The 125,405-nt window shown below is 44.3% G+C and overlaps 1 protein-coding gene across 1 annotated transcript; it reads left to right on the forward strand.

Annotated features, from left to right (window-relative positions):
• Nucleotides 1-31,619: 31,619 nt before the first annotated feature.
• Nucleotides 31,620-113,369, forward strand: TRIM71 (tripartite motif containing 71). The gene is made up of 5 exons (XM_038740206.1): nt 31,620-31,646; nt 32,488-33,501; nt 102,044-102,211; nt 104,719-104,853; nt 111,780-113,369. Exons 1-5 carry the CDS (start codon nt 31,620-31,622, stop codon nt 113,229-113,231), a joined length of 2,796 nt encoding a protein of 931 aa, XP_038596134.1. The 3' UTR covers nt 113,232-113,369.
• The last annotated feature ends 12,036 nt before the right edge of the window (nt 113,370-125,405 follow it).

Consider the following 125,405-nt stretch of genomic DNA (forward strand, 5'->3'; position numbering starts at 1 on the left):
GATCATTAATTTTAATGGGGTTTGGCGATTTCGCAGTACGGCAAATCAAATAGCAGGTTGGAAAAAAAAGCTATAGTATCCACCTATCTTTAGGATGCTATTGGGATCTGTTTTCAGCTAATAGTGTTTTTTTAAACATTTCATCCTCTAGGCCCGAAAACTGCTTTGGCATTGGACAGACAGAATTGTTTGGAGTTAGATGGTATCCTGCTAAGAGCCCACAAATCCTCCATAAAAGAGGGCTAAGGTCACTCAAATAAGGACAATTATGTGACTGCTTCCACAGTCCTTGGCAGTGGCAACATTACTGAGCGCCTTCTGTGGCAGAATGCCATATTAGGTGGTTAGAATTATTCAATAGAAGTAAAAGGTGCAGTTGCTGCCCTCAAGGAGCTTTCAGTTTAATGGACTGTAAGATAAAACTGGACAAAGGAGTGAAAAAAGAGACCACCCATACCTACAGGACCTCTGTCTCATCCTTGCTGGAAGGTGAGTGTATTCATCAGGAAAAATCAGACACATATCTTTTGCTTATGTGAATTTACTATTTGTTTTGTTTTATTTTTGTTTTGCAGAGCCACTTGATTTTTTTCTTATAAATAATTAATTGCCAGGAGTTTACATGAAACAGCAAATGCTTCCCCGAATGCCCTAAAGGCAATCTCTGATTCAGACCCGCCCCCCCCCCGCCCCACCCCCGTATACAACGATTTTGTTGTGGCCTCACAAGGGGAGGGGAGACTAGCTGCTTTTGAATGAGGAGAGAAAAGCAGGACCATTAGCGGGTAATTAACAGTCAATAAAGCTAAACAAGTTGATTTAATTAGAATTCAGTTCTGAGATTAGTTTTAACCAGTCCTCATTTGAATCACAACAGTTCCATACAGATTTGGAGATGCCCTGCCAGTCAATGCTTAAAATGAGGGATTTTTGTCTCTTGGCACTGTCTCCACTCAAATAGCCCAGGAAGAATGCCATCTGCCTGTGACCAACCCGATTACCTTGTATGTACCCAGCGTTTAGAACAGTGCCTGGCACATAGTAAGCGCTTAACAAATACCACATTTTTATTTAGAACAGTGCTTGGCACATAGTAAGCGCTTAACAAATGCTGTTATTATTATTATTTATTTTATTAATTTATTATTATTATTATTATCTACCTGCACTTTCCCCTTAGCTAGAGCAAGAAGTATAGGCTGAATGCTTCTTAATCTGTAATAGCAAGGCAATCTCTCAAAAAACCCACCAATCACCACGTATGAAAACCTGTCAGCAAGTATCATCATCATCAACAGCATTTATTGAGCACCTATTGTGACCAGAGTACTATACCAGTAGGTCAGAGCTGCGTTGAAACAATAAGAAAATAGAGAACAGTACCATCTGCCTCCTGTGGCAATTGGGGATCCAGTTAAGTCTCCAGAACTGTACCTGAAAACAGCTTCATTAAATGGTAAGTCATGCTAGCAGTTAATTCCCTGACTTTGAATATGTCCCTCTGAAACACGTGGTAATAATAATGATGGCATTTGTTAAGCACTTACTATGTGCAAAGCACTGTTCTAAGCACTGGGGAGGATACAAAGTGATCAGATTGTCCCACGTGGGGCTCACAGTCTTCATCCCCGTTTTACAGGTGAGGTAACTGAGGCACAGAGAAGTTAAGTGACTTGCCCAAAGTCACACAGCTGACAAGTTGCGGAGCCGGGATTTGAACGCATGACCTCTGACTCCCAAGCCTGTGCTCTTTCCATTGAGCCACGCTGTTTCTCTAGCGTGATGATATATCATCGTGATATATCTCTCATGATATATCATCTTAATATATCTCTCATAATATATCATCTTGATATATCTCTCATGATATAATGAGGTCCACCTTTCCATATTTGGAGGCTAAGAGGTTGGGTGGGCCAAAGATGTTTTAAACCCCATGCAAATCATTCTCTGCTTTTCAGAATGGGGCTCATAGTTCCGCCATCCACTCATGCGACTTTGGGGCCACACACCTCGCCTCAGCCTCACGAAGTGATCACTTCAGGTGTATGTGTGTGCATGTGTGTGTGAAAGATGTCTCACGTCGCTATCACCAGAGAGAAACAGAGAATTGAGCCAATGATTCGTAAAGCTGCTCCTGGGCAACTGAACATAGTCAATATGCACGTAGGACTGTCTTTAGTTTGTATGGCTCACTCTGCCTTTCCCCCCCCAAATTAAGTTGGGTCAGAAAGTGTAGTGACTAATTGCCTCAACTTAACGTTCCTTTTGGCTGGCCAGGGAGTGATGTGTCCTCCAAGATGTTGCTCATAAACGTTATATCCTTCTCAGATGAAGAGCCAGTCACCAGAGCCCCGGCCAGAAGCCAGTAAACAGCTGAGAGAGATTACTCCCAGTGAGTTAAGGATGAATTATACATGCTTCATGGGGCCTCAAAGCTCCAAAAGTATTCTAAATCACTCTCCTGATACTGGAAGTAAGATTTTTCAACTCAGTGGCACAGCATCAAAGGACGGGACCCAACTCTACTATATTGTTATTTCCCAAACATTAGTACAGTGCTCTATGCACAGTTAGTGGTCAATCCCCTCTCTCTTCCAACATGCCCACATCTCCCCCATTCCCAAGAAACCCTGTCTTGACCCCACTGCCCCTTCTAGTTATCACCCTATCTCCCTCCTACCCTTCTTTTCCAAACTCCTAAAATGAGTCATCTACACTCGCTGCCTCGAATTCCTCAACGCCAACTCTCTCCTAGACCCCCTCCAATCTGGCTTCCGTCCACTACACTCCACCAAAACTGCCCTCTCAAAGGTCACCAATGACCTCCTTCTTGCCAAATCCAATGGCTCCTACTCTATCCTATTCCTCCTCGACCTCTCAGCTGCCTTTGACACTGTGGACCACACCCTTCTCCTCAACACACTATCCAACCTTGGCTTCACAGACTCCATCCTCTCCTGGTTCTCCTCTTATCTCTCTGGCCATTCATTCTTAGTCTCCTTCACAGGCTCTTCCTCCCCCTCCCATCCCCTTACTTTAGGAGTTCCTCAAGGATCAGTTCTTGGTCCCCTTCTGTTCTTCATCTATACTCACTCCCTTGGTGAACTCATTCACTCCCATGGCTTCAACTATCATCTCTATGCCAATGACACCCAAATCTACATCTCTGCCCCTGTTCTCTCTCCCTCCCTCCAGGCTCATATCTCCTCCTGCCTTCAGGACATCTCCATCTGGATGTCTGCCCGCTATCTAAAACTCAACATGTCCAAGACTGAGCTCCTTATCTTCCCTCCTAAATCCTGTCCTCTCCCTGACTTTCCCGCCACTGTGGATGGCACTACCATCCTTCCTGTCTCACAAGCCCGCAACCTTGGTGTCATCCTCGACTCTGCTCTCTCATTCACCCCATACATCCAATCCATCACCAAAATCTGCCGGTCTCACCTCCACAACATCGTCAAGATCCGCCCTCTCCTCTCCATCCAAACCACTACCTTGCTGGTTCAATCTCTCAACTAATCCCAACTGGATTACTGCATCAACCTCCTTTCTGATCTCCCATCCTCCTGTCTCTCCCTGGTTCAGTCTATACTTCACTCTGCTGCCCAGATTATCTTGCTACAGAAACACTCTGGGCATTTCACTCCCCTCCTCAAAAATCTCCAGTGGTTGCCTATCAACCTTCAAATGAAGCAAAAACTCCTCACTCTCGACTTCAAAGCTCTCCATCACTTCACTCGCTCCTACCTCACCTCCCTTCTCTCCTTCTACAGCCCAACCCGCACACTCCGCTCCTCTGCTGCTAACCTCCTCACTGTGCCTCCTTCTCACCTGTCCCACCGTCGACCTGTGACCAAGTCATACCTCTGACCTGGGATGCCCTCCCTCCACACATCCTCCAAACTAGCTCTCTTCCTCCCTTCAAAGCCGTACTGAGAGCTCACCTCCTCCAGGAGGCTTTCCCAGATTGAGCACCCCTTTTCCTCTCCTTCTCCTCCCCTCCCCATTGCCCCCTTCCCTCCCTCTGCTCCACCTCCTTCCCCTCCCCACAGCACTTATGTATATTTGTACATATTTATTACTCGATTTTATTAATGATGTGTATACAGCTATAATTGTATTTATTCTGACAGTATTGACACCTGTCTACTGTTTCATTTTGTTGTCTGTCTCCCCCTTCTAGACCGTGAGTCCGTTGTTGGGTAGGGACCGTCTCTATATGTTGCCGATTTGTACTTCCCAAGAGCTTAGTACAGTGCTCTACACACAGTAAGTACTCAATAAATCGTGGTTCAGTGGAAAGAGCACAGGCTTGGGAGTCAGAGGTCATGGGTTCTAATCCTGCCTCTGACACTTGTCAGCTGTGTGACTTTGGACAAGTCACTTAGCTTCTCTGTTCCTCAGTTACCTCATCTGTAAAATGGGGATTAAGACTGTGAGCCCCATGTGGGACAACCTGATTACCTTGTATCCCTCCAGTGCTTAGAACAGTGCTTTGCACATAGTAAGTGCTTAATAAATGCCTTTATTATTATTATTAATAAATACAATTGAATGAATGAATGAATTTATCTTCCATATCCTTTCTTATCAACAGCTGTAGCATCTGAGTGTTTTGTGTCTGTCAGTTCTCTCTATTAGACTAATTGCCTTAAGGACACAATCTGTCTCTTATGAAAGTGTACTGTCCCAAGTACTTAATACCTTGCTCTGCACTCACTAGTCGCTCAATAAATATTATTGATTGGGTTTCTGTCTGAATTATAAATCAGGTTTAGCATAATTAAATTCCCATTCTGTTATTTTCATGAAGTGCTTCATATTACCTAGGAATTCTGAATATTATTGATTTGCTATTAAAGGTATTGGAACTGTTCTTTTATTGTTAAGTGGCTTCCTCTATATGTAATGGTCATAGAGTATAATATAATGTAGAAAAATTAGATACTAATTTCACATCAATGGGAAAGTAATTCATAAATCTATAAATAGAAGAGATTTGTTCACATGTAGAACTATTCCTGTTGTGTATGTCTTATTTATTTTTTCTCAGAGAGCTACCTGTGTTGGGTTTATAAGACCAGTATTCTTTCAGAGATCATCTAAATTGTTTGGAATTTCCCATTTGGCTCCCTGACCACCAAGGTAAGCCAAAAGGATGCTCTCTTTGAAGCTGATAACTCTGTACTTGGATCAGCTGTACTTGGATCAGCTCCATTGGGGTGGGGAAACAAGAGGAGAGATAAATAGGCCTGCAATAAACTGTTTCCATTTTCCATAGGATTTACCTAGGTGAGTATCACTTCTTAAATCTATGTTCATTTGTACATGGTTTTATCATGAAGTTTTATTCAGGAAGATCAGAAGGAAAGTTACTTAAAGACGCAACTCAGGACAAAAAAAAAAGTTGTATATGACCCAGCCAGTTTGGAGAAGCTGGGCTGGTAGCCAGACTTTAAGGAATGGTTTGTGTCTTGACTTTTCTTGGAAACAATGAGCCTAATTCTCCTCCCAAAGAAGGAGTGAAAAGGCACTCATGGGGATTATATATGCTCATGCCTTTGTGGTTTCTAGTGTAGAGCCCTGCACCATCAGGGCTTGGTTCACTGGCCTGGAATCTTCAGGGAAAAGTCCAGCTGGTACCAAACCCGAAAATTTGGACATCCTGCAGGGAACACATCTACCAACTCTGCTATAGTGTACTCTCCCAAGTGCTTAGTGTGGTGTTCTATAATAATAATAATAATAATAATGCTGGTATTTGTTAAGCACTTACTATGTGCCAAGCACTGATCTAAGCGCTGGGGGGGGGGGGTAAAAGGTAATCAAGGTTGTCCCACGTGGGTCTCACAGTCTTAATCCCCATTTTACAGATGAGGGAACTGAGGCACAGAGAAGTTAAGTGACTTCATTCATTCAATCGTATTTATTGAGCACTTACTGTGTGCAGAGCACTGTACTAAGCACTTGGGAAGTACAAGTTGGCAACATATAGAGACGGTCCCTACCCAACAGTCTAGAAGGGGGAGACAGAGAACAAAACCAAACATATTAACAAAATAAAATAAGTAGAATAAATATGTACAAGTAAATAAATAGAGTAATAAATACATACAAACATATATACATCTATACAGGTGCTGTGGGGAAGGGAAGGAGGTAAGGCGGGGGGGATGGAGACGGGGAGGAGGGGGAGAGGAAGGAGGGGGCTCAGTCTGGGAAGGCCTCCTGGAGGAGGTGAGTTCTCAGTAGGGCCTTGAAGGGAGGAAGAGAGCTAGCTTGGCGGATGTGGGGAGGGAGGACATTCCAGGCCAGGGGGAGGACGTGGGCCAGGGGTCGACAGCGGGACAGGCAAGAATGAGGCACGGTGAGGAGATTAGCGACAGAGGAGTGGAGGGTGCGGGCTGGGCTGTAGAAGGAGAGAAGGGAGGTGAGGTAGGAGGGGGCGAGGTGATGGACAGCCTTGAAGCCCAGGGTGAGGAGTTTCTGCCTGATGCGTAGGTTGATTGGTAGCCACTGGAGATTTTTGAAGGGGGGAGTAACATGCCCAGAGCATTTCTGGACAAAGACAATCCGGGCAGCGGAGTGAAGTATGGATTGCCCAAGTCACACAGCTGACAAGTGGCGGAGTCAGGATTAGAACCCACGACCGCTGACTCCCAATCCCGGGCTCTTTCCATTGAGCCACGCTGCTTCTGTACAGAGCAAGCACTCAATAAATATGATTGATTCTCACCCCACTATTACAGGGGGGGCCACAGAGTGACACTAGGGCACTAGCATACCTAAGGTAGCAGAGCCTAGTGGAAAAAGTAAGGAGCTGGAAGTCAGGAGGCCCGAGTTGTAATCCCAGCTCTACTATCAATCAATCAATCAATCAATCGTATTTATTGAGCGCTTACTATGTGCAGAGCACTGTACTAAGCGCTTGGGAAGTACAAATTGGCATCACATAGAGACAGTCCCTACCCGATAGTGGGCTCACAGTCTAAAAGGGGGAGACAGAGAACAGAACCAAACATACCAACAAAATAAAATAAGTAGGATAGAAATGTACAAGTAAAATAAATAAATAAATAAATAAACAGAGTAGCTCTGTGACTTTGAGCAAATCACTTAACTTTTCGATGCCTCAGTTACCCCAACTGTAAAATGGGGATTAAATCCTATTTCCTACTTAGACTCTGAGCCCCATGTGGTACAGAGACCATTTCCAACCTGATTAACTTGCTTCTACTCCAGCATTTAGCATTTGGCACACAGTAAGTGTTTAATAAGTACTGTAATTATTATTTGGGCTAGTCACTTAACCTTTCTGGGTCTCAGTTTCCTCAACTGTACAAGTGGGGACACAGTATCTGTTCCCCTTCCCTCTGAATGTGAGCTCCTTTTAGGACAGGGCAAGTATCTAATTTTGGTTATCTTGCAACTACCCCAGCATGGTGGTCGGTAAAGGGTGTGTGCTTATGAAATATCACAGTTATTATTAGTAGTAGCAGTAGAATCGCTATTAAGTGGCTGAAACTTGAATTCCGAAGGACCCGGGGCAGGCAGACATGTGCAGTGTCACTCCAGACCAATGTCCTGTTTAGCCTGGGCTTATTTGTGATCTGCTTCACCTCTGCAACATCTCTGTGCTGTCGCACAATGACAATGCATGGCAGGGATGCGGATCAGTTGGAGGCAGGGAGGAAGGGAAGAGCCAGGGAATGAAGCTGTGTTTTTCCAGTGATTGTGGGGGGGGGAGCACGGCATTCATCCTGCCACTCTTCCTTAAAGGATCCCAGATGTGCTTTGTGGGGGTTAACTCCTATGGTCAGAACCTAGTCAAGCAATTCTCAGCTGGAAGTGGCTGTAAATCTGGTCAGAGAGAGAGAGAGGGAAGCAAGGCTGACCCTCTCATGGCTCCCTGAGAGGGCGATAGGAGCAGCAAGAAGGGTATTCCGCTCAACTCTCTGCGGAAACTTTAAGAAGTGCCATCATTGGAGTCAATGATGTCAAAGTCCAAGGAAGTGGGTCAATTACAGGAGTATCTGGGAACATCAGAGCACTTTGCCATTGATTATTTTTAAAGAGTTCTGCAGCTGTAAAGGAAGATAGAAAGGGAAACTCTTTAAAGCTCTTAACTCTCAGAACCTTGACTTGAAGGCAGCAGAGGGCAGGCTCCTGGGAATGGACCTCTGCCCTAGCCTTATTCCTAGACCTGGGCCTGGGTATTGTGCTGCTGCCAAGAGCAATTCCTCCATCCTCCCAAGCAATTCAGGAAAGGTTCCTTTCTCCCACAGTCCCGTTTCCCCTGGGTAGGCTCCATTCCTTTCACTTCCAGCTCCTCCCTGGCCCCACCCCCCACATCATGGAAGGCAGAGTGGTTTGTGTTGCAGGGGAGGGAGGGCGTTGAAGGGATGGAGCAGCAACAGTTGTGGTGCAGAATGGAGGAATAGAGGTGAGGAGAAGGCAAAGCGAAGGAGGGAATAGCGGTGGAGGGAGCAGCCATGACTGGGCCCCATCTGGCTCTGAGCCTGTGGCTGCTGCCCTGGTTGCCACACCCTCAGCATGCCTCTACTCATTTCACACTGGTTGCACAATGTGTTCCAGGTGTTCTTGGTGGTTTCTTCTCTCCCCCCACCCCCCAGCCATTTCCATCACAAATGAGAAAACTATGTGTACTGTCCTAAATCAAGTCCCAAAAACTGAACAGGAGAGATTTAATTCCATATTAGGAGCCTTGTTCATTTTTTCCCCCTTAGCCAGCATTTTTAAGTACTGTAACTGGTAACTTTCTTTTGATGTTCCAACAGGTCTGTGTTATTTTGATTCACGTACTCCTCCAGCTCCAGTATTTAAAATCATTTGTTCCCCCATATATTGTAAATTTCTTGAGGACAGGAACATTTCTATTAATTCTACTGTATTCTCACAACAGTACCATGCACACAGTAGGCAATCAATCAGTAGTATTTATTGAGCGCCTACTGGATGCAGAGCACTATACTCTGTGCTTGGCACTCAATAAATACTATTGATTGATTTGACTGCAGTCTGTCTTGGGCAGCAGATGGCAGCTTCGCCAAACTATTCCTTTGCAGTTCAAAGAAAAGAACTTCAAGGTAGAAAATGGAATCAAGAAACCCAGCATATTGTTTATGGAACTGCTAGAGTGTGGTGATTCTCCCTCCAGCATGTACCCCTAATCATCCCTTCAACCTGCCATGAACATTGTCCAGGCTCTTGTCATAATAACTGTGGTATTTGTTAAGTGCTTACCATGTGTCAAGCACTGTACTGAGTGCTGGGGTAGATACAAAATATTCAGGTCTGGCATGGGGCTCACAGTCTAAGTAGGAGGGAGAAGAGGTATTGAATCTCCAATTTTGCAGATGAGGGAACTGAGGCACACAGAAGTTAAGTGACTTGCCTCACTGAACTCCCTGCATCCAGTCTTTTCCTTCTCCAGTTCACACTTCACTCTGCTGCTCAGATCACTTCTTGAAATAGCACGCTATACATCTTCTTGAATCACCACTCACTGTTCTCCACACCAAGCAAAAACTCCTGACTGTTGGCTTTAAGGCCCTCAATCTTCTCTCTCCCCACTGCTTATCCTTGCTCCTCTCCCATTGCAGCCCAGCTTGCACATTTCATTCCTCTCATACTAACCTACCCAATGTGCCTCAGCTTTCCAAAGAAAACCTCTTGCTCACACCTTTGGAGAAGCAGCCTGGCATAGTGGATAGAGCATGGGCCCAGAAGTCAGAAGGTCATGGGGTTCTAATCCTAGCTCCTCCACTAGTCTGCTGGGTGACCCTGGGCAAGTCACTTTAATTCTCTGTGCTTCGGTTACCTCATCTGAAAAACGGGGATTGAGGCTGTGAGCTCCACGTGGGACAGGTACTGTGTCCAACTCCACTGGACACCCCGGCACCCCGGCACTTAGTAGAGTGCCTGGCATATAGTAAGTGCTTAATAATTATATTAATTATTACCCTCCCTTCTATCTGGAAGTCCCTTCCCCTTCACCTCCACGGAACACTGCTCTCCCCATTGTCAAAGCCCTTCTGAAATCCCATCTCCTCCAGGAGATTTTTGTTGATTAATCAATACTTGATTTCTCTAGCACTTGTGTCACCTAAGGATTTGAGTACTGCCCCTCTCATCTCTCCCCCGCCTCCCCACCCAGCCCCAACTTCCACTGCAGGTGTGTACACATATTTACACCGGACTACTTCCTTCTACCTGTAATTTATTTTAGTGTCTGTCTTCCCCTCTAGGTTGTATACTCCTTAAGGGCAGGGATCACATCTACTGATTCTATTGTACTCTCTCCGAGTACTCAAAGTACTCACTAAATACTGTTGAGTGATAGAGAGAGGGAGAGAGAAACACATAATTAGTTTTCTGGAACACTCCCCTCTGAATGACTTGTACCCAAATGAAGGGACAATGGCAGAGCACTAATAGCAGCCTGGGTGATCTCTGAAGGGCCATTAGTTTCACCAGAGTGGTGACTACTATCCCCAGCTGTACAGATCTGACTTTGAAATTCTACTTTAAACATAGAACTCTCCTCCTGTATTTGCTAATGAATCTGGAAGCAGAAGATTATGTGAATGCCTAAGAGGAAAGGGAACTGAGGAGTCAGAGGCAGACCAATGAAGGGTCATGGGGGTGTTTGTTATATGTGCTAATTAGGTGACCAGATGGCCCAAGGCAGGTCAGGGCATGGAGGCCTCTAGGGTGTGGGACCAAAAGGGAATGGGGGACAAAGAAAAAGAATGGAGGAAAGAGAGAGCTGTACCAGAGAGAGAGAGAGAGAGACAGAAGGAGAAGGGGAGAGGAGAAGGAGAGAGCTAGAGGAGGTGTGGGGTGGCATTTGACCTACCAACAGTCTGCAGGGGTTGGAGGACACAACAGCCACTACTGCTACACCAGAACTGTCCTGTTCAAACTGTTAATGGAAGTTTCCAACACAGTCAGTGTCCAGGCTTCCCTGGAAACTCCCATCAGTTGACCTGGAAGGATTGGTTCAGCTGTACTAGAGATGGTACTTGTTCTGTTTTGCTGTCTGTCTCCCCCTTCTAGACTGTGAGCCCGTTGTTGGGTAGAGACTGTCTCTATAGGTTGCCGAATTGTACCTTCCAAGCACTTAGTACAGTCCTCTGCACACAGTAAACTTTCAATAAATACGATTGAATGAATGAATGAATGAACAGCAAGGGTGGTTACTGTCCTACCACCTGAGGCTATAGCTGCCACAGTTGAGAATAATAATGAGGGTATTTGTTAAGTACTTACTATGTGCCAAGCACTGTTCTGAGAAGTGGGAGTGTTTCTTCCCAGGATCGAACCAGCAACCTTTTGCATGTGAGGCAAATGTGATAACCGCTACGCTATGGAAACTCATGTGGTATTTGTTAAGCGCCTACTATGTGCCAAGCACTGGGGTAGATACACGGTAATCAGGTTGTCCCATGTGGGGCTCACAGTCTTAATCCCCATTTTACAGATGAAGTAACTGAGGCACAGAGAAGTTAAGTGACTTGCCCAAAGTCACACAGCTCATAAGTGGCGAAGCCGGGATTAGAACCCATGGTCTTGTTTACCCCAGCCAAAAGCAGGAAACTCATCTGTCCCTAGGCCCTTTGATTAGCAAGACAGAACCAGCAAAGTCATGACCATCAAGTCCAATTTGAGCCTTCTGGTCACCTTATTGTTGAGGTTTTATATTGCCAACTTGTACTTCCCAAGCGCTTAGTACAGTGCTCTGCACACAGTAAGCACTCAATAAATACGATTGAATGAATGAATGAATGTGGGAGAGAAATAACCACTGTATCGGGGCTTGGTAAAGCAAACTAATGCAGGAGTTTTAGATCAAAATAATAAACTTTATTTACTAAATGTCATTGATGAGGCTGTTTAAAGATGTTCATAAAATGCTGCAGCAATATTTATAAAGAGCAGGCTTATTCTACAGTTGGCTGCTTTCTTAAAATAAAAACTTCAAGTGAAGTCTTCTATAACTTGTGCTTCAGACTTCATTCAATTTCTCCACTGCCATGATATGATATGGATTTGAATATGTTATGATATTGGATTAGGAAAACTTTCCATGAAAGTTTATCCTATCCACAAGTGCAAATAGAGAAGCAGCATGACTTAGTGGATAGAGCATGGGTCTGGGATTCAGAGGGACCTGGGTTCTAATTCCAGCTCTTCCACTTGTCTGCTGTGTGATCTTGGACAAATCACTTAAATTATCTGTGCCTCAGTTACCTCATCTATAAAATGGGGATTCTGTTTAACCTGATTTGCTTATATCTACCCCAGTGCTTAGTACAGTGTCTGACACATAGTAAGCACTTAACAAATACCATTAAAAAAAATCAAACCTCACTCAATTTGAAAGGTATTTCTTAAAATGATGAAAAATATTACTTTGGGAGGTTTTTTAAACCAAATTTTGAGGATTGTTAATCTACTCATTTGAGTTTTGTTCAGGCTTTTCCTTAAGCCCAGGGTTTAAAATGCAACATTTTGGGACTAGATTTAAATGGAAATTTTGGTTAGCTGTATCCCACCTTGTGCCAGAGACTTTGCTAGCAAAAAAGAATGAAGCAGAGCAGCCGTCATCCAAAGTGGTTCCACTTTTATTTTTTAATGGTATTTGTTAAGCGTTCACTCTGTGTCAGGCACTGTTCTAAGCGCTGGGCTAGATACAAGATAATCAAGCCAGATGTAGGTCTGCCCACATGAGGCTCACAATCAAGTAGGAGGGAGAACAGGCATTGAATCCTTATTTTACAGTTAAGGAAACTGAGATGCAGTGAAGTTAAGTGACTTACCCAAGGTCACACAATAGACAAAATAGTAGAGCCAGGATGAGAACCCAGGTCATCTGGTTCCAAGGCTATGCTTTATCCATTAGGCCAGGCTCCTTCTCAGAATGTATGTCCTGAGCCGTACATTCAGAAGGGATTACAATAAGTGGCTCCTAGGTGGAGGGGCAAGAGTAGAGAGGAGAGATTCTAGGAATTCAGATTTCTACCCTGGAGCTCCTGCATTCAATAGATTTATAAGGAAACTCCATCATAGCCCCACTCTCCTCACTACGGTGACCAGAATTCTGGTCGTCTTGGGCAGGACAAGGGGGAGACAGGGAGATGTGAGTCAATAAATGTAGATGATTGATTGCCTCTCTTCGCAGCTCCTCAGTAACACTGTTGGGCTTGGGAGAGTGAACAGGGGCAGGAGCAAAAATTGAAGCACCCAGAGGCTGAGTCATTTGGAGACAGGGGCCTGAACTGGAATTTCTCCTTTGGCAAAATGGAAACTTAGCCGCACCTTCCCACAGCTGCCAAGGAGTCCCGCTTTCTTGGGAACATGACCCTGGACCACATCCCTTCATTAGCCGTGCCAAGCATGTCACATGGACAACAAGCATCATTGTGGAAAAATAGTGTTTGGTTCCCCTGTACCAAGGGCCCCTTCTGAGATAAAACACTACTGGAGCTCTGGTAACATGGTTCAAAAGTTCTTCTGGTTGGCAGTGTGCCTGGGATAAAGAAGTGCCAGCAACTTCTGTAACACTGTTGGAGCAGCTATGGGGGTGTGGGGGTGTGTGTCGGGGGTGCGGGGCTGGGGGGAGGCGGAGGTTAAGATGCTATCATGACTTTTTAAGAGCAATTTTATCTTCATCTTCAAGCTTCACAGACCCTTTCTATCATAGTGGGGAGGGAATTTGCAGGTGAAAACAAAGTTTTCTGTGCAATAGTCAAATCCTAAACTGAAAGAATCCAAGTCACAAGTTTACCCCCCAAACTGGCAAACAGACAAAATTCTTCATTTTGGTGGGGGCAGATATATTACTTTAGAAAACTTTTCATCTGTTCCTCCTCATAAGTGCCACAGATGCGCATAAATTTACAACACAAAAGAAATTCTCAATAGTCACAATTAGTTCTTGTATTTATTGAACCTCAACCCAAATCCCTGCCCTGGCTTAATTAATAGTACCTTTTTCCAAAGTGTCCAAAGTACAGAAAATATCTGGTGCAAGCGAGTGTAACCCTTGAAGAGAATTTTCAGTGTCCACACGGAAAGCCTCTAATGTCAGCAACACCTGAGTTGTGTAGACAAAACCAATGTAAGTGGATCTCTGAGCTCCTAGACCCTCTTCAAATCTGTCTCTAGAACCCCAATGATAACATAGCTAGCAATCAAGTCAATCAATGGTCTTTACTGAGCATTTACAAACCGGCGCTTAGAACAGTGCTTTGCACATAGTAAGCGCTTAATAAATGCCATAAAAAAAAAGTACAATACTGTCTCCCCCTTCTAGACTGTAAACCCGTTGTTGGGTAGGGACCGTCTCTATATGTTGCCGACTTGTACTTCCCAAGCACTTAGTACAGTGCTCTGCACACAGTAAGTGCTCAGTAAATACGATTGAATGAATGAATAGCATTGGTAGTCGTGATCCCTGCCCAGAAGGAGCTTTCAGTCTACAGATAGGAGAGTATTTCAGTCACCAGAGTCCAGGAAGGAGGGTAGCAGGATGAAGCGGGGAGGGGAGTGTTACTGGCTTAGTGGGTAAGTATTTCCAAGCTGGCACTCTCCTGGTATCCCGTGCCTTATCTTCAGGCCCCAACCTCGTACTGTGCTGAATAATAATAATAATAATGTTGGTATTTGTTAAGCACTTAGTATGTGCAAAGCACTGTTCTAAGCACTGGGGTAGATACAAGGTAATCAGGTTGTCCCACGAGGGGCTCACAGTCTTCATCCCCATTTTACAGATAAGGGAACTGAGGCCCAGAGAAGTGAAGTGACTTGCCCAAAGTCACACAGCTGACAGGTGGCGGAGCCGGGATTTGAACTCACGACCTCTGACTCCATAGCCTGTGCTCTTTCCACTGAGCCACGCTGCTTCCCCTAAAGAAAATGACAAGTAAAGTTCATATATTTGGGAAAATTCTCACTGAAGCAGAATGCAGGTCACAAAAAATCTAGCTGAGCTGGCTGTAAGCCAACAAGTAATTCTAATTTCCAAGTTCCCTTTCATTAGGTTGAAAATGAGGCTGGTGCCTTTTAGCATTATGAAGAAACAGAGGATATATTAACTCAATTTCAACTGACCAACATGGGTGTTTTTTTATGGCCCTGAGAAAAGCCCAGGTAGCCAGGAGTCCAGAGACAGGCTTGGGGAGTAGGAAAGACAAAAAAATTTCTATCAATCACACAAATATGTAGATACTCGTGTCCCTCAATCAGGTATAGAGGTGAGATTGCTAACTTTAGGTTGTAATGTAGAGTCTTGCAGATTCAAATCCCAAACCAATTTTTCTCCCCCAAAATCATCTCTGAGAAAGATGGCTTAGTGGAATGAGCACATGCCTGGGAGGCAGAGGACCTGGGTTCTAAATGTCGGCACAGCCACTTGTCTGCTGTGTGATAATAATAATAATGATGATGGCATTTATTAAGTGCTTACTATGTGCAAAGCACTGTTCTAAGCGCAGGGGAGGTTACAAGGTGATCAGATTGTCCCTCGGGGGGCTCACAGTCTTCATCCCCATTTTACAGATGAGGTAACTGAGGCCCAGAGAGGTGAAGTGACTTGCCCAAAGTCACACAGCTGACACTTGGCAGAGCTGGGATTTGAACCCATGACCTCTGACTCCAAAGCCCGGGCTCTTTTCCACTGAGCCACGCTGCTGTGATCTTGGTCATTTAACTTCTCTGTTCCTCATTTACCTCATATGGAAGATGGGGATTAAGTCTGTGAGTCCCATGTGGGAAACAGACTGAGTCCAACCTTGTATCTACCCTAGCACATAGTAAGTGCTTAGCAAATATTTTTTAAAAAAGAAGAAAAAAGACACAAACTTGCCTCATGCAGAGATGAGAGAAGGGAATTTGGTGGATAGCATGTAAGCTCTTTGTGTCCAGGGAACCTGTCTTTTGTTTCTGTTGGACTTTCCAAGTACTTAGTATTGTATTCAGTAGATACTCGATAAATTCTATTTCTTTTACTACAGTTACCAGTTGGAGTGAGAGCAGAATAGTTTCGGGGGTGGGGCAAGACAACCTTTAGGGTCTAGGCTGTGAAGAGTGGACTCAAAGAGGACTCATACCAGTAGTGTGATAAAAACAGTAAAAAATGTATTTTGTTTTAAGTACCTTCTTCCTACTCAATTTTCCAGGCATCATTTCATTATTCATTCATTCATTCAATCGTATTTATTGAGTGCTTACTGTGTGCAGAGCACTGTACTAAGTGCTTGGGAAGTACAAGTTAGCAACATATAGATACGGTCCCTACCCAACAACGGGCTCACAGTCTAGAGGGGGGAGACAGACAACAAAACAAAACAATTAACAAAATAAACAGAATAGCAAATATGTACAAGTAAAATAGAGTAATAAATCTGTACAAACATATAGGTGCTGTGGGGAGGGGAAGGAGGTAGGGTGGGGAGGATGGGGAGGGGGAGAGGAAAGAGGGGGCTCAGTCTGAGAAGGCCTCCTGGAGGAGGTGAGCTAGTCTTCACTACACTCTCCTAAATCAATCAATCAATCGTATTTATTGAGCGCTTACTGTGTGCAGAGCACTGTACTAAGCGTTTGGGAAGTACAAGTTGGTAACATATAGAGACAGAATCAATCAATGGTATTTATTGGACACTTACTCTGTCCAGAGCACTGTTTTAAGTGCTTGGGAAAGTACAAAACAACAAAGTTAGGAGGCATGTTCCCTGTCCACAGAAGCTTACAGTCTAGAACGGGAGGCAGACATTAAAATAAATATTGACATGCACATAAGTTTCTTGGGGAGGAGAGTGACATGAATATCAGGTGCTTGAAGGGTATAGATCCCATGCACAGGCAACTTAGAAAGGAGAGGAAGTAGGGGAAATGAGGGCTTAGTCAGGAAAGGCCTCTTGGGGGAGAGGTGATTATAGTTAGGCTTTGAAGGTGGGGAGAGTGGTGGTCTGTGATATATAAAAGGGGAGCGAGTTCCAGGTCAGAGGAAAAATCAGGGGGGAGTGAGATAGATGAGATCAAGGTACAGGGAGTAAGTTGGCATTAGAGGAGCAAAGCGTGCACAGTGGGTTGTAGTAGGAAATCATCAAGGAGTGGGCGAGCTGATGGAGTGCTTTAAAACCGATAGTAAGGAACTTGTTTGACTTGGAGGTGGATGGGCAACCGCTGGAATTTCTTGAGGAGTTGCGGGGGGATATGGACTGAGTGTTTTTTTAGAAAAATGATCAGACAGCAGAGTGAAATGAGAACTGGAGTGAAGGTAAACAGAAGGCAGGAAGGTCAGTAAGAAGGCTGATGCAGTAGTCAAGGAGGGTCATCAGTGTCAGATCAGCAGACTAGCAGTTTGGATAGAGAGGAAAGAGCTTATTTTAGGGATGTTGTGAATGCAGAACTGACAGGATTTGGTGATAGATTGGATAAGTCGGTTGAAAGAGATATGAATTGAGGATAATGCCAAGGTTATGGGCTTGGGAGACAGGATAGTAGCATTGTCTGCAATAATGAGAAAGACGGGGAGGACAAGGTTTGGGAAGATGAGGAGTTGTTTTGGACATGTTAAATTTAAGGTGGAGTGGGACATCCCTATAGACATATCCTGAAGACAGGAGCGAAGGGAAAAGAAGAAAAGAGGTCAGGACTGGAGAAGTAGATTTGGGAAGGGGTCAAACATTCTTATCCCATTTTTAGACAGGTAAAATGAGACAGTAATTAAGTGGTCTGGGGAAGTTCACAAAGCAGTCAACCTTATTTATTGAGTACCCACTGGGTGCAGAGCACTGTACTAAGCACTTGGGAGATTACAGTTTAACAGAGTTGAGAGACATATGCCCTACTCACAATGAGTTTACTGTCTAGAGGAGGAAAGACGGAAGCAAAGCAAGGTGTAGAACCAACTCAACTGTCAGCCAATCCAGTGCTATCCTGACAACGGCTTCTCGGCTCCCTGCACTATTGTCTGTTTGAAGAACTCTGGACGCTGGAATTCAAAGCAACTGCTCGGGCTCCAGGAACACACACGCAGTCCCAGGCCCCGGCAGCTGTAACTAGACACCTCTCTGCTGATCTAATGCCATGTAAAAGCAGCTGTAGTGAACATGGAAACAAACAGCACAATCTACCAATGAAATGAATGGATCCAATGCAGGGATGATGATGATGGCATTTCTTAAGCGCTTACTACGTGCAAAGCACTGTTCCAAGCACTGGAGAGGTTACAAGGTGATCGGGTTGTCCCAAGGGGGGCTCACAGTCTTAATCCCCATTTTACAGATGAGGCAACTGAGGCACAGAGAAGTGAAATGACTTGCCCGAAGTCACACAGCTGACAGTTGGCGGAGCCAGGATTTGAACCCATGACCTCTGACTCCAAAGCCCGTGCTCTTTCCACTGAGCCACGCTGCTTCTCTTGATGGAGAATACTCCATCTTCTCTCTGCTTCTCTCGATGGAGCCATGTGTTCATAATCAATCAATCAATCAATCGTATTTATTGAGTGCTTACTGTGTGCAGAGCACTGTACTAAGCGCTTGGGAAGTACAAGTTGGCAACATATAGAGACAGTCCCTACCCAACAGTGGGCTCATAGTCTAGAAGGGGGAGACAGAGAACAAAACCAAACATATTAACAAAATAAAATTAATAGAATAGATATGTACAAGTAAAATAGAGTAATAAATATGTACAAACATATATACGTATATACAGGTGCTGTGGGGAAGGGAAGGGGGTAAGACGGGGGATGGAGAGGAGGATGAGGGGGAGAGGAAGGAGGGGGCTCAGTCTGGGAAGGCCTCCTGGAGGAGGTGAGCTCTCAGTGGGGCCTTGAAGGGAGGAAGAGAGCTAGCTTGGAAAAAGCCACTAGAAAATATCAAAAACATGAAAGATCATGTAAAACTAGAAGAACCTCTTTCCTTTTCCCAGGGAGCGGAGCTCTTGTGATGCGTCACATTTTCCCATTTACTGGGGGCAGGCTGGAGAGCACATAAGGGAATGCACCAAGTATTTTTGGAAATTCACTAGGGAAGTCAACAGTCCCAGCAGTTTCCAGCTTTCATTTCTTCTCCATACCAGGGCTTCTCTGTAAGTGTACACCCTCTAAGAGGACAACCAGGGCTGGCCGGTCCAGTTGTAGCAGGCCCAGTTTTGGGTAGGGCACACGTTAGCTTCTCTCCACCATTGCTGCAGAGGATTTTTCCTGCACACACATCTTGGGGGCAAAGGAGGCTGAACATGTGGAGCCCCCCAACCTGGGGTCGTGTAGCAGTGAATTCTTCTTTTTACTCAACTGCCGTCAGACTTGGGGTAGTGAAGTGCCCTTCAGTCATGACTCTCCATCTTTCTCTCTGCTTCTCCAAACCATGTCCCGTCCCATCACCCACTTTAAACAGTCCCTGACTAATCCCCATCTTTCCTGGTCCTGCCACTCCATCAACCACCTTAGCTCTCAGGTATTTATCTGCTTAATTGCTTGTGTGTGCTATTTTTTTTATCATATGTACACCACTCTGCTATATACTGTGCATTTTCAATTCACATGTTAGTTATAAGCAATGAGAAAATGAGGTAGTGTTCTTTCAACAACCCAACTCGGTTCTGCTGTAACACATTCCACAAGTTGGTACAATTCAGTATAAGAAGAAATTGTTGTGATCATGTGATCACAATTGTTGTGATCTTATGAAATCTCTCTCCCCTCCTTAACTTCCATCTTCAACTGCTCACTCTCCACTGGTTCCTTCCCCTCTGCCTTCAAACATGCCCATGTCTCTCCCATCCTAAAAAACCCCTCTCTTGACCCCACCTCACCTTCTAGTTATCGTCCCATATCCCTCCTACCATTCCTTTCCAAACTCCTTGAACGAGTTGTCTACACGCGCTGCCTAGAATTCCTCAACAACAACTCTCTCCTCGACCCCCTCCAGTCTGGCTTCCGTCCCCTTCATTCCACAGAAACTGCCCTCTCAAAGGTCACCAATGACCTCCTGCTTGCCAAATCCAACGGCTCATACTCTGTCCTAATCCTCCTCGACCTCTCAGCTGCCTTTGACACTGTGGACCACCCCCTTCTCCTCCACACGTTATCTGACCTTGGCTTCACAGACTCCGTCCTCTCCTGGTTCTCCTCTTATCTCTCCAGTCGTTCTTTCTCAGTCTCCTTTGCAGGCTCCTCCTCCCCCTCCCATCCTCTTACGGTGGGGGTTCCCCAAGGTTCAGTGCTTGGTCCCCTTCTGTTCTCAATCTACACTCACTCCCTTGGTGACCTCATTCGCTCCCACGGCTTCAACTATCATCTCTACGCTGATGACACCCAGATCTACATCTCTGCCCCTGCTCTCTCCCCCTCCCTCCAGGCTCGCATCTCCTCCTGCCTTCAGGACATCTCCATCTGGATGTCCGCCCGCCACCTAAAGCTCAACATGTCGAAGACTGAGCTCCTTGTCTTCCCTCCCAAACCTTGTCCTCTCCCTGACTTTCCCATCTCTGTTGACGGCACTACCATCCTTCCCGTCTCACAAGCCCGCAACCTTGGTGTCATCCTCGACTCTGCTCTCTCATTCACCCCTCACATCCAAGCCGTCACCAAAACCTGCCGGTCTCAGCTCCGCAACATTGCCAAGATCCGCCCTTTCCTCTCCATCCAAACTGCTACCCTGCTCATTCAAGCTCTCATCCTATCCCGTCTGGACTACTGCACTAGCCTTCTCTCTGATCTCCCATCCTCGTGTCTCTCTCCACTTCAATCCATACTTCATGCTGCTGCCCGGATTATCTTTGTCCAGAAACGCTCTGGACATATTACTCCCCTCCTCAAAAACCTCCAATGGCTACCGATCAATCTGCGCATCAGGCAGAAACTCCTCACCCTGGGCTTCAAGGCTGTCCATCACCTCGCCCCCTCCTACCTCACCTCCCTTCTCTCCTTCTACTGCCCAGCCCGCACCCTCCGCTCCTCCACCACTAATCTCCTCACTGTACCTCGCTCTCGCCTGTCCCGCCATCGACCCCCGGCCCACGTCATCCCCCGGGCCTGGAATGCCCTCCCTCTGCCCATCCGCCAAGCTAGCTCTCTCCCTCCCTTCAAGGCCCTGCTGAGAGCTCACCTCCTCCAGGAGGCCTTCCCAGACTGAGCCCCTTCTTTCCTCTCCCCCTCGTCCCCCTCTCCATCCCCCCGTCTTACCTCCTTCCCTTCCCCACAGCACCTGTATATATGTATATATGGTTGTACATATTTATTACTCTATTTATTTATTTATTTATTTATTTTACTTGTACATTTCTATCCTACTTACTTTATTTTGTTGGTATGTTTGGTTCTGTTCTCTGTCTCCCCCTTTTAGACTGTGAGCCCACTGTTGGGTAGGGACTGTCTCTATGTGATGCCAATTTGTACTTCCCAAGCGCTTAGTACAGTGCTCTGCACATAGTAAGCGCTCAATAAATACGATTGATTGATTGATTGATTGATCATGCCTGAGGTGTCTGTGAAAGTGTGAGGTTGTTATTCTTCCCAGGTCTCTGCCTGAGCCTTACTGCACAGGACTTTGAGTTTCACAGTATTCAATATAATAAAATAGCAATGAGTGACAGGAGTAAAACATTCTGCTAAATAATAATAATGACGGTATTTGTTAAGCTCTTACTATGTGCCAAGTACTGTTGTAAGCTCTGGGGTAGATACAAGGTACTAAGGTTGTCCCACGTGGGGCTCACAGACTTAATCCCCATTTTATTCATTAATTCATTCATTCAGTTGTATTTATTGAGTGCTTACTGTGTGCAGAGCACTGTACTAAGCAGGGAATTGAGGCGCAGAGAAGTGAAGTGACTTGCCCAAAGTCACACAGCTGATAAACAGAGGAGCCTGGATTAGAACCCACAACCTCTGAGTCCCAAGATCAGGCTCTTTCCACTGAGCCACGTCAAAAGGCTGCCCCTTCTCCACCCACTAAGCGCATGATGAAAAAAGCTAACTTTAGTTTCATCAATCAGGGTCTAAAGATCATAACCACCACCATAGCTCACCCACAGAAGCAAATATCAGCTGGTGGTGATCAGAGAGCAAAAGTGATTATTTAAATGCTACTTAAGAGGGACAAAACTCAACCTTTGCAAGTGGAAAACTTCTGAGAAGTCTTTGTATGTTTTGCAGTGATCTAGCCTTCTTTGACAATAATAATGATGGTATTTGTTAAGCACTTACTATGTGCAAAGCACTGTTCTAAGCGCTGGGGGGATACAAGGTGATCAGGTTGTCCCATGTGGGGCTCACAGTCTTCATCCCCATTTTACAGATGAGGTAACTGAGGCACAGAGAAGTGAAGTGACTTGCCCAAAGTCACACAACTGACAATTGGCAGAGGCAGGATTTGAACCCATGACCTCTGACTCCAAAGCCTGTGCTCTTTCCACTGAGCCATGCTGACAATGATTTTGAAATTGAAAAGAGGACATGTAAGACAGGATGGTTAAACAGCAAGTTTCAGGAATTCACTCAGGTTCAATGCATCTATAAACACAGAAAGATAGCTTCCAGTAGCAGCTTAGACTGAAAACTATGGGAGGAAAGGGGTGAAAGAGAATAAGAGGATTAAGAGAAAACGTGAAAAACTACGAGGGCAAAGAAAGCCAGTGAATTTGCTTGACTATTGGGGTAATAGGCAGTAATAGAAGAAATGGGTATAATACAGGAGAGCCATGTTTTGCCAGGTGCTTGCCTTAATAGGAAATAAATCGGGTGGCAGGTGGACATCAGTAAGGAGCTAATGAGCAGGAACGGAGTGAAGGTAGGTGCTGAAAACTGTAGAAGTTAGAGCATAATAATAATAATAATGGCATTTATTAAGCGCTTACTATGTGCAAAGCACTGTTCTAAGTGCTGGGGAGTTTACAAGGTGATCAGGTTGTCCCATGGGGGGTTCACAGTCTTAATCCCCATTTTACAGATGAGGGAACTGCGGCCCAGAGAAGTGAAGTCACACAGCTGACAATTGGCAGAGCTGGGATTTGAACCCATGAACTCTGACTCCAAAGCCCGTGCTCTTTCCAGTGAGCCACGCTGCTTCTCCAAATGAGAATAATGAGAGTTGCACTCTGCTAGTCAGTGAAGAGAAGAAGAGTTACATCACTCAATCATTTATTAAGCACTTACTATGTGTAGACCACTGTACTAAGTGCTTGGAGAGTACAATATAACAGAGTTAACAGATACATTCCCTGCCTGTAACATGAGTAGTGCAAATGAATGATTGGCAGACAGATGGGCTAAGTGAAATAATTTAGGGTTTTCTTTCTGTGGTAGGGCAAGTGAGGTTCTTTCAGAGTAATCAAAAAAAAAATGAAAAAAGCATTTAACACTTTACCGAGTCTTACTAGAGCTGAAAAAGAACTTAAAAGCAGAATCCCATAACTATAAATCCAATGTCTTAGTAAAAGTCTTTTGTTCTTAGGCTTAAAAAAAGTGAACTTGCAGAATTAAGTCTATGGCCTTTTAAAAGTACAAAAATATTTGAAAAAAATAATTAAACAGTACTTAAGAGTTCTTGGGGCACCAAGCCTAATTGGTTAAAAGCAGCACAGCTTTTGTAAGGGCACTTTGGGCCTAACTAGTTAACCTTTTTCTAAGAATTTTAACAAGATAGTAGGCAAGGGTAATATGTGCATGCAGTCCATTAAGACTTTTATGAGACTATTGAAAGAGACCCTCTGAAGAGGTAACAATAGGATGGGAAAGTCGGGTGTAGATTTATTAACTTGTGAAGAGATAAAAAGTCAGAGAAAGGTTTAAATGACCTGTCACCATGGATAAATCTCCGGGTGGTTAATCAAATCAGTGGAGATTTTCTTCTCAGCATTTTTCGGTGTGCGAGGTGGGTATCTGCTACATGTCGTTTAGATAGGGGTCTTCACAACCAGAAGATATCACTGGCATTAGGAAATAGAGGATGAAATAGATGTTTGTTTATACTTTGTTTTGGGGAAGTATTTTCAGAGGGGCTGACAGACTGATAAGAGACAGGGCCTGAAGAGATTTTAGCTGTGTAGCAGATGCAATCAATGGTACTTTTGAGTGCCTACTGCATACAGATCACTAAATGGAATCAATCGTATTTATTGAGCACTTACTGTGTGCAGAGCACTGTATTAAGCGCTTGGGAAGTACAAGTTGGCAACATATAGAGACAGTCCCTACCAAACAGTGGGCTCTCAGTATAAAAGGGGGAGACAGAGAACAAAACCAAACATACTAACAAAATAAAATAGAATAGATATGTACAAGTAAATAAATAGACTAATAAATATGTACAAACATATACATATATACAGGAAGTGTTTATATATATACATATATACATATAATGGAAGTGTTTGAGAGAGAAAAAAAGACTGAGTAGATGGGACCCCTGCCCTCAAGGAGTTTACAATCTACCAGGAGGCTAGCGAAAATACAGCATTTAAAAAGAATAAATACTGGGGATAAAACATTTGGAGGCAGTATCTGAGACTGCTACAGGACAGGGACTGTGTCCAACCTGATAACCCTCTATCTACTCCAGCGCTTAGAACAGTGCTTTGCACATAGTAAGTGCTTAAATATTATTATTGTTGTAACTATATCAGATCCAGGATCCTGGAGCAGGGCCAGATTAGACTGGAGAGCGGCGGCAGCCATGGCAGGACTGGGTTAAAAAGAAAACAGGGTTAGTGTGGAGTGTCAGGATGCAGAGCCAACCTGACAAGGGGGCTCTTGGGGAACTATGGGGATGGGATGGAAGCTGGTTTGGTATTACTGGCCATGGAGGTAGGGGAAGAGGGGATGTTGCCCAGCTGGAAAGCCATGAGGGGAGGGAGGCTAGGAAGGGTGTTGGGATAGGAGGCAGGACAAGACCAATAAGACTTACCTGGGTAACAGGTGGCAATGTCACAGTGAATCACGTTTGACGTGCTTTTGAGAGGAAGTAAAAGTCCCCAACAGTCAATGGAACCCGTAGGGGATGCAGAGCAGCTGCTGTATTGCATTAGGGTGAATCTGGTGCAACATCGGGGCCCATCCAGTTAGAATTTAAACAGAGTTCCCACCTGTGTTCCACAATATGCTTCTTGGTGGAGAGAACCAGTCATGACTGTAAACCTCTCCCTAACAGTAGTGAAGAAATAAGTGCATAGGCTAAAACTGAGGGAAAAGTGAAGGTAGAATACTATTGCAAAAAGTTTACTAATTCAAGGGTAAGTGGTAAATCACAACAATGACTGAAAATACCTGATCCTTTCACAGAAGCAAGAGACAGGAAAGGGATTTTGAGAGCTCTCACTCATGTCTTTACTCAGGACCGTATTTAAGCCATCCAAGAGAGATGAGCATTTTTCTTCTTCTTGGTACCAAAAATTTGATCTATTTATCTTAGAAATGGCCTAGGACACTTTCAAAAATGGAAAAATCACCAAAGATGAATAGAGGCAGGAGAGAGAAATCTTCAATATGAGAGAATCTTCCTCTTGAACTAGTAAAGGAAAAACTGCTGTGGAGATTTTTCCAGACACGACTACCAACAAAACAGGTGCTACTGATTACCCTGTATACACCTATTGTCTTCTTAATGAAATTCAAGGCAATAGCTTGGGTTTATAAAGTCGTAGATGACTTTGCAAATTGCTTCGCCTTGTTTCTCAGGCAGATTGAGATCAGCTGGTGAACTCAGGAGCCTGAAGGCACACAGGGTACGGACTAGGGCATTTTTCAGAGGACACACACTCAATGGGAACCCTCTATCTGAACTGATCAGAGAGTGCTCCATTTTAGTGGACTTTGGGAATGGCTCAGACTCTTACCTTTTTAAGAAATAAAATCGTTACGAAGTGCTAGTCCTTCGTGCTTTACAAAACACATCGCTAGCATTTTTTTTTAAATCTTGTGAATGCATTTATTATTAGACGTGGTGACATTTTTACATTCGAATAAATATTGCATGAGAGCACTGAATAAAATGGTGGGGAAATGCAGATATTCTGGCAGAATTGTGCAACTCGCTGACCCCAGGATATATTGAGGGCAATCAGGCCACTTTGGAAAACAAAATGAGTTAATGATTATTTACTGAAAGAACGGTAATTTTCTGTGTTGGCAGACCCGGAGCCGGTAGCACTTTTAAATAAATCACCCGTGCATATTCTTATCGCTTGTTATCACTCTAGTCAAGAGACATTAGAAGGTAGATGTCCGTGGGTCATAAGATGTTCACTAGTCAGAAAATATGCCACACAGCTTACATTGTAGTGTATCATAGTGCCTTTGAACCTTCATCAGAAAGTGGACTTTTGGCTGTTTCGAGCCATAGATAAGCTTGAAATTTACTGGTTTTGAGAATCCTAATTTATTTTCCCGTGGCTATAAACAGCCAATCGAATCTCGGGATATGTATCTCTAGCAACCCTGCAGCTTAAATTATCACCCATGCCATGGAAATTTAGGGATCCCTTACTTAACTAAAAAAAAGATAAAGGTCTGACTTTGCCTTTTCATCGAAATGATAGCAGAGAACTTGCATGTGCTCATTATTATGTTAATATAGTCTACCGAATAAGCTCTTTGGTCACACACCCTGAGAAAATGTAGTTTGTTCCATGCGAAAAAGAAAAATCTTTATTTCTGTTGATTCCTTCCTGATGAAAAAAAAAATCCCCAACACAGAACGCATCATTTTGCTTCTTGGATGCTTACATGAATGACTTCAGGTCCACTGCTTTTTTTAAAAGTAACTCAAATATCCTTTGAGTTATAAAGCTGATGTTTTTAATGTCTCCCCCCCCCCCGACAATTTTCCAGATGATTAAGTGGGTAAAGATGTTTAAATAAGGAGGCTAAACTGAGTCGAGGCAACACTGCAGCTTTTACGCAATACGTGGTCATGATCTTCATAAAGCCATTTACCTTCCGGCAATTCCTCTTCCCCATCTGTTTTCTCCTTGTTTTTGTAAAGAGCCCAGGAGCTGATCCGCTTGGGTAAGAAATGCTACATTAATGTGTTTGCGTGCATGTGTAGATTTTAATAGTGACTCAGGGATGTTGCAGGAAATGATGGTATAGTGGGAATATACTGGGCGAGGAGACAAACTCCGCCCGGCACCCAGTACCTCGTTTTAAAGCATGAAAGATGCTAGAACTTCATTTGCTATCCTCCTTCTTTTGTTTCCTAAGGGAACAGGGGTGGTAGTGCAACATTAATCTGTACAGAATTTATTCTTCCCATCCGTAAAGAACCCCTATGTGCCCTTCTCTGTGGCTTTCTTTCTTTCATCAAAAAATATAAAGTGCCAACTCTGTTCATGGCACTGGGCTGTATTAAGCATTGGGGAGGAGAAAGCCGATGGTTACATAGTATTGAGGAAGCCGATGGTTACATAGTACTGAGACGCTGTGTATCTGAGGCAGGTCTTGTTTCTTGTTGGCTTGTGGAACCGTTTTCTGATTCTTGGATAACATTGCTGGTGCCTGCGATGGCTTTGTCCTCAGTTGGGAGGTGTGTCTCCGCAGCTTCCTGTTGGGCCTTCAACACATTTGTCCAGCTGGTTTAATTTAGAGGCTGTTTTCAAGTTTATCTTTCCCATGAAAATATGGTGGCTTAAATAAAGAGACCTTCTAAAGGTTTGGTCCAGTCATCTGTCTGGCTTCAATTTGTTGAAGAAGAGAGACCTCTGTAGCGAGCAATATAGTTAACTGTGGAATAATTGTGACTCTTGTGAGTTTTTAGGGAGTGTTATTCAAATGTTTACCAGGGAGAGCTCCCTTCTGAGACTTGATTTCTCTCACAAACATTCCTAATGAAACAATGGTTAGGATATTAAAAACCTACATCCATGCCAATTTTCCCTCCCGATAAATAATTCTACAAGTCCCACTTCCTTAATTCCTTAAAAAACCCCTTCCATTCCAATCTTTCTATGGCTGAACTAAGACCCCTGGAGAATCGTTTTCTCCTTTAACCTATTCCACCGTTGGCAGACAGATGAATCTTTGGGTGCTCTCAACTCGGGAGTTGCTGGATTCCGACCAGCCGAACCAACTTTATTGTGCGGTCCTCTCCCTCTCCTTCCAAACATCACTATTTTAAAATGAAAGTCTTGGCGTTTATAGCGTCTGAACCAAGGGGAGAAAACCCATGGCTAACACTAGCCCTAAACACAGCTTCTGAATTTGGAACAGGGAATCACATCCAATTTCTTTTTTCATATATATATATATATATATATGCACACACACACACCTATGTTCTAGGCATATAACCTACCTGTAGGTTAAATTGTTTTATTGGAAACCTGCGCCTCTTACCCACACTATATTAACACTGACAAAAATGGTAAAGTTTCTCTTTCTTAGATCTCACGATTTGACGTACACGCCCACTCAACACTACACCGAATGTCCCAGCAAGATTTCTCGGTGACTTGGAAACTCTTCCCTCCTCTCTTTATTTCCCGGGCGAATATCATGAAAGACGATTTCGGCTCTCCAGGAAATCAGCTCTCCGAGTGGAAGGGAGTGAGGGAGCGCACAAAAGGCAGCAGTAGTAAGAGGGTTAATGTTTCCTGTTTGCCTTTTCGCCCACCCTCCCCCGCCCTCCTCCTTCCCCAAACCACCCCTTCGGAGCTCAGGCGGAAGTGAGTTCGCTCCTTTGGAGATTAAAAGGATTCCGAATTCCGATCGGTTTCAATAACTGGCGTCCAGAGAGGAGGAGGAGGAGGCGAAGAACAGAAAAGGGGGTGAAGGGGACACACACACACCCCATACGTACATATAGAGACACCCAGGCATATAGAGAGAGAGGGACGAGTTAGGGGAGCATTGCACGCTCCATGTGAAGATAATTCCCGCAGCCTCGCAAGGAAGGGGCGACGAAATACAAGCTTTAAATGCTTCTTTTTCAGATGCGATGCGGGCGTGAATTCTGAGTTTTCGATACCGCTGGTGAGCCCGGCTGCGATGGTGGTTGCTGCTGTTAATTCAAACCCGGCCTCGGCTACCGGGAGGATCCGCTCTTCTGGATTGGAATCTGGGGGTGGGTGGCAGGGAAGTGGAAGGATGACAAAGGAAATGTGATTCCCCCCCCTCGCCCCAAAGGGTCGAGAAAGGGGGGCGGGGGGCATTGCACGACGGCTCGGACCGGTGAAAAGAGTATATAGAATATCTCGCCCCCCATGAATAATTATGGGGGTGGGGGTTGTGCAGCCGGACTCCTGGGGCCCGGAGGGGAGACGAACCGGGCCAAGACCCCCCGCACCCCGACAATGCGGAGCCCCGGGACAAATAGGCCTCGCCACCCTCTTCCACCGCCTCGGCCTCTCCAGGCCATTCTCCTTTCAAAAAGGAAATTAAGTCCGGTTAAAATAAAAAAACCCAAAACGCCCCTGCGTGGAAATTCTAGCCCACTGTTGGGTAGGGACTGTCTCTATATGTTGCCAACTTGGTACTTCCCAAGCTCTCTGCACACAGTAAGCCCTCAATAAATACGATTGATTTGATTGATTGAAATACGTTCAGTTTCTCCTCGGACAGGGGTACCGCTCTCCAAACCGAAAAACCCCCGCTCCCTTTGGTGGGTAAATCAATCAATCGTATTTACTGAGCGCTGACTGTGTGCAGAGCACTGTACTAAGCGCTTGGGAAGCACAAGTTGGCACCATATAGAGACAGTCCCTACCCAACGGTGGGCTCACAGTCTAAAAAGAGAATCCGCCCGTGGACCCGCCTCAGTTGGCTTGAGAAGTGGGGTGGTGGTGCCTTCTTTTAGAAAAATTTTGGCCCTGACCCCCTCTCCCACTCTCCCTCCCCTTTCCCTCTCTCTCTTGCTAGGACTGTCCAGGCACTTCTGTTTAAGACACAGTAGCCACGCTGTCAACCACTGACCGGGGAAAATGAGAAGAATCTACGTCGGTGTATTGATTGGTCCGGGAGATCGATATTATTACTTAATATAAACAGGATTGGGGGTTAACTGTAGGTTCGGGGGTGGGGGGAGAATATCCAAATTTGCCCGACCTGCCATCTATGAGGAGCGGAAGGAAGAAGTAGGTCTCAAATTACAGGACTAGCTTCGGTGTATTGATTGGTCCGGGAGATCGATATATTATTATTTAATATAAACAGGATTGGGGGTTAACTGTAGGTCCGGGGGTGGGGGGAGAATATCCAAATTTGCCCGACCTGCCATCTATGAGGCACGGAAAAAAGAAGTATGTCTCAAATTGCAGGACTAGTGTCGGTGTATTGATTGGTCCGGGAGATTGATATATTATTATTTAATGTGAACGGGATTGGGGGTTAACTGTAGGTCCGGGGGTGGGGGGGAGAATATCCAAATTTGCCTGACCTGCCATCATCTATGAGGCGCGGAAGGAAGAAGTAGGTCTTGCACCCATCTATTCTATTTATTTTATTTTGTTAGTATGTTTGGTTTTGTTCTCTGTCTCCCCCTTTTAGACTGTGAGCCCACTGTTGGGTAGGGACCGTCTCTGCATGTTGCCAATTTGTACTTCCCAAGCGCTTAGTACAGTGCCCTGCACCTAGTAAGCGCTCAATAAATACGATTGATGTTGATGATGCTGATGATGTCTCAAATTGCAGGGGTAAGACTGTGTACCCCCTGTGGAGTGGGATGTTGCCAACTTGTAGTTCCCAAGCGCTTAGTACAGTGCTCTGCACCTAGTAAGTGCTCAATAAATACGATTGATGTTGATGATGATGCTGATGATGTCTCAAATTGCAGGGCTAAGACTGTGAACCCACTGTGGGGTAGGATGTTGCCAACTTTTTTTTTTATTGGCATTTGTTAAGCGCTTACTATGTGCAGAGCACTGTTCTAAGCGCTGGGGAGGATACAGGGTGATCAGGTTGTCCCACGTGGGGCTCACAGTCTTAATCCCCATTTTACAGATGAGGTAACTGAGGCCCGGAGAAGTTAAGTGACTTGCCCAAGATCACACAGCAGACGTGGCGGAGCCGGGATTCGAACCCTTGACCTTTGGCTTGACCACGAGAAGCAGCGTGGCACGAGAAGCACGAGAACGAGAAACACGAGAAGCACGAGAACCTTGACCACGAGAAGCAGCGTGGCACGAGAAACACGAGAAGCACAAGAACCTTGACCACGAGAAGCAGCAGCGTGGCTCAACGGAAAGAGCCCGGGCTTTGGAGTCAGAGGTCATGGGTTCGAATCCCGACTCCGCCACATGTCTGCTGTGTGACCTTGGGCCGGTCGCTTAACTTCTCTGAGCCTCAGGTACCTCATCTGCAAAATGTGGACCGTGAACCCCACATGGGACAACCTGATCACTTTGTACCCCCCCCAGCGCTTAGAACAGTGCTTTGCACATAGTAAGCGCTTAACAAATGCCAACATTATCATTATTTGGCTCCCAAGCCCGTGCTCTTTCCACTGAGCCACGCTGCTTCTCGGCGCTCAGCACAGCGCTCTGCGCACAGTAGGCGCTCAGTAAATGATGGATTGATCGCTCTGGGCGTGTGTCCCCCCCTTTTTCTCCCTCATCCTCGTCGACCGCCCCTCCCGCGGGGGTGTCTGCAAATGGCTTCGTTTCCAGAGGCGGACTTTTCAGATCTCTCTCCCTGTCCACCGCACCTCCTCTCCTCACCCTACCTCTCTCTCGCCTGTCCCGCCATCGACCCCCGGGCCTGGAATGCCCCCAGTCCCTCTGCCCACCCGCCAAGCTAGCTCTCTTCCTCCCTTCAAGGCCCTGCTGAGAGCTCACCTCCTCCAGGAGGCCTTCCCAGACTGAGCCCCTTCCTTCCTCTCCCCTTCTCCATCCCCCCCATCTTACCTCCTTCCCTTCCCCACAGCACCTGTATATATGTCTATATGTCTGTACATATTTATTACTCTATCTTGTACATATCTATTCTATTTATTTTATTTTGTTAGTATGTTTGGTTTTGTTGTCCGTCTCCCCCTTTTAGACTGTGAGCCCACTGTCGGGTAGGGACCGTCCCTGTGTGTTGCCAATTTGCACTTCCCAAGCGCTTAGTAGGGTGCTCTTCACCTAGTAAGCGCTCAATAAATGCGATTGATGATGATGATGATGGTGATCTGCCCGTTATGGAAGGAGGTGTGCGGGTCGTCGTCGTCGTCGTCCTGTCAGCCGTCCCCCTCCTTCCTCTCCCCCCCTCCATCCCCCCATCTTACCTCCTTCCCTTCCCCACAGCACCTGTATATATGTCTATACGTCTGTACATATTTTTTACTCTATTTTATTTGTACATATCTATTCTATTTTTTGTTAGTATGTTTGGTTTTGTTGTCCGTCTCCCCCTTTTAGACTGTGAGCCCACTGTCGGGTAGGGACCGTCTCTATGTGTTGCCAACTTGCACTTCCCAAGCGCTTAGTAGGGTGCTCTGCACCTAGATAAGCGCTCAATAAATGCGATTGATGATGATGATGATCTGCCCGTTATGCAAGGAGCTGTGCGGGTCGCCGTTGTCCCGTCAGCCGTCCAACTCGTCGAGGGGCGGGGGCGGCCCGTCGCCGCCGCTGTCGTGGCCGCTGTCGCGGAGGCTGCGCGTCCCGCCCTGCCTCCATGCCTTCTGCCGCCACTGCCTGGAGGCGCAGGGGGCGGCGGCGGCGGCGGCGTTGGCGTTGGCGGCGTCGGCGGCCGCCTCCTCCCCCGGGGGGGAGCAGCCCCTCAGCCCGCGCTGCCCCATCTGCGACCACACAGCGGTGCCGGCCATGGACGCCCTGCCCTCCTCCAACTTTCTCCTCAGCAACCTGCTGGACGTGGTGGTGGCGGCGGCGGCGGCCGACGACTCGCCGCCGCCGCCGCCGCCGCCGCCGCCGCCGAAGGGCAACAACGGTCGCGGGCCGGCGGTGGGCGGCGGCGGCCCCAACCCCAGCCGGCCCCACCACCACCACCACCACCATCACCACCACCACCACCACAACAACGGCCGCCCGCCTCCTCAGCCGCCTCAGCCGGCGGCGGCTCCCGCTCCCGCTCCCCCGCCTCCGCCTCCTCCGCCTCCGCCTCCTCCCCCTCCGGCTCCGGCCGGCCCCGGGCCCGGCCCCCCTCAGCGGGCTTCGGCCCCGTCGCCGCTGCTGGCCCGTGGGGCGCCCGGCCAGGCCGAGCCCCGCTGCAGCTCGTGCGACGAGGGCACGGCGGCCAGCTCGCGCTGCCTGGACTGCCAGGAGCACCTGTGCGACAACTGCCTGCGGGCCCACCAGCGCGTCCGCCTCACCAAGGACCACTACATCGAGCGCTTCGCCGGCAACGTCGCCAACAACGCCAACAACGCCGCCGCCGCCCACGCCGCCCACAGCGCCCACAGCGCCCACAGCGCCCCCAGCCCGGCGGCCCCTCAGCTGGCCCAGCTGGCCCACGCCTTCCCCGCCTCGCCCTTCTCCATCCTCTCCGTCTTCCCCGACCGGGTCAGCTACTGCCAGCAGCACGACGACGAGGTGAGCTCAGGGCCGTGTGTGTGTGTATATGGGTGTATATATATATATATATATATGTGTGTGTGTGTATATATATATCATATATATGTGTGTGTGTGTGTGTCCCGGGACCCACGTGTGTGTATATATATGTGTGTGTATATCTATATGTGTGTGTGTGTGTGTCCCGGAACCCACGTGTGTGTATATGTGTGTGTGTGTGTATATATATATCATATATATGTGTGTGTGTGTGTGTCCCGGGACCCACGTGTGTGTATATATATGTGTGTGTATATCTATATGTGTGTGTGTGTCCCGGAACCCACGTGTGTGTATATGTGTGTGTGTGTATATATATATCTCTCTCATATACATATCATATATATATGTGTGTGTGTGTCCCGGGACCCACGTGTGTGTATATATATATATGTGTATCTATCTATCTATCTATCTATGTGTGTGTGTCCCGGGACCCACGTGTGTGTATATATATATGTGTATATATCTATCTATCTATGTGTGTGTGTGTCCCGGGACCCACGTGTGTGTATATGTGTACATACACACACACACACACACACATGTGTGTGTGTGTGTGGGGGGTCCCGGGACCCACGTGTGTGTATATGTGTGTGTGTATATATATATATATATCTCATATACATATCATATATATATGTGTGTGTGTGTGTCCCGGGACCCACGTGTATGTATATATATATGTGTATCTATCTATCTATCTATCTATCTATGTGTGTGTGTCCCGGGACCCACGTGTGTGTATATGTGTATACACACACACACACACACACACACACATATGTGTGTGTGTGTGGGTCCCGGGATCCACGTGTGTGTATATCTATCTATCTATCTATCTATCTATCTATCTATCTATCTATCTATGTGTGTGTCTGTCCCGGGACCCATGTGTGTGTGTATATGTGTATATGTATATGTATGTGTGCGTGTGTGTGTGTGTGTGTGTGTGTCCCGGGACCCACGTGTGTGTGTGTGTATATATATGTGTATATCTATCTATGTGTGCATGCACACACATATATGTATGTGCATATGTGCATGCCTATATGCATATATATGTGTTAGATTGTGAGTCCACTGTTGGGTAGGGACTGTCTCTATATGTTGCCGATTTGTACTTCCCAAGCGCTTAGTCTAGTGCTCTGCACACAGTAAGCGCTCAATAAAAACGATTGATGATTGATGATATGTGTGCACATGTATGTGTGTATGTGCACATGTATGTGTGTATGTGCACATACGTATATACGTGTATGTGCACATATGTGTGTATGTATATACGTGTATGTGCACATATGTGTGTATGTATATATGTGTGTATGTGTATTCATTCATTCAATCGTATTCACTGGGTGCGGAGCACTGTACTAAGCGCTTGGAAAGTACAATTCGGCAACAGAGACAATCCCTACCCAACAACGGGCTCACATGGCCCGACTCCTTCAATATTGGAGCAGTGATTTTTCATCAGCGTGTATATATATACATATATATATATGTGTGTGTGCATATACGTGTGTTTATGTGTATTCATTCAATCGTATTTATTGAGCGCTTACTGTGTGCAGAACACTCTACTAAGCGCTTGGAAATACAATTCGGCAACAGAGACAATCCCTATCCAACAACGGGCTCACATGGCCCGTCTCCTTCAATATTGGAGCAGTGATTTTCATCAGCGTGTGTATATATGTGTGTTTATGTGTATGTATATATATATATGTATATATATGTATACATATGTATATATATATGTGTGTGTGTTTGTGTATGTATATATATATGTATTTGTGTGCCTGTGTGTGTCTATATGTGGGGGGCGTCCCTCCCTCCTCCACCCCACAGAAGGGGCCTGGAGGCAACCTGATCACCTTGTATCAACTTGTGCTTCCCAGTGCTCTGCACACAGTAAGCGCTCAATAAATACGATTGATTGATTGTAACCTCCCCAACGCTTTGAACAGTGCTTTGCGTATAGTAGGCGCTTAATAAATGCCGTTATTATCATTATTCTTATTTCCCCCTCCCCTACACCGTTGCGGTCAGGGGATGGTCCCTCTTTATTACTGTACTGTACTTCCCACAGCGCTCCATAAATAAGATTGAACGAATGCCCAGGTGGCTGGTGTTTGGGGGGGGGGGGGGTCCCCCTGACTCCTCCTCCTCCTCCTCCTCCTCCTCCTCCTCCTCCTCCATTCAATTCAGTCGTATGTGTTCTGCCCTGTACGAGGCCCTTGGAAAGTCCAATACGGCAATTAAGAGAGGCGATCCCCTGCCCACATCGGGCTCACGGTCTAGAGGAGGGGGAGGCCTTCCCGCACACGTGGAGCTGTCCATCCCGCCACCGATCTCCGCTGCCCCTCTCTGCCTGTCCTGCTCTTTCTTTGTGGCCCTTTCGTCCCCCGCCCTGGGATTTAGACTGTGAGCCCACTGTTGGGTAGGGACCATCTCTCTATGTTGCCAACTTGTACTTCCCAAGCGCTTAGTACGGCGCTCTGCACACAGTAAGCGCTCAATAAATACGATTGATTGATTTTTCTAGAATCCGACCCCTTCCCTCCCCAAGTCCCCCCCACCCCAGGTCCTTGAGGTGTGGAGCGTTTGTTCTTTTTGCCCAAGGGTCTGCATTTATCAGAACAGGGCGAGGCCGTAGGCTTTCTGCTTGAATGACGCCTGACTTTTGCAACGGGAACGGAAAGGTTTGAGGAGGCGTGTTTGTGGTGGTTTCACTGTTGCACAAGTGTCGATGTAGGGAGGATAAAGAGGTGATTTTAAGAGTTCATACGCGCGGGGCAAGGGAGTTGGGCTTGGGCGATAAGCTGGTATGGTAAAGGTGAAGCTGTCCTTCAAGTTTCTGTCCATAACCTGCTGCTTAAGTGTAAGAAGCCATTCTCAATCAATCAATCAATCGTATTTATTGAGCGCTTACTATGTGCAGAGCACTGTACTAAGCGCTTGGGAAGTACAAATTGGCAACATACAGAGACAGTCCCTACCCAACAGTGGGCTCACAGTCTAAAAGGGGGAGACAGAGAACAAAACCAAACATACTAACAAAATAAAATAAATAGAATAGATATGTACAAGTAAAATAAATAGATAAATAAATAAAGATGTACAAACATATATACATATATACAGGTGCTGTGGGGAAGGGAAGGAGGTAAGATGGGGGAATAATGATGGCATAGCCCACTGTTGGGTAGGGACTGTCTCCACATGTTGCCAATTTGCACTTCCCAAGCGCTTAGCACAGTGCTCTGCACACAGTAAGCGCTCAATAAATACGATTGATGATGATGATGATTTATTAAGCGCTTACTATGTGCAAAGCACCGTTCTAAGCGCTGGGGGGTTACTCTCTTATTGGGATGCTAGTTTTATTCGGGGGTGGGGTAGATTCCGCTTTACCTGGCCTCCCGGCAACACTCGAAGTCATCGCTTGATCCCCTTTTCTCCCTCGCTTCGCTGAATAAAGGTTATGAGTGGGTATTTATTTACGAGAAGCAGTGGAAAGAGCCCGGACTTTGGAGTCAGAGATCATAGGTTCGACTCCCGGCCCTGCCAATTGTCAGCTGTGTGACCCTGGGCAAGTCACTTCACTTCTCCGTGCCCCAGTTCCCTCATCTGTACAATGGGGATGAAGACTGTGAGCCTCCTGTGGGACAACCTCATCTCCTTGTAACCTCCCCAGAGCTTAGAACAGTGTTTTGCTCATAGTAAGCGCTTAATAAATGCCACTATTATTATTATTATTGTTACCTCCCCATGTCCCCCCACCCCCCGGACTTCTCCAAAGGCCCTAAATCGAAAAGCCACTTTCATGTGTAACTTTGACATATTTTCATCGTACTGTGTACTTGTACGGTGTTTGGGGAAAATGAGGAATTGTCTCCGCTTGAATTGTTACAAATGTATATTGGCTTGGAGAGAAATCACGAAGATGGCAGTACCAATTTGAAAAATGATTGGAACAATAGTTTGTTACGCCTAAGAGTATGTGGCATTTTTAGTCGTAACATTTATTGAGTATCTTGAAAAATTAAGTAAATTGAAGATTTCTTTTGCCCTCCAGTTTTATTTACGTTTTGAAGTAAAGACTGCTAATAAACGATTTTAGGGTAAAAAAGCGGTAGGGACTCATTTTCCCCCCCGCATAAGGCAGGCTTCGACGTTTTAAAAGTACCTTAAAATGTAGTTATTTTCGAATCCAGTTTAACCCCAAATGGTATTGAGCAAATTCTAAAAATGTGCTTTCTCTGTAAAAAGGACTCCTGTTGTTGGGCTTTAAATGATCCCATTTAGCCTATAAGTGATCCGTTAACGTTCCTGGTTCTTTGGTATCTCCCCTCCTTTCTTCTTTAGCGTTGAAAGTGAATATGGGAAAAGGTCTTATTTCTGGGCTTGTAAATTCCCTGAATTTTGAGAGTTTACAGATGGCAGACTGAGGAACTGCTAATGGGTCACTAATTTGTTACAAAAGGTGGAGTGGGGGAGAGTTAAGGAAATGTGGGCATCGCAAAGAGAGTCTAGTTAACATCACCTAAAAATCAACTGTAGGCCATTCCATGAAGCCTGAATAAGACTACTAGTGTAATTGTCATAACTCATTGAATAATCCAGTTGTCTGGTTACATTATGAGAAGTTGATTGCTCTTTTTGGTAACACAAGCTATTATTTTGATGTTTGGTTTTTTTTTAAAAAATTAGTCTTCAAATAGTCGCTCCTACAAAGATTTTAGTTAAATTTTTAAAAATTGCATCTGGAAACTAGTGAGCAAAACTCGTTTCACTGTGTTCGGTAGAATCCTTTCATGATGGGACACTTTTTCTTCCCTGTTACTGATTGAAGTCAGTTATGGAAAATTCCATATTTGACTGAATTTGAAAGTTTCCGTGGTGAGAACTTCTTTTACTGACAGCTTCATAACATAAATTACTTTCCAATAAAATTCTGGGAAAAATTCCTTTATTGGGAAACGTTCAGTGAGGTGATCTGTTTTTAAAGTTGAATGACTCTACAGACACTAGAAAGATAAGGAGAGGAACTCTTAAAGTCTGGGATGGCAAAGAAAGGAATTTGGGACAAACTGTAAAATTTTGTTTACAAGGGAGATTGTGTAGTGGTCAGTCTTGTTGACTTGCCAAACATTCATCTGCCCCTCTGAGAATTTTTGAAGATGAAAAGCAAATCACCACTGAGATCTTCCACGGAAAAGATCTCTTCCCCGAAAGGGTTTCTCAACATGAAATTTTAAAATGCCAACACAGGAGTTCCTGAGCCTATGTTAAATTGTTAGTTTGTGTAGCCAGGTGAGATTTATCTTTTTTTTTCCCCTCTCTTAGAAAGATTTGCTGTGAATAGAGTTTGAGTGGGGATTTCCAACTTCGGGGAGTAAATTTATATCCCACAGATTCATGAAAGAGATGACTTGGTACCTTTAGGTTATTCTAGGCAGATCATTTTAGGGAGATATCCACTAAATATCAAGGGAACAATAATTGTACTTTTAAATTTCTGAGATGCAGAGTAATTCATTTTTGTGTCATGACTACCGCAGTTCTTTGTCGTTTACATCGATATCAGCTAAAGTTCCTTGTGAATTCAAAAATCAGCATCTAAATTGGGTCTGGGAATGAATACATTTGTAATATTTAGAGTAAAGTGATGCTTTAACATTCCATGGAGCGCATATTAATTGAAACATTCCCTTTGCAAAAAAAAAAAGAAACACCCAAACCTAAGGATTTAGATTAACAACCACTGCACCTCAGTTGATCCTTTTGGATGACTGTGGTGGTTATTTTGTGAAAGTGTTCAAAGAAGAGTCAACCAATTCTGACTCTTGGTCAGGAAAGACACAGTGTATCTGGAGTTGTAGACTCTTGTAAAAGGTTAACTTTACAATATATACGCTCTTTAGACTGTAAGCTTATTATAGGTAGGGAATGTGACTGAAAATTCTGTTGTAGTTTACTCTCCCAAGTTGCTTAGTACAATCCTGCACATAGTAAGTGCTCAGTAAAACCTTTTATCGATTTTATAAATTGTTGCCATCTTATCCTCAATTAGATGAGCGGAGGGAGAGTGCCTCTAGTAGAAAACAGGCCTCCTTAGTTCAAGCCTAAACAATTCCTTTAAAAATCATAATTAATCTAGATACTTGATTGAAAGTATCGAGCTACTGGGATGAGGTTGTTGCCTGCTCTTTAAAATTTCTTGTATCTGTGTCTTTTGACTGTCTAGCTGGGATTTTCTTGTACTTCACATTAAAAAAGCATAGCAATAGTCTTCTATTGGCTCAAATTATGTCAAAGATCGCTTTTAAGTCTAATGGTATATCCATATTGATTCCCTATTATTGCACTGCCCCAGACAATAAATTTTATAAACCTTCAATTATGCCTCTAGAATGATTTCATCCATTTAAACTTGTTTTGGATGTTACTACCTAGTCATGAAGTGATTTTTACAGCCATCACTGAAATTGCATGAATCTGGATCGTCTGAGCATGAACTTTGAATTTTGCATTGTGAATTACAGATTGTAATTCTGTGAAGGGGGCCTGATATTACTCTAAAATATGTCTGGAGACTTAAAAACGGGTGTAACCAAAAGTAATCAGCAACTTGATCAGAATTTTCTTTTATTTTCCTAGTTGGAGTAGATGAGCAGCGCAGCCTCCCTTACGACTAAGAAAGAGACCGTTGTTCTTGAAGCCATTTTATAGTAGTGAATATCTGTAGATTGAATGTTTTTACAGGATTAGGAAAACCCCCAGTGAAAATCTAGCCATTAAGCCATAGATTCGTGTCAGTTAAATCTTCTGTGAAGTGAGGTTTAAAAGCAAAACACAACTACCAGTGAGCAGAGAAATTATACTGTTTTCCTTCCAAGAGTGTATTTTAAATGGTGGTTGACTATAATAGGATCTGATAGATATGCTGACAGCCCACATAGTGAAAATTTTGCTTGCTTCAGCTCTGATGCTCCCTTAGTAGATGCTGCTCTAATAATTCAATGAGAATGAACTGACTGAATGGGGAACTGTTGGAAAATTTTCAGGCAAAACTTTTGTGACTGACTTTTTTCTATCCAGAATAAAGGGAAACTACCTCTTGGTTACAGAACAGTTTAATTATTCGGGTGGATTGCTTTATTTTGCAGAACTTAGAATGTAGGGTTTTTAAAAAATAAGATAACGCTGTTGCATCTGTCAGCATTGACAAAGTTGGGAGGAAGTATCTTCTCCGTGATTCTTCCCAAATCTTCCTTCAGGTTTGTTCCTTTTGAAAATGAAATGCTTTGAGTAAGAGAATTATCTGGAAGAGTTTTTTTTTTCTAAAATACCCATGTACATATAGAAAAAAATTCCATATATCTAAGTAATGGTATTTGTTAAGCTTCAGGCACTGTACTAAGCACTGAGGTAGATTCAAGATAATTGGGTTGGACACAGTCCATGTCCCACATGGGGCTCAGTTTTAATCCCCATTTTACAGATGCAAGTAACGATCTCTGTGTCTACTGATAACTTCAAAATTCTGTATTGCAGGTTCTATTCCTGTCACAGCTGGCAGTGGACTTCTTACGTTTAATAAGTTAGTATTAACAGTAGTTAAATGCTGAATTTTTCAGTTAAAAAAGGACTAGTATTTAGACATTGAATGTCTCCTCAGCCTGTCTGAGTGTGTATTGCTTGCAGAGCACTGTACTAAGCGCTTGGGAGAGTACAATAAAAGCTCTTGGAAGAGTACAATAGATAGACAAGATCCCTGCCCTCAAGAAGTTATGCAAATTTGAAATGATAAAAGACTTTTTAAGTTTATCGAACAGTGTTCCTATTAGAACATTTGGGACCTTTGGGAAGAATGTTGTAAATAACTTTCAGAGAGCTGTAGATGAAACCTTCAATTAAAATGCAATGATTTGCTAAATAAAAAGCATCTTGGTGATTTGAAGACACTTGTAATCTATTGGCCAAGCAGTATGTTGAGAAAGCTATTTGACAGCACTGAATTCCAAAATTTCAGGGGATCAGTTTCCTGTGATGATGACATGGCATAATTTTGCTTAGTCTTACCATTTTTTCCCATCTACTTTGGAACACTCAACAAGGTTTATTTTAGCTGCCGTATTCATGCTCAATGAACAAAGGGCTATTATATTGTCACTCTTCATGACACTTCACCAGACGTTGAGTAAGAGTTCTGTGTTGCTGACTGTTTCAAAATATAATCTTTACAATAAACCACAAAATTGCAGCTATGAAGGCACTTCAGGTGGTTTCACTTTATCTTAGGAATTTTGAAAATAGCAAGATAAACCTTTTTTTTTTTTAAAAAAAGGGGAAACCTAACAGTCATTATGGTGGAGGAGAGTGAGAGGCAATAGATCAGTCATGGTGCCTTCTGTATCTCTTTAGTACTTTGCTTTTTAAGTGTTTTAAAGATGTCACATTATTTGGTAGATGATTCCTAAAGTGATGTCACCTGGGAAGTGTAGCTCAAAGTTTCCTCCAGCTGATTCCATGTAACTCATTTTCATTTGCTTATGTAAAAGTATTAAGTATTTACAGGTCATTTTGTTGCTCTCTGATTTTTGCTCCTCTGTGTTCAGGCTTAGTGGGTTCCTTGCTTAATTTTGGAAAGTTTTTTTTTTGTTTTTGTTTCTCCTTGAAATGAGATGCCCAGAACTCATTGCAGTAATCCAGGTGAAATCTCATCATAGTAATGTGGAGGGGGACTGCTGCTTTCCTGCCTCATTCTCTTTTGTGTATAGCTCCAAACCTCATTGACCTTTTTTGGTTCCACATTGTCAAGGGAAATTCCTTTGCTATTCCCTGCTACCGCTGGACTCATTTGATGTAGGGTTTTTTGTTGTTTTTTTTTCTACGTTCTCCTTCCAATAGCTTTGGTTGGGTCTTAGACTGTTTTCTCATGGAAACGGCAATTTACATTTTCAAACAGATTCTTGAATTATTTCAGTCTCACATTTATTTTTAGTTCTTGAGCCTCTTTGTGGCTTATTAAGAAAGTACTAAAAAAGGCACTTTTTTATTGAGGTCTTGCTCCATTTCCAATCTTAATGCTCTCAAATTTACAGGCTAGTTTTTAATCCATTTGACAGTATTTATTCAATTTCATCAAAAACATTCGTAACTGTGTTGAATTGTATGAATATTGTTCCCTACTTATGCCAATTTGATAAATTGCTTGCCAGATAAAACTTAATTCTTTTTCTGTTTCTTTTGTGGCTAATCAGAACAATACATCCGTTAAGTACTTTATTCTCAAATGCTTGGACATAGTTCTATAGTATGAGCAGCTGGATTGATTTTATTGTGTGGTAACTCTAAGATTGATCTTATCCTTTGTTTTCGTGTAAGAAATTTTTTAAGGTGTGAGTTATGTGAGTTTTACCACCTTATGGAATTGTATTTGATCCCTGTGAAGAGTGGGCTTCTGCTTATATTAAAAAATGCTAGCAACTATAGTACTTCGTTACTTTTGCCCAGGAGAATTATAAACTCAAGCCACCAGGGGCATAAAAAAATTTCAATTAAACTTAAACAGCAGTACTCTAACTCTATTTTATGCTGGCAAGCCATGTTGTCCTTTAAAGCAAGTTTTCAAAAACTGGATTTGGTTTGTGCTTAGTTAACTCTTTTGTGAAAGACGTTGTGCAGTTTTTTAGTAGTTGGATTGGTAGACACAAATTTTTAAATTTTGTGACTAGGCAGTTGTGTTATGGTAAGCTCAGGAGGAAAGAATTGTCTTGGACTTTCCTCAAATTTTGTTTGTAACTTACCCATTTTAGGTACCCAAATTTTAGTATATCAGTGTGCAAGAAAAAAATAGCATTTTCAGGCATTGAAACGTGTGGCTTACATAAAAGTGCAACTCGTTCAAACAATATAGGAAAATAAACGCTGCCAGTTTCTACAACTCTGTCCCCAAGAAGTTATTAATTTTGCAAAACAATTCACACGTGGATTTTTCTTTCCATAAAGCATTATAAAGTTGAACTAAAGTAGTTAATATAGAAATGTTAGAAATATAAAAAATATGTCAGTGTGGAAAGATGGTGAATTCGAATAATTAAAAAATAAAGAATAATTTCAGATGGGAGCCATCTGTATAGGATTGAAAACCCATGCTGTTTATAAGGCATTGGTTACCGTTTCCAAAAAAATCACAAATGAGAGTTAATTTTGGTGACCTTGCCCACCTTAAAAAGGATCAGATTTCTTTGCTCCTTTCCCACCAAGTTCTATCCAAATTGTAATTTTTGGATCATTGACGTTGCTTTAACAGGGTAAAATTTCGTTCTGCATCCTGGGACTCTTGCCGACTGGAACTCCTGCTTGAAAAGGAAAGGTCTGGCAAAGACAAGACCTAGCAAAGATGTTATCTAGAAAGAGAAACAGATCAACACCCAGGAGATTGTGAACCCACTGTTGGGTAGGGACTGTCTCTATATGTTGCCAACTTGTACTTCCCAAGTGCTTAGTACAGTGCTCTGCACACAGTAAGCGCTCAATAAATATGATTGATGATGATGATGATAATGCTTTGAACGCTATGTTTTATGGAGCAATATGAAATGCTTGCATACAGAAGATGCTAGTACGTTTCAGATTTATTAGGGTTGCTTTTTAGCATGTAATTTGGTCAGAAGTGCAGATGCCTGCAGTCCTGCTGCTCAGGGGATGTGTAATATCTTCCTAATGATTTTTATCTTTCAGAGCTCTGCAAATACTTGGTAGAGCTGAGGTGGCTATTTGCTTGGTCCCTTTTGACCCCAGGCCTCAACAGTCCCTACAGGACAGACTGCGCAGTAAAACACAGTGTGCTTGTTCAGATTCCACAGAGAAATGAGATGGTCCCTCACTTCTGGGGCCCAGCTCAGGCCCCCCTCCCACCCCCAGGGTTTTGGTTTGGGGAAAGCTCTGTGCTTCCTCCATTTAGTGAACTTAAACACTTGTTTTTTCCATTGTCGCTTGGTTGAGTAAGTACATAAAGCATTTGAAAGTAACAACTTGAGTAATGTAAGCACAGGTTCTAAAAAAATGCCGCTAGTTAGATTCAAGCATGTCTTATATGTTTGATTCACCGAGCAGAAGCATTGATTTGAGAATCGTTGGTTATTTGGGACCATGGACTTTTTTTCAACTGTTTATGTACAATCGCAAAATGGAAGTGTTGAGATGATTGCTACTACCACTCATAATAATAACTGTAGTACTTGCCAAATACTGTTAAGCACTGAGGTAGATACAGGTTAGTCCGGTTGGAAACAGTCCCCGTTTCATATTGGATTCAAACTCTTAATCCCCATTTTTTTTTAACAGATGCAGTAACTGAGGCACAGAGAAGTTAAGTGACTTGCCCAAGGTCACGCAGGAGACATGTGGCAGAGTTGTGATTGGAGGCCTGTTTTCTATCCACTGGCACACTGCTATGAAATACTATTAAGACTTTTACTGGATGATACCATTATTCTTTTAAAAAATGTTTTTTTTTTTTGCCAAATTGAGCTTTAGAGTATTTTTGTATTTCCTAACAGTTAATTACAGAATACTTGTCTGCCGTGTGACCTTGGGCAAACCACTTAACTTCTCTGTGCCTCAGTTTCTTCATATGTGAAATGAGGATTAAATCCTATCCTCTTCTACCTAGGCTTGTGAGCCCTATGTTGGATGGGGTCTGTGTCCAACCTGCTAACCTTGTCCTTATCCCAGTGCTTAAAACACTGCTTAGTACATAGTGGGCACTTAACAGATACCATAAAAAAAGAAAGGATTGAAGACATTTACCACAATCCAGGACATACACCGTTAAATCAGGGCTATAAGCATTATATTAAACCTCTGAGACTATTCCCAAAATAATCATCAAGGAAATATCAAAATTGGAAACCTTAAGTTCTTCCAGAACTTGTTTCTTCACTATGAATTTTGGGGAGAAAGTAATGGCAGAATTAGGGAAGGTTTTCTGATAATCTGGTTCTAGCTGAAAAAACTCAGCACTTAGTTGGAAAAATTCATCGTGCAAATTCTTGAAGAGTCAGACACTGAATATGGGAAGTGTTACTATAATAGAAGCAGTGTGGAAAGAGCCCAGACTTGGGTTCGAATCCCAGCTCTGCCACATGCTTGCCTTGTGACCTTGGGCAAGTCATTTAACTTCTGTGTGCCTCAGTTTTGTCATCTGTAAAATGGGAATTAAATACCTGTTCGTACTCCTGTAACCTTTGAACCTCACGTGGGTTAGGGATTGTGTTAGACCTGATTATCTTGTATTTACCCCAGTGCTTACTTCAGTGTTTGGCACATTAGTAAGCACCTAACAAATGCCATTATTACTGCTATTGTCACGTGGGTTTTCCTTTAGCCAAGATTCAGCAAGAGAGCAATTCCCTTTTTATGGAAGACTGGGTGTCCTATAGGTCAATCAGAAGGTACAGGTTTTCAATAATTGCTAATTTTTTTAACTCTATGAATTGCTTCTTGCCTACATGGAAATAAAAATGCATATGAAGTCATTGATTTAATGAACCACTGAACTCGTTCTTGAATTAGTTTTTTTTTTACAGCATGTATTTCAAACATCCCTACCAAGCAGTGGCATTTATTGGGTGCTTACTGTGTGCAAAACACTGCTCTAAGCGCTTGGGAGAGTACAACACTATAGACTTGGTAGAAGTGTTCTCTCCCCTCAAAGAGCTTATAGTTCCATGATTTCACCCTGGGTTTCACACTTCAGCTCATGTCCATATAATGGCAAACAACTTTTCGGTTAGGAATAAATTGGTTCCCAGGATAGAATAATATAAAGACAGCAATTTCTTGGGTGAAAGTGGGCCCTCCCTTGGAAATATTATTTCATCTGAAATTTTTGCTCCATGTGGGTAGTGAAAGGCAGCTCCAAGCTAAAATGCTGTATTGCTGACCAGTTATAAAGTGGTCAAAATGGCCTGTTGTCCCAGGCTCTTGTTTCGGGATTGGCAAGCAGCTCCAGTGAAAGTCTTGCCCAACAGTTGTCACTGGGCTCTGGCAATAATAAGTTCATAATAATGATATTTTTTAAGTGCTTCGTATGTGTCAAGCACTGTTCTAAGGGCTGGGGTAGATACAAGGTAATGAAGTTGGACACAGTCACTGTCCCAGCTCGCAGTCTTAATCCTCATTTTACAGATGAGGTAACCGAGGCACAGAAAAGTGAAGTGATTTGCCCAAGGTCACACAGTAGACAAGTGGCAGAGCCAGGATTAGAACTCATGTCCTGACCCCCAGCCCCGCGCTCTATCCACTGGGCCATGCTGTTTCTAGGCCCTCAGTTCTCACCCCTTGGGTATCTCGGACATGCACCTTCCTCCTACACCTGACCTTTTTGTTCATTTCCTCCAAAAACCCTCTGCACTAAGGACAAATAACTTTGGCTGATCTGAATCTAAGCACGGTGGCAGGCAAGCCTCAAGAAAAACGGTCAGCTTGAGCTTTTGCTCTTGGCTAGGGGTGCCTACCTGGAAGAGAACTAGCCCGGAAGAGAACTTTAGAAGGGTCACCAGCAGGCAGAGCATTAGGGAGAAGCTGTGAGAACCAATGGCTTTGAGAGGACCGGAAAGGAAAGAAGCTGAGGTAGGGAGAAACAGGGAAGAGGAAGGTCAAGGTACTCCTTGATATTGCCGCAGTTTTCCTGTCATTAAACACCGGGGACCCGGTAGGGCAAGCCAATGGTCTGCCACACTCCTGCCCTGACAGTAGGGACTGGGAAATCCTCATTCCCTTTCCATACCCCTGGGAACAAGACTTGGGTGAAGCTGCCACTTCAAAACTCTGTGTCCACAGGAACCCCTCCTGATATGGTGGCCTGGGAAGGGTGGAAGTGGATGGCTCATCCCTAGGGGATGGAGGCAAGAGGTATCCTTCATCCCAAAGTCCTGCGAGGATAAGAGGAGCTATGGTAGTGAGCTACTTTTCTTTTCCTTCTGCCAGCAGACCAACTGTCCCTATCCATCCTGCCCAGCAACCTTTGGGGGCCAAATTAATGGGTGCCAATCCCCTAAAGCCCTGGCAGCACTCGAATACCAGACACCTCTCTGCCAACCCAGAAGCAGCAAATACGTAATGTCTGAGTTAAGTAATGTGATGTTCGTACATTCATTCATTCATTCAATCGTATTTGTTGAGTGCTTACTGTGTGCAAAGCACTGTACTAAGCACTTCAGCGAATGCAGTACAATAATCAACAGATTTCCTGCCCACAATGAGTTTACAATCTGTGATGGTGTCCTAAGGCACAGGGAAAGGTTCTTTGTGGAAATCTGCAGAATCTAGAGTATGTCATCAATGGAACCTTAAACGTTTGTTACACGCTGTTTCATTCCCCTCTTAGGAGCCTGGGAACACAGGCATCACTGCCAAGCTGTAGAACTCAGCAAGAAGCTGAGGTATAAAGAGGCTGGGGGTTTAAAATAAAATACTGGGCATGAAGGCATGCTATCCTGTCCCCCGTCAGTACTGAAAACCAGTACTGTCCATCTTAAAACTGGCATCCTACATGGGCACCATTGCACCCATGTTGAAGTTGGTGGGCCTATGTTCCTGCAAAGACAGTCCTCTGAACTGTGAGCCGTTATGGAAAGGGAGTATGTCTGCTAATTCTGTTGAAGTGTACTCTTCCAAGTCTTTAGTACAGTGCCTCTGCACATAGTAAGCACTCAGTAGATACCATTGCCTGATTGGAAGTGTGTAGGATAAAACCCCAGTGAGCCACATAATCAACTTGGAGTCAACTGCTTGGTGTAGGCCCAAAGCCTTAATAGGATTAAAATAAATGTTTTGATGAATATGAATTGGTTTACAGATCACCTTGGAATAATCAAAGGGACTGAAACTCCAGAGTAGGATTTTGGCGGTATTTTGAACAGTCAGTTTTCCAATGTCATAAATTTTCACTACACTATTTGGATAGAAGTTGGCAGAAGGATTCACGAACATGCTTCCAACAATGTGTACCTGGATCTGCGATGCCATGACACAAGTTTTCTTTAACATGGTGTTCATTCAATCGTATTTATTGAACTTACCATGTGCAAAGCACTGTACTAAGCGCTTGGGAGAGTACAAACATAAATCCTGCCCCCTATGGGAATTGAGTGTATTGGAAATATTGAAGATTTGCACCGCCTACTTTTTGATTGCATTGTTAGTAGGAAGGAAAACAGTAGGAAGGTCTAGTGGCTAGAACATGGGCCTAGGAATCAGAAGGACCTGGATTCTAATCCTGGCTCCACCATGTGTCTGCTCTGTGACCTTGGACAAGTCACTTAAGTTCTCTGGGTCTCAGTTACTTCATCTTTAAAATGGGGATTGATTGTGACTCCCATGTGGGACTGGGACTGTGTCCAACCTAATTAGCTTCTATCTACCCCAGCGCTTAGTACCATGCCTGGCACAGAGTAAGTGCTTAACAAATACCCTTTAAAAAAATAAGACCCAATTAGCTGTTACACAAAAGAAAGGTTTAAGAGGCCAGAGTAAAATTTGCAATGTATCTAGTCAAAGCTATTGGGTGCATCATGTTGTAAAAAGGCAAATTATTCTTCTCCATCTCCCAATTAAAAGGTTAAATTGAAGCGTGATCTTTGGGTTGGATTTAGGAGGATTGGAGCAAGTCACTGCACTTTTGGGCAGGAACCACAAATGGCTATGGGAGTCAAAAACTCTGCCTGACTTGTTTTTTCCAGTGGAAATTATCTGTGAGAAAGATTTGGAAGACAGAGTGTAATTGCGATCTGGAATTAATCCAAGATTTATCTTACTATTCTTATAAAACACTTCTGCCTTAGTCTGGCAACATTTGCTGAATAGTATGCATATCTAGTAGAATACTTCTTTCATTTTTAGCAAATTATACCTCAGAGCTCTGGATGATTTCATTCACCTCTCTTGAGTATCACTTTTTCTAGTTACCCTGGTGTGGCCATCTAGGTTGTCAGCTTCAGGATGTAGTGGTTTTCCTGAGGGCAGCGGTAAATTTGGTCTCCCACAAGTATCTTCATGGGGGCAATAGGGGTGATGGCCCCCTCCGGTTTTTGAGGTAAAGTCTCAGACTTCCTCCTGCCAGGTTAGAGAGACTTGGCTAAAACAACTTCTCAGTCAGGGCTGACATGGCTTTCTGGCCTCTTAGCCCCTTGAAGTTTGGCACCAATGATGAGGGGGTGGCAAGAGGGTTTGAAGTTTTAGTGTGTCACCCAATTTTTCATTGTGAGTGGGGTGCCAACAAGGAGGTACGACTTTTAGGGTAGGCTGGGCCCTGGGAGGGGCAGTATTCAATGAGCTGATGGACCAGAAAATCACCATTTTGAATCTTTTCTGCCCAATTTGGAAGTTCTTGGGGCTTGTCAGAAACCTGGGATGAGCAAGGTGCCGGCTTTAAAAGCCGTGGAGGCCACCATCCCCATGGAGTTTTGAAGCTTTCCTCCACATGCAAATCCACCACTTCCTGGTGACTTTGCTCCCCCCTGCTCTGGTGCTGTGGACTTGGCTAATTGGAAGAACCAGGGAAACTGGGTTCCACCAAGGCAGCTATTGCCCAGAGAGTCCAGGAAATTTAACTCTTGCATTAGTTGATGATATTTGGAACAACCATGGTGGTATTATAGAATGTTGTGTTAACCAGGGCATGATTTACACTAGTGCCATTTTCTTTGTACCATATCAACAGGCCCTGATTTCCTTACTGGAGGAAAAGGACTATAGGTATCCAATTTGCTTTTATTAAGGCTTTAAAAATGGCCATATTCAATAGTAAGCACTCAAACACCACTGTTTGATAGTTAAACCTAGAAAATGTGAAACTAATAGAATCGAGAATCCAGATTCTCATATTGTAGCAGAAGATGGCAGTTATTTGTTGGTATCAGGACTGCTTATGAACCCAGTTCTCCCAGTGTTTAAGAACTTTGGAAAGAACATTTAACTTTTCTAGATTACTAGAAGACTTTTGTGCACTGCAGCGAGAGTAGTAAAAGTATTAAGCACTTACTGTGTGCAGAGCACTGGAAGGGAATACAGAGGAGGGAATTATACACAGTCCCTATCTCTAATGGGGCTCACATTTCAAAATTCAGGGCACTGTCTAGCTGAATCTTAGAATCAGAAGTATATAGCAAGCCTCTCTACTGTGTGCAGAACACTAAACCATGTGCTTGGGAGAGCTTGGAGGGGGATTCGAAACCTAATCCCCATCCCCAAGGGGATTATGTGTCCATTAATGTTTTATCCCTGGACCACTGGTAATATTCAGGATCAGTGATCTAGGCCTGACCTGGGCTTCAACCTGGCATTGCTGCATGCGCTCAATAAACTTTGGACATTCCGGCTCAGAACAGCAGTGTAACTGGTGGTTAATGCATCTATGGTTGACTCCAAGCCCTGTAGGAGCAGCTACAGATTGTAGTGGCCACGCAGCTGGGGTAGAATTTTTCCCTCCCCTCTCCCTGAGCCCCCCACAAGGATTGCAGCTGGAGAGTTTGCAGTTCTCCATCAGTCTCCGCTACGGGAGGGAGAGTGAAGCAGGGGCAGACCCATTCCATTCCTAGCTTGGGCAGAGGCTAGTGAGTGGAAGGCAATCTGCTACAAAGCAAAACTCACCTGTGCTATGCAGCAGCAGCAGCGTGGGAGACAGTCGAGGGTGGAGACTCAAGTTTACTGTGTGGAAGAAGGCAATGGTAAACCACTTCTGTATTTTTACCAAGAAAACTCTATGGATACACTACCAGAATGATTGCAGATGGGGGCATTCTGGGAGAGATGTATCCATGGAGTAGCTATGGGTTGGAGACAACGCAACAGCATAAGACAAGACTCCCTTCCCCCTTCACTGTTGGCAGGAAGATACAAACAGTAGTAAGAGGCCAGTGGGTAAAAATTATTGCCCTCCCTTGCTCTAAGATTCTTAGAAGCCTGAAAGTTAATGTTTCTCCCAAAGGGCCTAATTTATTCCCAGGGACTAACTTCATTGAACTAGATTCCCACCAAGGGGCTAATTGAATCATTCTTAGCCTCCTAATCATAATCTTACTGTGCTACCAATATAAAATTGCCTTGGCAGCAAGAGACTAAGTTGTTAAAACTAAAAACCATTAATTTCAATTTGGAAATGTAGAGTGAGTGTGTGTGTGTGGGTGTGTTTGTGTGCGCATGAGCACACAATCATGGAGGATCATTTGAAACAAAAGGCAAAGATAGAGTAAATTGGATTCCATAGCATGGTGCCATTTTTGACTGGGAATGCAGCCTTGAAGAAAACATCCAACTTCTCTTCTTTTTTTTTCCCTGGTTCTCCCCCTCCCACTTCCCATTTACATTGACAGAGAAGTGGTAATTTCAAAGCATCCAGTTTTGGGTCCTGTTGGGCCCTATGGTAATATAAATCAGGAATTCCCACACAAAGTATTTATAGTAAATAATTATCGTCACCTGTGAAATGGCAATAGTATCTAATCATCTTCATATCTCTAAACCCGAAGGATGGTGTAATGAAGTGTTTATGTATATATATGTTAAATGGTATTAAGTGCTTATTTATGTACAGAACACTATACTAAGTGCTTGGGAAAATATAATTCAACAGAGTTGATAGACACGATTCCTGCCCACAAGGAGCTTACAGTCTACATGGTGTGAATATATACATCAATAGAAGCAGGAGAAGTAAGATTTCTCAATGTTGCCCTAGAGATTAGAGCTGGGGCCTCTGAACACAACTGGCAACCAGCCACTCCTCTTCACCTCACCTCTTTCTGGGAAGATGAATCATGTTTTATCAACAGAAAAAGTTTTGAATAAATATATGATTTTGAAGAGACATCTTAGAACCAAGTCTGGTTGTATTTCAAAGGTAGAATTAATTAAATGTGGAAAGTGCGGCCACTTTCCTCTTCCCATAAAGCTTTCCATCCTCTCCTTATTGGTCTACCACTCTTCAAACAGAAAATCCAAACAGGACAGCATTGTGTTAGTGTGAGAATCTAGGAGCAAAACCATTCCATCTGCCTCCATCCTTATGTAAAAAGCTAACAAAAGCAAATGATGGGAAAAATAAATGTCAGTTCATTAAATAAGCAAAACACAAGGAGGAAAAAATAGAGGAACTCTTAAAAGAAAAAAGAGGCTGTTTTTGGCTGCTGAATACACCAAAATACTTTGCCCTTCCTCATTACTCCTCTAGTTCCCCTGTTTTAGAGAGGTTTTTTAAAAGTCTCCTTAAAGATACAAGGTTTATAAATGGAATAACACCACATGTCTGAGGGGTGGTCGGGATGAATCAAATGTTTGGTAGCTAATTTCACTTTTAAGATTTTAGGGAGACTATTTCCTAAGTTTGACTGTGCTAAATTAATTTTGATTGGACTAAATTTATTCCCAATTTGAAGTCCGAACATGAATAGCTTTAGGACCCAATCCAGTTAATGCAAATCCTTTTTCAGTGCATTAGGAAGATGTGCATTACTCCAGTGACTATTTGAGACTATGAAATAATTTTAGGAAGCCAGTGGGCACACAGAGGTAAGCTCGTGAGCAGGAAACATATCTGCTACGCCTGTATTTTCCCAAGCTTTTACGACAGTGCTCTGCACATGGTAAGTGCTCAGTAAATATGATCGATTGGTGATTTCACATAGATTAAAAAACGTGCCCATTGTCTATCATGCACAGTTGTCATAAAGCATAAACCAATAGTTTGATATAACTTTAATACTAAAGTTCCAGTTAATTGTTGACTGTTATAAAATCCAAAATTTGGCATCAATGTTGACCTCTTAATCTGCTAAGTAAAAAATTGCCGGTTTCAATATGTTATTCTTAAAGCTTAATGAATTTGCTTCCTTTCTGGTTATCGATATTCAGGTTTGGCTCTCACCTTTGCTTTGAATATCTCTTGCGATATATCCTTTTCCAAGTTTTTCAAGTATGCCGACTTTTGCTTTAATGCATGTTTTTCATTCCATTCCATTCAATCGTATTTATTGAGCGTTTATTGTGTGCAGAGCACTGTACATGTGCTTTTTAGATTAGAAAAAACTTTTTCTGATGAGAACCTGTTTGGAGGTACCGTGCAGTGGTGTCAAGAGAAACGTAGCGCTAGAAAGAGTGATTGTTGCAGTGTGCATTTTCTTTAGTGCAGGGTTGCAAGAGCACAACCTGTGTTTTCTAGAAGAACTGGGTATATCCATAAAGGCATGGGTGAAAAGCTCCTATAGCATCACTTATGTCTCAAAACATTTCATGCTGTGCCAGGATGAGAACAACAACAACAAAATTTTCCAATTAGAACGCAGCTGCTGCAGGCAGAAGGGTCAGGAAGCAAGATGGTCACAGGGTCAGCCTGCTGCTAGGGGTAGGGTCTGGAGGAGGGCAATTAGGGCACCTCAGAACCACACTGAGACGCACAGCCCCTGTTCCCTGGGGGAAATGATGATTTTGAGAGAGTTGGATCCGATGCTGCTGGTATTTGGCAGTACAGCTGCAGTGTTGAGCCACCCTAGGGTGAAAGAGTTAGGGTGGGTGGGAGGTTGAGTGTTGAGCCACCCTAGGGTGAAAGAGTTAGGTTGGGTGGGAGGTTGGGGGGATTGGCATTCGGGTATTCTGCAGGCAGGGGTTGTGAGTAGAGGCAAGCACAGGGCCACCTTTGCCGCCAGAGGAAGAGCCCAAATTGCCCTTGCAGTAAGTAGTGGGGGTGAGGTCTGCCTCTCTCCAATCAATCAATCAATCAATCGTATTTATTGAGCACTTACTGTGTGCAGAGCACTGTACTAAGCGCTTGGGAAGTACAAGTTGATACAAGGTGATCAGGTTGCCTCCAGGCCCCTTCTGTGGGGTGGAGGAGGGAGGAACGCCCCCCCCCCCCCCACATATAGACACACACAGGTACACAAACACACATATACATACACATAAACACACACACACACACACACACACACACATATATATATATATATATATATATATATATATACATACACATAAACACACATATATATACACGCTGATGAAAATCACTGCTCCAATATTGAAGGAGACGGGCCATGTGAGCCCGTTGTTGGGTTGGGATTGTCTCTGTTGCCGAATTGTATTTCCAAGTGCTTAGTACAGTGTTCTGTACACAGTAAGTGCTCAATAAATGATTGAATGAATGAATACACATAAACACACATATACACACACATACATATATATATACATACACATAAACACACACACATATATGTACACGCTGATGAAAATCACTGCTCCAATATTGAAGGAGTCGGGCCATGTGAGCCCGTTGTTGGGTAGGGATTGTCTCTGTTGCCGAATTGTATTTCCAAGTGCTTAGTACAGTGTTCTGCACCCAGTGAGCGCTCAGGGGTCCGTGTGTCACCACCGTCCTGTAATAATTTTCATACTGGAACTGCCATCCCATGATCTTGTACCAGAACTGAGTCTGATTTACTTCCATTCCTCCTTATGTGTGACTGTGTTATTTTATTTTTAATGGGAGGAGAGCTTTCTAAGAATGCTGCTGACAGCTTTTTCTTTCAGTGTTGTTGTTTTTTTTGATTCACAGAAGAACTAGATCAGTTTCCTTTCACACATGATGCTGGTTTATCATTGCATCATATGCTAGGAAAAGCCATGATGTTTTCTTGCTGAGAGCTCCATGTTGGCTAACAAAATAAAAACAAGGTTTGGAAGTCCAATTAGTGCCATACTGTTCGGTTTATTACTAGAGCAGAAAAAGTGGCACTGCCACTGCAGTTGTAATCCTGGGCAAAGTTTTTGCATACCAACATAAAAAGAATGCACCCGATCCTGCTGGGAACAAGGAAGAAAATCTATTACTTTTTGGCGGTTAATAATAATTATGGGATTTGTTAAGCGCTTACTATGTGCCAGGCACTAAACTTAAGTGCTGGGTTCTGTGCTGTATTGTATTTTTCGAAACACGCAGTACAGTGCTCCGCACATAGTAAGCACTCAATAAATATGATTGATTGAATGAATGACTGACTACAAACATGTTAGGTTGGACACAGTCCCTGTCCCACACAGGACTCACAGTCTTAATCCCCATTTTACAGATGACATAACTGAGGCACAGAGAAGTGAAGTGACTTGTCCAAGGCCACCCCGCAGCTCACGTCTCAGAGCTGGGATTAGAACCCGTGACCATCTGATTCCCAGGCCTGAGCGCTATCTGCTACACCGTGCTGCTGCCCTGCTGTGTGCTACTGTTATATTTAATTTCATTGCATTAACTATATTTTGAATACTAGCCCAAGAACATCCAATCAGTGGTATTACTTGAATATCTACTATGTGCAGGCACTATTCTAAGGTTCTGGAGGAGTACAATAGAGTTTATTAGGTCTTTGAGGGCAGGGATTGATTACAGTTACACAATAATTTTATGATTTCCAATACAAAATTAAAATTCAACCTGTCTGTACATATTGACCAAAAAGATTGACCAAGAAGTGGAATTCCTCTATGGCATTTTTATATTTTAAAAAAGAAAAACAATCTAATATCATAAAATTTACTGCATGTCAACCATGTTCTAGGCAGGGGTGGAAAAATTAACCTGCCAACTCTTGTTGGCAGGACTCCCCACTCCCCTCCAGCATTAGAGTGAGTTTTAAACTGTGCTTTCCGTCAAAGCAGGGAGGAAAGGGAGAGAAAAAAACCACCACTACCAACCACTGTGATGGAAGCCCTGCCCTCCACCATGAGGGAAAATGGGCAGGAGTTAGGCTATAGCCTAGACTTGTGGAAAGCCTCAGGTGAGCTATGAGTTTTCAGACCCCATTTCTACACCCAAACATCTCCTCCTTAATTGACCACCGTGGTGGCTTGAATCCTTGCTCACTTACTAGTGTGGGGAGAGAGCAGATGATCGAACGCCGCAGAAGCCACCAGGCACCCTGGCTGACCCACATGGAGAGATTATTGGACCTCACTTTATTCCTTCCCTCTTAATTCCCACTCCATACACATGCTCACAGAGGTGGGCATATTAAAGACACACAGAAAACATGAAGGTCTACCTGTGACACACACACTCACTTGGGAACGTTTTAGAGGCAAAGTTGGCCAGCTAGGACTGAACTGAGGGATAGTTTCCCAAAAGCACAACTGCCCTTACAGGGCAGACTAATGCTCGTCCAGAAGAGAGGCAGAGAGTGAATGTTTCAGGGGAACACAGTGAGGAAAAGGAGGAACAACAATGGGTATTTCTAGACGGATAGGCTGAGTGTGATGGCCTGAGCATTCAGAGCTTCTTTCTGTGTTCAACACAAGCCGCGAAAAGATCACCAAGTCTGGTTGTTCTGCCAATCCCCTAAATAAAAATAATAATAATCGTGGTACTTGTTAAGTGCTTACTCTGTGTCAGGCACTGTACTAAGCGCTGGGTTGGTTACAAACAAATGAGGTGTTGGATGCAGTCCCCAGGGGGCTCACAGTCTCCCCATTTTACAGATGAGGTAACTGAGGCATGGAGAAGTGAAGTGACTCACCCACGGCCACCTCGCAGGCGCTTGGTGAAGCCAGGAATAGAACTCATGACCTTCTGAATCCCAGGCCCATGCTCCACCCACTACGCCATGCTGCTTCCTAATCTTCCCCTGAGCATGGGAGTCCCTCTCCTCACTTCCCTCATGCTGGGGGTTGGGGCTAACTGGGGAGGGGGAAATCCCCCTTCAGCTTTTAGCCCCTTCCCCAAGTATGTGGGCCCTTACATTCTTTTGGTTCAATTTTTAGGACTTGGCTCAGTGGTTAGCTGGGCAGAAGATAGGTTAGGAAATTTGGATAGTATGAGTGTATACTGATGTTTATAACTGGCTGTTTTGGGAGCCTGGAAGACACCTGGAAGAATCCAGAAAGTTTTCCTGAAAGGGAAGGGATCTGAAAGAGTAGAGGAAGGTAATTTAGAGTTTTTGGAAAGTTATCTAATTCATTTGGCTAGAAATACACCTTGATCACCATTATTGAGGAATTTCAGATCAGGTTTTTTTTTTTACTTGAAGTTATTTTAGCTCAAGGGCCTGAATTAGGCTGTTGATCAATATACATTGAGGGTTTACTCTGTATACAGCACTGCATTGTCTTGGAGGGAGTATGGTAGAATTGGTAGACATGATCCCTGCCCTCAAGAAGCATGAATCTAGAAGAAGAATCTAGTGGCATGATATGCCAACTTGGACTCAATCTTAGTCTTTGAAGCCAATTTTCCAACATAGGTGAAGTCCTGTTACTGTTGCAAATAATTCTTGTTGAACAGCTTCCCATCTTTAATATTGTTTTATCAGCACTTGGAATGAACCCACTTGTGTTTGTGGAAATGAGTCCCTACCCTTGCAGAAACTGCTTCTCAGTGGAGTTACCTGGATATTCTTTTAGCCCTGACTTTTTTTAAAATGGTACTTATTAAGCACTTACTATGAGCTAGGCACTGTACTAAGCACTGGGGTACATAGATAGGGCTCACAGCCTTAATCCCCATTTTGCAGATGAGGTACCTGAGGCCCAGAGAAGTTGTGACTTACCCAAAATCACACAGCAGGCAAATGGTGGAGCCAGTGTTAGAATCCATATCCTATCCTCTGACCCTCAGGCCTGTGCTCTTTACACTAGGCCATGCTGCTTCTCTCCCCTCTAGACTGTAAGCCCGTTGTTGGGTAGGTACCGTCTCTATATGTTGCCAATTTGTACTTCCCAAGTGCTTAGTACAGTGCTCTGCACACAGTAAGTGCTCAATAAATACGACTGAATGAATGAATGAATGCCTTGCCTGAAGCAGTTGCTTTTGCTACTTCTCCTCTTAATTACTTTATTAAAAACAAAACACTCCACCCTAAAAAAGTTCATGCCTGCTTTAGAAGATAGGATTAAAGTGTTTGATAAAAACAACATGACTGATAGGTCTTTGGAATAAAAAAGACCACCAGCTGGGTGAGTGTCATCTACTTTTCCTAATAGTGAATTTTTTTTTATCTAAGATTTAAAATGTTTGTTCAAGCTTTGTCCTTTATATGCCACGGCAGAAATTTAGCCCTGAATCTACATTTCATGACTTTTGTAAATCTAGTCTTGAATGTGGTGGTGGTGGAGTGCTACAGTATAGAAGTTATATGCGCCGCACCCTCCCCGTAGTTAACCTGCTGAGAAACTTTCTGTCTAAATATGTGCCTTTTCTGAAAGTCTTTTAGAGTGCGGGGATTTTTTAAAACCTGGTTTTAGGTGAGCAGATTTCATTCAGAGTATCCAATGTAAGCTTCTGTTTGTCCTTAGTGAGGGAATTCATTCCTTGAGTGCTTTGTTAAACATCCCTGTGGCCACGAATGAAGCATCTCTCTGGAATGTTTATCTGTTTCTGGTCTGGCAGAGCTCCTGACCTTTAAACCCATTGTTGGCTTGACCTAAGAATATGAATTGAAACTGCATCTTCCTGTATACTGTAACCACATTAGGCTTTCAAGGCAGCTAGAGATTCTAGAGCTTCTCCTCCACTCCCAGTTTAGCTGTGGGGTTTGAGTTTATAAGGAATTAGCCAGAGAAATAAAACTGAGAGGTTGGGAGAGTGAAATAGAAGGGGCCCTTGGAGAAAAAGAAAACCCCAAGCAAGCAACTTGAGTAACTGGGGAGTGCTAGCCAAAGTTTTAATTTAAATAGGATCTAGATTTAATGTAGTTCGGTTCCCATGCTGTGCCTAAGGGCTCTTGGGAACAGAAAGGAACAAAGTTAACTGCATATTCCTTTCTTTTCTCCCAGACCATCCTCTCATAAATTTTACTCGGTAAAAATTAGCATTTTTCCTTAACTAAATCATGGTTTTATTAAATGAACCCATAAGGTGTTTTGAATAATGTACTGTTTACACTGATTTTTACTTAAGGATTTTTACCATTTACTTTATCAATTACTTCTTCAAGGATTATTTTCACATTTATAATGTGAGGTTTTATAAAATGTTCTGTCCTAAGTAGCCTTAAATTTGCACCTTTTTATTGGGGTGGGGATGTGTGCTAAATATGCTTAGGAGAAAATTAGGATGGTAATTCAATACCTAATACAGGCCTCCCCTCTCCACCCTCCCACCATCTCTGACTTGTGTTCACTGAGGCAAGTGGAAGGAAAGTTCCTTGATCACCAAGTGTTTTCAGGGACAGTTCAATGTACTGGGTCCAGCTGCTCCTGTAGGTATAATTAAATGTACAGCTCCTCTTTTTTGGTGATTACACCTAATAAGGCTGAAATGCAGGAGGAGGATGGAAGGATTATTTTACAGGCATAAAGAGAGGGTCAGGTTGCCTACTCCCTGCTTACCAGGAAAAGGCCCCAGTCCTATGGACAGTCTCTTCCCCTCCCCCAGCTCACTCTCTTGAAATCACTTAAATTGGCAGGAACAGACTTAAGGTTTTTCTACACTGGGTTCTAGCGTAGTCATTGTTGCAACTTGTACAGTAGTTTCTCCATAGACTGTGAGCCCCTTATATGACAGGGACTGCTTCTGATCTGATTGCACTGTAGCTATTCCTGTGCTTAGCACGTAGCATGTGCTTAACAAATGCCACAACTATTATTCTCCTGAACACACACACACTGTCACTCACCCCCACTTCCCCATATTCCCTCTCTTCTTTTTGCCCCAAGAGGGGTGGATAAATGGTTGGTGGCAGTGTTGCCCCCTCCCCGGCTTAGTAAAGCACGACCCACACAACCCTGGCCAGCACGGTACCTGATCCTAATGTGCTGACCACATACAGTGCTTCCAGAGAATTGGTGAGTTAATGTCAACTCACAATTCCTGGAGTGTCGTCTCTTTAGTAAAGGACCACTTCATATACAGTCTAAAAACAGGTATGATGCTGAACGTGAAGCAAGAGGCCAGTCTTAATCCCCATTTTACAGATGAGGCAACTGAGGCACAGAGAAGTTAAGTGACTTGCCCAAAGTCACACAGCTGACAGCTGACCTGTATATATGTATGTATGTTTGTACATATTTATTACTCTATTTTACTTGTACATATTCTATTTATATAGAATGTATAAATATTAATATATATATATATCTATATGTTTCCAACTTGTACTTCCCAAGCGCTTAGTACAGTGCTCTGCACACAGTAAGCGCTCAATAAATACAATTGATTGATTGATTGATAAGAGGCAGAAACCCCTGCTGGGTGTGGGGCAGATGTCGGGGACCCTGTTTGCTTTGCCTTCTCTCCCCCTCCACTGCCAAGACAAGAATTGCTTCTGTGTTTAGCTTCAGGAGCAAATCCATCATCTCTATTAAAGGAATGCTAGGGAGAACTCCTGCCCCTTGGCCCCACAAAGTTAGGATTAAACCAAGTAGACTTTGACATTAATTGCACATTTGATATATGAAGATATATTTATATATATTCTGAACAGGGGAAAAAGTTAAGAGATGGACTAGAATGCAAGAGAGTAAGTGTTTTTTTAGAGGGGTATTTAAGTGCTTACTATGTGCCAGACATTGTAATAATAATAATAATAATAACGATGGCAGTTGTTAAGCACTTACTATGTGCCAAACACTGTTCTAAGCGCTGGAACTAAACCCTAGGCTAGATACAAGATCATTAGACTGGACGTAGTCCGTGTCCCACATGGGACTCATAGTCTTAATCCCCATTTTACAGATGAGGTAACTGAGGCACAGAGAAGTGAAGCGGCTTGCCCAAGGCCACACAGCAGACAAGTGGCAGAGCCAGGATTAAAACCCAGGTTCTCCCAGACCTGTGCTGTAGCTACTAGACCACAACTAGAGAAGCAACGTGGCCCCTAGTGGAAAAAGCACGGGCCCAGAAGTCAGGACGAGGGGCTCTAATCCCGGTTTCACCATTTATCTGCTCTGTGACCTTGGGCAAGTCACTTAAACTTCTGTGCCCGAGTTGCCTCATCTGTAAAATGGGGATTAAGACTGTGAGCCCCATGTGGGACAAGGACTGTGTCTGACCTGATTGCCTTGTATCGAGAACAGTGTGTGGCAGATAGCAAGTGCTTAACAAATACCACAATTATCACTATTAATAAATATGATCCATTGACTGAAACTATCATTTAGGGGGTGACTTCATCTGTGCTAAACTGGATAATTCAAGACAAAATCGGGAGCCTCCGGAGGGGAAGATTTGATTGAAGCAGGCCACTGTGCCTGATGTTGGTCCTTGCTGTGCTAAGCACTAGCTGTGCTAACTGTACAGTGCCAGTCGCTTAGTACAGTGCTCTGCACACAGTAAGCACTCAATAAGTACGATTGACTGACCAACTAGCCATGCCTGCGATACCATCCTCTCCCTGCTCCCCACCTCCCCCCACGGCATTCCCACCCTGGCCAGCTGCCCCGTCTTTTCTTCATAGTTGAGGACTGAGGACTCCTTGGGGGGAAAAGAAAAAAAAAACCCACCCTAGGCTGACTGTGACAGTTAACAGTTTCTACATCCTAAACCCTGTGGTGGATTGTAGTTTCCAATTAATTGTACCCTCATCTGCCCAAAGAGCAAGTCACTTAACTTCCTGGGGAGACAATTTCCCTCTTTACAAGATAGGGTTGACAAACTGCCCTTTACATCTCACCCTCACCCCAACCCACCACCTACTTCACAGAGTAGTGAAAATTACTGAGTCTGGGGAGCGTTTTTGAGCTTTGTGAAGAACTGGTTAACTATACAGAAACACTGAGAATGAAAGGAGTCCCGGATCCCTCCGAAAACTAGTATTTGAGAACTAATCCTTGGTTAGCCTTTTGCTCTTAACTGCTCAGAGCATTTTAAAATCTTTAAATTCAGCAGTTCTGTTAAACATTTCATCCATTAACCTGTTGACTCTCTTTGGCTTTCCCTTTGGATTTTAAGAAATAGCAGAGTATGACACTTGTAAGGAAATTAGATTAGGCCTCATCTCCTAAAGTGATCATGGAGATCTGAGCTTCCTCTCCTGGACTTTTATGGGCATCTGTGAGCCTGTGTTCTTATCTTACTTTCAAAGATCAAGATCCACTTACTAGTCTTAGAATAATTAGTGCAACTTACATTTGACTTTTTGTAGGGGAAGTGGGGCTCTTAGACCTTGATTGTGCGTCGTGGACAGTGTGGTTCAGAAATTGGTTATTTTGAAGAGGATTTACTGCTACTCCTTTTTGAGGTTTTTTTTTTTTGTTAGATACTAAAGCAATCATGCTGATTCAACATCACATTGATGACCTTGGTGAAGGCAAGATCTGACATCCCGGGGAATGAGTGGGGCACAGGAAAGATATTGCCAGACTTTTAAGCTCCTCCTCTAGACTTTAAGCTGTTTGTGGTCAGGGATCTTGTTTACCAACTCTACTGTAGTGTCCTCCCCCAAACACTTAGTACAGTGCTCTCTGCACATAGTAAAGGCTCAATTAATACCATTGATTGATTGGTGAATATGAGTGAAATATGAGTGAATATAAGTGAAATATGGCCTTTTTTTAGGAGCATCAAGTGCCACATGCCTGGTTAGTTCGTGCAATGGGACCCTGGAGTAGGACTGTAGGGGAATAGCTCTTTGTATTATAGATTAAGTAATTTTTTTTACTAGATTCCCCCTTCCTCCTAAAAATTATTCTGAAGCCTCGCAGAAGTAGCAGCATGACCTAATGGAAGGAGCATAGGCCTGGGAGTTAGAGGATCTGAGTTCTAATTCCTGCTCTGCCACTTGTCTGCTGTGTGATCTTGGGCAAGTCACTTCACTTCTGGGCCTCAGTTACCTCATCTGTAAAACAGGGATTAAGACTGTGTGGCCAAAGTGGGACAGGGACTGCGTCCAACCTGATTAACTGATATCTACCCCAGGTCTTAATGCAGTCACTGCCATATAGGAAGGGCTTAATTATTATTAGTAGTAGTAGTAAGATGTAAGTGGGTCAGTTGGAAATCTGAATATGCTGTAGATTTGGATACGTTTTGAGATTCTCACAGTTCCTTCTAGTAACTGGATATGTATCAAAACTGATATGATATGGCTGTAGGCACAATTAGTTTAATCTACAAAGGGTTCCTCTGTACAGGAGTAGGAAAAGATAATTAAATCCTGTTCTTTGGAGCTTGTACCAGTTCCAAATGAAGCTGTAACCTTCTTTTGTTGTCATTTGAGAAACCCCTACCTCATGGTGCAGACTTTAATTAATTTGGCTTAATCTTTTTGTGTGGGAAGCAGAGTAAGTTAATGGGTATGTGCTTATCTACTTACCTGCTGGTTTCTGCTTTAGTTCAACTCAAGGCAACTGAATTGGGAAGAGACCTCCACCAGAAAACAGCGGGGGAGGGGTAGAGGAAATAACAAAGCCATCCTTAGAAGAATGAGTACTTTTTATTGTACAAATGATACTTAGTTTCAGCATGTTGGGTCAGTTCTCATTCATTCATTCAATCATGTTTATTGAGTTCTTACTGCATGCAGAGCACTGTACTAAGAGCTTGGGAAGTACAAGTTGGCAACCTATAGAGACGGTCGTTCACTCAATCGTATTTATTGAGCGCTTACTGTGTGCAGAGCACTGTACTAATCGCTTGGGAAGTACAAGTTGGGTATGAAACTTAGCCGCTCTCAACTGGCCAGGTCCTTGCCACGGGGGGAGCCTACAGGGAGCGGGAGGGCCTCAGCAGACTCTGGGTAAAAACTGGGGGGTGATTAAACTGCTCTTGCCCCGTGAAGTGCGGCAACTCTCAAGGTCCCTACCCAACAGCGGGCTACACATATATATTTCTACCATACGTTTTCGCTATGGCACTGTTAGGGCATCTAACAGGATAGAACACGATGTGATGTCGGATGAAACGGTTATGTGCATGAGTGAGTACGATAATGCAAGTCATATTGTGGGGCTCATCAAAACTGCAACTTTGGCACTGTAGGATTGACTTTTGCGGCATTGTCGTATGTATATGACTAGCCTTATCTGCAGATCAGAAACTCACCTACCTGGTTGTCCCTAAGAACTGCAGTCTCAGTTTTTTAAAGTCTCTCAGTGCCGTACAACAGAGCCCCCCCAGAATGTAGCTGGTCTCTTTCTAATGCCAGACATTTTGCAACAAGGTCAAAGACAGGTTGGTAGAACTGGAATTGTCAGCCTGCCTGCTGGGTCTTGAGTTTCTGACAATCTATTAAGTAAGGAACCAGGTTAGAGCATTTCCCGCTTCAGGGTGGGCTAGGGACTTGGATGAGGGAGACTAGAACTAGGGGAATTGCTTTTAAGCATGGGGTAAAGTCTCATCACCACGCAGCTGTCAAGGGTGAGGCTGCATTCCCTGCCAGGTCTTCAAATTCCATCCTTCTGCCAGTTGGCACCCCTTCTATCCAAACTGAGCTGACTTGGAGCCATCTGGCTTTCCTCCAGGTACCTGTCTCTCTTGGGCAACGAAGCTTTAGGGCTGTTTCGTTTCAGAAGCATTTGCGGGGGGTGGGGGTGGGGGGCTAGAGGTGGAGCTGAGTTGTGGCTGTAGAGGCAATGGTGGTGTTCCCAGGCTCCTCAGAGCCCCCCAGCACCTGTGTTGAAGAGGGCAACCTGTGGGGCCAGGCACCCTGGGTTGTTTGGGTCTGGGATGGCTCCTCTTTCAGGGTCTCCCCGCTCCCCTGTCCTCATGGGGGTGCTTAGGGCCCAGTTCTGTGGAGGTGTATCACTCAAACCTGCAGACTGGGCATGGTGGTGAGTGAAGGAAAGCCTCATGGGAGGCGTTGCCAGTCTCACACCCCTCTCTTCCTCTCCTTCCCCATCCCAACCCTTCACCCCAACTGCCTGTGTCCCAGCAGTGTGGCTCTGTGGGTAGAGCACTGGTCTGGGAGCCAGAAGGACCTGGGTTCTAAGCCCGGCTTCCCCATAAGTCTGCTGTGTGACCTAGGTCAAGTCACTTAACTTCAGGGACTCAGTTACCTCATATGTAAAATGGGAATTAAGACTGTGGGACAGGGACTGTGTCCTTCCACCAGTTGACACTCCTTCTATCCAGACTGAGTTGACTTGGAGCCATCTGGCCTTCCTCCAGGTACTGTGTCCAACCTGAATGACTCATATCTACTTCAGTACAAGAACAGGGCCTGGCACATAGTAATCACTTAACATGTACTATTATTATTATTATGTTCCTGAGGCCCTCCCACCACCAAACCCAGATGAAACATCTATGATAAACCCAGAGTACCCCAAATTGCTGCCACAGAGTCTCCAGGAGGGCCTGTTCATGGTGCCTAGCTGCCTAATTTTGTCAAGGACCCTATGTTGCAAGAAGCAAGGTGAGGTGACTTAAGTGTGCTGATGCATATGTGCCCCTGGGGTTAATAATGTTTCCCAGGTGGCAGTTAGCCGATCAGTGGCATGATATTAAATTTGGAGACAGCACCCATCCATTTTGGGAGCTAGTTTAACTGTCATCATGACTGTACAGCACTAGAGTTTTGATTATCAGTGCCACAATTAAGCACTTTAGTGCCCATGGCACAAAAGACAGCTCATGCCCCTTATTACTAGAGCCAGTTTTAGGAGCAGGTAGTCACCCAGGGCTGCTGATTTGAAATGGGGAAGAGGGGCTGTGTTTCTGGCCTTGCTCTCCCTGTCTCTCACCCACCTCGATGGAACATGGGTTTTGTGATCATGGGTAAGATGCTGTTTGGCAGCACTGGGTTTTGGGGTGGAGTGGGGTGGGGAGGGTGAAGAAGAGAACTGCTTGTTACTGCTACTGCCTCATTCCTCCCACCGCTCCCTCCAGGGCCGAGCCCAGGGAGGTGGGAGGCTCTGGAGCCGGAGTCTCCTGGCTTTGCTCCAGGAAGGAGTGGCTCAAGGAACAGAGTTCTGCTCCTGGAAACACAGACAGTTCCTCTCATAGCTCCCACCCCTCTCTTCCAGCCTTTTGCAACCTGAAAAGGGACACTGGGCCTGGGATTGCCAAAAGCTTGTTGCCAACTTTGCCCTTTATCATTTTATATCAGAAGATAAAGCCCTCGGCAGATTATGTTTGAGTTAAAAGACACAGCCCCTCTCCTCAAGGAGCTTACAGTCTAGCGGGAGAGGTGCTCGATTTAATTCACAGACAAGAAGAAACTAGCAGCAGACACACCAGCCTGTTAGATCCGAGGAAGAAAACAGGAACCACTCTCAACCTCAGGCCTGTCTCTTCCCTCTTATTGGGAAGCAGTGTGGCCTAATGGAAGGAGCTCATGGGCTTGGGAGTCAGAGGATCTGAGTTCTAATTCCACTCTGCCACTTGCCTGCTGGGTGACCTTGGCAAAGTCATTTAACTTCTCTGTGCCTCAGTTATCTCATCTGTAAAATGGGGATTAATACTGTGAGCCCTATAGGGGACATGGACTGTGTCCCGCCTGCTTATCTTGTGTCTGCCCCATTGCTTGGTATAATGCCTGGCACATAGTAAGTACTTAAAAAATACCTGTGCCCTGTACAAGTATCTTTAACACTACTACAGTTCTATGAAGGGAAATCTTTATTTTAGATATTGGGAGTCATCTCCTACAAGGTAAAGAACTCTGTGTGGAGTAGAAGTTAGTGGATTTTTTTTTTTGTACAGGATGAAGCTGTTTCATGGGGGCTTAAGTCTATCAAGGTGACAAAATCTGGGGAGCTGGGCAGAATGCAGAATTGTGTTACCCTCAGCCTTTACTGTTTGGGGTTTGTGTAAGTGTAAAACAATAGTGTTTCTGTTTATTTCAACCCTTTCTCGCAAATTATCATACTTATTGATTGCCTACTGTGTGTAGAGCATGGAGAAAACTTGAGTAATTTTCTTGTCTTTGGTGGAGCTAGCGTGTTGAAAAGGTAGTTTTGTTTCTCTTTGTTCCTTAGAGTAATCCTTTCACATTCATCCTCCTATAAGGTGTGTTTTACATTAGTCTTCCTATAAGGTGTGTTTTCATTAAGTGTCTAGAAGACGCCACAAGAATTAGGGGAGAGGGATTCTGGCAACGCCTGTTTGGATTCAGCACGATAGGATGTAGGAAGAAATGATTCTGCACACTCAGTGCTGGGCACAGAATGAGTTCCTCAATACCAATTTACTTTAATAAGAGGCTCCTCAGGCACACCAACACCACATTAGAGGAAAACTGACGATACATTTTAGGTCTGGAATATTACATTCACATCATATTTGAACTGAAGGATAACTACTATTACACTTATTTAAAAAATGCAATTGCTGTGGAACTTTTGTGGGTTGTGGTGTGTGCGTAATTCCATTACGAGCTCCCTATTCCACCTAGTCAGTCACCAGACACTAAAATCTGAAAGCAGCCTTTGGCTAGATGGAGAGATCAGTGTAGCGGCTGCTACTCCCCCCCAAAACTTCTCTGGAGCCAAGAGTATTAAACTTATGAGGAAAGGAGGAGGAAGAGGAGGAATGAGCTCCAAAGGTGGTATGGCCGAGCATCCGGATTTTTGTTGGGCTCTTATCCTTTCTCTCATCCTTCCCTTTAGAGTTCCCAATCAGCTCCATGTTGCATTCTTCTGCAGGAAACCAAAGCGTAAACCTTTTTGAACAGAAACTGCTTTTTTGAGCTTAAAAAAAAAAAAAACCTGGAAGGACAGTCATGTGGTTTGTCATGGTCAGCCCCACCAAGAGGATAACAAAGGCTGAATTGACAAAGCAGAGCCATAAGGGCTGCCATGGGTCAGTCATAACCTTTTTCTCCCAGTGTCCAGCATAAAAGTTAGAGGTAGGGGGGGAAGAGCCCGATTAGCCCACACGAGACTATGTCAGTCTGAATCCTAAATGTGGAGAAACAATCCTATTCATTTATTCTACTCCAAAATTCTCTTATGGCCCTGAAATCGTGGGTGGGCTGAATAGTTCTCTTCTGAACCTCTTTCTCAGTCCTCTGTGTAGAGCTGCTTTTGGAGGATTCCTTGGGGTTAGTACTAGAGAAAATTGTTTTTTCTCAGATATTTAAGCTCTGCCTGTCAAATTGGTGTTGTGCGGGTAGTGTTGGGAAGAAGGGAAAGGGGAAGGTAGGCCGTGATTCTTTTGGTGGTCAAAAGTCTCCTCAGCAGCCTTCTGGAAATCACTTTGTTGATTCCTGCTTGCATTTGTGTGCTAACACAAGTGTGAAAAGTAATTAGAAATTCAAACCGTCTCCTTAATGAGCTAATTTCAAAAGGAATGAGCAAACTTCAACATTTTTTATTTCAGGAGAAGAATGGCAAAATTGAGTGTGGGTGTGTGGAGTGTGCATATGTATGTTATAAAGCTCAAAGGACATGTTCTGCCCCCACTCAAGGTGAATTTTTTGAGCCTTTCAGAGAAGGAAAATAAATCTGTATATTAAGGAATTAAAAACCAAACAAAATTTAGCTTGTTTTAGGATGGTCACTAAACAATGATGGTGTTCCGTAGTAAAGAAACCACAATTAAAAGGTCCAAAGACAATTTAAAATAGTTGCCATGTGATTCCCATACTGTATTTTTTCTTAACTCATTTCTGCTGAGATGGATGAGTTGATTGTGAAGGTGTTGAGGCAATTTTGAGCTTGTTTGAAATATTGTCTTGTGGCAAGTGCCTTAAGTGTCCACGAGCTTGAATATATGACCCATTGAGGACCCTGTGGTTTGTGAGAGAAGAGACTAATCCAAGAAGGAGCATTAATCAGGGATGGAAGTATTTTGGGAGAGTGTATTTTTACAGGGAGCTAAGAAGGGGCGGGAGGGAACAGAAGGGGAGGCCCTGGGGAAAGTGCGGCCAGGGCTTTCTGTTGGTTTCTGTTGAATTTGACTTATTATTGCATACTGGCAGAGCCTGAACATATGACACAACAGGTTCCTAAAAATCATAACCTATTTTTTTCAAGGAGCAATGTTGCAAATGGAGAACTGAAACAAACACCTCATCCTTTTATTTTCATACTCAAATCGTTTTGAAGAAGTGTTGCAAGAAATTGCCTGATCAATTCCATCTGTCTTTATTCTGGACCCTTGCTTTACTATATGGATCTGAGTGAGGTAGAGGAGTCAATCAGTGGTATTTATTGAGTGTAATACTACCTGCAGAGCACTGTACTAAGCTCTTGGAGGGTGTACAGTACAAAGAGTTGTTAGACACATGCCTGTCCACAAGGAGTTTACAGTCTAGAGGGAAGACACATTAATACAAATATATAAATTTAAAATATAAATTTAAAATGTATAATTTGTTAAGCACTGTGAGGTTGAGGGTGGGGCGAATATCAAATATCCAAACAGCACAGATCCAAGCTCAAAGATGATGCAGAAGGGAGAGGAAACTGGGGAAAAGAGGGCTTCAGTGAAGTGTATGACATTTACTAGTGTGTGAGCTTTCAGAATTATGGCCACAAAACATTTTGAATATTGAACTCTACACCAAGTCAAAGAAAACTGATTCAGTTCCCAACATCTTATATCCAGGATACCTGTTGCTTGAAGTGGGAAAGAAGAAAACTTCAGAAGTAAATGTGTGAACAAGGCTCTGGAGTTAATATATTGCACTGGAAAAAATTTAGGTATTAACCAAAATCCGCTCAGCAAATCTCCATTTATGCCTTGTGCTTATTTCAATTAAACATTGCAGAATGAGGGAGAAGACCTGGAGAGTAGTAGTTTTGGGTGATTGGATCCATGGTAAGCTCTTGTGAGTCTTTTCAGACAGGGATATAATGCAATTCTTCAAGTTACTGCTGCAAGCCACTTTGGCTCATGACTTTGCCATTGCTTCACTTCACCTGTATTACATTTGCAAAAACTTTTTCTTTAAATAGTATTTAAGTGCTTACTAAGTGCCAGGCACTGTAGATACAAGCTAATCAGGTGGGACATAGTCCATATCCCACATGGGGCTCACAGTCATAATCCCCATTTTGCAAATTAGGTAATTGAGGCACAGAGTAGTTAAGAGACTTGCCCAAGGTCACACAGCAAACAAGTGGCAGAGCTGGGATTAAAACCCAGGCACTTCTGACTCCCACTTACTTTTTCCACTAGGCCACAATGCTTTTTGTTTCGCTTCACTTCACCTGCATTAATTATGCATAAACTTGTTATTTAAGAACTAAAAGTTCAGAGACAAACGGTCTGGAAAATGTCTGAAAAGATGAATGGGAGGTGCTGGAGAAGGAGAGCTGGGGCAACCAGTCAGACCATTAAAATCTGCTGTTGTACATTTTGGTGGAGGTATGTGGGGGTGTTCCTGAAAGCATGTTCCCTCTCCAGCCCCAAAGCTCTTCTGGGAAGGTCCAGTGCTGTTCCCAGAATGAGAATGTCAAAAACCTTATTGTTATGTTGCTCAGAAGGGGAGAGGAAAGACAGCATTTACATACATATCTGTAATTTATTTATATTACTGTTGCCTCCCCCTCTAGACTATCAGCTTGTTGTGGACAGGGAACATATCTACCAACTCTGTTATATTGTTAGATTTTACTCACCCAAGCGCTTAGTACAGTGCTCTGCCCACAATAAGTGATCAATAAATATGATTGATTGATTGAGCCAAAGGCTGAAGAGATGGGTGACAAGACTGAATTCTGGAGCCAGCTCATTTCCAACTATTTTATAATTGGCCTGAGGATTTTGTCTTAAGAAAAGTAATGGGAAAGCCAGACACCAAGGCCTTGTGGTTTGCTGGGTCACATGAGAATTGACCTTAAGTCAATTCGAGGGGCCCCTGCAGGCACATGTCGTAAGGCAACCCCCGGTCTTTCATAGGCTGTGATTGCTAATGGATTGGTGGATCCTGGGCTGACCAGAGCCTGGAGAGGTGACATAAAGAGGGCTTTGAAGATTCAAAGCTCGGAAACACATTTTCACATAGGAAAAAGCACCATAGGGAAAATCATTAAAGAGCCCCCGATAGAGGGGCCAAGGAGAGGAAGAAGGGGACAGTAATGGAAAGTCTCAAGCCACTGATTGCCAGGAACCAGTCTGCATTAAGTGGGATCAGGGGAAGTGCGGATAAACAGAATCCACAGGTGAGCCCTAAATCTTTTTTAACTAACAGTCTCACTCCTCTTCCCCACTAGACCTTTCTCTAAGAAATAGTTCCACCCTCTTGGAAAATGCTAAGAAATCTTAACAAGTACCCTAGGTTACTCCTCAGCAGAGTGGAAGAGGCTGAGAAATAGGTTATCCACCAACTGAATAACGAGCCCCCTTCAAAGAATACTTTTCCCTAAGACTCTCAGAGTACTTGAAAAGGAGGTTGAATATTGAAAGGCCTATCATGGTCTATCTGGACCATATGAAGGGAGGTAACAGCCTCCATTTTCCTGGCAAGGAAATGAAAGCAAAGGAAGGGTGAGATGACATTCAGTGGGAGCCGGGATGGAGACTGAGGAATGCCTGTTCTCCTACAATCAACCCTGGAGTCCCTCATAGTCCGTCTTCCCATTACAGTTCCCGCAGAGCTTCTGGAGTGGCAGGAGTGGTGGTGGTGGAGGATAAGGAGGACCCATTCATGATCTAGACTGTGTAGCACCATGGAGTCTATTAATCTAGGCTGCCAGGATCATGCTATTGAGGGCTAGGACTCCAAGAAATCTTGATTTTTTTTTTAATGCAAAAGCAAAGGCTCCCAAACCCCGAGCTTTTAGGGGAAATCAGTCAGTGGTATTTATTAAGTGCTTACATTTCCAGGGTGCTGGGCTCCATATGAGCATGCCTGGACAAGCAGGACAATCACAGGGAAGCAAAAGATCCAGGTCAGATTGTCCTTTGGGACATTCCAAAAAATCTAGTCATAGTAATGATATCTTTAGATAAGGGTGCTACATTACTGATGGTATTTTGTCCTTGTAACATCCTTGTGTGGCAGGGTGAGGCGGAAGATGCGTTTCCCATTTTACTTATGGAATAGGGAAGCCCACGTTGGATAAATAACTTGCCAGAGGTCACACGGTAGGTTGGTACAAAAATTGAATTAGAACTCAAATCTCTTGACTCCCAGACTCCTGTGTTCTTTTGTTAGACCGTACTGCCTCTGGGTTGCTTGGAAGTTAATGTTAGGGTCTTGGTTATGATTTGTCTATGGCCTTCTACTCTGATGAGGAGACTCCAGGGTAGAATTGCTTTGGAGCTTGATATGACTCCGCTCCCCACCCCCTTCAAAATGAAAGTCTCAGGACATTTATTCCGATTTTCTGTGTCCTGAGAATGATCCTCCCATTTGAACTTTAATGTTTAGGGGAAAAAAAGTGTGGTTGGAGGCTGAGAAGGTCAGAAATGCTACCTCCCAGTGACACTAGTTTGTTTTCTCTAATATAATTTGAACCCCAATTTTCCATGGTTTGGGGCAAAGCTATGTACTGTGGAAAGAAGAAAGCTTTTCCTCTTTCTCCCCTTTTTGGAGAGGGTTGGGTGTTTCTCATCAGTAAGTAGCAAGGTTGCTAAACAAGATCAAGAAGTCAGAAGCAAGGTCAAATTTGATTGCAGATGCGGACATGCTTGACTGATGGGTAGCAGATCTCAAAGAAGCCATTCACTGGAGCTGCCAAGAAATCCTGTTCACATACGGAGTGTTGTGCCGAGTTAGCTACAGAGGCACATTTTCTATGTTATTCTTTACAGTGCCACTTTATGCATTTATAGGAAAAGAAAGTAAAAACTAGTTGGTGAGTTTATTGCTAATTTGAAGACTGTATCGAGGGTAAAAGTTCTTTTCATTCTCTTCCTGGTCCTTGATCCGGTTTAGTTTCTGAATTTATTTTGATCTTGTGCTTCTTTAAGTTGGGTTTGAAGCAGACAGTGACCACTTGGGACATTAGTTTTCCTCCTCGAAGCATAGATTATTTATTTTTCCTCAAGATCCAGCTGTGAAAGTTCATAAAAAACCCAAAATAAACTTCGGGATCTTCCAACTGCAAATAGACCATTTCTACCTTGCATTTATATTCAATGAGGAACCAGAATTTCAGGGGCAGAAGTAAGGGTAAGTATCTTAGAGAAGCAGCGTGGCTTGGTGGGAAGAGCATGGGCTTGGGAGTCAGAGGTCATGGGTTCTAATCCCGGCTCTGCCACTTGTCAGCTGTGTGCCCTTGGGTAAATCACTTAACTTCTCGGGGCCTCAGTTACATCATCTGTAAAATGGGGATTAAGACTGTGAGCTCCCCCATGGGACAACCTGATCACCTTGCAACCTCCCCAGTGCTTAGATCACTGCTTGGCACATAGTAAGTACTAAACAAATACTATTATTATTATTATCTCCAGTCCCAGGGCACACTTACCATTGGCTTGAGTTGCAGTGCTGAGAGTGGTTGCTAATTTTTCACTTGGAGTATGGGCACAAGCTTGGAGAGTGTTGAGAGGGTGGGGAAAAGTCAGGAGAGAGAGGGGAAGGGAAGCTGGCCTTTATTCTTCCTGCCATGCGTCTTCTTCTGCCATTGTTGCCATTGTACTGTAACTAGTTGCCAGTCAGGCGGTGTCTTTGGGGCAGAACAGGCCAGCTGAGCTTGGGTGATAGCGGATGGCACTGGGCATGGTGACTGTGCAGCTCCATGGGGTCGTGTAGCTGCCACAGTGGCTTCTTGGCCAACCCTGGGTTATTAGGAGCCTGGAGGAAAAGTTGGGTTACAGCCCATTCTTGGGATCCAGGGTGAAGTAGTCTTTTGCCCGGCCCTGGAGACTGAGGGCCACAGTCTGCTGGCTAGCTGGGGCCACTCACCTTGGCCAAAAAGTTGCCTGGAAGGGCCGGGGGGTTGGGGGGTGGCAAAGTCACTAACCCTTGGCACCAATCTCATCAGGGTGTTGGCCCCCCTTTTCCACCTTGGAACTGGCGACCTGTCTGAGAACCAAGGTTTTAAACAGTGTTGTGTTTAAAAAATTAAATAAATGATGGCATTTATTAAGCGCTCACTATGTGCAAAGCACTGTTCTAAGCGCTGGGGGGATACAAGGTGATCAGGTTGTCCCACAGGGGGCTCACAGTCTTCACCCCCATTTCACAGATGAGGGAACTGAGGCACGGAGAAGTTAAGTGACTAGCCCAAAGTCACACAGCTGACAATTGGCGGAGCTGGGATTTGAACCCATGACCTCCGACTCCAAAGCCCGGGCTCTTTCCACTGAGCCACGCTGTTTAAAGAGAAGCAGGATGGCGTAGTGGATAGAGCTCGGGCCTGGGAATCAGAGGGTCATAGCTTTTAATCCCGGCTCCGTCACTTGTCTGCTGTGTGGCCTTGGGCAACTCACTTCACTTCTCAGTTACCTCATCTGTAAAATGGGGATTGAGACTGGGAGCCCCATATTGGGACAGGGACTATGTTCAACCCGATTTGCTTGTGTCCACCCAGCGCTTAGTACAGTAACCGGCACACAGTAAGCGCTTAACAAATACCACAGTTATTAGTATCATCATCATTATTAGGTTTTTCATTTTGGTTTTGGGAGGAGTATTAATAGTTGCACTTAATGTAAGCAGAGTGGATGCCTCATAGCCATCCTTGTTTCGTGACTCTCGGTTAAGAGGATGGGAAAACAGCCCCGTCTGTCCTGTAGCTGGAGATTGGGAAAGGAGAAAAGATGTGGCGGAGGCACGGTGTGGTCTAGAATCCAGTTACTGCTGTCTATGGAGTAATTGTGGTTCAGGGAATTCACAGTGCCTGGTAGCGAGTTGCAGTATGGAATTGCTGTCTGTATGTGCTGTTGTTTCACAACACAAAACTACAAGTGGAATGTCTCTCTGTGGTCCTTGTGGCTGAATAAGTGGGGTTTGTAAGGCTCTCTGAGTAAAAATGCAGTAAAAAGAGGTAAAGTTGTATAGCTGCTCTTGAATGGGAAAAAAGAACCCTCTTAGGCCGGGCTTGCCTGACCTGTTGATCAGTGGACCCTCTCAGTCTCCCACAACTTCTGGTTTGGGGGCCAAGTTGAGCAGGGAGGCGATGACGAGGAAAGAACAGAGGGGCCTATTTGCTTGGTTGAGCAGTGGACTTCTAGCCCAGCCTCTGTGATCACTGGGTGGTCCCGGGAAATACTAAAGAAGTGCGCTAGCACCACCAAAAAATGAGGCCTAATGCCAACTGGTTCACACAAGACTCATTTCTCTTTGGTGCATATTTGGGTCAGGCGGGTGGCTCCGCTCCAGTAGGCTGATTGGGGACTAGGGTTGGGTGGGCTGGGTCAGGAACCAAGGGGAGCTTTTCCTGAGTTGAAATGCTAGACTGTGGGTAGGAAACGTGTCTATCAACTCTGTTATATTGCATTTTCCCAAATCTTTAGCACAGTGCTCTGCACATAGAAGCACTCAATAAATAAAATGTATTGAACTGAATTATTCAGGTCCATGGGTGTGTGTGTGTGTGTGTGTGTGCGGTAATTTTATAATTGAAGATGAAGGAAACATTGTAATAATCCTCTGTAGAGCCTCATTGTGTAAGAGTACAGGGTTGAGTTGAATAGACTGATGGGAAACAAGCATTGTGGAGATGGTTTCTCTTGTTGAAAGCTCATCTCCTTAACAGTGCTTTCTTCCATCATTCCTCCCGCTAATTATCCATCATAAGACACAGCGGGACAAAATTGGGATGTTTACTTGCGAATCTGATCAGGCGGGCTGGTCATCTGTTTGGCGCGTTTTCATTTTGCATATTTTTGGAAATAGACTTCCCAAAATAACGATAAGCTTTTACTGGTCTTGTCATTCTATGGCCTGAATTGAGCAAATGGTGTTTCTAAGGGTGATTATGGTGAATATCAGTAAAATGTATTTTTTTTCCCCTCTTCCCTTGAATTATCTTTTATTGAGCAACTACCATAGGCAGAACTCTGTACTAAGCACTAGGAGAGGTCAATAAATAGGCATCCTGTGCTCGGTTATTATGAGTTAGCAGGTAAAACAGACAAATTACAGATGGGAGGAAATAGTTGAGTATAAAAGATACGTGCCTAAGTGCTATGGGGTGATAGTTAACTGCCTCAGAAATATTGCAATGGCAGTTGGGGGATATGAGGCAGGGAGATGAGAGATTAATTAGAGAAGGCTTCTTGGAAGATATTTGGTTTCAGAAGGGTTTAGAAGATGGGGAAAGCTGCCGTGTGTTGCAGTTGAAAGGGGAGGGAGTTCATGAGGGAGGACTGGGGGAGCAAGAATTCAGAGGTGACAACGATAACCAAGATAGGCTTGCTTGAGAGCAAAGAAGCATGTGAGCTGGGGCATAGTGGGAGAAGAGAATGGGTGAGTATAAGTAGGAGAGTTAATTTGAGAAGCAGTGTGGCTTAGTGGAAAGAGCACGGGCCTGGGATCTTATCCTGGCTCTGCCACTCGCTTGCAGTGTGACCTTAGGCAAGTCACTTAACTTTGCCTTAGTTTCCTCATCTGTAAAATGGAAATTATTAACAATCATAATATCTGTTAGGTGCTTACTATATGCTAGGCACTATACTAAGCACTGGGGTGGATACAAGCAAATCGGGTCGGACACAGTCCCTGTCCCACGTGGGGCTCGCCTTCTCAATCCCCTTTTTACAGATGAAGTAACCTGTGCTCCCTCCTATTCAAACTGTGAGTCCCATGAGGGCCAGGGACTGAGACTCATTTGATAATCTTGAATCTACCCTAGTGCTTAGTACAGTGCTCAGCACATAGTAAACGCTCAACAATTCCTATCATCATTATGATTATGATTATTACTATCGTTATCATTATTATTACCAGTGGTCAGGAGTTTCTGCTTGATGTGGATTGGAGTTAGCAACCACTGGAGATTTTTGAGGAGTGGTGAGATATGTTATTTTAGATTTACTGACTTGTCTAGTGCAGGATGGGTCATTTATCCAGACCAGGGCATTTCTGTAGCACCAGTTTCAGTGGTTCAGAAGTACTTTATACCAATTATCGCTATAAAATGTGGGGAACAGAGAGAGGAGCTAGTAGGGTTGTTGGGGAAGAGAAAGGCAGAGTGGGAATAGAATTTGGGGCATAGGAGAACCAATAGAAATAGAAAATCTGTCTCCTCCCCAGGGGCAGGTGTGGTTCAGACTGGGATCCGGGTAGGGTTTTTTTTTACTTGTGCTGTTGCCCCAGTGGCCTGCTTTGACGTGGAATTTCTCTGAAAGGTTCACAAAGGTGCAGCAAACTGTATGTGTGTGGGCCTGTGGGTCTGCCCCTCGAGGCATTAAAGCCAGTGTCCAGTTACCTGCCCGACTCCTCACCTGGCAGGCTCAGCTCTTATGGCCCTCACCAGCCCTCCCAGACCGAGATTCCTTTCAAATCCTTCCTACCTCGGAACCAAATTCCTTGGACTCCCGGAGCTCCTCCCCTACCCGAAAGGTTCCTTTTCATTTCCCCGGCCTTCCACTACTCAACGTGCAGACCACCCCTGCAGCAGCAACCCCAAAGACAGCAGCCATCCCAGACGGAATTAGATGGGGGCCGGGAATTTGAGGAAAAGAATAGGGTTGAGCTCAGGGGTCAGGGAAACAGGAGCCAGAGATAGTGTTTGGGAGAGAGAGGAGAGCAACATAACTTCCGAGATTAGAGCCAGGCAACCTATGTTTAAAAACCCAATTTTCAAGTGAAGAATAGAAATTTACATTTGGCGTCAACCTCCTAAATGTGCCACTGAAGGGTCTAATCCAGGAATTCCACACTGGATTTAGTTGGGACTGAGCAGGGAAGGAGACAAAGCAGGGAGAAGGACAGAACAGATCATTGTGGTGGGTTTCCCAACCCCACAGCCCTAGTCTACAGGCAGAAATTGGAACCAGGCACGAAAGTACTGGCCAAGTGCAGTAGTGGCACTTACAAACGAGTCCCAAGGCCACGGGTGGAAAGGGACTCAGGATTCAGTTCTGGATTCCGGTTAAGCTTCCATGAAGAGGTTATAGGGATCATGGATTAAATGAGGGGGAGAGAGGAATTACATGAAAAGGGATCAGAAAGAGAAGCATCGTGGCCTAGTGGACAGAGCATGGGCCTGGGAATCAGAAGTGAATTCGTTGTGGGCAGGGAATGTGTTTGTTAGCTTACTTTCCCAAGCACTTACTACAGTGATTTCCACACCATAAGCCCTAAATAAATACGACTGAAATGTGACCTTGGGCATATGGTCAACTTCCCCATGCCTCAGTTACCTCATCCGCAAAATGGGGACTGTATCCAACCTGCTTAACTTGAATCCATTCCAGTGCTCAGTACAGTACATTTGAAAATCGAGCCTTTGTGTGGGGAATACATAGGAAAAGGAATTAGAATCCTCAGCCTTCATTATGTGTTTTCAGTTATTGAATTTGCCCTATTTGCAAATGTTTTTATGTTTGCTTCTCCTGTGGTCAGGAACCCATCACTTCTTTTTTTCTGTACTTTGTGAATGCCTGGTACTGTGCACCACACTAAGTCTCGTTCAGTAAATACTACTATTGCTACTATGATTACTAGAATTGTTAAGGTCATTAATCAGAATGGGAAAGCAGACAACATGAAGCCCTGAGAGAAGATGGCTGCAGAGATATGGATTTTAAGCCTACTCCAAGAGGCTTTCCCTGATGAAGCCCTCTTTTCCCCTGCTCCCTCTGGCTCCTTCTGTCTTCTGCATTGTCTATGAACTTTGATCTGTCACCTTTGGACATTTGCTATTCACCCCAGCCCCACAACACTTGTACAAGTCTTTAAATTTTGTATTATAAATTACTTATTTATTCCTGTTAATGTAATTCTGTTGCGTCATACTCTGCCTAGTGCTTGGTACAGTGCTCTGCACTAAGTAAGCGCTCAATCAATACAATTGATTTGGGGGGTTCACACATTAGAGGGCTGTCTGGCTTAAAGTTTCATCCAATTTTAAGATTTACGGTTTGTCTTGTCATTTTTGGGTGATGTAGAATTAGATGTACAGCTCTTGACTGGCAGAAATCTTAGATTAAATGTATAACTAACATCTAATAGAGAAGCAGCTTGGCTCAGTGGAAATAGCCTGGGCTTTGGAGTCAGAGGTCATGGGTTTGAATCCCGCTCGGCCACATGTCTGCTGTGTGTCCTTGGGTAAGTCACTTAACTTCTCTGAGCTTCAGTTACCTCATCTGTAAAATGGGGATGAAGACTGTGAACCCCACGTGGGACCCACGTGGGTGGGATCACCTTGTATCCCACCCAGTGCTTAGAATAGTGCTTTGCACATAGTAAGCGCTTAACAAATGCTATTATTATTATTATTATTATTTAATGACTTTCACATAATGGGGCTGGATAAATTTAGAAAATAATCCACGATAAAGAAAAAACAAAATTCAACAACTGACTGTTTTTATTCTCCCCTACACCCATCACCCCCACCCCAGATTATTTGTGAAATTATTTTATTGTGGGAAAGAGTAGGACTTGATAAAGGAGTTTTTAAAATGCTCTCTGCATTCTCTGTCAGTTTTACAGTTCATATTTTATTATTAGGATTTGTGTCTTGACTTTTCTCCTGTTCCTCTCCAGTATATGCTAGAATAATTAAATACAACCAACTTTTATTTTCTACTTCACTAGAATGAATAATTACTCTGGGCAACTGACTTCCAAAATCAGTAAACCAAATGTTCATGAAAGTTTGGAGCTGTTAATGCCAGCTTCTCTCTGAGACGATTGTAATCCAACATGTTAATGAAACTCCTAAAATGTGCTTTTCTTGGCCTGTTTAATGTGAGTCATCGAGATGAGCGAGTGTATTGTGAAACCCACAAAATCAGAAAATGTTGAAATGAATTATCATTTGCACATGGCTCCCTCAGTGGTACAGATATGTGACTTTTTCAATTTGTACAGGCATGTGAAATACCAACACTGAGCAACTCAATGTTGCAATACCATCTGTGTCTGGAGACAGGAAAAGTTTTAGTAGGACAAATAGCAAGCTCTTCACTGTTCTTTGGACTTGATATATGCAGGTACTATCTGCTAAGGAGCTGAGGGAATGATTAATTGTTCACTTCTGGAACCTGTTTATTTTTCTTTTGCCTAGGAAGAATTTTTGCCCCACTGTCCACTTCTTGCATATAATGCCAGCTGGGAAGCAGCGTTGTCAGCTGGAAAATTAGCTCCTGTGCAGACACTGGATATATAGAGAAAATAACCTCATTACCTTAGATTTTATAAAATATCTTTCTTTCAAAAAGTTGGAAGCACTTTCGTGCATATTTACAGGCTTGCTTCTAACATTGAGGAGTCCAGAAATTGCACCAGAAGGGCTCCCAGCACTTGACTATTCATTCATTCATCCATTCAGTCGTATTTATTAAGTGCTTACTGTGTGCAGAGCACTGTAGTTAAGCGCTTGGAAAGTATAATTCGGCAGCAGATAGAGAAAATTCCTACCCAACAATGGGCTCACAGTCTAGAAGGGGGAGACTAGTCTAATCTAGACTGGAAGCTCTCCGTGGACTGGGGACATGTCTAGCAACTCTGGTATATTGTACTCTCCCAAGTGAGAGTAGCAGCGTGGCTCAGTGGAAAGAGCCCTTTGGAGTCAGAGGTCATGGGTTCGAATCCCGGCTCCCCCACTTGTCAGCTGTGTGACTTTGGGCAAGTCACTTCACTTCTCTGGGCCTCAGTGACCTCGTGGGGATGAAGACTGAGCCCCACATGGGACAACCTGATCGCCTTGTAACCTCCCCAGTGCTTAGAACAGTGCTTTGCACATAGTAAGCACTTAACAAATGCCATCATTATTAAGTGCTTAGTACAATGCTCTGTACACAGTAAGCGCTCAATCAGTACCATTGTTGGTGATGGTGGTAACCTTATTACCCCCTCTTGTCTGAACAAACTGAGGTTATGGAGAAGGAAGGAATTGAGTTGGAATGACTGAGCCTTTAGCCAGCCATCGTTAAATCAAGTTTGGAGGGTAGGATAATGGCTGTGCCAAACCTTATAGCCTCACACACTGAGCAAATGTTTGATAACTGACTGGGTTCATTTTGTGATGCTTGTTCCTCTCGGAGTGGAATGAGCATTATTTTTTATTATTATTATTTACAGCTGATAGGGGCCGGGAGCGACTTAGCATCTTCACTGGGAGCAATCAGCCACTGGTATTTATTGAGCACTTACTGTGTGCAGAGCACTGTACAAAGCACCTGGAAAAGGACAATATAATAGAGTTGGTTGATGAGAAGCAGAATGACGTAGTGGTTAGAGCAAGGGCCTGGGAATCAGAAGGTCATGGGTTCTAATGCCGGCTTGTCTGCTATGTTACCTTGGGCAAGTTATTTAACTTCCCTAGGCTTCAGTTACCTCATCTGTAAAATAGGGATTAAAGACTGTGAACCCCATGTAGGACTCAGACTGTGGCCAACCTGATTAGCTTGTATTTACTCCAGTGCTTAGTACAGTGCCTGGCACATAGTAAGTGCTTAACAAGTAGGATAAAAAATTGTATCAAATGGTATTTTGTGTTGATAGTGTTTAATACAGTAAAATGAGTGGTATTGGTGTAAGTACCCCAGTACTGGTGGACAGAATAATATAGGGATTTTTACTGCACGGCTCTGCTCCCCAAACCCGGCCCATAACACCGTCATATCACCTTCTCCAGCATCATCTGAACCCGCATATCTTCGGTGCATATTTCTATTATTTGTGGGGTCAAATTGTTGTTCTTGACTTGTATTTATCTAATAGAATGTTCATTTTAAAAAATTACAAATCACAAGATCTGTCAAAAAAATCATTGAGCACCTACAGTGCAAAGCACTGCATAATATGAGGCATGGGGAATAAAGGTATGTTCTAATTGCCTCATGTCATAGTAAGCTGACATATTTTTTTTTTGAATGCCATTTGTTAAATGTTTACTATGTGCCAGGCACTGAACTCAGTGCTGTGTAGATACCAGCTAATCAGGTTGGATACAGTAAATGACCCACATGGGGTCACAGTCTTAATCCCCATTATACAGATGAGATAATTTAGGCACAGGGAAGTGAAGTGATTTACTCAAGGTCACACAGCAAACAAGTGGTGGAGTTAATGGGTGAAGCTTTCATTTAGGAAAGAAAATGTTTAAGGAAGGAGATGTGAGTGTGTTAAGAATCACATGAAGCACATGCGTTGCAGTGAGGAACGGGGCGAGCGGGAGGAAAGGCTGTTAATTAGGAAAGTCTCCAACCCACAGACAGTTTTATTCTGTGAGGGGCATCAGGGAACCACTAGAAGTTTTTGAGAAGAGAAGTGACACATGCTCAAGGTTCAAAAAGTAATTGGTGCTCTGTAATAGGATGGCCTGGAACGGTGACATAGAAGTAAGGAAGCTGCTAGAGCAATTTAGTTGGAAGATGATAAGGTTTTAGGTTTTACACCAAGGGTTTGGCTGAAGGATTGTAGAGGAAATGGCATAAAAAGTGCTGAGAGAATGGGCAGGAAGTGGTGACAGATTGAATATGGGGAGAGAGGTGTCAGAGATGATATAGGGCGATAATGATGCCGTTGACAGTGATGGAAAAGTTAGGAAGAGGAGATTTAACTCTCAGTATGACCTTAATATCCTTTTGTAGTTTAGTTATAGTATCCCGTACACTGAGGAGACTGCTACAATTGGAACACAAAGCCAAATCCTGACTGTAGTTATGTAAGCAAATAAACTGAAATCAAAAAATCCAGTCGTGGCCTCAGTTTGTAGTACTTTAGGAGTAAAGAAAGGTATGGAAGCACAGTCACAGGATGATACCATCCATTCTTTCCAAGACTTTTGTGGCTGGTCCTGGACCAAAAAAAAGCAATGACGTACGCAAACTGTGTGGTTTAGATTTCAAAATTCAAAATGTGGTATGGCTATGTGAGAATGTAAAAAAAAATTAAGTCTCTGAGGACAGCGAACTAACATGCTCAAGAACAGTTCCCCACAGATCCCTTTAATAGCTGTCCTAGTCCACTCTACTTCTCATCCTGTGCATATTAAGCTGTGGGAAACGTGAGATTGGGTGATATGTAAAAAAAGTTTCCATTGTTGTTTTGGAACACTTTGGCAGTGGCTAACATGATATTTGTGCCTCTGAAGGTGGGGTGGCAAGGAGGGAGTCTGGAATTTCCTGAAGCCCAGAAGTGTCTGGGTTTCAACTTCCATTCTCTGACCTCACCAGGCCTGGACTGGGGAGCAGACACTCACCCCTCTTTTCCCACTCTAGTATCTTACTGCGGAGCTATCAAATAATAACTTCTTCTTACTAAATGATCAAATGAATGCCCAATGATTAAATTGACTCCCCATGTCTAAGGAATTAAACAGTGTAATCAAGGACAGCCATGAACCGTACCTGTAGAAGTAATCCTTTCCCGATCCACTATTAGTACTCCAGGAAATTCAAGCAGCTCCCAATGGATTGCATTTGGCTTCTGTTGGAGAAGAGGAATTTTTGTTGCATTTAGCTCAATAAAGATAGGGTACAGAAAAGTTAGTTGACTGTTATCTCAAGGATTTTGGGTTGTTTAAGACTTTTATTAATGGTGAATATAACGAGTCCTGCCCTTTTTTTTTGTTGTTGTTTCCTCCCCTCCTTAACATCATATGCCACCTTCCTAAAATTGCTATGAGGTAGGTACTAAAGTATTTCACTCACTGCCTAGTTGTATTTGTATTTGATTTAGTGCATTTCTTTTCCCTCAGATTTTCTCCCTGCTTTATATACATTCTGCTAGAATAATTTATTGGTTTGTGGAAAAACATGGACTTAATTATTCCAGTGTGTTTGTTTTACTCGTTTGGATACCTGCATCAGTAATAGTAGTAATAATATTTATTAAGCACTTCCTGGGTGCAGAGCACTGTTCTAAGGGCTGGGAAAGGATTCAAGGGCAACAATTAGGCATGATCCCTTGCCTTCTAGGGGTGAACAGTCTAAAAGTAGGCGGGGAAGGGTTCTGGGTATAGACACAATGAAAGATGAGATAATACAAAGACAAAATAAAAGACAAAGTTTAGTGCTCAATGTCAGGTGGTAAACAAGACCTGTAGGTGCTGCCAGCCCCATCATCAAGAATCCAGTCACAATCAGAAAATGCTCCCTAATGATTTATGATGGTCTCCCACTGCTGTAGCTGAAACCCCAACTTGGTCCCACGTGCCTGAGCATGTCAGGAGTGAGGGCCCTCTGTGTGTAGTGATGGGAAGGCGGCAACAGTTCCCCAAAGCCTCACTCACCGGGAATAAAACCAAGGTCTTTTATACTCTTTGACCCTGTACACTGCATGCTTCCCCTCTTAAGTTGCAAGCTCCACATGGGCAGAGGTCACGCCTACCAACTCTGTTGTATCGTACCTTCCCAAGCAGTTAGTACAGTGCACTGCACACCATAAGCACTCAATAAATCCCATTATTTATTGAGAGATTCTTTTTAGTGTAATATAGTATCTTCCACTGATCATCATTAGGAAGGCACCGTGGCCTTCTAGAGAGAGCACAGGAGACCTGAACTATAGTCCTGGCTCTGCCACTTGCTTGCTGGGTGTGGCAAGTTGAAGATAAATGATGACATGAGGTAGTTAGAACATAACTTTATTCCCCACACCAATTAACACTTTGCTTGAAAGAGTGCAATTTGGAATGCCTTGTTCAAGTCTCAGAAATGAATTTGGTTCTAAATACTTGTGAAGTATAAAAAAAACAGTACTTTTACCTCTGTGCAAAGTGTTGCTTGTGTTTTATGTAGGTGTAACTTGAGTGTGCATTGACTTTTCATTTGGAGTCTATTATAGTTTTTCATATCCCATGGGAACAAAAAAACAGTTTAGTATTTAGTTTAGGCTAGTAGTGAATCACCAGCCTTATGGAGGCGCAGCTATCATAGATTTGTTTTCCCATTTTATTGAAGTTTCTGCATCTGATGGTGTTTGTACCATTTACACAATTCACTACATTTTTATCCCTGCTGCCTGCGTTTTAGAAGGATCCTAGGGTTTGGTACTTATTTTGTTGGTAGGTGGCATTGTGTGAAAAGTTCACACATCACAGTTATCATGGATTCTTGTCCTGCAACCAAATCCCTATCCCCCTTTCCCACTCTCCCACTTTGTAACCGCAGGAGATATTGCAGGACTGAGGTCAGGCAAGAAAACAAGGACATAAAGAGTGGCAGTGTGAAAACAGTTGGACCTTTACTCCAACTGAAGGAGGCACCTGAAGGAAAGTCCATTGATGAACCTGAATCCATCTGGAACCAAGCGGAATAGAACCTGTTGCATCCTTTTAACCCCCTTGCTGCATATGCCTTCCTTCCTTTTTTTAAATCAGTATTGATAAGTGCTTACTCTGTGCCAGACACTGTACTAAGCGCTGGGGTAGATACAAGATAATTAGGTTGGACACGATCCGTGTTCCACATGGGGCTCACAGTTTTAGTCCCCATTTTACAGATGAAGAAACGGGCCCAGAGAAGTGAAGTGATTTGTCAAAGGTCACACAGAAGACAAGTGGCAGAGCCAGGAAACCAGGTCCTTCTGACTCCCAGCCCCATGCTCTAGCCACTAGGCCACTACAGTACCTCTTCCCTTAAGTCTCCTCGCTTTCTTTGTTCCATCATAAAATCTTATCTGTTCCTCTTATCTTCACATTCTGGTTTCTCTCTCCCCTTATCCATCACCAAAAAAGCTAAAATTATAGCACCAAATAGGGGTCACTCCCCCCTCTCAATTTAGTGGGTTTTGTTGTTTCTTTTCATCAATCCCCATTATCTGTAACTTACCAGTGCATACGGGAAAGAAATAGCACAGATAATGCAAACAGAGGTGGCACACTGTGTCAGTGAAGCTGCTTTTGTGATCTGCTGATGATGTAGCACGGGCATCTGTGGCAAGGTAGCTCAGTTCAGGATAAGGTGCTGTGAGTGAACCTCTGGGAGATTAAAAAAAAAACTTGAGCTGACTGAAAGTTGTATTTGCACCAGTGGAACTGGATTTAAATGGAGTACAAGAGCCATCATTTTTGTAATAGTTGTTCTATCATTCTCCTTGATCCCCTCTAGGCTGCAAGCCCAGTACAGAAGGCTCAATGTGGGCAGAGAACATGCTTCTGTTGTATTGTACTCTCCCAAGTACTTAGTACAGTGCTCTGCAAACAGTAACTGTTCAAATACAGACCACTGATTGATAATGGTACTTATTGAGCACCCTCTGGGTGGACTACACTGCCTCAAGAGAAGCAGCGTGGCTCATTGGAAAAGAGCACCACGGGCTTTGGAGTCAGAGGTCATGGGTTCAAATCCCAGCCCCGCCAATTGTCAGCTGTGTGACTTTGGGCAAGTCACTTAACTTCTCTGTGCCTGTTACCTCATCTGTAAAATGGAGATTAAGACTGAGCCCCCCGTGGGACAACCTGGTCACCTTATAATCTCCCCAGTGCTTAGAACAGTGCTTAATAAATGCCATTATTATTATTATTATTATTAAGCAGGGAAGCAGCATGGCTCAGTGGAAAGAGCACAGGCTTTGGAGTCAGAGGTCATGGGTTTGAATCCCGGCTCCACCACATATCTGCTGTGTGACCTTGGGCAAGTCACTTAACTTCCCTGAGCCTCAGTTCCCTCATCTGTAAAATGGGGATTAAGACTGTGAGCCCCACATGGGACAATCTCATCACCTTGTATCCCCCCAGCGCTTAGAACAGTGCTTTGCACATAGTAAGCACTTAACAAATACCATCATTACTATCATTATTATTGAGTACAAAACAAGCAAGTGAGGCATTCCCTACCCAATGTTTTTAGCAGTGTAATCACCCCTTGAACAGCAGCGTGCACACATGGTCACATAACCACCCTCCTGCATACTTACTTTCATATCTATTCTATTTATTTTATTTTGTTAGTATGTTTGGTTTTGTTCTCTGTCTCCCCCTTTTAGACTGTGAGCCCACTGTTGGGTAGGGACTGTCTCTATATATTGCCAATTTGTACTTCCCAAGCGCTTAGTACAGTGCTCTGCACACAGTAAGCGCTCAATAAATACGATTGATGTTGATGATTCAGTTGTAATTCACAAATTCAAGACTCAGAACTGTACAGGACCAACCCTATTTTGAATAACTGAGAAGCCAGCGGTACAGGGTCACATATGGTTTTTGGTGTCTTTGGTAATCTTTGATTCTGAGCACTGCACTAAGTGCTATGGAGAGTACAATATAACAATAAACAGACACATTCCCTGCTCACAACGAGCTTCATGAGAGTTGTTTTGTTTTAGAATATGTGGCCCCCAGATCAGGAGCATTTCCCTCCCTGTATTAATTCAGGATAGAAATTATCTGACTTCTAAAAAAAATGGTATTGGTTAAGTGCTTACTATGTGCCAGGCACTCTAATAAGCGCTGGGGTAGTTACAAGCTCATCAGGTCGGACACAATGTCCCACATGGGTCTCATGGTCTTAATCCTCATTTTACAAACGGGGCAACTGAGGACCAGAGAAGTGAAGTGGCTTACCCAAGGTCACACAGACAAGTCAGAGCCAGGATTAGAAGCCAAGTCCTTCTGACTCCCAGACTGTGCTCTATCCACTGGACCACACTGCTTCTCACGCTCACCCTGGGGAGTTGCCCTGAGTAAACACTGGCTACAGTCGAGACAAGTTACCTCTGCTCCATGGGTAGCCCAGAGCTGGGAAAGGGGAGCCCTGCCATTTGGGGGCCTCAGCAATGTCTGGGCAGACCCAACCCCTACTTTCTCATTGAGTTGAGTGAACCCTGGGCGAAGCTAGAGGAGTAGGGTGATTAGACTTGAAACTGGGTTAAAGTATAAAGGGTGGTGGCAAAGACAAATACATTCAGTTCTCCAATAATTCAGGGGTTAGGTTCTTGATGAACCCCGTGCAAAGAGGGGTTGGTTGCATTGTACTGGGTAGTCTTTAACCCGGAGAGGGTGCGTACACACATCCTTTTCTTCTGACATCACATCCTGGACCACCCAGATAGATGTGCAGTGTTTGAATGCCCCACCAGTGGTCTATCCAAAAATACGCTGTGAGCACGGGGGTTAATGGGAGAACCAGCTGTATTTAGTGGTTGAAAAGGGGGCATGCCACTGCTAGCAGATACCAAAATCAAACAGCCCACTTGGAAGGGCCTAATTCACAAATCCAAGGCTCAGAAACGTACAGGATCAGCCCTATTTTTGAATAACGGGGAGGCCAAGGATACAGGGACACAAATGGGATTTGGTGTCTTCTGTAATCTTTGATTTGGAGCAAGGGGATGGGGCAGGCTGTAAAACAACTCACCCTCCGTGGGACACACCCTGCATTTACACAATACTTTTGAATGTTTGCATATTGGTGTTTGAACATCCAGTATGTGTACCTCTGAATGATTGGACAACTTCCTCTCCCCTTGAAGGTCAAAGAGGACTTGGGGCTGAAAATGAGGCTTCCTTTACCCCCCACCCATGGTGGGAAAATGGTAGAAAGGCGAGGGCCTAAGCCCTTGAACTCAGCCTAGGTGGCCATTTCCTGTTTCCTTAGGGCAGAGCACTGAGGTTGGAGGAGGTTTGGTCCTCAGACCCCTCTGCCCACCATGCTTCCCTCCTGGAGGCTTTGAAGACTAGTTCCACATCAAAAGAGAGGGCAAAAGGCCCCCTGAGGCCAGGAAGACCGACTTAATTGGGAAGGGAAAATAAAGCCTGAAATTTTTCACCTCAGGTTTGTCATAGAAGTTTTCCCCAGCCAGCAGGATGGTCCCTGTCAACCATGATAAGTGGTTTGTATGGCCCTGGGCTAGGTTATTACTGGACTTTAAACATATAGATAAAATATTTTGAATTTACCCATGGAGTGTAATCGAATAAGCAAGCCGAGCAAGGAGCTAATTTGGGTAGGTGGGAAAAGTCAGAAGTGAAAATAGCAGTGGAAACCACCCACTCTGTTAATTCTGAATCTGTGTTAGAACATCTTCACACTGAACTGTTTCACCAAACTGAAACTTCACATTCACCCAGGTTCTGTCTTTCTCTGTGACTCGTACTATTACGTTCCATATTTATTTAGATTTTTTTTCCTATTTCTCAGAGCTTTCATGTGTATGTGCATGTGCAGTTTGGAGGGATCTGGAGAGAGTAATTGGTTGAATCCTTTTGCTAATCAATACATTAGCAGTGGTTTGGGAGTATGCTGTGAGGATAAAAAGAGGTCACTGATGGGGAAGCGATTTGGAAGAATGAATATTTTACGAAGACAAGTTCTATAGAGAGACTAATGTAGGAAGGGGAAATTACTCTAATATAGTATAAGATCAAGGAATCTGGAAAATGTTATTCATAATCAGGCAGTGGTATGTGAGCGCTTACTGTGTGCAGAGCACTGTACTAAGCAGTTGGGAGAGTACAGTACAACAGAGTTGGTAGAAATGTTTCCTGCCCACGAGGAGTTTATAATTTAGAGGGGAAAGTAGTTCAGTAGGAATGGATGGACCTAAGATTTTATTCCCTAGCTGGGGAAACTCTCAGGAACCTTGATTCATTCCTTTACTAGTATTTTTCTACTAAGGCACTTTCTATTCTCTGCAATGGAATCGTGTAGCTTTTACTGTTTGACAACAGAAGAAAATGCTTTCATATGCCTTAAAAGACACTAAACCCTCTCCAAAGATGGTTTTTACTCTTTAGTTATTGCAGTCATTTGTTTCTTATTTTGTATGTCTGTTTACTCTCTAATCCAGGATTCACCAGTACTATTATTTGTGAAGAACCTTCACAAGAACCTTCACAGAACTTCACAAATCCCTTCAAGGCTGTCCATCACCTCACCCCCTCCTACCTCACCTCCCTTCTCTCATTCTCCAGCCCAGTCTTCACACTCCACTCCTCTGCCGCTGCTAACCTCCTCACTGTGCCTAGTTCTCACCTGTCCTGCCGTCGACCCCTGGCCCGCGTCCTTCCTCTTGCCTGGAATGCCCTCCCTCCACACACCCTCCAAGTTAGCTCTTTTCCTCCCTTCAAAGCCCTACTGAGAGCTCACCTCCTCCAGGAGGCCTTCCCAGACAGCCCCCCCACCACTTTTCCTCCCCTCCTCCTCCTCCCTTCCCCATCTCCCTCCATCCCCTTCCCCTCCCCACAGCACTTGTATATATTTCTACATATTTATTACTCTATTTTATTTGTACATACTATATTTTATTAATGATGTGTATGTAGCTGTAATTCTATTTTTCATTTCATTCATTCATTCAATCATATTTATTGAGCGCTTACTGTGTGCAGAGCACTATACTAAGCGCTTGGGAAGTACAAGTTGGCAACATATAGAGATGGTTCCTACCCAACAGCGGGCTCACAGTCTAGAAGGGGGAGACAGACAACAAAACATTAACAAAATAAAATAAATAGAATAAATATGTACAAAAAGTAAATAGAGTAATAAATACGTACAAACATAGATACATATGTACAGGTGCTGTGGGAGGGGAAGGAGGTAAGGCGGGTGGGGGTGGGGAGGGGATCCTGGGGATCCTCCCCAGCGCTTAGAACAGTGCTTTTTGCACATCATAAGCGCTTAACAAATGCCGTCATTAATTAATCAATCACTTTGCATCCCCCCAGCGCTTAGAACAGTGCTTCGCACATAGTAAGTGCTTAACAAATACCATCATCATTACTGTTCTTCTCTGGGCCTCAGTGACCTCATCTGTCAAATGGGGATGAAGACTGTGAGCCCCATGTGGGACAACCTGATGGCCTTGTCCCTACCCCAGTGTTTAGAACTGGGACAGCGTGGCAAGGAAAAGCTATTTATTCTGATAGTATTGACACCTGTCTACTTGTTTTGTTGTCTGTCTCCCCCTTCTAGACTGTGAGCCCATTGTTGGGTAGGGACCATCTCTATATGTTGTCGATTGGTACTTAGCACTTAGTACAGTGCTGTGCACACAGTAAGTGCTCAATAAATGTGATTGATTGAATGAATGAAAGAATCTCACCTGCCACCCCCCACCCGCCCAAAAATTGTGGACCAGTCACATAATTTGACCCTTGAATAATGATGAAGCCATTGGCATGTGCCCCAAACCACTTCACACCATGTTCCCCATTATTTGTAGCCTTGCACAGCAGTAAGGCCTAGTTTGTTCTGACGTATTCAAGAAGCACAGGGATTTTTTTTTTTCAGGGGTAGAGACGACTGGACAGCATAAGACAAGATAAATTTGTTAAGCACTTACTGTTTGCCAGGCACTGACCTAAGTGCTGAGATAGAAACAAGTTAATCAGTTTGGTTACAGTTCCCGTCCCACATGGGGCTCACAGTCTTAACCCCCATTTTACAGATGAAGTAACTGAGGCCCAGAAAGATTGTGACTTGCCCAAAGTCACACAGCAGACAAGTGGTGGAGCTGGGACTAGAACCCAGGTCCTTCTGACTCCCAAGCCCGTGCTCTATTCACTAAGCCACACTGCGTCTCTTGATTGATCTGTATATATGTTTGTACATATTTATTACTCTATTTTACTTGTACATATCTATTCTATTTATTTTATTAGTATGTTTGGTTTTGTTCTGTGTCTCCCCCTTTTAGACTGTGAACCCACTATTGGGTAGGGACTGTCTCTATATGTTGCCAACTTGTACTTCCCAAGCGCTTAGTACAGTGCTCTGCACACAATAAGTCCTCAATAAATACAATTGATGATGATGATGATGATGGTGATCTGGCCCATGAGGGGAGTACTTGAATTGGAACCTGGTCCCAATGTCTCAATGCTGCACACCCTCTGCTTGCTCAAGGCCAAAAGGCCATAAACAGAAGTTTCCCATCCCTGAGGAACACTCTGAGATGATCAGTGTATCTATAGTGGATAATAATAATAATGGCATTTATTAAGTGCTTACTATATGCAAAGCACTGTTCTAAGCGCTTGAAAGATTTATTTAAAATGCATGAGTTTACTTGTGTTCCAACTACCCAAAATCCCAACCTTTTTAGGGGAATTGTCCTCCTACTCTCTCTATTTGTTTCTTTCACTCTGCTTTGTGGCACTCTGTCCAGTGGGCACAAAGACAGTGAAAGACACAAAAATGAAGAGTAGGAGGACATTTCACCTGAAAGAATTGGTATTTGAGGTAATGTGAGCACCAAACTCAGCTGTTTTAAACACAACTTTCCTCCACTATAACTTGCACTTCCATAGAGGCAGGAATGCATTTAACAACCTCCTAATGATCTGAGAGCAAAAAAATGCTGGCTTTGGAGTGAGGACTTCCAAGCAGGGTGTGTGTTAAAACCCGGAGAGAATGGGGCTATGTCTCTGTAGCTAATTGTTCAATAATAACCCCAACCTCTTTCCCAAACGACCACCCTCAGGCAATCAGGTGGTTAGCAGACTGCTAATTTATAAATCGAGGTTCCTGATTCCACAGGTGATTTGTTGCAAGATCTTAACCTTATGGAGTCCATCCTGCTAGCAACAACTAGTAATCCATGTAAAAGACCAGGAACAAGTTTTTGGAACTATTCTACTCAGCTACTGTTGTGTGTATGTGGAAGTTGTAATTCTCAGAGTCCCCTGATCAGTAGAAGATCCTTCCGATGGAGGCTATTCCGGAGTGCTGCTCAAGTCCTGATAATACAGAATCAGTATATTTGAATTTAGTGTGGCTTGTACTGAGTAAATATCTATTGAAAGGGCTATTAACCAGGGACCAAGTTTGATTCTGAATGAGAGACTCCACATGACGGGATTACTCCGAATCCACATGACGGGAAGCAGCATGGCCTAGTGGATAGGCCACAGATCACCCTCCCTTCTGCCTGGAACTTACTCGCCCTTTATATCTGACAGACCAGTGCATGCCCCAATTTTCAAACCCCCACTAAAATCACATCTCATCCAGGAAGCCTTCACTGACTAATATCTCTCCATCTCCCCCATCTTACCTCCTTCCCTTCCCCACAGCACCTGTATATATGTATATATGTTTGTACGTATTTATTGCTCTATTTATTTTACTTTTACATACCTATTCTATTTATTTTATTTTGTTAGTATGTTTGGTTTTGTTCTCTGTCTCCCCCTTTTAGACTGTGAGCCCACTGTTGGGTAGGGACCGTCTCTATATGTTGCCAACTTGTACTTCCCAAGCACTTAGTACAGTGCTCTGCACACATTAAGCGCTCAATAAATACGATTGATTGATCCCATTTTCCCTTCTCACCACATCAACTATGCCTTTGAGTCCACAACCCCTAAGCAATTAAGTACTTACCCTTCCCTGGCCCCCCACTGTAGCACTTATGTACATACCATACACTCTTTCTTCTCCTCCCTGTAAGTTTGGGGTCTTCCCCACTAGATTGTAAGCTCTTTGAGGGCAGAAGACAAAATTCCTGTTGTATTCTCCCAAGTATTTAGTACAGGGCTCTGCGCACAGTAAATTGCCAGTGAGCTGATTGATTGATCCTTGAAGGTGAAGCCTGGTCTTTTGACTTCAGGCCTGACATAGCTTAGTTCTTTTCCTGAGCCTCTTGATCACTGCTGTCTGAAAAGTCACTAGTCCTACCCTACACTAGACGGGGCAGGATGGGGAGAGGGAGATTTTGTTGCCAACTTGTACTTCCCAAACGCTTAGTACAGTGCTCTGCACACAGTAAGCGCTCAATAAATATGATTGATTGATTGATTTTGGAGGGGCGTGGAAGTCGGCCAGGCTGTGGAGGGTAGAATGAGCCCATTTGGGGAAAGGGAATGCAGGGGAGCATCACCGAGAGACTGCAAGCCTGCATCAGGCTCTATTTCCTCCTATGTGAGTAGCGGGGAGTCTGGGGAGTTTGGACGCTACACTTTGGCCCTGGGGAATTTTTCCCCCCCTCAATGGGCCCATTGTTTGGGCTCATTTCCATCTTCTGGGAGGGTCCTAACATTCCAGGCTGGCATGGAAATGGAAGCCTCTGGCCATGTTCAAAGGGTTTTGACCTCGTAATTCTGGGCTTGGGCATTTACAGCATGCAAGAGAAACCTCCCCGGGGCCAGTATGAACATCCCTGCTGCTTCAGGCTCCCCTAAGGAGCAGGAGAGCAGAGAAGGGTTGCCATCTCTTGGAGCTCTTCACCCTTGCACCCATCACAATCGAAGAGCATTTGCCCTCTCCTCAAGCACCATTCCCATCTTGTGGGAATTGCGAGAATATGGTCACGCTTTAGCTCAGGCTCTCTCACCACGTGATGGTCAATACTTGCTCTTTACCTCAGGACAGGACATTTGTGTTTCAGTTGAATTTAAGGTCTGCCACATGCTGTTTCATTCAGTGACCTTTCCCAGACATGGCAAACCCATTCTTTTATGGTGTTTGCTAAGGGCATATGATGTGTTAAACATTGTTCTAGGCACTGGGAGAGAGTCAAATCAATCAGGTTGGAGCAGAGCCTGTCCCCCATAGGGCTCACAGTCTAAGTAGAAGGGAATGTCACAGTTTATTGTTGTATTGTACTTTCCCAAACCCTTAGTACAGTGCTCTGCACACAGTAACCGCTTAATACGGTTGAATGAATGAGGAAGAACAGGTATTGAATCCCACAGTTGAGGAAACTGAAGCACAGAGAAGTGAAGTGACTTGTCCAAGGTCACACAGCAAGCAACTGACAGAACCGGCATTAGAAGCCAGGTCTTCCGGCTCCCAGGCCTAGCTCTTTCCACTAGGCCACACCGCTTCCTAGTCCTATGGACGGACAACATGCATGGTTATACATTCATGTGGGCAGACTACTAGTGCATTCTTTGAACTTATTAACCACCTGATATTAAATGGAAGAGGAAATGAAAGCAGAAGCTAGAACTATCTTAATTATCTTACATGGATAATATCAGGGATAAAATCTCCCCAGATTAGTGGGGAGAAGATGACAGGAAAGGTGATAACCACTCTACTCTCTCTCCCTCCCTCCCCCTCCCTCTCTCACCCTCTCTCCTCTCTCTCCTTCCCCTTCCCCTCACAAGTGATCCCTGAGTAGGAGAGCAGCAGTCTAGAGAGAGGAGCCTAGCTGAGTCCATTTCTCTTCACTCTCCTTTTGGCACTGACAACCTGGACCTTTGCTCTTAGACCTGGTTGAAGGGGCAGCTGCTGCTACCTCTGAACCAAGGAGTTGCACCCTACTGGGGTGGAAGTAAGGGTGAGGGGCCTCTATGCTGAGTCCTGGGATGGAAATCTGAGAGCAGCCCCCAGCTGCAATAGCGGTGGCAACTATCTCCGCCTGTCGGAGTAAGGAGCCCGACTGATGGCCAAGGCAGAGGGTTAGTCTCAGCTTCATTTCCTCTGCCCACTGCTCTTGCAGCTGGCTGTGCGCCTGTGGACATGCAGTGAACACCCGTGTGCTGCACGTGGCATCCACGCTGTGAGTTTGATAGGCCTGACCTAGTCTATCTAGCCATCAACAGTATTTTATCAGTCACCTACTGTGTGTAGAACGGTAGATTCTTGGGGGGTCATATGAAAGAAGGCAGACATGATCTTTGCCCTCAAAAAGCCTACCATCTGATGGGGATGACAGCAGGCATATAGATGGACAAACATAAATGACTAAATAACATTAAAAAGTGGGTTAGAATATGAGGGCAGGGGTGGCTGATGGGAGGGGATGTTTGGGAAGGTAGGAGAATTGGCCAGGGAACACCTCTTAGAGGAGGTGACTTTAGATGTCTTAACATTGAGAAAATATGCATCATTTTTCTTAAATTCTCTTTAACCCCAGCCCTTGCGGTGTTGACAAGCTAAATCAAAGACCCTGCAGCTTGTTTCAGTTTCTTATATCGTGCTGTCTGACAGGGGAGGTAAATTGCAGAAAATCTTTTTGTGTTGTGTTTGTGTGTTCTTGTATAAAATACCTTCCTTTTGGGAGTAGAAAGTTCCTTTGGGAAGCAGAGGGAAAGCCCTGTTTTTTCACTGAGAAAGGGCCTTGTTTAAACATTGGTTAAGATAAGCTTGTTCATTCCCTATCTTCACTGAATTTTCCTCTGGTCATGAAGGCCCCTGCATTCCACTGCTTTTGTCAGTGCCTGGTGTTTTGGAAATTTTGGAAAAGCAAGATAGGTGGACGGGGCATAGTGGACTCTGGTCAGCGGCAAGGAGAGAAGAGGGATTGTTGGAATGGGACTCGTCATTGTCCCACAGTGAGGTCAAAGTTTAACTTCCATTCATCAGATGCTGACTGATTGTCGGGGGATCCCAGGGGGCATTTCCAAACAGCTGCCCATCCCCCGACCCCCTTTAAAGCAGATGGACCCCCAAAAGGTGGAGGAGTGGGGGAAGGGAGAATCAGAAAGATACCCACAAATTCCTGATGTTGTAAAATGTTTTTACAGTGCACCGTATAGCCTTTCCTGAAGTAATCCAGTTTATGGCTTAGCCATCGTATTTCTTGCTGCTCTGGCTGTAAAACACAAATAGCTCCGGGATATGGTTCACTGCCTCTTTAAACTGAAGAGGTAGGTGCCCTTTTATTGTTCTGTTTTAGAATTCGGGCATAGTAACTGGGAAAATAGTTCCTGTAGGAGAGAAGCAATCAACACCAAGCAAATATTTTTAGGTTAAAATCATTTTTACTATCTTACTAAATTTATGATCCCCTAGACTGTTTAGGAAGGAAGAGAAACCAAACCAAGTTTCACGAAAGCCCTGTTTGTTATTTGACCCTGTAAATTGCAACTGATTTTTTTCCCACCATATTTGTGTGCGGTATTTAAAATCTTTGCAAAATTAAGTCATCCTCTTGGTCTCCTATCTTTGGTCAGACTCCTACTGGAGCGTTCCATTCTGTTTTGGCCGCTAAACTTAAAAATAGGCAGGCAGGGAAAATGAAGAGTATTTGGAGGAGAACAATAAAGATGATGAAAGGAAAATAAATGCTCTGTAGAAAGCTTGAAGGAATTGGGATTGTTTAGCCTGGAGAAGAGAAAGCTAAAAGATGACTTTGCCTCCAAGTTTCTTAGGAGGAAGTTGCTGACCAGTGGCTCTCCATTTTTTTACGGAAGGCTGAGCAAGAGGAAATGAGCTTAAGTCAGAGCAGTAGATGTCCCAGTTGAACATAAAGAAGAGCTTTTTGATCATCCTCCAAACTCCTTTCGAAAAGAATGAGCAGCCATCTGCCATAGATGGCTTAATCATTTACCTGGTAGGAGCGGGGCCAATCAGTCTGTCTTTGTGTCTATCTATCCATCTATCTATTCTTTCTCCTATAGTACCAGCTTTCTGAAGAGCTTATAAGGCTTGTTTGTCCACAGAACATCCATGCGGACTCGGTTAGGAGCTGGTGATGTTATTCCCATTGGACAGATGGAGAAATTGAGGCCTGGATCTTCAGACTTAACATAGTGTTTGTGGTGGAGCTGGGACTAAACTCAGATTTTTCCTGTCTCGCTGTTCTAGACTAGGCTGTCTCCCAATCTTTTTTTTAAAATGATGAACCTCTTAATTCTTCATCTTTCTGCCATTTTCTTTCCTCATAGCTTTTATCTAGTTGTATCATCACAGTCATAGGTTTCAAGCCTCTGTCTTTAATTTTCCTAGTGTTCCTTTGTAATTAATTGTAGCTGAGTTCTTGGTTTTCCCATTGTGGGCTTTAGCAGCTGAACGATTTGGGAGAGGTTCATTTTGTATTATCTTTAATAAGTTTCTTCCATTTATTATTGCACCTGTTGAGTATTTATTTTGTGCAAAGCACTGAACAAAGCCCTGCGGTTAGGTTCTGGGTTATCGCCAAGTTCAAACATGGCCAGACTGGCCATTTGTCCCGTAATTTTAAGTACCAAGTGCCCTTCTAGTGCCTGCAATGTCACATGCATCCTGGTCTCTAGTGTCCATGAGGAGGCCACCTGCTACCATCCTATATGGGCCCTGGCCCAGAGGGGGTTCATGATTTAAATGTTTGGAAGAGTGTCACAAGATAAAGCAAAAACAATAAACGAACAATAAAACAGGTAAGAGCTGCCATACGGTCTTATTGAAGGAGCAGTTCTCAGGCGTTCCCCACATCGGTCATAGGGCACAACTGGGGCTGCTGACCTCGGTTGCATGTAAAACCAACCTTTTTTGGGTGAGGTTCTCTTTCAACAGGAGAGCATATGGATACGGGGCAAAGTTGAGGACATGGGTATATTTTCTTTATCTCTTTCAAAAGGGAATGTGTCTACCAACTTTGCTATACTGTACTCTTCCAAGTGCTTAGAACAGTGATGGTATAATAATAATGAGGGTATTTGTTAAGCACACTGTAAATGCTCGATAAATAGATTGATTGAATTGTAAAAGACCTCTATCATTGGCTCCACAGAATAGCTTGTTTGACTTTAGTAGTGAGGGTGTGCACAATTTATACAGGTTAAATAGGATTTCTTAGAGAAGCAGTTGGGGACTGCACACTACTACACCTTTCTGTAGAGGAACTCTGTCAAAAGAGTCATTCAGGGAAACAGAATTGTTAGTCATAAAATGTATGTTGAACCTATCGGGTTTGTGCAGAGCAAGCATTTACTATGTAAACTTTTAGGTTCTGATGGCTGTCCTGTTGGTTCCTTGTCTTCCCTCCCTCCCCCCCATAGCCATTTGTCTTGAAGAGCCGAGTAGTGGTCCATGCTTAATTCTAGATGAACAGTCACCAATGCCTTCCTTATTGCCAAATCCAACTGCCTGTACTCCATCTTTATCCTCTTCAACCTCTCAGCCACCTTTAGCACAGTGGACCACTCTCTTCTGGAAACACTGTCTAATCTTAGCTTTATTGACACTGTCAATCAGTTGTATTTATTGAGTATATATATATATATATATATATATATATGCAGAGCACCATATTAAGCCCTTGGGAGGATGCATACAACAGAGCTGGAAGATATTTTCCCTGAGTTGGTATACACATTCCCTATCCTCCTGGTTCTCCTATCTCTCTGGCCTCTACTTCTCAGTGTCTTTTACAGGCTCTTCTGCCCCCCACCCTCTAACTACAGGGTTACCTCAAGGTTCAGTTCTGGGTCCCCTTCTATCTTCCACCTACACTCACTCCCTTGGAGAACTCATTCAGTCCCTCGACTTCAACTACCACTGCTATACAAATATTCCCTAATCTACCTTTTCAGCCATGACTGCTGTCCATTAGGGTAATAGTAGTAATAATAACAGCAGCAACTATAGTACTTGTTAAGCGCTTACTCTGTGCCAGGCACTGTTCTAAGCGCGGGGGTAGATACAAGTTAACCAGGTTGGACAAAGTCCCTGTCCCACATGGGGCTCACACTCTTAATCCCCATTTTTAAAGATGAGGTAACTGAGGCACAGAGAAGTTAAGTGACTTTCCCGAGGTTACACTGCAGACATGTGGCAGAGCTGGGATTAGAACCCAGGGCCACCTGACTCCCAGGCTTGTGCTCTATCCACTAAGCCACACTGATTCCCTGCAGTCTTACAATTTCCTACTGCCCTCAGGACATCTCTACTTGGATGTTCCGCCAACACTTCACATCCAAAACAGAATTCCATATCTTGATGATGATGATTACGGTATTCAAGTGCTTACTATGTGCCAAGCACTGTTCTGAGCCCTGGGGTAGATACAAGGTAATCAGGTTGTCCCATGTGGGGCTCACAGTTGTAACCCCCATTTTACAGATGAGGTAACTGAGGCACAGAGAAGTTGAGATCTTCCCAAACCTTGTCCTCCCCATGACTTTCCGGTGCCTGTAGAAAATACGTTCATCCTCCCGTCTCACAAGCCCGCCACCATGGCATTGTCCTCGACTCATCTCTCTCATTTAACCCACATATTCAGTCTGTTACCAAATCCTGTTGGTTTTACCTTCACATCTCTAGAATCTATCCTTTCCTCTCCATCCAAACTGCCACCACTCTAATCCAAGCACATATCATATCCTGCCTTAATTTCTGCATTAGCCTCCTCGCTGACCTCTCTGCCTCCTCTCACCCCACTCCACTGCCCGGGTCATTTTTCTAAATAACAGTTCAGCCCACATTTCCTCACCCCTCAAGATCCTCCAGTGGTTGCTCATCTACCTCTGCAATGAACAGAAACTCCTTACCTTCTGCTTTAAGGCACTCAATCGACTATCCCCCTCCTACTTTGCCTCACTGATTTCCGACTTCAACACAGCCCACGCCTTTACTCCTTATGCCAACCTACTCCCTGTACCTCAGTCTCCTTTATCTCACCACTGATCCCTAGCTCATGCCCTCCCTTTGACCTGAAACTCTCTCCCCCTTCATATCCGATTTGGCTGGAACAGGAAGGACCCTGCCTCATTGAGGTTGGAAAGGGCAAGCCCACAATAATGCAGAGATTTCTGTTGCACCACAATCTTCCTGACATTAGTTGGTCTGTGTGGCTAATTAAGGAAATGTTTTTTGAGAAATCAAAAAAATCAGCAATATCATTCGCTGTGTCGTCCAATCTGGTGTAGTGAAAATGAGATGGAGAAATGTTGTGGGGGTGAGGGGGAAAGGTTGGAGATTAAGTTTGTAAAACAGATTTCTCTTGGTGTTTGACATCTCTGGAGCAAAACTGGCCAAATCTTTACCGTTTTTGTTTCATCTTTATCCGGTCAATTGAGCATTATTTATTCCTGGTTAGATTTCTCCTGTGGGCTAAAAATAACCCGTGTAAACCAATTCCGGGGCAATTTATTTCTCTTCCTAAAAAGCGCCGTCTCTTGCTTTGTCTGTGCGACGGAGCTGAGTTTTCTGATGTCCTTAAGATTTTTAGATTGCCTGTTTGCTCTGCAGTTCCCTTCCATTTGTTTGCAATTTAGGGTTGTCTGGATCTTCCTTATTTGTCACTGTATGGTGGTGGCGGTCCCGAATTAATCTTTCTAGCTAGGGGAAGTGTCAGCAACCTCCCCCACCCCCTTCAGCGTGGGGCCAATTGTAGAACTGAGACATAATTTGGTAATAAGCAAGAGGCTGGGGTGGCTGAGCTATGGGTATAGCATTGCAGTTTCAAGTTTTCCTTTATGAACCAAGAGTAATGAACAAGGGCTGCTTGAGCACGTGGCTTCAGTGAACACTCTGCCCCCCCCCTCCCCGTATTGGTGATGGTAACGAGCATCTGCACAAAGCTTGGGGCTTACCAGGATGATGAATGCTGGGTTTTAATCTTGTCCGGTAGCTGGTAAGAGAGCTGCCTTTGTTTGCTCCTTCTTTACAGTCATGACCTCTTCCAGGTCACAAACAAAATAGTCGAGCAATTTCTTTGGAGAGTGAACCCTAAATGCAAGAAAACATCTTTTTTTTGCCATGTCTGTTTGACCTTTAGCCTCAGAGTTTGTCGGCAGGGGCCGGTGTTCTTGTCCTCGAGTAGAAAATGGGGGACCAGGAAGCATTTTATTCTGGGGAGTCGGAGGGGAATTCTATAACTTCCATGATCCTTCTCTGTTCCTACTGCTCCCTGTACTTTCTGTAGGTGAAGGGCCACTAAAAGCAATTTGCTTACTTGTTAACTGAAAGTGTTTAGCTTCCTTTTCGCCAGGTATTTTTTTCATACCTGCCCCAAATCTTGTTTTTAAGGTGCTACATTTTTACTGTGATACCTGCTCTGTCCCTATTTGCCGGGAATGTACCATGGGCCGCCATGTGGGACACAGCTTTATCTACCTCCAAGATGCCCTCCAAGACTCTAGGACACTCACCATTCAGCTCCTCGCAGATGCTCAACAGGGACGCCAGGCAATCCAGGTAAGTCAGGAGACAGAAAACAGGCAAACCGCTCCATATATTCTTCCCCTTAGCAGCCTGCCTTTTGATAGCACTTCGTAGCAGCGGTGGCAGAGATAGTGGGGGGTTGTGGGGGCTTGGAGGGGGAGGGGAGCTCTAGGCCAGTCTGAGAAAGTGAAAAATAAAGATTTGTGTGTGCTTTGTAAGTATTTCATAAGGTCATAAAATGCTAATCAATAATACGATTGAATAAATCAATAATCTCTGCGTGATAAAATCCCCATTAATTAGGCATTTCGAGTGACTCAAATCCAACTTAGAATTGCAGGAGAATAGAGCATTTCTGAAGAAGGTGCTAGTCCCAATAGTCACTAGTAGAGCAGAGGGGTGGGAAAAAAGGGAAGGAGAAATTGGAGGCTTACGGAGTATCACCATCTCCTTGTGCGGGTCCTTGCCGGGCCCCCACGGAGTCCAGCGGGTCTGGTGGTGAAGGGGCCCCCTCGTGCCGCTGCCCCGACTGTCCGGTGTCCAGTCACAACAAAAACCTCCCCCGTTTTCTAAAATTGGTGGGGCTATGTAGTCACCGCTCAATTCCGTCAGAGTCCCGCCGGCGTGAGGCCCGGCTCAAGACTCAGGGAGGCACACTGGGAGGGCCGTCGTCAGTTGGTGGCTCCACTCTGGACAGCACTTCCACTTCCCAGGCGGGTCAGAGCCAGAACGGACTCAAATTGCAAATTGGGTTTGAAGAGTTCTGAGCACACCTTAAGTGCCCCAGTGCAGGACCAAGGTTTTGGAAGGCATAAGGGAGAGGAGCTTTTCCGACTCTGTGCAGAGCAGTGATTGTCTGCTGCTTCAACAGAGCTGGAACAGATGGTTTCTGAGAGCACCCTGAGCCCCTGTCCACGTGCCAGGGGTCTTCCCCGGGGGTCAGGAGGTAGAGCCTCCGGTGCCTGTAGAGACGGCCACGGTCCTGGGTTCAGAGCCCCAGCCGGTCACCTACTTGTGTGTGGCTGGAGAGCTGGTGGATTGTCATTCTAAGATGTCATTCTGCCCCCTTCTCCCCACTCCTTAAAAAACCTCTACTTGTTACCCTTTCCTCTACACATCCAGCAAAAGCTCCTGACCGTCTGCTTGCAGACATTTAATCTGCTCTCTCCCTTTTACCTACACGCCTCTCCCAATGTACCTCAGTTCAAACTCTTCATTCCTCTCCAGTTAACCGGCTCACGATGCCCTCATTCTCATTTCTCTCGCTGCAGTCTTCCTCTCCCCTGCCTGGGGCCCTTTCCCCGTGCACATGTGACAGACAACAGTTCTCCCCATCTTCGAAGCCCCTCGGCGATCACATCTCTTCCAGGAGGCCTTCCCCTGCTAATTTCTATTATATCTTCTCAACTGTCACCTCAGCACTTCTGCATCATAAATCCTTGAGAATTCACCTCCCCCACCCCATTGCATTTGTGTACACTCTATTACTTCCTCCTATCTGTAATTTATTTTAGTGACCGTCTCCCCTGCTAGGTTGCAAGCCTCCTTGAGGTCAGGGATTATGCCTGCTAATTCTCCCGTACTCCCCCAAGTACAATGCTTTGCTCGTAGTAGGCACACATACTTTTGAGTGATTTACAGTGACACAGTTCCCAAAGTACGTGCGTCCATTCCCTCCTTGAAAATTTAATTTTCCCATAGCAATTCTGTGCTAGGCACTCCAGGGTCCTCTGCCCCAGCAGCAAGGCAGCTGAGACAGCAGCACATTCCTGAAGTAAGTTCTTTCTGTGGATTTAAAATATGATCTTACGGTGACAAGTTTGATGGTATCTCTTGGATTGGTAGGAACCAGATTGATCACAGTGATCACCTGGTCCTGAGTCCAGTCAGTCAATTGTATCTACTGAGTACTTACTGTGTGCAGAGCACTCTACAAAGCATTTAGGAGAGTACAATACGACAATAAATAGACACATTCCCTGCCCACTTCAAGCTTATAGTCTAGAGGGGGAGACAGACATTAATATAAGTAAAGAAATTACAGAAAAAAATGGAACGTGTCACAGATTTGCATGTCATGCTCTGCTTTTCAGGAGCACTTAATGAGATTCTACCTTCCTTTTGCCAGTAAAAATAAGGGGCAGTGTGTCTGTCCCTGAGAGTGGAAGTTTTAAGGGTGCACGGGAGGAAGTGGCAGAGAGTGCGCTCAGGGCTCTCCTGATTCAGAGAAAGTAGCAACTGTGTCCCAAGACAGATGCTGAGGTGGATTTTTGTGTTTTTTCGCTCCTGGTTTTGCTGTAACAAAGAATCTTGTAATTTAATATTGACCTACAATATTGAAGTTTAACGTCTCAAACAAATGTCTGCCAGTTGATTATGTGTCAAATGGATATTCATCTATTACTGTGTAAATACTTCTTTCTAGAAATGCAGTGGCTTAGGGAGGTTTGCTGGGGAGCTTTAGATTAAAATGGAAGTCGCTTCCTAATGCAGCTTTAATTTTTTCACACAAACAGCCTGTGTCCTGTTTCTCATTTCAGCTGAGCATTGAACAAGCCCAGACTGTGGCAGAGCAGGTTGAAATGAAGGCGAAGGTTGTTCAATCTGAAGTCAAAGCTGTCACATCGAGACATAAGAAGGCCCTGGAAGAAAGGGAATGTGAACTCCTGTGGAAGGTAGAGTGTTTCTAAAGCCATTCATTTTTGTTTAGCATGGAAAATTAACAGGCCCCAACCCTTACCTTGTCTTCAAAATTTTACTGGATCTTTCAAGAGTCGAACGTTTAGAATTCCTGGCACTGAACTCTAAATTCAGCATTATTTTTTCTCACCAGAAATGTACTGGAAAAAAAGCAGTGATTAAAAACACTGGGTGTACTGGGCCATCGTGAGTGCTATTCTTGCACTAAAGGAACAAAGCACAGTCTCCAGTGAGTGGAAGGAGCCTTATGAATTTTTTTTTCTCTACACATGGCAGAAATACAGCCAGTTCTCGCGTAATGCTTGTTTTCACTTTGTGTTTCAGACAGAACACAATTAGGGAATTAGATGCACTTCCAGCAATGCATGCCTAATGGATAGAATGCTGTTTATGTTGGAAGAAGTTGATGTGTGCACATATGTGTGTGTCTTAATGTGATTTTTCCTATTAAGAATGTAGATCGTGCTTTCTAGGGGAGCTAACTAGTAAGATACCTCTCTTTAGGATAGCACCCCAGAAGGAACAAACACTCTATTAGAAAAATATCAGTTCTACTTTTTTACCTTCTTGTGAAGGCCAACTTTTTTTTCTCCCTTGGATGCTTTCTGAGAGTAAATGCCATTTCCTTTCATTCATTCATTCACTCAATTGCATTTATTGAGCGCTTACTGTGTGCAGAGCACTGTACTAAGCACTTGGGAAGTACAAGTTGGCAACATATAGAGACGGTCCCTACCCAACAGTGGGCTCACAGTCTAGAAGGGGGAGACAGACAACAAAACAAAACATATTAACAAAATAGAATAAATATCATCATCATCATCATCATCAATCGTATTTATTGAGCGCTTACTGTGTGCAGAGCACTGTACTAAGCGCTTGGGAAGTACAAGTTGGGAACATATAGAGACAGTCCCTACCCAACAGTGGGCGGAGGGTGCGGGCTGGGCTGTAGAAGGAGAAGATGGAGGTGAGGTAGGAGGGGGCGAGGTGATGGACAGCCTTGAAGCCGAGGGTGCGGAGTTTTTGCCTGATGTGTAGGTTGATTGGTAGCCACTGGAGATTTTTGAGGAGGGGAGTAACATGCCCAGAGCGTTTCTGGATAAAGACAATCCGGGCAGCGGCATGAAGTGTGGATACTTCCATATGGAAGTATGAATTATGAAGTACAAAGTATGAAGGAAGTATGAATTTCCTTCATTAAGGGTAGAAGCTATCATGGTAGTTCTATTTAAAAGCAAATAGAGAAATCATTACTATCACTCCCTGGTTGAGACCATTCCTCCCCCTTCTTTTCCTCCCTAATTACACAGATCCAGGCAGGGTGGATGTTCATTCAGAAATTGGCCAGTATAATAAATAATTGAATTTGCTGGAATTGCATTTTTTGCTCAAAAAAAAAAAAAAAACCAAAAACCAGGAGGCAGCATCCTAGGCTATTGTTGGCATCATTGTAGGAAGAGATGGCTATTCCAATCATGGCAGACTTACATATATAGATAATCTGACTTTATTTTTCCACTGTTGGTGAAAGATTTTTGAATTCCATAGAGCCTTTTTCATTCACTTATGACCTAGGAAAGCTTTATCCTTTTGAAGATTTAAACCCAAAGGATTTAAACCCAAGGATAACCCATAAGACATTCAAAAGTGAAAATACATTTGTTAGTCGTTCAACCACGCAATCAGTAATATCTAGAATGTTAATTAAAAGGCAGAAAGGAGTTACCTCCTGCAATCCGAGGAGATTGGCTGTGATTGTATTGAGTTTTGACAGACTTGCTCTTCTGGATTTGCTTGTAATAGAGTCTTTGTGTTTCCTCTGGGGAGTTCGTTTGGATTTACCCAGAGCCTCCTTACTCCTTGGTTGATTTTGCAAAGTATTAAATCCAAGCCCCATCCTTTAATGAATTCCTCCAGCCATATTTAACAAAATAATGATGAATATATCTTTCTAATAGCAACATTATTCTGTGGTAATCTTTCGGAAAGAGAACAATTGTGCTTTTGTCTTTTTAAACAAGTCAGAACTCTCATGGTCACAGTTGCAAGTAAGACTTCCAGTTTTTTCCCCTCTTTCGATACGATTTTTCTTCATATATTTATAAATTGTGAAATCAATTATAGCCAATCCACAGTCTTGGCTTTGTTAGAGTTTTCTTGTCATTACTTCTTCATGTCAAATGGATTACTATGCCTCATCCGAAGAATTTCTTTCTTCTCAGTCCAGAGTTACTCGAGACTTAATTTTGTCTTACCAATTTTACTGGAATTTTTCAGGCTCAAATTCACAAAGGGCTCTAGTGCTAACTACTATATGTCCTAGAAAGGGACTTTCATTTTCAAAGTCGGAAGCATCAAGATTATTTAGCACCTTATTTAGTGGAGTCTTATTCACCCAGGAAGATCGTATTAGGCTGGTTGTTTTTACTTAAGGTTCACCTCAAGGATCAGACTTATTGAATAACAAATAGCCTTCCGTATGTGTATTCACATACTGCAGTTGTGATTGTCCTCCAACAATACTCCAGCTCCACTCCCACAGATACCCAGCTGCAGGAACTGGCTCTCTCTACCGTGTTTTGGGCTGGTTGTGACAGCATTCAAGGCCACGGAATGAGCATATTTGCACCTCTAAAAGAATAGATTAAACGTCTTCTATCAAAACAGTAGGATACAGGGTATAATCAGGATAGTTAAAAGGGATTCTACCCATTTTTTGTGTCCATGACTTGTAATGCCAGTCTCTCTGCATCACTCTCACAGCCCACCCATTTCATAACCCACCCCCGTGCTCTTTTTTCTCCCTTCTTCTTTTTCTCATTTCATTCCCTATTGCCCTGCCTGGTCACGTGAAGTGTTGTCATCTCCTCCCATTCTTCTGTCTTTCCATTCCTTCTCCCCTCCCCACCCCTCTTACTGTGGTTCACTTGAACTGAGCTCTAACACTAATCGCAATTCCTCCAATGCCACGATGCTACTAGTTATAATGCTACTATTCCACCGATCTTTCCAACCCCTCCACCGCAGTTCCAGAGCTTTCAGTGGGGGAAAGATTGCAATTTTCCTTCTCCTATCTGACTGTTGTCTAAAACCGAGTTGTCTGTAAACATGATCTCACTAAGTCCCTTTGCAGAAAGGCCTCAGTTGTGGACTTCTCAAAGAGAGATCTTGCCTTCCTTGTGCCAAAACAGAAAGAAGAGGATGTGGTATAGGAGATGGTGAAGAGGAAATTCTCTTCCTTCCCAGTTGACTAAATTCTTTAAACAGAATTGAACGTTTCATTCATGGAATATCACTTTCCCTAGACCCTATCCATCAGAACCCATGTCAACCCATCTCCTTACATATTTAGTTTTTCTACCCTCAGCTCCTGCCTGACCGTTCTTCCATCCCTCACTGACTCCTTTGGCTATAATCCAGGGGAATTTTTCAATATCTCCAATCTCATCTCCTCTGCTTCCTCCCCCACCTCCAACCAGAGCTCTATGATGAGCCATCTCCCCTTTTGCAGAAAGCGTGGCTTCCACTTGACCCTGTTCCCTTTACCCTATAGATATACCCCTCCTCTGCACTCATATTGCCTGCTTTTTCATTGTTAATATTCCCTCCCTCTTCTTCTCTTCCCACCCTTCTCTTTCTCCTCATTCCCTTCCTACCCCAATTCCTCTGCCTTCTCCCATACTCCTCAAGCTCCTTCTAGGTTGCATTTAACCTTCTGGGATATAGGAAAATCATGATTCTCCTTTTCTTATCTCTTTTAGCTTCTCTAGTATCTCCTCTCCTCTTGCTCCTATTTTACCCCTCACTTGGCAGGAATAGATCCTGGCCCCCACTCACATGGCTTCATGTGTTTCTTCACTATGGGATTGCCTGTCTTAATGCCTCATCGCCTGCACCATCCCAAACAGTGGGTGGAAAAGGTAGCTCTCTGAACCTTTTCCACTCAATCTTTCTCTTCTGCTTAACTTTTTAATTGGGGGTACCCTACTCTTACCTGTTCTATAATCCAAAACCTTGGGATTGTCTTTCACACTTCTGTGTTTTTGACCCATCTTCACACTCATTTGTCTACAGCCAGTTGCCAATTCTCTATGCCTCCTTCTATACAGCATTATTCCCCCTCTTTCCCCTGGTCTCTACAGGTTCAAATCCCAACTCCGCCAGTCGTCAGCTGTGTGACTTTGGGCAAGTCACTTAACTTCTCTGTGCCTCAGTTAACATGGGGATTAAAACTGTGAGTCCCCCCTGGGACAGCCTGATCACCTTGTAACCTCCCCAGCGCTTAGAACAGTGCTTTGCACATAGTAAGCGCTTAATAAATGCTATTATTATTATTATTATTATTATTGAATATCTTCAACCATAGCTGCTCTGCCCACCGCAGGCCAAATCAACTTCCACACCCACACCACATGACTGACTTCATTACTCACAGCCTTCCTGTGGACCCCCATCTCCCTCTGGACCAAATTCACCATCTGATTGTAACTTGCCAGGCTTTTCACTAAGCCATAGCCCTTTCTTCCTTTAAGTGGACTCAAAGATCATTTCCTCCCTCCAGAAAGCTCTTCCTGATTTTAATTAATACCCACTGGCCCCCATTCCTCCAGGGTTTTTATCTCCTGTATCTTCATTGATTTTCTGTTTGTCTTCCTTGGCTTCCTCATTAGGTGGTAAAATCTTTAAGGGCAGAAACCCTCAATAATATTTACAGTGCTTGCCAAGTGCCCCCACTACAGTGCCACATGGGAGTTCAGGAAATCTGCCAACAAGTGTCTCCGCCCCTTCAAGAGAGGCAGAGTCCTCTCCTAAACAGTCTTGCCACATGGCTTCCCAGAAGTGACCGAACAATCCTCGTGGGATCCTTTCCTGGGATTTGAAAGCAGTAGTTTGCACTCCGTCCTTGAGTACTGTTTCCTTAGTACTAAATTTGAAATACATTCTTCAGACTTTTGCGCACATTAATTCTACCCATTGCGGAATGTCATTGAATTATTTGTGCATCACACTTAATGGTTTGGGCTCCATCAATAGCTCATGTAGTCAGAATCCTCATTTCATAATCAAACAGGGGACATAGGTTCGGTACAGAGGATTAGAGGGAAGGATCACCTTTTCTCGAATTGCAAAAACCTAGCTAACGAAATGTAGGAACACTGCTTTTGAAACAGTGTCTTAAATTTGTGGCTCTAAATTTCAAAACAAAATCGGTAATATGTTGAATTGGTGTTGATGACAAAAACCTATCTCCCGCCACACCCAATCTACTCCCATATGCTCTTACCGACTTGAGGGAGGGAGGAGAACCAGATAGAGGTGAGAGGAGATTTGGAGGCGTGCCGAGGAAAACGAGGGAGGGGAGAGTCATCCTGAATGGAATTTTTAGAGCTAAACAGAGGTTTAAACATTGCAAGTGTACCCAGCTAATGCGGAAGTCTTGATGAGCCTTGTTTAACCGTTTGCAGAATCAGAAGTGTAAAAGACAAATCACATGCCAATGGCATTAAGATGCTAGTTCATTTTTTTTTTAACTAATCCAGGCCAGGTGTTCATCCTTTAGCCCAAAGTTTATTGTAGTCCAATCCAAAATAATTTATCAGTACCCCCGAAGTGTTTGGCCTTTCCTCCATTCAGTTCTCCACTCTTCCACTTTTTACAAAAACGCCAACCCCCCTCTTCTCCCACTCATCCCCTGTTCCTATCTTAGGAGGTTTTGCTTTGGATCTGTTCCCATCCCCTGAAGGCAGTGTGGATTTCAATGGAACTGGGTTTCCTGAAACTTCCTGAAAGTTCCTGAAACTTTCTACAAACACAGCTCTGTCATTCACTTTACCCTCGGGGAGGAGATGGGCCAAAGCACCAGCCTGGTCTTTTGGGATGCCAGCAGTACATCTCCGGGTCAGGGCTTCTTTGAGGGGTGTTTCATCTTTCTAAAATCCATGTTTGCCCTGCCCTTTGTAGTCTTTCTGTTTCCCTGGTGTTCTCAAATGAATGCTGGTCCCACTCCCTTCCCCCAGGGGCCTCAGCCACGGTACATCCAATCCTGTCCGTGTACGTGTTGTCACCACACGTATTTGCTTCGGAATTAAGGCACATTCTTCCAACAAAAGGAGCCGCACTGAATACTGCACGATGCAGCATCAGCTGAGGCACATTTGTTTATATGGGCTGAAAGAGAGTCTTCCTCAACGTGGGGGTCTTCGAGAAGGTTTTGTTTTTTGTTTTACAAGTGCTTACCAGGCACCAGGCACTGTACTAGTTTCTGGAATAGATACAAGCAAATCAGGTTGGATAGCGTGGCTCAGTGGAAAGAGCACGGGCTTTGGAGTCAGAGGTCATGGGTTCGAATCCTGGCTCCGCCACATGTCTGCTGTGTGACCTTAGGCAAGTCACTTTTCTGAGTCTGTTACCTCACCTGTAAAATGGGGATTAAGACTGTGAGCCCCACGTGGGACAACCTGATCACCTTGTATCCCCCCCGGTGCTTAGAACAGTGCTCTGCACATAGTAAGCGCTTAACAAATGGCATCATTATTATAGTCCATGTCCACACGGGGCTCACAGACTTAATCTCTATTTTACGGAAGTTGTAACTGAGTTGCAGAGCGGTGAAGTGACTTGTTCAAGGTCACACAGCAGACAGATGGCAGGATTAGAGCCCAGGTCCTTCTGACTCCCATGCTCTATCCATTAGGCCACGCTGCTTCTGAGAACTGGGCGGAATACCTTCGAACGGCTCCCGTTCGGCTCTGCCGTGATAAGACCCGTACGATTTTACGTGGCGAATGGCCAAGTCACGCTGTGGGATGTAAATCGGCATCGACTTTTTGTGTTCTTCACCAAGCCCCTTTCCCTTTCTCTCTGTCTTTCTCCCCTCCCATTCCCTTCTTCCCCTCAGGTGGAGAAGATCCGCCAGGTGAAAGCCAAGTCCCTCTACCTGCAGGTGGAGAAGCTACGGCAGAACCTCAACAGACTGGACAGCACGATCAACGCCGTCCAGCAGGTCCTGGAGGAGGGCCGCGCCATGGACATCCTCCTGGCCCGGGACCGCATGCTGGCCCAGGTGCAGGAGCTGAAGAACGTGCGCAGCCTGCTGCAGCCCCAGGAGGATGACCGGGTCATGTTCACCCCACCGGACCAGGCCCTGTTCCTGGCCATCAAGTCCCTGGGCTTTGTCAGCAGTGGGGCATTTGCGCCCTTGACCAAGGCCACCGGGGAGGGGCTCAAACGGGCCCTGCAGGGCAAGGTGGCGTCGTTTACGGTGATGGGCTACGACCACGACGGGGAGCCGCGCCTCTCCGGGGGCGACCTGATGTCCGCCGTGGTGCTGGGGCCCGACGGCAACCTCTTCGGCGCCGAGGTGAGCGACCAGCAGAACGGCACCTATTTGGTCAGCTACCGGCCCCAGCTGGAGGGCGAGCACCTGGTCTCCGTCACCATGTGCAATCAGCACATCGAGAACAGCCCCTTCAAGGTGGTGGTCAAGTCCGGGCGCAGCTACGTGGGCGTCGGGCTGCCCGGGCTGGCCTTCGGGAGCGAGGGGGACAACGACGGCAAGCTGTGCCGCCCGTGGGGGGTCAGCGTGGACAAGGAAGGTTACATCGTCGTGGCCGACCGCAGCAACAACCGCATCCAGGTGTTCAAGCCCTGCGGGGCCTTCCACCACAAGTTCGGCACCCTGGGATCCCGGCCGGGCCAGTTTGACCGCCCGGCCGGGGTGGCCTGCGACACCTCCCGGAGGATCGTTGTGGCCGACAAGGACAATCACCGCATCCAGATCTTCACGTTCGACGGGCAGTTCCTCCTGAAGTTCGGGGAGAAGGGGACGAAGAATGGGCAGTTCAACTACCCGTGGGACGTGGCGGTCAACCCCGAGGGCAAGATCCTGGTCTCCGACACCCGGAATCACCGCATCCAGCTCTTCGGGCCCGACGGGGTGTTCCTGAACAAGTACGGCTTCGAGGGGGCCCTCTGGAAGCACTTTGATTCTCCCCGGGGGGTGACCTTCAATCACGAGGGCCACCTGGTCGTGACCGACTTCAACAACCACCGTCTGCTGGTCATCCACCCCGATTGCCAGTCGGCACGCTTCCTGGGCTCCGAAGGCACCGGCAACGGCCAGTTCCTGCGTCCGCAGGGAGTCGCGGTGGACCAGGAAGGGCGCATCATCATAGCCGACTCGCGGAACCACCGGGTGCAGATCTTTGAGTCCAACGGCAGCTTCTTATGCAAGTTTGGCGCCCAGGGAGGCGGCTTTGGCCAGATGGATCGACCGTCGGGCATCGCCGTCACCCCTGATGGCATGATCGTCGTGGTTGACTTCGGAAACAATCGAATCCTCATCTTCTGATTGGGAGCATCTGGGTGAATTTTGACGTCCTCGTCATCGTCGTTTTTGTTTTTGCTTTGTCGGTTTTTTTTTCTTTTTTTGGGGGGGGTGGATTTCAGAAAAGAAACTTTCTCAGGGAGATTCTTTAAGAGAACAAAAAAAAATACAACGTTGCTTAAGACCTACCTCATCTTTATTTTTTTACAGATGAATGTACTTATTTCTTCTGCAGGGATTGAGCCTGTGAAGTTATAAATTCTATCTACCTCATAGTTTTTGGGTTTTTGCTCCCCCCTCCCTGTCCCCGCTCCCCATCCTTCCCCTTTTCACCCACTCCCCAAGCTGGGGTGTCGTGCACAAGCAGAGCTTAGGAGTGGCTGTGCGCACTGAGGTTTTTTGTGTTTTTTTTTTTTTTTCTGTGTGATGCGTTCTGCAGAGTAAGCCAAAGAAGGCGATCTCATTTCAAACAAACAAGCAAAAGATAGCGCTAGTCACCCATAGGGACTTTTGTGTTCTTGAACATACTGAGGTTTTGTTGTGTGTGCGTGCGTGCGTGTGTGTGTGTTTTAAATGCTGCAGTGGAGAGCGTTTTCCTGTTCTCCTTTTGTACCTCGGTGTGCTTGACTTCCTGTTCAGTGGAGTTTCTTATTCCCAGAAGGTGTTGGTCTGGGAGGGGCTTGCTAACTGCAGAAAATGGGTCTTGCGGGTTGGGGTTCTTTTGTTTCGGGTGGGGAGGAGGGATCTGGGGTGATCATTTGGCCAGTACAGTAGCGATGCTCTGCCAAGTGGAGCCGAGAACACGACCCCCAGCCTTCTAAATTCCCCCTTTCATTTTGGGGGCTTTAACCAAAAGTTATAACCAGATTGCTGTCTCTTACGTATTTTTTTCTAAATTAAAGAAATGGGTGCAGAACAGGAATCATCAAACACTTGAGGGGGAAATACTTTGATTGTTGGAGTTTATTGTCCTGTGGTCAACCAATAGTATCAGTAGGAGAAACAAAGAACTTTGTTAAGCAGGGGTTTGGGGGTAGCTCGGTCGCCTAGGATGAATGTTGTTTCTTGTGCAGTGACTACACATTCTCTTTTTCTAAGAACGGTGATGGCTGTAGGTGTACAAAAAACTTTTGTTTTTATTTTAAAGCACAATTTTTTACAGCTTCGGGAGATCAGGGAACAAAAACATTTTCAAGTCAAACCACTCATAACAGTTTGCTCAGGCTACACAAGTTGGATCTTACTTGGAAAGTCACTTTAACAGTATCGTGTGGGTTTTTCGTTTTGTTGTTGTTGATGAAACCAAAACCAGAAGACTTGATGGCTAGCGAGATTTTTTTAATGCCTTTGAATGTAAAGAGTGTTTCATTCTAGGGGTAGATGCTTTACTTAGACTCCCCGGCTATGAGAGTCATTGAAGTGGAGGAGTTAGTGCTCTCTTCATTTAATCCAAGGCAGCGGGAAAGAATTTCATTTACGCTGGGAGTTGATGGCTCAAGCAAGTGGCTGCCCCAATTCTGTACGGTGAGATGTTCTTATGTGGCAGGGTGCAGGGGTTTTCTGGTGACCTGAGACTTCGAGGTGGATTGTTACGAAAGGAAGATGCACAAGCAGATGATGACATGGAAGGATAGAGGGTAGACAGTTCCTCTACCCTCCACCCTCCCTCTCAGTAGCAGCTCTGATGAACTCACAAACCAAGTGTGAAATTTGGAGAATGTGAGTAGATTTGGGTAAACGGATTTGTGCACTAAATCTCCTGAAGGAATTTAAATAACTGATTGGGTAAAACCACTTTTGGTTGGCAATGATGTAACCTTCCCAAAAGTTTTCAGTGAGCAAAGTAGAGGTGTGCTCACTTCAAAGGTGGCATAGGGTGGAGGCAGCAGCAGCTGCTGCTGCTTGTTCTAGTCTTTTTCCTTCTCCTGCTTAGATACCTGGAAATATGGTGCCTCTTCTCTCCCTCTCCCCCGCTTAAAGAGAAAAATTCCAGGGGTCTCTCTCTTTCTTTTTCCCCTTTCTCTACCTTTTCCTTTTTTCCTTCTCTCTCTCTCTCTCTCTCTCTCTCTCTCTCTCTCTCTCTCTCTCTCTCTCTCTCTCTCTCTCTATTCAATGTCCCACATGAGGCTCACAGCTTTAATCCTTCATTTTACAGATGAGGTAACTGAGGCCGAGAAAAGTTGTGACTTGCCCAAAGTCACACAGGAGACAAATAGTGGACTGGGATTAGAACCCAGGTCCTCTGACTCTCAGGCTTGTGTTCTTTCCACTAGGCCATGCTGCTTCTCTCTCTCCTGTCCAACCCCTCCTATCCAGAGAAACTTGTTTCCAATTTTTTAAAGTTTAACTTTTCTAAATGCAATCAGGAAGGGTTTGCCCCTTCTCCCCAAAAGTGAGTGGGGTTCAATAGTTTCTTGAGGAGAGAAGGGCCAGAGAGAGGCATTCTGCTACCCTATGCCAAGAATCTCATGTGGCAGCTTTGTTAGAGCAGTTGTAAATTTTAGCAATACAAACTGGAGGAAATATTTTCCAATCTAGCAATATCTCTTTCAAGTACAGTAATTTCTGTTTGCTAATTTCTGTTCTGTGAAATTTTTCTATTTGTTTCTCTCGGCTCAGTTTTTATTTTTTTTGGTCAAAAACCCTCTTGCGCTGCCAGGCTCATTTAGAATATTTTTTGTCACTTGTTTTTTTAGTAAAGAGAAAACTCACAATATTAGTCATGTCATTTTTTTGGTGATGGGGCAGTGCTGCCCAACCCAACAGACCTATATACCAAAGACAACATGTTCTAAAAGCTTTCATTAGATTTAAAAGACCCACATTTGTTTAGGTTTCTTTCTCTTTTTGTCAACAAGTTTCTACTTTGGAAATCTTTAGCCGTAGCTGATAGGTTCTTTTTGTGTCTTTCCAGTAATTAAAGTAGCAAATTAAATATGTTGTTTGGTCCTGAATTTGGGTCATTCAGCCTGCATTGCTGGGAGTTAGAGCTTGATTTGATCACAGCGGTCCATCATTAATCTGCTTCCACGTGGCTGCACAAGTTTAATTCAAGTTGCACGTTTTTGGTTGCAGAAGTTGGGAGAGGATTTTTTTTTTAACCTTCTCTGTTGGTGTTGCTCATTTAATTCAGTGGCTCCGCTTACCTTTACAGCACAAATATACCTGCCCCCTTTTTTGAGGGGTTTGTGTGAATGAGTCACACATTTGGGATCGCCTTTGGCTCCTCACAGGAATTCCTATCCTATTAAAGAATAGTGCTAAGCACTCTCGGTAAAGTATTATTCTAGCTTTCGAGGTGGGGTGTTCGTGTTCTGAGAAGACTTGGGTTAAAGCCAATATTGAGTGCCCCTTAGGGGTGTGGCTTTTCTAGAAAAAAAAGTCAAACAACTCTCTATAATAAATAAAAGTGTCATTTTTCGCTTGTTTCCTTGCCATTTTTGAGCACGGCTTACAGTGTCCGGGACCGGTACGTATTGGATGAGTAGATTTACGGATGAATAGGGACAGAGGGGTCTTGAAGGAGGACTTGAAATTTGCTACACATTGGTGCTTCTGGTTCAGAAATTATTCTATGAAGTCTTCTGAACCGGTAATATGAGGGTGGAGATGAGGTTAGTTTAATCTTTTTTTAATTTTTACCAAGTGTGAAATTTGGAGAATGTGAGTAGATTTGGGTAAACGGATTTGTGCACTAAAACTCCTGAAGGAATTTAAATCACTGATTGGGTAAAACCACTTTTGGTTGGCAATGATGTAACCTTCCCAAAAGTTTTCAATGAAACTGTTGTTGCTTGTAGGTTCCTTCAGCCTCATGAAGCGAGCTTGTTTTTAGAACCATGTTGAGCATTCATGTGAGAGATTCTACAGGTTGACAGGATTGGCATTGTGTGATGCAAATACCCTCAGGTAATTAACTCCCTCAGTTAGTACCCTTTTAAGTATAACTTATTGGGGGAAACCTTTAAGAATGTACCCTAAGGAGATCCTGCAATTACTTGTGAATAAGGGCCAAAAACTTTTGAAAAATCAAGTTACAAACAGAATAAGGCACTTGGTGTTTTCGGGGTGGTCCAGTGGATGGCTTGAGATCGGCTTAGTCCGTTTAGTTCACGTTAAAGCCAAAGCTTAATTTATTTGAAGAGTGAAGTCTTTAGGCTTGATCCAACAGAATCATGTTCGTTTGTTTCTCTTCTTTTGAAGATGGTGTGATTTCTGTGTTGAAGTTCTGGTAAATAAGTAAAAGATGTGCCAAAGTTTGTGGGTTCATAGTTTTTTTAAAAAAAGAGAACTATCCGAATGGTGCCAAAAAAGGAATATCGACACCTCTCTCTCTCTCTCTCTCGCTCTCTCTTTTAAAACAGTCTGGAGCTGTATAAAATGAAACACTGGTAATTGTTGCGTTAGATACTGTGCCTCGGATTCTTGAGTCCTCCAGAGCTCAAGGAATGGAGCTTAACTGAGGGTCACAGAGCTTTTTTTTTTTTTAAAAGCTGTTAACTCTCAGTGTGCTGGGGCACAAGGTGCACAAGCGAATCCATCCATCCGCATTTAAAGCTTTTTGTTTTGTTTCTACCTCACTATGAGAGAAACGGCATCTACCTCAGTTTAGCATCCAGCAGGTCTCTGAAGAAGTAATATTAATCTTAGCTTGAGAAAACGACTGCATGTAGAATAAAGTGTTTTTATATACCCAGGGGTAATTTCATTGGCTCTCGGGAGAAAAATTAGGTTGTCCTGGCTAGAGAAACTTAACTGAAACCACATGTTCCTCCCTACAAGTCTAGTCCAGTAGTTCCAAATAAGTAAGTCTTACAAATTGGGTTCTTTATTTTTCATGAGGAATTTATGCAAACTTTAAACCATTTGTTTCAGTATTATAAAACTACTGGTTAATCTGATCTATTTGGAGATTTTTATTTTGCAGAGTTCTTTTGTCCTCAAGACCTTTAGGTCTCTTCTCTTCAAGAGAAAAAGATTTTATGTTATCTATATTTGCATGTCTACATATATATCCTATTAGAAAAGATTCTAAGGGTCTGATTTCTTTGAAACACAATATGATACCAAATGTTTGAAGGGAATGAGAATTCTTTTGACTTTGTGATTGTAATTGTAATTTTCTTGACCCAGTGGGCTGTTTTCTGCCATGACGTATCACAAACCGCTACTTGACGTAGAGTTAACTGTGGGTGAGTGTGTGTGTGCATGTGTGTGTGGTGGGTTGTAACTTTTGCTTCGTCTTATTACCCAAGGTAACATGTTGGGTTTGATTTATTTTGTACAATGAATGATGTTAGAGAAGCACATTACCAGAATACTGTATTGAATTTCCCCTCCTCTTCCACAAGCTTGATTTGGTGATTGCTCAGGAAGAGGAGTGGGCCCCGAAGACCACTAAGTTATGGCGTGTTGGCTTTGGTAAACGTCATGGTCGAGGAAATGTCTTGGTTATGTCTATTTTTAAAATGATCTTACGGGTTGCCGAGCCAGACTGGCTGACTATTCTCCATCATTGTTAAACCAATAATGGTTCTAAAAGCTTTGTACCTGCATGGTCTTAGACCTCTTCTTAATGATTGTATTAAATGACAAACTCAGGTAGAACTTTTCTTAAGCTCTCCTTTCACGGAGCTACTGACTGAATGTTAAGTGTCTATTTAGTGAAGTATTTACTTAAACTACCAGATCTGTAACACCTTTAAATGGTTGTAGAGTTCCTCTGTCTCTGTAGTAGCTTTCCTTCAGAGGAGGATTAGTTCATGTTTCTGGGGTTTTGTGTTTTTTTTTGGGTGGAGGGTTTTTTTATTTTTATTTTTTCTAAAAACCAGTAAAGGTGTGTGTGCGTGCGGGATGGGTTAGTTTGGGGGGAAGGGGCTGTTTTTTAACTAGCTTGTAAGGTGTAGTCACCGTGTTGGTCAAGGAATGGGTGGGTGGGAGGAAGAGGGCTGGCTGTTTGTATACAAACCTACTTTATTCTTTATTAGCTGCCATGCCCTATTAGAAACATTTTAAGTATCAGAAGTATAGAGAAACCACACATTTTGGGGTCCTTATTTGTGAAGTAAATGCAGAATCAGGGACCTGCACGTGGGAAACTTGCGGGGTTTTCTAGGAGATAACTTGAACTCATTCCTTGATCTGAATAAGTTAGAAGTGATCACCTAAGACTGCCGCCATGAAAATTTCACCTGGGAAAGTCCAGAGTCCACCAAAACAGCGGGGCAATTGAGAATCAGTAATTTTTTTTCCGACATGTGAATTATCTTCTATTTTAGGAATTTAACGTGCTGCTTTTTCTAGGAACAGCAAAGGCCGTTCTCAGCGGGCAGGCAGTATTGCCACCTTGCTATAATTTCATTGAAAATGGGCAAAATTGTGCCCTTGTTGACTGGTAATTGTTGCTCGAATCACATCCGTCAAAAGACCTAGTATTTCTATTGCCTGTTTGGGCGAAAACCGATTTACTTAAAATGTTCTACTGCTGGTCACAAACGGAGACAGGCTGCAAACAGACAGGGAACAAACGGAAAGATTTTTGGAGATGTCGGAGGCTTCTGAATGTATCGCTTCGGTCCATAGAGAAGGCTGAGGGAAGTAGCAAGGAGATGCTGTATCAGCTACTAGTAGCCTTAAAACAAAGTTGGTGTCTCTTTGGACTTTAAAATGTTCCTATGCAGTTTATTTTATTTTTGTTTAATCGAATAAATGTGAGGGCTTTTTTTCCGTGGAAAATGCGTGCGTGTCTTCTGTGGCTTGCCGTGTGATCCGTAACCACCAGGACATGGGCCTTACCGTCCTGCCAATCTGTACTTCCCAAGCGCTTAGTACAGTGCTCTGCACATAGTAAGCGCTCAATAAATACAATTGATGATGATGATGATGCGGTAGAGCCGAGGTAGAGGCTTTGGTCCGGCCCTTGGCCGCTCCTGGCAGACTCCTCCTGGCTGTGGGGGGTCCACGCGTTGGGGGGCAGCTCGTGCCGGGCTCAGAGCCATCCGTGGTCATCAAGTCCCTCACATCGCTGCTCTCTGGGCTGCCCAGTGCATCCACTGGAAGCCCAACCGCGGCCTGGAAGAGATTTTTGGCCTGAGTCCAGCCCGAGGCCGCCTTTGGCCTCCACCTGCCGCATCCTCCTCTGTCCTTGGAGAGGGGGACGTGGTGCAGGGGGCACAGGCCATCGCACTCCCCGTGTCCCAACTTTGACCGGTATTGCTGGCGGGATCTGGCGGGAGCCAGGAGGGGTTTGCCGACACCCTCCTGGCCTCCACCGGGCTGAGCCGACGAGGTGTGAGGCAATAGAATCAATCGATCAATCGTATTTACTGAGCGCTTACTGTGTGCATCAATCAATCAATCAATCGTATTTATTGAGCGCTTACTGTGTGCAGAGCACTGTACAAGTTGGCGACGTATAGAGACAGTCCCTACCCAACAGTGGGCTCACAGTCTAAAAGAAGTGGAGTTCTCACCTGTTCAGCTCCCTTGAAGGGCAGGGGGGACGGGTTACGTGAATGGTTATTCTGACCCCCAGCCCACTGTTGGGTAGGGACTGTCTCTATATGTGGCCAACTTGTACTTCCCAAGCGCTTAGTACAGTGCTCTGCACACAGTGAGCGCTCAATAAATGCAATTGATGATGATGACTGTCTCTATATGTTGCCAACTTGTACTTCCCAAGCGCTTAGTACAGTGCTCTGCACACAGTAAGCGCTCAATAAATACGATTGATGATGATGATTCTCTGTATGTTGCCAACTTGTACTTCCCAAGCGCTTAGTACAGTGCTCTGCACACAGTAAGCACTCAATAAATACGATTGATGCTGATGACTCTCTGTATGTTGCCAACTTGTACTTCCCAAGCGCTGAGTACAGTGCTCTGCACACAGTAAGCGCTCAATAAATACGATTGATTGATTAAAATCATAGGCCTGTGGGGTTCTTTTTTTTTTTTTAAAGGTATTTGTTAGACGCTTACTATATTACTTATGAGAAGCAGTGTGGCATAGTCAACAGAGCACGGGCTTGGGAGTCAGAGGTCATGGGTTCTAGTCCCAGCTCCACCACTGATCAGCTGTGTGACTTTGGGCAAGTCACTTGACTTTTCTGTGCCTGTTACCTCATCTGCAAAATGGGGATTAAAACAGAGCCCCTTGTGGGACAACCTGATTACCGCGTATCTACCCCAGCTCTTAGAATAGTGCTCGGCACATGGTAAGTGCTTAACAAATGCCAACATCATCATCATCATTATTATTATTATGTGCTAAGTACTGGGGTAGATACAAGCTAATCAACTTGGGCACAGCCAATGCCCCATGTGGGGTTCTCGGTCTTAATCCCCATTTTACAGATGAGGTAGCTGAAGCACAGAGAAGTGAAGTGACTTGCCCGAGGTAACACAGCAGACGTGTCGGAGCCAGGATAATCAATTGGTGTACCATCCACTAGGCCATGCTGCTTCTCTGCCATATTATTTGGGTTCACATGAAATTGTCACATTTCCTTTGAGAAGCTCACTCCCCCCTACAAGCTTATGGGAAGCAGCATAGACCTGGGTTTAAGCCAACTGCTTGCTGTGTGACCTTGGGCCAGTCACTTCACTTCTCTGTGCCTCAGTTTCATCAACTGCAAAATGGGGATACCTGTTCTCCCTTCTACTAGACCATGAGCCCCATTTAGGACAAGGACCGTGTCCAACCCGAGGTGGGCCCTGCACCCCCCCCCCCCCCCCAACTAGCTCTCTTTCTTAACTTCACTTAACTTCTCTGTGCCCGTTCCCTCATCTGTAAAATGGGGATTAAAACTGCGAGCCCCCCGTGGGACAACCTGATCACCTTGTAACCTCCCCAGCGCTTAGAACAGTGCTTTGCACATAATAAGTGCTGAACAAATACCATTATTATTATTATTATTATCCTTTAACTACCCCAGCATTTAGAACAATGTTTGATACATACCATCGGGGGAAAAATGCTCAAGACAGCATTATTTATATAATTTGATCCTCCAAACCAGGATCTCTACCCTCCCTTTTGGTCTTATTGGCTGGAGCCCTATTCAGTCAGCTCATTCCTAGTTTAGATAGGACCCCAGGATGCATACTTGTTATAGGTTGGCCCTGAGCAGACTGAACTCACATTTGCAATTGCAAATTTCAGCTTCTCTCTGCCTCCCTTCGCCCCCTCTAATGAGTCAGGTGGAGGTTGGCAGTCACTGCCTTCATAGTAGCCACGGACACCCCAGCTGTTTCTCCACCCTCATCGCACATAACCAACTCTACTTGCTCTTTCTCATTTTAGACTGTGAGCCCACTGTTGGGTAGGGACTGTCTCTATATGTTGCCAATTTGTACTTCCCAAGCGCTTAGTACAGTGCTCTGCACATAGTAAGCGCTCAATAAATACAATTGATGATGATGATGATTCCTGCCCACTCCATCCTGCGGGACCCACTCTGGGAAATGGAAAAGTCAGGCTGTGGCCCAGGGGAGATGAAGAGAGATGCGAGCCCCAGGTCTGGAGGTGGTGAACCAACTGGGTAAGTCGTTCGCTGTCATTCAAGCTGCCCCCTTTCAAACACAGTTCGTTTTGCAATTGGGAAATAACCTCTAACATGAAATGTTAGAACATGAACTGAAACATGTTCATGAAATGAACATGAAATAACATGAAATGGGGAAGCAGCGTGGCTCAATGGAAAGAGCACGGACTTTGGAGTCAGAGGTCATGGGTTCAAATGCCGGCTCTGCCCCTTGTCAGCTGTGTGACTTTGGGCAAGTCACTTCTCTGGGCCTCAGTTACCTCATCTGTAAAATGGGGATGAAGACTGTGAGCTCCCTTGGGACCACTTGATCACCTTGTAACCTCCCCGGCGCTTAGGACAGTGCCTTGCACATAGTAAGCGCTTAATAAATGCCATTATCATTATTATTATTATTATTAAATGTGCCCACGAGTATGTGCAACAACACAGACGTATTGCCTGATGCATCTGCAGCATAAAGGCACCCAACATTATGCCATGAGTTTCAGTCGCCAAGCTTGATCTTCTTAGGTTAGATTTTTTGTGCTTTTGCCCTGCAATGCCCTAAATGGAGAGATGTCCTCACCCCTCTAATCCTTGTGCAAGGGGTTTCCAGATCATTTTTGAAGGGATGAGAGGTTATCCTTCAATAACCCCATTACAGATTTAACTCTCCTTGTCCCAGATGGAGAAGGTAGTCTCTGCCTAGCTGCACTACAATCTTATTAGACAAGGCTAGCCTGTTTTTGGGTAGGGGCCGTCTTTGTATGCTGCCAACTTGTACTTCCCAAGCGCTTAGTACAGTGCTCCGCACACAGTGAGCGCTCAATAAATACGATCGAGGGAGTGAATGTTTTCTCTGCGTATGGACGTGGTCCTGCCCCAGAAACTTCTAGTCTGTGAGCCCGCTGTTGGGTAGGGACCGTCTCTATATGTTGCCAACTTGTACTTCCCAAGCGCTTAGTACAGTGCTCTGCACGCAGTAAGCGCTCAATAAATATGATTGAATGAATGGAGTAGCAGAGTTTATTTTTGTGCTGAGGGTCAGATCCTCAGTAAAGAGGCCTTATTTCCCCAAAGTTGAACTCAGGAGTCTGAGTTCAGGATATATTAATAAAAGACCCGGAAAGGAAGGCCAGAATGCAAAGGGAGAAATGGAGAGCTAGCTGGGGGAAGGGAGGAGACAGGCAGAGAAACACATATAACCCCCAGAGTAGGCCCACTCCCCACCCAATTTTGTTCCTGCAGCCCTGCCCCAGCCTCTGCTTTGGCTTCCAGGATCTTCTCCCTGGGATTCTGGATCCTGCCAATGCAGAAAGTGGGAACCCCCACGGAGCTCTCCAGCAGCAATGCCAGGAACAGGGCTGCTGAAACAGCAGGGTAGGAGAAGGGGCCTTTGCTTTCTTCCCAATATTCCAATATTCCATTGCCACCATCCTGACTATAGGGTGGGTGTTCATTTCACCACCTCCCATCCAAATCAGAACATTGAGTCAGTTTGGGCTTGATATGCTGGGGGAGCTGAGGAGTATATACACGGCAGCCAAACGCACTTTCTCCTGCTCCGCCTAAAATTGCAGTGCTCTAGGTGCAAAAGTCCAAAGATGCTCTTTAGAAAATGTGTGCAATTCCACGGAATTGATCTTTGGCTCCTTTCACTGAATTGGCCTGTGCCTATTGTATGCAACGTTGGATCTATCCAGTACTGTGCGTTTTAGGCTTTGAGGAGCTGGTATAAAGGAGACTAAAAGAATGAATAGCCTTGCTGCCTATCTGTTTGCAGACCCCACTGTGGGTTGGGTGTTAATTACGATGATTATGACTAGTAGGTGTGTCCGAATACTCCTTTCTGCAGCTTGCAAGTGATGAAAGGTGCGAATCCTGGAGGCCTGCTTTTCTGTCACACAGCTGAAGCCTTATGGCACCCTTGGGAGGGCCAGAGTCCCAGGAGCAGCCTGGATATGTGGAGGAGGTGAACTGGAATGGAATGCTTCGGTGAGTGGGTTAGCTTTCATTTGGAAGCATTGCTTTGGTATCAAGACCCCTTGAACGGCTGGGGTGGCGTGAGAACAGGTGGTGTCTTGGGCTGGTGCTTCAGACCTTTATGGCCCTCTGACTGAGAGGCAGAATAAAAATGAGACTATTGAACGGCTGCAGTCCCATTCCAATGTATGGACACTGGGAACGGGGGAGATTTTTCAGTTGGCTGCATGTGCGAATCTCATTAAATGCTGGCTCAGCCGAAGGGGGCTCTACTCATTCGGAGCAAGGACTGGGAGAAATCGGTGGTGGTTCAGGGGGAGCCTCACAGGTCCAGCGCTGCACAGGGCCACACTGGCTAGGTGGGTCCCAAATCCATGCAAAATAAAAACCCTTTGCACTTGTCTCCCCGCCAACACCCACCCAGCAGTCATCATCAATCATCAATCGTATTTATTGAGCGCTTACTATGTGCAGAGCACCCCTCAGCTGCGCCAATCCAGCAATGGTATTTGAGTGCTTACTATATTTACAGCACTGTACTAAGCACTTGGGAGAGTACAATACAACAGAATTGGCCCGTAACAAGCGTAGTCTAGAGGACCATCCTCTTTTTGAACCCTAGGAAGCCAGAAGCAAGACTGATGTTCAGTTTCCGTTTAGATGCCTGAAGTCATCCTCATCCATGGTA

The sequence above is a fragment of the Tachyglossus aculeatus genome, chromosome 2 (genome assembly GCF_015852505.1).
Source record: "Tachyglossus aculeatus isolate mTacAcu1 chromosome 2, mTacAcu1.pri, whole genome shotgun sequence".
Lineage (NCBI taxonomy): Eukaryota > Metazoa > Chordata > Mammalia > Monotremata > Tachyglossidae > Tachyglossus > Tachyglossus aculeatus.

Coding starts and splice junctions, on each gene's coding strand:
- TRIM71 (XM_038740206.1), top strand. CDS start 31,620: ATGGCTTCGTTTCCAGAGGCGGACTTT. Junction 33,502..102,043: donor GCCAGCAGCACGACGACGAG/GTGAGCTCAGGG, acceptor CTTGTTTTTAAG/GTGCTACATTTTTACTGTGA. Junction 102,212..104,718: donor AGGGACGCCAGGCAATCCAG/GTAAGTCAGGAG, acceptor TTCTCATTTCAG/CTGAGCATTGAACAAGCCCA.